At 51.6% G+C, this 112,427-nt stretch overlaps 2 protein-coding genes across 3 annotated transcripts; both read left to right on the top strand.

The window, feature by feature from the left end:
• The first annotated feature begins 22,855 nt into the window (after positions 1–22,855).
• On the top strand, positions 22,856–92,407 carry LOC133967109 (histidine-rich protein PFHRP-II-like). Its single transcript, XM_062402341.1, has 5 exons — positions 22,856–22,884; positions 23,036–23,359; positions 24,296–24,583; positions 39,039–39,252; positions 92,267–92,407. The coding sequence occupies exons 1-5, from the start codon at positions 22,856–22,858 to the stop codon at positions 92,405–92,407; spliced, it is 996 nt and encodes a 331-aa protein (XP_062258325.1).
• Positions 92,408–104,623: 12,216 nt separating this feature from the next.
• olig2 (oligodendrocyte lineage transcription factor 2) lies at positions 104,624–106,591 on the top strand. 2 transcript variants are annotated; one of them, XM_062402887.1, is made up of 2 exons: positions 104,624–104,735; positions 105,031–106,591. In XM_062402887.1, exon 2 carries the CDS (start codon positions 105,053–105,055, stop codon positions 105,923–105,925), a length of 873 nt encoding a protein of 290 aa, XP_062258871.1. In that variant the 5' UTR covers positions 104,624–104,735; positions 105,031–105,052; the 3' UTR covers positions 105,926–106,591. The 2 variants fall into 2 exon arrangements, with proteins under 2 accessions (XP_062258871.1, XP_062258872.1); XM_062402888.1 differs by having other exon boundaries at positions 104,655–104,739; positions 105,033–106,591.
• Positions 106,592–112,427: the final 5,836 nt, after the last annotated feature.

The following is a 112,427-nucleotide window of genomic DNA, read 5'->3' as shown; positions in this document are numbered from 1 at the left end:
CGACAACCGCCGCGCCGACCACCACAGCTGCAGCGACGACCGCCGCTCCGACCACCACGCCTGCAGCAACGACCACAACGGCTGCAGTGACGACCGCCGCGCCGACAACCACAGGTGCAGCAACAAACACCACAAGAAAATAGAATATAGTCACAATATAAACCGTACAAATCTAAAAAATGTCAATATTTTATACTGTGAATAGTGGATTTAATATTTCTCAAATAATCCAGGGTTCCCTCAGGGTCCTAAACAGTCTTAAATTTAATAATCGGAAATTTAGGCCTAAAAAATACTTAGTCTTGAATTTGATTTAGTTGGGTCTTACATATGAATTAGATTAGGAAGCTACTTCCCGATAACTTGCTCTCCAGCCGGTCCTGATTACCAGCTCCGCTACAGGTGTTTGTGCTAAAACACGGCTCTGACAACTTCTCTCTGTTAATGTTCTTTCATCAACATTATATATTAACATTACACTAATAACATTGCCCACGAGTATATTCTGAGTAGGGGCTGCAAGGAGAAGTTGGCTGAGCTTGAGACAATTGAAAAGGAGATTGTGGCCTAGGCAGCAGGTTTATGTACAGTTGGGATGTTTAATTTTCTTCTCTGGACATTTTTTTTGGAACGTACTTTTTTCTCTATGCTGAAAGAATCGTTTATTGAACTCAAACTTGGTAACTGTTTGACAAACAAAAGCATCCTTATTGACTAGAAGGCTAAGTTATTTCTGATTCTGTTACTATTTTGGACCATTTTGGATTTCCAACTGCTGTAAGTCCAGGGATACAGTCTTTGCCTCAGTGCAGGGCCTGCTAGCTGTCGCCTGTAGTCCTTCTCAACCAGGTCTACAGACCCACGCACACACAGTTCTGTGTACTCCTATGTTCAGTCATTATGTTGAGCGGGAATCCATTTTCTTTGCAAGTAATTCTGGGACTTATTTCTTCTTTCATAGTAATATTTCTTTTTTGCCAGTATAGCTGTGAAATAGGTCTTAAATTGAACTTGTTAAAACCTGTAGGAACACTGTAATCAAATATTGCAAAATTTAAATATCCCCAAACAATTTACACAGCCACGGCTGCAGCGACGACCGCAGCAACGACCACCACAGGTGGAGCAACGACCGCAGCGACTACCACCACAGGTGTAGCAACGACCACCACAGGTGCAGCGACGACCGCCGCTCCTACAACCACCACGGCTGCAGCGACTACCACCACGCCTGCAGCGACGACCGCAGCGACTACCACCACAGGTGCAGCGACTACCACCACAGGTGCAGCGACTACCACCACAGGTGCAGCGACTACCACCACAGGTGCAGCAACGACCACCACAGTTGCAGCGACGACCACCACAGGTGCAGCGACGACCGCCGCTCCGACAACCACCACGGCTGCAGCGACTATCACCACGCCTGCAGCGACGACCGCAGCGACTACCACCACAGGTGCAGCAACGACCACCACAGCTGCAGCGACGACCGCCGCTCCGACTTCCACCACGGCTGCAGCGACAACCGCCGCGCCGACCACCACAGCTGCAGCGACGACCGCCGCTCCGACAACCACCACGGCTGCAGCGACTACCACCACGCCTGCAGCGACTACCGCAGCGACTACCACCACAGGTGCAGCGACTACCACCACAGGTGCAGCGACGACCACCACAGGTGCAGCAACGACCACCACAGGTGCAGCAACGACCACCACAGGTGCAGCAACGACCACCACAGGTGCAGCAACGACCACAACGGCTGCAGCGACGACCGCCGCGCCGACGACCACCACAGGTGCAGCAACGACCACCACGGCTGCAGCGACTACCGCAGCGACTACCACCACAGGTGCAGCGACTACCACCATGCCTGCAGCGACAACCGCCGCGCCGACCACCACAGGTGCAGCAACGACCACCACAGGTGCAGCGACAACCGCCACGCCGACCACCACAGCTGCAGCGACGACCGCCGATCCGACAACCATCACGGCTGCAGCGACGACCGCCGCTCCGACAACCACCACGGCTGCAGCGACTACCACCAAGCCTGCAGCGACAACCGCCGCGCCGACCACCACAGGTGCAGCAACGACCACCACGGCTGCAGCGACGACCGCCGCTCCGACTTCCACCACGGCTGCAGCGACAATCGCCGCGCCGACCACCACAGCTGCAGCGACAACCGCCGCTCCGACAACCACCACGGCTGCAGCGACTACCACCACGCCTGCAGCGACGACCGCAGCGACTACCACCACAGGTGCAGCGACTACCACCACAGGTGCAGCGACGACCACCACAGGTGCAGCGACGACCACCACAGGTGCAGCAACGACCACCACAGGTGCAGCAACGACCACAACGGCTGCAGCGACGACCGCCGCGCCGACGACCACCACAGGTGCAGCAACGACCACCACAGGTGCAGCAACGACCACCACGGCTGCAGCGACTACCGCGGCGACTACCACCACAGGTGCAGCGACTACCACCACGCCTGCAGCGACAACCGCCGCGCCGACCACCACAGGTGCAGCAACGACCACCACGGCTGCAGCGACGACCGCCGCTCCGACTTCCACCACGGCTGCAGCGACAACCGCCGCGCCGACCACCACAGCTGCAGCGACGACCGCCGCTCCGACAACCACCACGGCTGCAGCGACTACCACCACGCCTGCAGCGACGACCGCAGCGACTACCACCACAGGTGCAGCAACTACCACCACAGGTGCAGCGACTACCACCACAGGTGCAGCGACTACCACCACAGGTGCAGCGACTACCACCACAGGTGCAGCGACTACCACCACAGGTGCAGCTACTACCACCACAGGTGCAGCAACGACCACCACGGCTGCAGCGACTACCACCACGCCTGCAGCGACAACCGCCGCGCCGACCACCACAGGTGCAGCAACGACCACCACGGCTGCAGCGACGACCGCAGCGACTACCACCACAGGTGCAGCGACTACCACCACAGGTGCAGCGACTACCACCACAGGTGCAGCAACCACAGGTGCAGCAACGACCACCACAGGTGCAGCAACGACCACCACGTCTGCAGCAACGACCACCACGGCTGCAGCAACGACCACCACGGCTGCAGCGACTACCGCGGCGACTACCACCACAGGTGCAGCGACTACCACCACGCCTGCAGCGACAACCGCCGCGCCGACCACCACAGGTGCAGCAACGACCACCACGGCCGCAGCGACAACCGCCGCTCCGACAACCACCACGCCTGCAGCGACAACCGCCGCGCCGACCACCACAGGTGCAGCAACGACCACCGCAGGTGCAGCAACGACCACAACGGCTGCAGTGACGACCGCCGCGCCGACAACCACAGGTGCAGCAACAAACACCACAAGAAAATAGAATATAGTCACAATATAAACCGTACAAATCTAAAAAATGTCAATATTTTATACTGTGAATAGTGGATTTAATATTTCTCAAATAATCCAGGGTTCCCTCAGGGTCCTAAACAGTCTTAAATTTAATAATCGGAAATTTAGGCCTAAAAAGTACTTAGTCTTGAATTTGATTTAGTTGGGTCTTAAATATGAATTAGATTAGGAAGCTACTTCCCGATAACTTGCTCTCCAGCCGGTCCTGATTACCAGCTCCGCTCCAGGTGTGTGTGCTAAAACACGGCTCTGACAACTTCTCTCTGTTAATGTTCTTTCATCAACATTATATATTAACATTACACTAATAACATTGCCCACGAGTATATTCTGAGTAGGGGCTGCAAGGAGAAGTTGGCTGAGCTTGAGACAATTGAAAAGGAGATTGTGGCCTAGGCAGCAGGTTTATGTACAGTTGGGATGTTTAATTTTCTTCTCTGGACATTTTTTTTGGAACGTACTTTTTTCTCTATGCTGAAAGAATCGTTTATTGAACTCAAACTTGGTAACTGTTTGACAAACAAAAGCATCCTTATTGACTAGAAGGCTAAGTTATTTCTGATTCTGTTACTATTTTGGACCATTTTGGATTTCCAACTGCTGTAAGTCCAGGGATACAGTCTTTGCCTCAGTGCAGGGCCTGCTAGCTGTCGCTTGTAGTCCTTCTCAACCAGGTCTACAGACCCACGCACACACAGTTCTGTGTCCATCCATTTTCTTTGCAAGTAATTCTGTGACTTATTTCTTCTTTCATAGTAATATTTCTTTTTTGCCAGTATAGCTGTGAAATAGGTCTTAAATTGAACTTGTTAAAACCTGTAGGAACACTGTAATCAAATATTGCAAAATTTAAATATCCCCAAACAATTTACACAGCCACGGCTGCAGCGACGACCGCCGCGCCGACGACTGCCGCGCCGACCACCACCACGGCTGCAGCGACGACCGCAGCAACGACCACCACAGGTGGAGCAACGACCGCAGCGACTACCACCACAGGTGCAGCAACGACCGCAGCGACTACCACCACAGGTGCAGCAACGACCACCACAGTTGCAGCGACGACCACCACAGGTGCAGCGACGACCGCCGCTCCGACAACCACCACGGCTGCAGCGACTACCACCACGCCTGCAGCGACGACCGCAGCGACTACCACCACAGGTGCAGCGACTACCACCACAGGTGCAGCGACGACCACCACAGGTGCAGCGACGACCACCACAGGTGCAGCAACGACCACAACGGCTGCAGCGACGACCGCCGCACCGACGACCACCACAGGTGCAGCAACGACCACCACAGGTGCAGCAACGACCACCACGGCTGCAGCGACTACCGCGGCGACTACCACCACAGGTGCAGCGACTACCACCACGCCTGCAGCGACAACCACCGCGCCGACCACCACAGGTGCAGAAACGACCACCACGGCTGCAGCGACGACCGCCGCTCCGACTTCCACCACGGCTGCAGCGACAACCGCCGCGCCGACCACCACAGCTGCAGCGACGACCGCCGCTCCGACAACCACCACGGCTGCAGCGACTACCACCACGCCTGCAGCGACTACCGCAGCGACTACCACCACAGGTGCAGCGACGACCACCACAGGTGCAGCGACGACCACCACAGGTGCAGCAACGACCACCACAGGTGCAGCAACGACCACCACGGCTGCAGCGACGACCGCCGCGCCGACGACCACCACAGGTGCAGCAACGACCACCACGGCTGCAGCGACTACCGCAGTGACTACCACCACAGGTGCAGCGACTACCACCATGCCTGCAGCGACAACCGCCGCGCCGACCACCACAGGTGCAGCAACGACCACCACGGCTGCAGCGACAACCGCCACGCCGACCACCACAGCTGCAGCGACGACCGCCGCTCCGACAACCACCACGGCTGCAGCGACTACCACCACGCCTGCAGCGACTACCACCACAGGTGCAGCGACTACCACCACAGGTGCAGCGACTACCACCACAGGTGCAGCGACTACCACCACAGGTGCAGCAACGACCACCACAGGTGCAGCAACGACCACCACGGCTGCAGTGACTACCGCGGCGACTACCACCACAGGTGCAGCGACAACCGCCGCGCCGACCACCACAGGTGCAGCAACGACCACCACGGCTGCAGCGACAACCGCCGCGCCGACCACCACAGCTGCAGCGACAACCGCCGCTCCGACAACCACCACGCCTGCAGCGACGACCGAAGCGACTACCACCACAGGTGCAGTGACGACCGCTGCGCCGACCACCACAGGTGCAGCAACGACCACCGCAGGTGCAGCAACGACCACAACGGCTGCAGTGACGACCGCCGCGCCTGCAGCGACGACCGCAGCGACTACCACCACAGGTGCAGCGACTACCACCACAGGTGCAGCGACGACCACCACAGGTGCAGCGACGACCACCACAGGTGCAGCAACGACCACAACGGCTGCAGCGACGACCGCCGCGCCGACGACCACCACAGGTGCAGCAACGACCACCACAGGTGCAGCAACGACCACCACGGCTGCAGCGACTACCGCGGCGACTACCACCACAGGTGCAGCGACTACCACCACGCCTGCAGCGACAACCGCCGCGCCGACCACCACAGGTGCAGCAACGACCACCACGGCTGCAGCGACAACCGCCGCGCCGACCACCACAGCTGCAGCGACGACCGCCGCTCCGACAACCACCACGGCTGCAGCGACTACCACCACGCCTGCAGCGACTACCACCACAGGTGCAGCGACTACCACCACAGGTGCAGCGACGACCACCACAGGTGCAGCAACGACCACCACAGGTGCAGCAACGACCACCACAGGTGCAGCGACTACCACCACGCCTGCAGCGACGACCGCAGCGACTACCACCAAAGGTGCAGCGACTACCACCACAGGTGCAGCAACGACCACCACAGGTGCAGCAACGACCACCACAGGTGCAGCAACGACCACCACGGCTGCAGCGACTACCGCGGCGACTACCACCACAGGTGCAGCGACTACCACCACAGGTGCAGCGACTACCACCACAGGTGCAGCAACTACCACCACAGGTGCAGCGACTACCACCACAGGTGCAGCGACTACCACCACAGGTGCAGCGACTACCACCACAGGTGCAGCGACTACCACCACAGGTGCAGCTACTACCACCACAGGTGCAGCAACGACCACCACGGCTGCAGCGACTACCACCACGCCTGCAGCGACAACCGCCGCGCCGTCCACCACAGGTGCAGCAACGACCACCACGGCTGCAGCGACGACCGCCGCTCCGACTTCCACCACGGCTGCAGCGACAATCGCCGCGCCGACCACCACAGCTGCAGCGACAACCGCCGCTCCGACAACCACCACGGCTGCAGCGACTACCACCACGCCTGCAGCGACGACCGCAGCGACTACCACCACAGGTGCAGCGACTACCACCACAGGTGCAGCGACGACCACCACAGGTGCAGCGACGACCACCACAGGTGCAGCCACGACCACCACAGGTGCAGCAACGACCACAACGGCTGCAGCGACGACCGCCGCGCCGACGACCACCACAGGTGCAGCAACGACCACCACAGGTGCAGCAACGACCACCACGGCTGCAGCGACTACCGCGGCGACTACCACCACAGGTGCAGCGACTACCACCACGCCTGCAGCGACAACCGCCGCGCCGACCACCACAGGTGCAGCAACGACCACCACGGCTGCAGCGACGACCGCCGCTCCGACTTCCACCACGGCTGCAGCGACAACCGCCGCGCCGACCACCACAGCTGCAGCGACGACCGCCGCTCCGACAACCACCACGGCTGCAGCGACTACCACCACGCCTGCAGCGACGACCGCAGCGACTACCACCACAGGTGCAGCGACTACCACCACAGGTGCAGCAACTACCACCACAGGTGCAGCGACTACCACCACAGGTGCAGCGACTACCACCACAGGTGCAGCGACTACCACCACAGGTGCAGCGACTACCACCACAGGTGCAGCTACTACCACCACAGGTGCAGCAACGACCACCACGGCTGCAGCGACTACCACCACGCCTGCAGCGACAACCGCCGCGCCGTCCACCACAGGTGCAGCAACGACCACCACGGCTGCAGCGACGACCGCAGCGACTACCACCACAGGTGCAGCGACTACCACCACAGGTGCAGCGACTACCACCACAGGTGCAGCGACTACCACCACAGGTGCAGCAACCACAGGTGCAGCAACCACAGGTGCAGCAACCACAGGTGCAGCAACCACAGGTGCAGCAACGACCACCACAGGTGCAGCAACGACCACCACAGGTGCAGCAACGACCACCACGGCTGCAGCAACGACCACCACGGCTGCAGCGACTACCGCGGCGACTACCACCACAGGTGCAGCGACTACCACCACGCCTGCAGCGACAACCGCCGCGCCGACAACCACCACGCCTCCAGCGACAACCGCCGCGCCGACCACCACAGGTGCAGCAACGACCACCGCAGGTGCAGCAACGACCACAACGGCTGCAGTGACGACCGCCGCGCCGACAACCACAGGTGCAGCAACAAACACCACAAGAAAATAGAATATAGTCACAATATAAACCGTACAAATCTAAAAAATGTCAATATTTTATACTGTGAATAGTGGATTTAATATTTCTCAAATAATCCAGGGTTCCCTCAGGGTCCTAAACAGTCTTAAATTTAATAATCGGAAATTTAGGCCTAAAAAATACTTAGTCTTGAATTTGATTTAGTTGGGTCTTAAATATGAATTAGATTAGGAAGCTACTTCCCGATAACTTGCTCTCCAGCCGGTCCTGATTACCAGCTGCGCTCCAGGTGTGTGTGCTAAAACACGGCTCTGACAACTTCACTCTGTTAATGTTCTTTCATCAACATTATATATTAACATTACACTAATAACATTGCCCAAGAGTATATTCTGAGTAGGGGCTGCAAGGAGAAGTTGGCTGAGCTTGAGACAATTGAAAAGGAGATTGTGGCCTAGGCAGCAGGTTTATGTACAGTTGGGATGTTTAATTTTCTTCTCTGGACCTTTTTTTTGGAACGTACTTTTTTCTCTATGCTGAAAGAATCGTTTATTGAACTCAGACTTGGTAACTGTTTGACAAACAAAAGCATCCTTATTGACTAGAAGGCTAAGTTATTTCTGATTCTGTTACTATTTTGGACCATTTTGGATTTCCAACTGCTGTAAGTCCAGGGATACAGTCTTTGCCTCAGTGCAGGGCCTGCTAGCTGTCGCTTGTAGTCCTTCTCAACCAGGTCTACAGACCCACGCACACACAGTTCTTGGTCCATCCATTTTTTTTGCAAGTAATTCTGGGACTTATTTCTTCTTTCATAGTAATATTTCTTTTTTGCCAGTATAGCTGTGAAATAGGTCTTAAATTGAACTTGTTAAAACCTGTAGGAACACTGTAATCAAATATTGCACAGGTGCAGCAACGACCACCACAGGTGCAGCAACGACCACCACGGCTGCAGCGACTACCGCGGCGACTACCACCACAGGTGCAGCGACTACCACCACGCCTGCAGCGACAACCGCCGCGCCGACCACCACAGGTGCAGCAACGACCACCACGGCTGCAGCGACGACCGCCGCTCCGACTTCCACCACGGCTGCAGCGACAACCGCCGCGCCGACCACCACAGCTGCAGCGACGACCGCCGCTCCGACAACCACCACGGCTGCAGCGACTACCACCACAGGTGCAGCGACGACCACCACAGGTGCAGCGACTACCACCACAGGTGCAGCGACTACCACCACAGGTGCAGCAACGACCACCACAGGTGCAGCAACGACCACCACAGGTGCAGCGACTACCACCACGCCTGCAGCGACGACCGCAGCGACTACCACCACAGGTGCAGCGACTACCACCACAGGTGCAGCAACGACCACCACAGGTGCAGCAACGACCACCACAGGTGCAGCAACGACCACCACGGCTGCAGCGACTACCGCGGCGACTACCACCACAGGTGCAGCGACTACCACCACAGGTGCAGCGACTACCACCACAGGTGCAGCGACTACCACCACAGGTGCAGCAACGACCACCACAGGTGCAGCAACGACCACCACAGGTGCAGCGACTACCACCACGCCTGCAGCGACGACCGCAGCGACTACCACCACAGGTGCAGCGACTACCACCACAGGTGCAGCGACTACCACCACAGGTGCAGCAACGACCACCACAGGTGCAGCAACGACCACCACGGCTGCAGCGACTACCGCGGCGACTACCACCACAGGTGCAGCGACTACCACCACGCCTGCAGCGACAACCGCCGCGCCGACCACCACAGCTGCAGCAACGACCACCACAGCTGCAGCGACGACCGCCGCTCCGACTTCCACCACGGCTGCAGCGACAACCGCCGCGCCGACAACCACCACGGCTGCAGCGACGACCGCCGCTCCGACAACCACCACGGCTGCAGCGACGACCGCCGCGCCGACGACCACCACAGGTGCAGCAACGACCACCACAGGTGCAGCAACGACCACCACGGCTGCAGTGACTACCGCGGCGACTACCACCACAGGTGCAGCGACAACCGCCGCGCCGACCACCACAGGTGCAGCAACGACCACCACGGCTGCAGCGACGACCGCCGCTCCGACTTCCACCACGGCTGCAGCGACAACCGCCGCGCCGACCACCACAGCTGCAGCGACAACCGCCGCTCCGACAACCACCACGGCTGCAGCTACTACCACCACGCCTGCAGCGACAACCGCCGCGCTGACCACCACAGGTGCAGCAACGACCACCACGGCTGCAGCGACGACCGCCGCTCCGACTTCCACCACGGCTGCAGCGACGACCGCAGCGACTACCACCACAGGTGCAGCGACTACCACCACAGGTGCAGCGACGACCACCACAGGTGCAGCGACGACCACCACAGGTGCAGCGACGACCACCACAGGTGCAGCGACGACCACAACGGCTGCAGCGACGACCGCCGCGCCGACGACCACCGCAGGTGCAGCAACGACCACCACAGGTGCAGCAACGACCACCACGGCTGCAGCGACTACCGCGGCTGCAGCGACTACCGCGGCGACTACCACCACAGGTGCAGCGACTACCACCACGCCTGCAGCGACAACCGCCGCGCCGACCACCACAGGTGCAGCAACAACCACCACGGCTGCAGCGACTACCACCACGCCTGCAGCGATGACCGCAGCGACTACCACCACAGGTGCAGCGACTACCACCACAGGTGCAGCGATTACCACCACAGGTGCAGCAACCACAGGTGCAGCAACGACCACCACAGGTGCAGCAACGACCACCACGGCTGCAGCGACTACCGCGGCGACTACCACCACGCCTGCAGCGACAACCGCCGCGCCGACCACCACAGGTGCAGCAACGACCACCACGGCTGCAGCGACGACCGCCACTCCGACTTCCACCACGGCTGCAGCGACAACCGCTGCTCCGACAACCACCACGGCTGCAGCGACGACCGCCGCGCCGACGACCACCACAGGTGCAGCAACGACCACCACGGCTGCAGCGACTACCGCGGCGACTACCACCACGCCTGCAGCGACTACCACCACGCCTGCAGCGACAACCGCCGCGCCGACCACCACAGGTGCAGCAACGACCACCACGGCTGCAGCGACGACCGCCGCTCCGACTTCCACCACAGCTGCAGCGACGACCGCCGCTCCGACAACCACCACGGCTGCAGCGACTACCGCGGCTGCAGCGACTACCGCGGCGACTACCACCACGCCTGCAGCGACAACCGCCGCGCCGACCACCACAGGTGCAGCAACAACCACCACGGCTGCAGCGACTACCACCACGCCTGCAGCGATGACCGCAGCGACTACCACCACAGGTGCAGCGACTACCACCACAGGTGCAGCGATTACCACCACAGGTGCAGCAACCACAGGTGCAGCAACGACCACCACAGGTGCAGCAACGACCACCACGGCTGCAGCGACTACCGCGGCGACTACCACCACGCCTGCAGCGACAACCGCCGCGCCGACCACCACAGGTGCAGCAACGACCACCACGGCTGCAGCGACGACCGCCACTCCGACTTCCACCACGGCTGCAGCGACAACCGCTGCTCCGACAACCACCACGGCTGCAGCGACGACTGCCGCGCCGACGACCACCACAGGTGCAGCAACGACCACCACGGCTGCAGCGACTACCGCGGCGACTACCACCACGCCTGCAGCGACTACCACCACGCCTGCAGCGACAACCGCCGCGCCGACCACCACAGGTGCAGCAACGACCACCACGGCTGCAGCGACGACCGCCGCTCCGACTTCCACCACAGCTGCAGCGACGACCGCCGCTCCGACAACCACCACGGCTGCAGCGACTACCACCACGCCTGCAGCGACAACCGCTGCGCCGACCACCACAGGTGCAGCAACGACCACCACGGCTGCAGCGACGACCGCCGCTCCGACTTCCACCACGGCTGCAGCGACGACCGCCGCTCCGACTTCCACCACGGCTGCAGCGACAACCGCCGCGCCGACCACCACAGCTGCAGCGACAACCGCCGCTCCGACAACCACCACGGCTGCAGCGACTACCACCACGCCTGCAGCGACAACCGCCGCGCCGACCACCACAGCTGCAGCAACGACCACCACGGCTGCAGCGACGACCGCCGCTCCGACAACCACCACAGGTGCAGCAACGACCACCACAGGTGCAGCAACGACCACCACGGCTGCAGCGACTACCGCGGCGACTACCACCACAGGTGCAGCGACTACCACCACGCCTGCAGCGACAACCGCCGCGCCGACCACCACAGCTGCAGCAACGACCACCACAGCTGCAGCGACGACCGCCGCTCCGACTTCCACCACGGCTGCAGCGACAACCGCCGCGCCGACAACCACCACGGCTGCAGTGACGACCGCCGCTCCGACAACCACCACGGCTGCAGCGACGACCGCCGCGCCGACGACCACCACAGGTGCAGCAACGACCACCACAGGTGCAGCAACGACCACCACGGCTGCAGCGACTACCGCGGCGACTACCACCACAGGTGCAGCGACAACCGCCGCGCCGACCACCACAGGTGCAGCAACGACCACCACGGCTGCAGCGACGACCGCCGCTCCGACTTCCACCACGGCTGCAGCGACAACCGCCGCGCCGACCACCACAGCTGCAGCGACAACCGCCGCTCCGACAACCACCACGGCTGCAGCGACTACCACCACGCCTGCAGCGACAACCGCCGCGCTGACCACCACAGGTGCAGCAACGACCACCACGGCTGCAGCGACGACCGCCGCTCCGACTTCCACCACGGCTGCAGCGACGACCGCAGCGACTACCACCACAGGTGCAGCGACTACCACCACAGGTGCAGCGACTACCACCACAGGTGCAGCGACGACCACCACAGGTGCAGCGACGACCACCACAGGTGCAGCAACGACCACCACAGGTGCAGCAACGACCACCACAGGTGCAGCAACGACCACAACGGCTGCAGCGACGACCGCCGCGCCGACGACCACCACAGGTGCAGCAACAACCACCACGGCTGCAGCGACTACCGCGGCGACTACCGCCACAGGTGCAGCGACTACCACCACGCCTGCAGCGACAACCGCCGCGCCGACCACCACAGGTGCAGCAACAACCACCACGGCTGCAGCGACGACCGCCGCTCCGACTTCCACCACGGCTGCAGCGACAACCGCCGCGCCGACCACCACAGCTGCAGCGACGACCGCCGCTCCGACAACCACCACGGCTGCAGCGACTACCACCACGCCTGCAGCGACGACCGCAGCGACTACCACCACAGGTGCAGCGACTACCACCACAGGTGCAGCGACTACCACCACAGGTGTAGCGACTACCACCACAGGTGCAGCAACCACAGGTGCAGCAACGACCACCACAGGTGCAGCAACGACCACCACAGGTGCAGCAACGACCACCACAGGTGCAGCGACTACCACCACGCCTGCAGCGACAACCGCCGCGCCGACCACCACAGGTGCAGCAACGACCACCACGGCTGCAGCGACGACCGCCGCTCCGACTTCCACCACGGCTGCAGCGACAACCGCTGCTCCGACAACCACCACGGCTGCAGTGACGACCGCCGCGCCGACGACCACCACAGGTGCAGCAACGACCACCACAGGTGCAGCAACGACCACCACAGGTGCAGCAACGACCACCACGGCTGCAGCGACTACCGCGGCGACTACCACCACAGGTGCAGCGACTACCACCACGCCTGCAGCGACAACCGCCGCGCCGACCACCACAGGTGCAGCAACGACCACCACGGCTGCAGCGACGACCGCCGCTCCGACTTCCACCACGGCTGCAGCGACAACCGCCGCGCCGACCACCACAGCTGCAGCGACGACCGCCGCTCCGACAACCACCACGGCTGCAGCGACTACCACCACGCCTGCAGCGACAACCGCCGTGCCGACCACCACAGGTGCAGCAACGACCACCACGGCTGCAGCGACGACCGCCGCTCCGACTTCCACCACGGCTGCAGCGACGACCGCCACCGCTCCGACAACCACCACGGCTGCAGCGACTACCACCACGCCTGCAGCGACGACCGCAGCGACTACCACCACAGGTGCAGCGACTACCACCACAGGTGCAGCAACGACCACCACGGCTGCAGCGACTACCGCGGCGACTACCACCACAGGTGCAGCGACTACCACCACGCCTGCAGCGACAACCGCCGCGCCGACCACCACAGGTGCAGCAACGACCACCACGGCTGCAGCGACGACCGCCGCTCCGACTTCCACCACGGCTGCAGCGACGACCGCCGCTCCGACTTCCACCACGGCTGCAGCGACAACCGCCGCGCCGACCACCACAGCTGCAGCGACAACCGCCGCTCCGACAACCACCACGGCTGCAGCGACTACCACCACGCCTGCAGCGACAACCGCCGCGCCGACCACCACAGGTGCAGCAACGACCACCACGGCTGCAGCGACGACCGCCGCTCCGACTTCCACCACGGCTGCAGCGACAACCGCCACGCCGACCACCACAGCTGCAGCGACGACCGCCGCTCCGACAACCACCACGGCTGCAGCGACTACCACCACGCCTGCAGCGACGACCGCAGCGACTACCACCACAGGTGCAGCAACGACCACCACAGGTGCAGCAACGACCACCACAGGTGCAGCAACGACCACCACGGCTGCAGCGACTACCGCGGCGACTACCACCACAGGTGCAGAGACTACCACCACGCCTGCAGCGACAACCGCCGCGCCGACCACCACAGCTGCAGCAACGACCACCACGGCTGCAGCGACGACCGCCGCTCCGACTTCCACCACAGGTGCAGCGACTACCACCACAGGTGCAGCGACTACCACCACAGGTGCAGCGACGACCACCACAGGTGCAGCAACGACCACCACAGGTGCAGCAACGACCACAACGGCTGCAGCGACGACCGCCGCGCCGACGACCACCACAGGTGCAGCAACGACCACCACAGGTGCAGCAACAACCACCACGGCTGCAGCGACTACCGCGGCGACTACCACCACAGGTGCAGCGACTACCACCACGCCTGCAGCGACAACCGCCGCGCCTACCACCACAGGTGCAGCAACAACCACCACGGCTGCAGCGACGACCGCCGCTCCGACTTCCACCACGGCTGCAGCGACAACCGCCGCGCCGACCACCACAGCTGCAGCGACGACCGCCGCTCCGACAACCACCACGGCTGCAGCGACTACCACCACGCCTGCAGCGACGACCGCAGCGACTACCACCACAGGTGCAGCGACTACCACCACAGGTGCAGCGACTACCACCACAGGTGTAGCGACTACCACCACAGGTGCAGCAACCACAGGTGCAGCAACGACCACCACAGGTGCAGCAACGACCACCACAGGTGCAGCAACGACCACCACAGGTGCAGCGACTACCACCACGCCTGCAGCGACAACCGCCGCGCCGACCACCACAGGTGCAGCAACGACCACCACAGGTGCAGCAACGACCACCACAGGTGCAGCAACGACCACCACGGCTGCAGCGACTACCGCGGCGACTACCACCACAGGTGCAGCGACTACCACCACGCCTGCAGCGACAACCGCCGCGCCGACCACCACAGGTGCAGCAACGACCACCACGGCTGCAGCGACGACCGCCGCTCCGACTTCCACCACGGCTGCAGCGACAACCGCCGCGCCGACCACCACAGCTGCAGCGACGACCGCCGCTCCGACAACCACCACGGCTGCAGCGACTACCACCACGCCTGCAGCGACAACCGCCGTGCCGACCACCACAGGTGCAGCAACGACCACCACGGCTGCAGCGACGACCGCCGCTCCGACTTCCACCACGGCTGCAGCGACGACCGCCACCGCTCCGACAACCACCACGGCTGCAGCGACTACCACCACGCCTGCAGCGACGACCGCAGCGACTACCACCACAGGTGCAGCGACTACCACCACAGGTGCAGCAACGACCACCACGGCTGCAGCGACTACCGCGGCGACTACCACCACAGGTGCAGCGACTACCACCACGCCTGCAGCGACAACCGCCGCGCCGACCACCACAGGTGCAGCAACGACCACCACGGCTGCAGCGACGACCGCCGCTCCGACTTCCACCACGGCTGCAGCGACAACCGCCGCGCCGACCACCACAGCTGCAGCGACAACCGCCGCTCCGACAACCACCACGGCTGCAGCGACTACCACCACGCCTGCAGCGACAACCGCCGCGCCGACTTCCACCACGGCTGCAGCGACGACCGCCACCGCTCCGACAACCACCACGGCTGCAGCGACGACCGCCGCTCCGACTTCCACCACGGCTGCAGCGACGACCGCCACCGCTCCGACAACCACCACGGCTGCAGCGACTACCACCACGCCTGCAGCGACGACCGCAGCGACTACCACCACAGGTGCAGCGACTACCACCACAGGTGCAGCAACGACCACCACGGCTGCAGCGACTACCGCGGCGACTACCACCACAGGTGCAGCGACTACCACCACGCCTGCAGCGACAACCGCCGCGCCGACCACCACCACGGCTGCAGCGACTACCACCACGCCTGCAGCGACAACCGCCGCGCCGACCACCACAGGTGCAGCAACGACCGCCGCTCCGACTTCCACCACGGCTGCAGCGACAACCGCCGCGCCGACCACCACAGCTGCAGCGACGACCGCCGCTCCGACAACCACCACGGCTGCAGCGACTACCACCACGCCTGCAGCGACTACCGCAGCGACTACCACCACAGGTGCAGCGACTACCACAGGTGCAGCAACGACCACCACGGCTGCAGCGACTACCACCACGCCTGCAGCGACAACCGCCGCGCCGACCACCACAGGTGCAGCAACGACCACCACGGCTGCAGCGACGACCGCCGCTCCGACTTCCACCACGGCTGCAGCGACAACCGCCGCTCCGACAACCACCACGGCTGCAGCGACGACCGCCGCGCCGACGACCACCACAGGTGCAGCAACGACCACCACGGCTGCAGCGACTACCGCGGCGACTACCACCACAGGTGCAGCGACTACCACCACGCCTGCAGCGACGACCGCAGCGACCACCACGGCTGCAGCGACGACCGCCGCTCCGACTTCCACCACGGCTGCAGCGACAACCGCCGCGCCGACCACCACAGCTGCAGCGACGACCGCCGCTCCGACAACCACCACGGCTGCAGCGACTACCACCACGCCTGCAGCGACAACCGCCGCGCCGACCACCACAGGTGCAGCAACGACCACCACGGCTGCAGCGACGACCGCCGCTCCGACTTCCACCACGGCTGCAGCGACAACCGCCGCGCCGACCACCACAGCTGCAGCGACGACCGCCGCTCCGACAACCACCACGGCTGCAGCGACTACCACCACGCCTGCAGCGACGACCGAAGCGACTACCACCACAGGTGCAGTGACGACCGCTGCGCCGACCACCACAGGTGCAGCAACGACCACCGCAGGTGCAGCAACGACCACAACGGCTGCAGTGACGACCGCCGCGCCGACAACCACAGGTGCAGCAACAAACACCACAAGAAAATAGAATATAGTCACAATATAAACCGTACAATCTAAAAAATGTCAATATTTTATACTGTGAATAGTGGATTTAATATTTACAAATAATCCAGGGTTCCCTCAGGGTCCTAAACAGTCTTAAATTTAATAATCGGAAATTTAGGCCTAAAAAATACTTAGTCTTGAATTTGATTTAGTTGGGTCTTAAATATGAATTAGATTAGGAAGCTACTTCCCGATAACTTGACAACTGACAACTTCTCTCTGTTAATGTTCTTTCATCAAAATTATATATTAACATTACACTAATAACATTGCCCACGAGTATATTCTGAGTAGGGGCTGCAAGGAGAAGTTGGCTGAGCTTTAGACAATTGAAAAGGAGATTGTGGCCTAGGCAGCAGGTTTATGTACAGTTGGGATGTTTAATTTTCTTCTCTGGACATTTTTTTTGGAACGTACTTTTTTCTCTATGCTGAAAGAATCGTTTATTGAACTCAAACTTGGTAACTGTTTGACAAACAAAAGCATCCTTATTGACTAGAAGGCTAAGTTATTTCTGATTCTGTTACTATTTTGGACCATTTTGGATTTCCAACTGCTGTAAGTCCAGGGATACAATCTTTGCCTCAGTGCAGGGCCTGCTAGCTGTCGCTTGTAGTCCTTCTCAACCAGGTCTACAGACCCACGCACACACAGTTCTGTGTCCATCCATTTTCTTTGCAAGTAATTCTGGGACTTATTTCTTCTTTCATAGTAATATTTCTTTTTTGCCAGTATAGCTGTGAAATAGGTCTTAAATTGAACTTGTTAAAACCTGTAGGAACACTGTAATCAAATATTGCAAAATTTAAATATCCCCAAACAATTTACACAGCCACGGCTGCAGCGACGACCGCCGCGCCGACGACTGCCGCGCCGACCACCACCACGGCTGCAGCGACAACCGCAGCGACTACCACCACAGGTGCAGCAACGACCGCAGCGACTACCACCACAGGTGCAGCAACGACCGCAGCGACTACCACCACAGGTGCAGCAACGACCACCACAGTTGCAGCGACGACCACCACAGGTGCAGCGACGACCGCCGCTCCGACAACCACCACGGCTGCAGCGACTACCACCACGCCTGCAGCGACGACCGCAGCGACTACCACCACAGGTGCAGCGACGACCACCACAGGTGCAGCGACGACCACCACAGGTGCAGCAACGACCACAACGGCTGCAGCGACGACCGCCGCGCCGACGACCACCACAGGTGCAGCAACGACCACCACAGGTGCAGCAACGACCACCACAGGTGCAGCAACGACCACCACGGCTGCAGCGACTACCGCGGCGACTACCACCACAGGTGCAGCGACTACCACCACGCCTGCAGCGACAACCGCCGCGCCGACCACCACAGGTGCAGCAACGACCACCACGGCTGCAGCGACGACCGCCGCTCCGACTTCCACCACGGCTGCAGCGACAACCGCCGCGCCGACCACCACAGCTGCAGCGACGACCGCCGCTCCGACAACCACCACGGCTGCAGCGACTACCACCACGCCTGCAGCGACTACCGCAGCGACTACCACCACAGGTGCAGCGACGACCACCACAGGTGCAGCGACGACCACCACAGGTGCAGCAACGACCACCACAGGTGCAGCAACGACCACAACGGCTGCAGCGACGACCGCCGCGCCGACGACCACCACAGGTGCAGCAACGACCACCACGGGTGCAGCAACGACCACCACGGCTGCAGCGACTACCACCACAGGTGCAGCGACTACCACCACGCCTGCAGCGACAACCGCCGCGCCGACCACCACAGCTGCAGCAACGACCACCACAGCTGCAGCGACGACCGCCGCTCCGACTTCCACCACGGCTGCAGCGACAACCGCCGCGCCGACAACCACAGGTGCAGCAACGACCACCACAGGTGCAGCAACGACCACCACGGCTGCAGCGACTACCGCGGCGACTACCACCACAGGTGCAGCGACTACCACCACGCCTGCAGCGACAACCGCCGCGCCAACCACCACGGGTGCAGCAACGACCACCACGGCTGCAGCGACTACCGCGGCGACTACCACCACAGGTGCAGCGACTACCACCACGCCTGCAGCGACAACCGCCGCGCCGACCACCACAGCTGCAGCAACGACCACCGCAGCTGCAGCGACGACCGCCGCTCCGACAACCACCACGGCTGCAGCGACGACCGCCGCGCCGACGACCACCACAGGTGCAGCAACGACCACCACGGCTGCAGCGACTACCGCGGCGACTACCACCACAGGTGCAGCGACAACCGCCGCGCCGACCACCACAGGTGCAGCAACGACCACCACGGCTGCAGCGACGACCGCCGCTCCGACTTCCACCACGGCTGCAGCGACTGCCGCCGCGCCGCCGACCACCACAGGTGCAGCAACGACCACCACAGGTGCAGCAACGACCACCACGGCTGCAGCGACTACCGCGGCGACTACCACCACAGGTGCAGCGACTACCACCACGCCTGCAGCGACAACCGCCGCGCCGACCACCACAGGTGCAGCAACGACCACCACGGCTGCAGCGACGACCGCCGCTCCGACAACCACCACGCCTGCAGCGACAACCGCCGCGCTGACCACCACAGGTGCAGCAACGACCGCCGCTCCGACTTCCACCACGGCTGCAGCGACAACCGCCGCGCCGACCACCACGGCTGCAGCGACGACCGCCGCGCCGACGACCACCACAGGTGCAGCAACGACCACCACAGGTGCAGCAACGACCACCACGGCTGCAGCGACTACCGCGGCGACTACCACCACAGGTGCAGCGACAACCGCCGCGCCGACCACCACAGGTGCAGCAACGACCACCACGGCTGCAGCGACGACCGCCGCTCCGACTTCCACCACGGCTGCAGCGACAACCGCCGCGCCGACCACCACAGCTGCAGCGACAACCGCCGCTCCGACAACCACCATGGCTGCAGCGACTACCACCACGCCTGCAGCGACAACCGCCGCGCTGACCACCACAGGTGCAGCAACGACCACCACGGCTGCAGCGACGACCTCCGCTCCGACTTCCACCACGGCTGCAGCGACGACCGCAGCGACTACCACCACAGGTGCAGCGACTACCACCACAGGTGCAGCGACGACCACCACAGGTGCAGCGACGACCACCACAGGTGCAGCAACGACCACCACAGGTGCAGCAACGACCACCACAGGTGCAGCAACGACCACAACGGCTGCAGCGACGACCGCCGCGCCGACGACCACCACAGGTGCAGCAACGACCACCACAGGTGCAGCAACGACCACCACGGCTGCAGCGACTACCGCGGCGACTACCACCACAGGTGCAGCGACTACCACCACGCCTGCAGCGACAACCGCCGCGCCGACCACCACAGGTGCTGCAACGACCGCCGCTCCGACAACCACCACGGCTGCAGCGACTACCACCACGCCTGCAGCGACGACCGCAGCGACTACCACCACAGGTGCAGCGACTACCACCACAGGTGCAGCAACGACCACCACGGCTGCAGCGACTACCGCGGCGACTACCACCACAGGTGCAGCGACTACCACCACGCCTGCAGCGACAACCGCCGCGCCGACCACCACAGGTGCAGCAACGACCACCACGGCTGCAGCGACGACCGCCGCTCCGACTTCCACCACGGCTGCAGCGACAACCGCCGCGCCGACCACCACAGCTGCAGCGACGACCGCCGCTCCGACTACCACCACGGCTGCAGCGACTACCACCACGCCTGCAGCGACAACCGCCGCGCCGACCACCACAGGTGCAGCAACGACCACCACGGCTGCAGCGACTACCACCACAGGTGCAGCAACGACCACCACAGGTGCAGCAACGACCACCACAGGTGCAGCAACGACCACCACGGCTGCAGCGACTACCGCGGCGACTACCACCACAGGTGCAGAGACTACCACCACGGCTGCAGCGACGACCGCCGCTCCGACAACAACCACGGCTGCAGCGACGACCGCCGCGCCGACGACCACCACAGGTGCAGCAACGACCACCACGGCAGCAGCGACTACCGCGGCGACTACCACCACAGGTGCAGCGACTACCACCACGCCTGCAGCGACAACCGCCGCGCCGACCACCACAGGTGCAGCAACGACCACCACGGCTGCAGCGACGACCGCCGCTCCGACTTCCACCACGGCTGCAGCGACAACCGCCGCGCCGACCACCACAGCTGCAGCGACAACCGCCGCTCCGACAACCACCACGCCTGCAGCGACAACCGCCGCGCCGACCACCACAGGTGCAGCAACGACCACCACGGCTGCAGCGACAACCGCCGCGCCGACCACCACAGCTGCAGCGACGACCGCCGCTCCGACCACCACGCCTGCAGCGACGACCGCAGCGACTACCACCACAGGTGCAGCAACGACCACAACGGCTGCAGTGACGACCGCCGCGCCGACAACCACAGGTGCAGCAACAAACACCACAAGAAAATAGAATATAGTCACAATATAAACCGTACAAATCTAAAAAATGTCAATATTTTATACTGTGAATAGTGGATTTAATATTTCTCAAATAATCCAGGGTTCCCTCAGGGTCCTAAACAGTCTTAAATTTAATAATCGGAAATTTAGGCCTAAAAAATACTTAGTCTTGAATTTGATTTAGTTGGGTCTTACATATGAATTAGATTAGGAAGCTACTTCCCGATAACTTGCTCTCCAGCCGGTCCTGATTACCAGCTCCGCTACAGGTGTTTGTGCTAAAACACGGCTCTGACAACTTCTCTCTGTTAATGTTCTTTCATCAACATTATATATTAACATTACACTAATAACATTGCCCACGAGTATATTCTGAGTAGGGGCTGCAAGGAGAAGTTGGCTGAGCTTGAGACAATTGAAAAGGAGATTGTGGCCTAGGCAGCAGGTTTATGTACAGTTGGGATGTTTAATTTTCTTCTCTGGACATTTTTTTTGGAACGTACTTTTTTCTCTATGCTGAAAGAATCGTTTATTGAACTCAAACTTGGTAACTGTTTGACAAACAAAAGCATCCTTATTGACTAGAAGGCTAAGTTATTTCTGATTCTGTTACTATTTTGGACCATTTTGGATTTCCAACTGCTGTAAGTCCAGGGATACAGTCTTTGCCTCAGTGCAGGGCCTGCTAGCTGTCGCCTGTAGTCCTTCTCAACCAGGTCTACAGACCCACGCACACACAGTTCTGTGTACTCCTATGTTCAGTCATTATGTTGAGCGGAATCCATTTTCTTTGCAAGTAATTCTGGGACTTATTTCTTCTTTCATAGTAATATTTCTTTTTTGCCAGTATAGCTTTGAAATAGGTCTTAAATTGAACTTGTTAAAACCTGTAGGAACACTGTAATCAAATATTGCAAAATTTAAATATCCCCAAACAATTTACACAGCCACGGCTGCAGCGACGACCGCAGCAACGACCACCACAGGTGGAGCAACGACCGCAGCGACTACCACCACAGGTGGAGCAACGACCGCAGCGACTACCACCACAGCTGCAGCAACGACCACCACAGGTGCAGCGACGACCGCCGCTCCGACAACCACCACGGCTGCAGCGACTACCACCACGCCTGCAGCGACGACCGAAGCGACTACCACCACAGGTGCAGTGACGACCGCTGCGCCGACCACCACAGGTGCAGCAACGACCACCGCAGGTGCAGCAACGACCACAACGGCTGCAGTGACGACCGCCGCGCCGACAACCACAGGTGCAGCAACAAACACCACAAGAAAATAGAATATAGTCACAATATAAACCGTACAATCTAAAAAATGTCAATATTTTATACTGTGAATAGTGGATTTAATATTTCTCAAATAATCCAGGGTTCCCTCAGGGTCCTAAACAGTCTTAAATTTAATAATCGGAAATTTAGGACTAAAAAATACTTAGTCTTGAATTTGATTTAGTTGGGTCTTAAATATGAATTAGATTAGGAAGCTACTTCCCGATAACTTGCTCTCCAGCCGGTCCTGATTACCAGCTCCGCTCCAGGTGTGTGTGCTAAAACACGGCTCTGACAACTTCTCTCTGTTAATGTTCTTTCATCAAAATTATATATTAACATTACACTAATAACATTGCCCACGAGTATATTCTGAGTAGGGGCTGCAAGGAGAAGTTGGCTGAGCTTTAGACAATTGAAAAGGAGATTGTGGCCTAGGCAGCAGGTTTATGTACAGTTGGGATGTTTAATTTTCTTCTCTGGACATTTTTTTTGGAACGTACTTTTTTCTCTATGCTGAAAGAATCGTTTATTGAACTCAAACTTGGTAACTGTTTGACAAACAAAAGCATCCTTATTGACTAGAAGGCTAAGTTATTTCTGATTCTGTTACTATTTTGGACCATTTTGGATTTCCAACTGCTGTAAGTCCAGGGATACAATCTTTGCCTCAGTGCAGGGCCTGCTAGCTGTCGCTTGTAGTCCTTCTCAACCAGGTCTACAGACCCACGCACACACAGTTCTGTGTCCATCCATTTTCTTTGCAAGTAATTCTGGGACTTATTTCTTCTTTCATAGTAATATTTCTTTTTTGCCAGTATAGCTGTGAAATAGGTCTTAAATTGAACTTGTTAAAACCTGTAGGAACACTGTAATCAAATATTGCAAAATTTAAATATCCCCAAACAATTTACACAGCCACGGCTGCAGCGACGACCGCCGCGCCGACGACTGCCGCGCCGACCACCACCACGGCTGCAGCGACAACCGCAGCGACTACCACCACAGGTGCAGCAACGACCGCAGCGACTACCACCACAGGTGCAGCAACGACCGCAGCGACTACCACCACAGGTGCAGCAACGACCACCACAGTTGCAGCGACGACCACCACAGGTGCAGCGACGACCGCCGCTCCGACAACCACCACGGCTGCAGCGACTACCACCACGCCTGCAGCGACGACCGCAGCGACTACCACCACAGGTGCAGCGACGACCACCACAGGTGCAGCGACGACCACCACAGGTGCAGCAACGACCACAACGGCTGCAGCGACGACCGCCGCGCCGACGACCACCACAGGTGCAGCAACGACCACCACAGGTGCAGCAACGACCACCACAGGTGCAGCAACGACCACCACGGCTGCAGCGACTACCGCGGCGACTACCACCACAGGTGCAGCGACTACCACCACGCCTGCAGCGACAACCGCCGCGCCGACCACCACAGGTGCAGCAACGACCGCAGCGACTACCACCACAGGTGCAGCAACGACCACCACAGTTGCAGCGACGACCACCACAGGTGCAGCGACGACCACCACAGGTGCAGCGACGACCACCACAGGTGCAGCAACGACCACAACGGCTGCAGCGACGACCGCCGCGCCGACGACCACCACAGGTGCAGCAACGACCACCACGGGTGCAGCAACGACCACCACGGCTGCAGCGACTACCGCGGCGACTACCACCACAGGTGCAGCGACTACCACCACGCCTGCAGCGACAACCGCCGCGCCGACCACCACAGCTGCAGCAACGACCACCGCAGCTGCAGCGACGACCGCCGCTCCGACAACCACCACGGCTGCAGCGACGACCGCCGCGCCGACGACCACCACAGGTGCAGCAACGACCACCACGGCTGCAGCGACTACCGCGGCGACTACCACCACAGGTGCAGCGACAACCGCCGCGCCGACCACCACAGGTGCAGCAACGACCACCACGGCTGCAGCGACGACCGCCGCTCCGACTTCCACCACGGCTGCAGCGACAACCGCTGCTCCGACAACCACCACGGCTGCAGCGACGACCGCCGCGCCGACGACCACCACAGGTGCAGCAACGACCACCACAGGTGCAGCAACGACCACCACAGGTGCAGCAACGACCACCACGGCTGCAGCGACTACCGCGGCGACTACCACCACAGGTGCAGCGACTACCACCACGCCTGCAGCGACAACCGCCGCGCCGACCACCACAGGTGCAGCAACGACCGCAGCGACTACCACCACAGGTGCAGCAACGACCACCACAGTTGCAGCGACGACCACCACAGGTGCAGCGACGACCACCACAGGTGCAGCGACGACCACCACAGGTGCAGCGACGACCACCACAGGTGCAGCAACGACCACAACGGCTGCAGCGACGACCGCCGCGCCGACGACCACCACAGGTGCAGCAACGACCACCACGGGTGCAGCAACGACCACCACGGCTGCAGCGACTACCGCGGCGACTACCACCACAGGTGCAGCGACTACCACCACGCCTGCAGCGACAACCGCCGCGCCGACCACCACAGCTGCAGCAACGACCACCGCAGCTGCAGCGACGACCGCCGCTCCGACAACCACCACGGCTGCAGCGACGACCGCCGCGCCGACGACCACCACAGGTGCAGCAACGACCACCACGGCTGCAGCGACTACCGCGGCGACTACCACCACAGGTGCAGCGACAACCGCCGCGCCGACCACCACAGGTGCAGCAACGACCACCACGGCTGCAGCGACGACCGCCGCTCCGACTTCCACCACGGCTGCAGCGACAACCGCTGCTCCGACAACCACCACGGCTGCAGCGACGACCGCCGCGCCGACGACCACCACAGGTGCAGCAACGACCACCACAGGTGCAGCAACGACCACCACGGCTGCAGCGACTACCGCGGCGACTACCACCACAGGTGCAGCGACTACCACCACGCCTGCAGCGACAACCGCCGCGCCGACCACCACAGCTGCAGCAACGACCACCACAGCTGCAGCGACGACCGCCGCTCCGACTTCCACCACGGCTGCAGCGGCAACCGCCGCGCCGACAACCACCACGGCTGCAGCGACGACCGCCGCTCCGACAACCACCACGGCTGCAGCGACGACCGCCGCGCCGACGACCACCACAGGTGCAGCAACGACCACCACAGGTGCAGCAACGACCACCACGGCTGCAGCGACTACCGCGGCGACTACCACCACAGGTGCAGCGACAACCGCCGCGCCGACCACCACAGGTGCAGCAACGACCACCACGGCTGCAGCGACGACCGCCGCTCCGACTTCCACCACGGCTGCAGCGACAACCGCCGCGCCGACCACCACAGCTGCAGCGACAACCGCCGCTCCGACAACCACCACGGCTGCAGCGACTACCACCACGCCTGCAGCGACAACCGCCGCGCTGACCACCACAGGTGCAGCAACGACCACCACGGCTGCAGCGACGACCGCCGCTCCGACTTCCACCACGGCTGCAGCGACGACCGCAGCGACTACCACCACAGGTGCAGCTACTACCACCACAGGTGCAGCGACTACCACCACAGGTGCAGCGACTACCACCACAGGTGCAGCGACGACCACCACAGGTGCAGCGACGACCACCACAGGTGCAGCAACGACCACCACAGGTGCAGCAACGACCACCACAGGTGCAGCAACGACCACAACGGCTGCAGCGACGACCGCCGCGCCGACGACCACCACAGGTGCAGCAACGACCACCACAGGTGCAGCAACAACCACCACGGCTGCAGCGACTACCGCGGCGACTACCACCACAGGTGCAGCGACTACCACCACGCCTGCAGCGACAACCGCCGCGCCGACCACCACAGGTGCAGCAACGACCACCACGGCTGCAGCGACGACCGCCGCTCCGACTTCCACCACGGCTGCAGCGACAACCGCCGCGCCGACCACCACAGCTGCAGCGACAACCGCCGCTCCGACAACCACCACGGCTGCAGCGACTACCACCACGCCTGCAGCGACAACCGCCGCGCTGACCACCACAGGTGCAGCAACGACCACCACGGCTGCAGCGACGACCGCCGCTCCGACTTCCACCACGGCTGCAGCGACGACCGCAGCGACTACCACCACAGGTGCAGCTACTACCACCACAGGTGCAGCTACTACCACCACAGGTGCAGCGACTACCACCACAGGTGCAGCGACGACCACCACAGGTGCAGCGACGACCACCACAGGTGCAGCAACGACCACCACAGGTGCAGCAACGACCACCACAGGTGCAGCAACGACCACAACGGCTGCAGCGACGACCGCCGCGCCGACGACCACCACAGGTGCAGCAACGACCACCACAGGTGCAGCAACAACCACCACGGCTGCAGCGACTACCGCGGCGACTACCACCACAGGTGCAGCGACTACCACCACGCCTGCAGCGACAACCGCCGCGCCGACCACCACAGGTGCAGCAACAACCACCACGGCTGCAGCGACGACCGCCGCTCCGACTTCCACCACGGCTGCAGCGACAACCGCCGCGCCGACCACCACAGCTGCAGCGACGACCGCCGCTCCGACAACCACCACGGCTGCAGCGACTACCACCACGCCTGCAGCGACGACCGCAGCGACTACCACCACAGGTGCAGCGACTACCACCACAGGTGCAGCGACTACCACCACAGGTGTAGCGACTACCACCACAGGTGCAGCAACCACAGGTGCAGCAACGACCACCACAGGTGCAGCAACGACCACCACAGGTGCAGCGACTACCACCACGCCTGCAGCGACAACCGCCGCGCCGACCACCACAGGTGCAGCAACGACCACCACGGCTGCAGCGACGACCGCCGCTCCGACTTCCACCACGGCTGCAGCGACAACCGCTGCTCCGACAACCACCACGGCTGCAGCGACGACCGCCGCGCCGACGACCACCACAGGTGCAGCAACGACCACCACAGGTGCAGCAACGACCACCACAGGTGCAGCAACGACCACCACGGCTGCAGCGACTACCGCGGCGACTACCACCACAGGTGCAGCGACTACCACCACGCCTGCAGCGACAACCGCCGCGCCGACCACCACAGGTGCAGCAACGACCACCACGGCTGCAGCGACGACCGCCGCTCCGACTTCCACCACGGCTGCAGCGACAACCGCCGCGCCGACCACCACAGCTGCAGCGACGACCGCCGCTCCGACAACCACCACGGCTGCAGCGACTACCACCACGCCTGCAGCGACAACCGCCGCGCCGACCACCACAGGTGCAGCAACGACCACCACGGCTGCAGCGACGACCGCCGCTCCGACTTCCACCACGGCTGCAGCGACAACCGCCGCGCCGACCACCACAGCTGCAGCGACAACCGCCGCTCCGACAACCACCACGGCTGCAGCGACTACCACCACGCCTGCAGCGACAACCGCCGTGCCGACCACCACAGGTGCAGCAACGACCACCACGGCTGCAGCGACGACCGCCGCTCCGACTTCCACCACGGCTGCAGCGACGACCGCCACCGCTCCGACAACCACCACGGCTGCAGCGACTACCACCACGCCTGCAGCGACGACCGCAGCGACTACCACCACAGGTGCAGCGACTACCACCACAGGTGCAGCAACGACCACCACGGCTGCAGCGACTACCGCGGCGACTACCACCACAGGTGCAGCAACCACAGGTGCAGCAACGACCACCACAGGTGCAGCAACGACCACCACAGCGACGACCGCCGCTCCGACTTCCACCACGGCTGCAGCGACAACCGCCGCGCCGACCACCACAGCTGCAGCGACAACCGCCGCTCCGACAACCACCACGGCTGCAGCGACTACCACCACGCCTGCAGCGACAACCGCCGCGCCGACCACCACAGGTGCAGCAACGACCACCACGGCTGCAGCGACGACCGCCGCTCCGACTTCCACCACGGCTGCAGCGACAACCGCCACGCCGACCACCACAGCTGCAGCGACGACCGCCGCTCCGACAACCACCACGGCTGCAGCGACTACCACCACGCCTGCAGCGACGACCGCAGCGACTACCACCACAGGTGCAGCAACGACCACCACAGGTGCAGCAACGACCACCACAGGTGCAGCAACGACCACCACGGCTGCAGCGACTACCGCGGCGACTACCACCACAGGTGCAGAGACTACCACCACGCCTGCAGCGACAACCGCCGCGCCGACCACCACAGCTGCAGCAACGACCACCACGGCTGCAGCGACGACCGCCGCTCCGACTTCCACCACAGGTGCAGCGACTACCACCACAGGTGCAGCGACTACCACCACAGGTGCAGCGACTACCACCACAGGTGCAGCGACGACCACCACAGGTGCAGCAACGACCACCACAGGTGCAGCAACGACCACAACGGCTGCAGCGACGACCGCCGCGCCGACGACCACCACAGGTGCAGCAACGACCACCACAGGTGCAGCAACAACCACCACGGCTGCAGCGACTACCGCGGCGACTACCACCACAGGTGCAGCGACTACCACCACGCCTGCAGCGACAACCGCCGCGCCTACCACCACAGGTGCAGCAACAACCACCACGGCTGCAGCGACGACCGCCGCTCCGACTTCCACCACGGCTGCAGCGACAACCGCCGCGCCGACCACCACAGCTGCAGCGACGACCGCCGCTCCGACAACCACCACGGCTGCAGCGACTACCACCACGCCTGCAGCGACGACCGCAGCGACTACCACCACAGGTGCAGCGACTACCACCACAGGTGCAGCGACTACCACCACAGGTGTAGCGACTACCACCACAGGTGCAGCAACCACAGGTGCAGCAACGACCACCACAGGTGCAGCAACGACCACCACAGGTGCAGCAACGACCACCACAGGTGCAGCGACTACCACCACGCCTGCAGCGACAACCGCCGCGCCGACCACCACAGGTGCAGCAACGACCACCACAGGTGCAGCAACGACCACCACAGGTGCAGCAACGACCACCACGGCTGCAGCGACTACCGCAGCGACTACCACCACAGGTGCAGCGACTACCACCACGCCTGCAGCGACAACCGCCGCGCCGACCACCACAGGTGCAGCAACGACCACCACGGCTGCAGCGACGACCGCCGCTCCGACTTCCACCACGGCTGCAGCGACAACCGCCGCGCCGACCACCACAGCTGCAGCGACGACCGCCGCTCCGACAACCACCACGGCTGCAGCGACTACCACCACGCCTGCAGCGACAACCGCCGCGCCGACTTCCACCACGGCTGCAGCGACGACCGCCACCGCTCCGACAACCACCACGGCTGCAGCGACGACCGCCGCTCCGACTTCCACCACGGCTGCAGCGACGACCGCCACCGCTCCGACAACCACCACGGCTGCAGCGACTACCACCACGCCTGCAGCGACGACCGCAGCGACTACCACCACAGGTGCAGCGACTACCACCACAGGTGCAGCAACGACCACCACGGCTGCAGCGACTACCGCGGCGACTACCACCACAGGTGCAGCGACTACCACCACGCCTGCAGCGACAACCGCCGCGCCGACCACCACAGGTGCAGCAACGACCGCCGCTCCGACTTCCACCACGGCTGCAGCGACAACCGCCGCGCCGACCACCACAGCTGCAGCGACGACCGCCGCTCCGACAACCACCACGCCTGCAGCGACTACCGCAGCGACTACCACCACAGGTGCAGCGACTACCACAGGTGCAGCAACGACCACCACGGCTGCAGCGACTACCACCACGCCTGCAGCGACAACCGCCGCGCCGACCACCACAGGTGCAGCAACGACCACCACGGCTGCAGCGACGACCGCCGCTCCGACTTCCACCACGGCTGCAGCGACAACCGCCGCTCCGACAACCACCACGGCTGCAGCGACGACCGCCGCGCCGACGACCACCACAGGTGCAGCAACGACCACCACGGCTGCAGCGACTACCGCGGCGACTACCACCACAGGTGCAGCGACTACCACCACGCCTGCAGCGACGACCGCAGCGACCACCACGGCTGCAGCGACGACCGCCGCTCCGACTTCCACCACGGCTGCAGCGACAACCGCCGCGCCGACCACCACAGCTGCAGCGACGACCGCCGCTCCGACAACCACCACGGCTGCAGCGACTACCACCACGCCTGCAGCGACAACCGCCGCGCCGACCACCACAGGTGCAGCAACGACCACCACGGCTGCAGCGACGACCGCCGCTCCGACTTCCACCACGGCTGCAGCGACAACCGCCGCGCCGACCACCACAGCTGCAGCGACGACCGCCGCTCCGACAACCACCACGGCTGCAGCGACTACCACCACGCCTGCAGCGACGACCGAAGCGACTACCACCACAGGTGCAGTGACGACCGCTGCGCCGACCACCACAGGTGCAGCAACGACCACCGCAGGTGCAGCAACGACCACAACGGCTGCAGTGACGACCGCCGCGCCGACAACCACAGGTGCAGCAACAAACACCACAAGAAAATAGAATATAGTCACAATATAAACCGTACAATCTAAAAAATGTCAATATTTTATACTGTGAATAGTGGATTTAATATTTACAAATAATCCAGGGTTCCCTCAGGGTCCTAAACAGTCTTAAATTTAATAATCGGAAATTTAGGCCTAAAAAATACTTAGTCTTGAATTTGATTTAGTTGGGTCTTAAATATGAATTAGATTAGGAAGCTACTTCCCGATAACTTGCTCTCCAGCCGGTCCTGATTACCAGCTCCGCTCCAGGTGTGTGTGCTAAAACACGGCTCTGACAACTTCTCTCTGTTAATGTTCTTTCATCAAAATTATATATTAACATTACACTAATAACATTGCCCACGAGTATATTCTGAGTAGGGGCTGCAAGGAGAAGTTGGCTGAGCTTTAGACAATTGAAAAGGAGATTGTGGCCTAGGCAGCAGGTTTATGTACAGTTGGGATGTTTAATTTTCTTCTCTGGACATTTTTTTTGGAACGTACTTTTTTCTCTATGCTGAAAGAATCGTTTATTGAACTCAAACTTGGTAACTGTTTGACAAACAAAAGCATCCTTATTGACTAGAAGGCTAAGTTATTTCTGATTCTGTTACTATTTTGGACCATTTTGGATTTCCAACTGCTGTAAGTCCAGGGATACAATCTTTGCCTCAGTGCAGGGCCTGCTAGCTGTCGCTTGTAGTCCTTCTCAACCAGGTCTACAGACCCACGCACACACAGTTCTGTGTCCATCCATTTTCTTTGCAAGTAATTCTGGGACTTATTTCTTCTTTCATAGTAATATTTCTTTTTTGCCAGTATAGCTGTGAAATAGGTCTTAAATTGAACTTGTTAAAACCTGTAGGAACACTGTAATCAAATATTGCAAAATTTAAATATCCCCAAACAATTTACACAGCCACGGCTGCAGCGACGACCGCCGCGCCGACGACTGCCGCGCCGACCACCACCACGGCTGCAGCGACAACCGCAGCGACTACCACCACAGGTGCAGCAACGACCGCAGCGACTACCACCACAGGTGCAGCAACGACCACCACAGGTGCAACGACGACCACCACAGGTGCAGCGACGACCACCACAGGTGCAGCAACGACCACAACGGCTGCAGCGACGACCGCCGCGCCGACGACCACCACAGGTGCAGCAACGACCACCACAGGTGCAGCAACGACCACCACGGCTGCAGCGACTACCGCGGCGACTACCACCACAGGTGCAGCGACTACCACCACGCCTGCAGCGACAACCGCCGCGCCGACCACCACAGGTGCAGCAACGACCACCACGGCTGCAGCGACGACCGCCGCTCCGACAACCACCACGCCTGCAGCGACAACCGCCGCGCTGACCACCACAGGTGCAGCAACGACCGCCGCTCCGACTTCCACCACGGCTGCAGCGACAACCGCCGCGCCGACCACCACGGCTGCAGCGCCGACCGCCGCGCCGACGACCACCACAGGTGCAGCAACGACCACCACAGGTGCAGCAACGACCACCACGGCTGCAGCGACTACCGCGGCGACTACCACCACAGGTGCAGCGACAACCGCCGCGCCGACCACCACAGGTGCAGCAACGACCACCACGGCTGCAGCGACGACCGCCGCTCCGACTTCCACCACGGCTGCAGCGACAACCGCCGCGCCGACCACCACAGCTGCAGCGACAACCGCCGCTCCGACAACCACCATGGCTGCAGCGACTACCACCACGCCTGCAGCGACAACCGCCGCGCTGACCACCACAGGTGCAGCAACGACCACCACGGCTGCAGCGACGACCGCAGCGACTACCACCACAGGTGCAGCGACTACCACCACAGGTGCAGCAACGACCACCGCAGCTGCAGCGACGACCGCCGCTCCGACAACCACCACGGCTGCAGCGACGACCGCCGCGCCGACGACCACCACAGGTGCAGCAACGACCACCACGGCTGCAGCGACTACCGCGGCGACTACCACCACAGGTGCAGCGACAACCGCCGCGCCGACCACCACAGGTGCAGCAACGACCACCACGGCTGCAGCGACGACCGCCGCTCCGACTTCCACCACGGCTGCAGCGACGACCGCCGCGCCGACGACCACCACAGGTGCAGCAACGACCACCACAGGTGCAGCAACGACCACCACGGCTGCAGCGACTACCGCGGCGACTACCACCACAGGTGCAGCGACTACCACCACGCCTGCAGCGACAACCGCCGCGCCGACCACCACAGGTGCAGCAACGACCACCACGGCTGCAGCGACGACCGCCGCTCCGACAACCACCACGCCTGCAGCGACAACCGCCGCGCTGACCACCACAGGTGCAGCAACGACCGCCGCTCCGACTTCCACCACGGCTGCAGCGACAACCGCCGCGCCGACCACCACGGCTGCAGCGACGACCGCCGCGCCGACGACCACCACAGGTGCAGCAACGACCACCACAGGTGCAGCAACGACCACCACGGCTGCAGCGACTACCGCGGCGACTACCACCACAGGTGCAGCGACAACCGCCGCGCCGACCACCACAGGTGCAGCAACGACCACCACGGCTGCAGCGACGACCGCCGCTCCGACTTCCACCACGGCTGCAGCGACAACTGCCGCGCCGACCACCACAGCTGCCGCGACAACCGCCGCTCCGACAACCACCATGGCTGCAGCGACTACCACCACGCCTGCAGCGACAACCGCCGCGCTGACCACCACAGGTGCAGCAACGACCACCACAGGTGCAGCAACGACCACCACGGCTGCAGCGACTACCGCGGCGACTACCACCACAGGTGCAGAGACTACCACCACGGCTGCAGCGACGACCGCCGCTCCGACAACAACCACGGCTGCAGCGACGACCGCCGTGCCGACGACCACCACAGGTGCAGCGACTACCACCACGCCTGCAGCGACAACCGCCGCGCCGACCACCACAGGTGCAGCAACGACCACCACGGCTGCAGCGACGACCGCCGCTCCGACTTCCACCACGTCTGCAGCGACAACCGCCGCGCCGACCACCACAGCTGCAGCGACAACCGCCGCTCCGACAACCACCACGCCTGCAGCGACAACCGCCGCGCCGACCACCACAGGTGCAGCAACGACCACCACGGCTGCAGCGACAACCGCCGCGCCGACCACCACAGCTGCAGCGACGACCGCCGCTCCGACAACCACCACGCCTGCAGCGACTACCACCACGCCTGCAGCGACGACCGCAGCGACTACCACCACAGGTGCAGCAACGACCACAACGGCTGCAGTGACGACCGCCGCGCCGACAACCACAGGTGCAGCAACAAACACCACAAGAAAATAGAATATAGTCACAATATAAACCGTACAAATCTAAAAAATGTCAATATTTTATACTGTGAATAGTGGATTTAATATTTCTCAAATAATCCAGGGTTCCCTCAGGGTCCTAAACAGTCTTAAATTTAATAATCGGAAATTTAGGCCTAAAAAATACTTAGTCTTGAATTTGATTTAGTTGGGTCTTACATATGAATTAGATTAGGAAGCTACTTCCCGATAACTTGCTCTCCAGCCGGTCCTGATTACCAGCTCCACTCCAGGTGTTTGTGCTAAAACACGGCTCTGACAACTTCTCTCTGTTAATGTTCTTTCATCAACATTATATATTAACATTACACTAATAACATTGCCCACGAGTATATTCTGAGTAGGGGCTGCAAGGAGAAGTTGGCTGAGCTTGAGACAATTGAAAAGGAGATTGTGGCCTAGGCAGCAGGTTTATGTACAGTTGGGATGTTTAATTTTCTTCTCTGGACATTTTTTTTGGAACGTACTTTTTTCTCTATGCTGAAAGAATCGTTTATTGAACTCAAACTTGGTAACTGTTTGACAAACAAAAGCATCCTTATTGACTAGAAGGCTAAGTTATTTCTGATTCTGTTACTATTTTGGACCATTTTGGATTTCCAACTGCTGTAAGTCCAGGGATACAGTCTTTGCCTCAGTGCAGGGCCTGCTAGCTGTCGCTTGTAGTCCTTCTCAACCAGGTCTACAGACCCACGCACACACAGTTCTTGGTCCATCCATTTTTTTTGCAAGTAATTCTGGGACTTATTTCTTCTTTCATAGTAATATTTCTTTTTTGCCAGTATAGCTGTGAAATAGGTCTTAAATTGAACTTGTTAAAACCTGTAGGAACACTGTAATCAAATATTGCAAAATTTAAATATCCCCAAACAATTTACACAGCCACGGCTGCAGCGACGACCGCCGCGCCGACGACTGCCGCGCCGACCACCACCACGGCTGCAGCGACGACCGCAGCAACGACCACCACAGGTGCAGCAACGACCACAACGGCTGCAGCGACGACCGCCGCGCCGACGACCACCACAGGTGCAGCAACTACCACCACAGGTGCAGCAACGACCACCACGGCTGCCGCGACTACCGCGGCGACTACCACCACAGGTGCAGCGACTACCACCACGCCTGCAGCGACAACCGCCGCGCCGACCACCACAGGTGCAGCAACGACCACCACGGCTGCAGCGACGACCGCCGCTCCGACTTCCACCACGGCTGCAGCGACAACCGCCGCGCCGACAACCACCACGCCTGCAGCGACTACCGCAGCGACTACCACCACAGGTGCAGCGACTACCACCACAGGTGCAGCGACTACCACCACAGGTGCAGCAACGACCACCACAGGTGCAGCAACGACCACCACAGGTGCAGCAACGACCACAACGGCTGCAGCGACGACCGCCGCGCCGACGACCACCACAGGTGCAGCAACGACCACCACGGCTGCAGCGACTACCGCAGCGACTACCACCACAGGTGCAGCGACTACCACCATGCCTGCAGCGACAACCGCCGCGCCGACCACCACAGGTGCAGCAACGACCACCACAGGTGCAGCGACAACCGCCACGCCGACCACCACAGCTGCAGCGACGACCGCCGCTCCGACAACCACCACGGCTGCAGCGACTACCACCACGCCTGCAGCGACAACCGCCGCGCCGACCACCACAGGTGCAGCAACGACCACCACGGCTGCAGCGACGACCGCCGCTCCGACTTCCACCACGGCTGCAGCGACAACCGCCGCGCCGACCACCACAGCTGCAGCGACAACCGCCGCTCCGACAACCACCACGGCTGCAGCGACTACCACCACGCCGACCACCACAGGTGCAGCAACGACCACCACAGGTGCAGCAACGACCACCACGGCTGCAGCGACGACCGCCGCTCCGACTTCCACCACGGCTGCAGCGACAACCGCCGCGACAACCGCCGCGCCGACCACCACAGCTGCAGCGACGACCGCCGCTCCGACTTCCACCACGGCTGCAGCGACAACCGCCGCGCCTACCACCACGGCTGCAGCGACGACCGCCGCGCCGACGACCACCACAGGTGCAGCAACGACCACCACAGGTGCAGCAACGACCACCACGGCTGCAGCGACAACCGCCGCGCCGACCACCACAGCTGCAGCGACGACCGCCGCTCCGACAACCACCACGGCTGCAGCGACTACCACCACGCCTGCAGCGACGACCGCAGCGACTACCACCACAGGTGCAGTGATGACCGCTGCGCCGACGGCCACCACGTGATGGCCTTGAAACAGCTGTTAAAATAAAAATGAATTTCTACTCAAAAGGCTGAAGTTACATGATTTGAACCTCACATTGCTGAGGCCTGATATTACTGCTATTATTATTAAACACCATACAAACACAAGGAAATAGAATATAGTCGCAATATAAACCGTACAAATCTAAAAAATGTCAATATTTTATACTGTGAATAGTGGATTTAATATTGCTCAAATAATCCAGGGTTCCCTCAGGGTCCTAAACAGTCTTAAATTTAATAATCGGAAATTTAGGCCTAAAAAATACTTAGTCTTGAATTTGATTTAGTTAGGTCTTAAATATGAATTAGATTAGGAAGGTACTTCCCAATAACTTGCTCTCCAGCCGGTCCTGATTACCAGCTCCGCTCCGACTTCCACCACGGCTGCAGCGACAACCGCCGCGCCGACCACCACAGCTGCAGCGACGACCACCGCTCCGACAACCACCACGCCTGCAGCGACGACCGCAGCGACTACCACCACAGGTGCAGCGACTACCACCACAGGTGCAGCGACTACCACCACAGGTGCAGCGACTACCACCACAGGTGCAGCAACGACCACAACGGCTGCAGCGACGACCGCCGCGCCGACGACCACCACAGGTGCAGCAACGACCACCACAGATGCAGCAACGACCACCACGGCTGCAGCGACTACCACCACGCCTGCAGCGACAACCGCCGCGCCGACCACCACAGGTGCAGCAACGACCACCACGGCTGCAGCGACGACCGCCGCTCCGACTTCCACCACGGCTGCAGCGACAACCGCCGCGCCGACCACCACGCCTGCAGCGACGACCGCAGCGACTACCACCACAGGTGCAGTGACGACCGCTGCGCCGACCACCACAGGTGCAGCAACGACCACCACAGGTGCAGCAACGACCACAACGGCTGCAGTGACGACCGCCGCGCCGACAACCACAGGTGCAGCAACAAACTCCGACAACCACCACGCCTGCAGCGACGACCGCAGCGACTACCACCACAGGTGCAGCGACTACCACCACAGGTGCAGCGACTACCACCACAGGTGCAGCAACGACCACCACAGGTGCAGCAACGACCACAACGGCTGCAGCGACGACCGCCGCGCCGACGACCACCACAGGTGCAGCAACGACCACCACAGGTGCAGCAACGACCACCACGGCTGCAGCGACTACCGCGGCGACTACCACCACAGGTGCAGCGACTACCACCACGCCTGCAGCGACAACCGCCGCGCCGACCACCACAGGTGCAGCAACGACCACCACGGCTGCAGCAACGACCGCAGCGACTACCACCACAGGTGCAGCGACTACCACCACAGGTGCAGCAACGACCACAACGGCTGCAGCGACGACCGCCGCGCCGACGACCACCACAGGTGCAGCAACGACCACCACAGGTGCAGCAACGACCACCACGGCTGCAGCGACTACCGCGGCGACTACCACCACAGGTGCAGCGACTACCACCACGCCTGCAGCGACAACCGCCGCGCCGACCACCACAGGTGCAGCAACGACCACCACAGCTGCAGCGACGACCGCCGCTCCGACTTCCACCACGGCTGCAGCGACAACCGCCGCGCCGACCACCACAGCTGCAGCGACGACCGCCGCTCCGACAACCACCACGGCTGCAGCGACTACCACCACGCCTGCAGCGACGACCGCAGCGACTACCACCACAGGTGCAGTGATGACCGCTGCGCCGACGGCCACCACGTGATGGCCTTGAAACAGCTGTTAAAATAAAAATGAATTTCTACTCAAAAGGCTGAAGTTACATGATTTGAACCTCACATTGCTGAGGCCTGATATTACTGCTATTATTATTAAACACCATACAAACACAAGGAAATAGAATATAGTCGCAATATAAACCGTACAAATCTAAAAAATGTCAATATTTTATACTGTGAATAGTGGATTTAATATTGCTCAAATAATCCAGGGTTCCCTCAGGGTCCTAAACAGTCTTAAATTTAATAATCGGAAATTTAGGCCTAAAAAATACTTAGTCTTGAATTTGATTTAGTTAGGTCTTAAATATGAATTAGATTAGGAAGGTACTTCCCAATAACTTGCTCTCCAGCCGGTCCTGATTACCAGCTCCGCTCCGACTTCCACCACGGCTGCAGCGACAACCGCCGCGCCGACCACCACAGCTGCAGCGACGACCACCGCTCCGACAACCACCACGCCTGCAGCGACGACCGCAGCGACTACCACCACAGGTGCAGCGACTACCACCACAGGTGCAGCGACTACCACCACAGGTGCAGCGACTACCACCACAGGTGCAGCAACGACCACAACGGCTGCAGCGACGACCGCCGCGCCGACGACCACCACAGGTGCAGCAACGACCACCACAGGTGCAGCAACGACCACCACGGCTGCAGCGACAACCGCCGCGCCGACCACCACAGGTGCAGCAACGACCACCACGGCTGCAGCGACGACCGCCGCTCCGACTTCCACCACGGCTGCAGCGACAACCGCCGCGCCGACCACCACGCCTGCAGCGACGACCGCAGCGACTACCACCACAGGTGCAGTGACGACCGCTGCGCCGACCACCACAGGTGCAGCAACGACCACCACAGGTGCAGCAACGACCACAACGGCTGCAGTGACGACCGCCGCGCCGACAACCACAGGTGCAGCAACAAACACCACAAGAAAATAGAATATAGTCACAATATAAACCGTACAAATCTAAAAAATGTCAATATTTTATACTGTGAATAGTGGATTTAATATTTCTCAAATAATCCAGGGTTCCCTCAGGGTCCTAAACAGTCTTAAATTTAATAATCGGAAATTTAGGCCTAAAAAATACTTAGTCTTGAATTTGATTTAGTTGGGTCTTACATATGAATTAGATTAGGAAGCTACTTCCCGATAACTTGCTCTCCAGCCGGTCCTGATTACCAGCTCCGCTCCAGGTGTTTGTGCTAAAACACGGCTCTGACAATTTTCTCTGTTAATGTTCTTTCATCAACATTATATATTAACATTACACTAATAACATTGCCCACGAGTATATTCTGAGTAGGGGCTGCAAGTAGAAGTTGGCTGAGCTTGAGACAATTGAAAAGGAGATTGTGGCCTAGGCAGCAGGTTTATGTACAGTTGGGATGTTTAATTTTCTTCTCTGGACATTTTTTTTGGAACGTACTTTTTTCTCTATGCTGAAAGAATCGTTTATTGAACTCAAACTTGGTAACTGTTTGACAAACAAAAGCATCCTTATTGACTAGAAGGCTAAGTTATTTCTGATTCTGTTACTATTTTGGACCATTTTGGATTTCCAACTGCTGTAAGTCCAGGGATACAGTCTTTGCCTCAGTGCAGGGCCTGCTAGCTGTCGCCTGTAGTCCTTCTCAACCAGGTCTACAGACCCACGCACACACAGTTCTGTGTACTCCTATGTTCAGTCATTATGTTGAGCGGGAATCCATTTTCTTTGCAAGTAATTCTGGGACTTATTTCTTCTTTCATAGTAATATTTCTTTTTTGCCAGTATAGCTGTGAAATAGGTCTTAAATTGAACTTGTTAAAACCTGTAGAAACACTGTAATCAAATATTGCAAAATTGAAATATCCCCAAACAATTTACACAGCCACGGCTGCAGCGACGACCGCCGCGCCGACGACTGCCGCGCCGACCACCACCACGGCTGCAGCGACGACCGCAGCAACGACCACCACAGGTGCAGCAACGACCGCAGCGACTACCACCACAGGTGCAGCGACGACCACCACGGCTGCAGCGACTACCGCAGCGACTACCACCACACTTGCAGCAACGACCACAACGGCTGCAGCGACGACCGCCGCTCCGACTTCCACCACGGCTGCAGCGACAACCGCCGCGCCGACCAACACAGCTGCAGCGACGACCGCCGCACCGACCACCGCAGGTGCAACGACCACCACGGCTGCAGCGACGACCGCCGCACCGACCACCACAGGTCCAGCAACGACCACCACGGCTGCAGCGACGACCGCCGAACCGACCACCACAGGTGCAGGAACGACCACCACGGCTGCAGCGACGACCGCCGCACCGACCACCGCAGGTGCAACGACCACCACGGCTGCAGCGATGACCGCCGCACCGACCACCACAGGTGCAGCAACGACCACCACGGCTGCAGCGACGACCGCCGCACATACCACCACAGGTGCAGCAACGACCACCACGCCTGCAGCGACGACCGCAGCGACTACCACCACAGGTGCAGCGACTACCACCACAGGTGCAGCGACTACCACCACAGGTGCAGCAACGACCACCACAGGTGCAGCAACGACCACCACGGCTGCAGCGACTACCGCGGCGACTACCACCACAGGTGCAGCGACTACCACCACGCCTGCAGCGACAACCGCCGCGCCGACCACCACAGGTGCAGCAACGACCACCACGGCTGCAGCGACGACCGCCGCTCCGACTTCCACCACGGCTGCAGCGACAACCGCCGCGACTACCACCACAGGTGCAGCGACTACCACCACAGGTGCAGCGACGACCACCACAGGTGCAGCGACGACCACCACAGGTGCAGCAACGACCACAACGGCTGCAGCGACGACCGCCGCGCCGACGACCACCACAGGTGCAGCAACGACCACCACAGGTGCAGCAACGACCACCACGGCTGCAGCGACTACCGTGGCGACTACCACCACAGGTGCAGAGACTACCACCACGCCTGCAGCGACAACCGCCGCGCCGACCACCACAGCTGCAGCAACGACCACCACGGCTGCAGCGACGACCGCCGCTCCGACTTCCACCACGGCTGCAGCGACAACCGCCGCGCCGACCACCACAGCTGCAGCAACGACCACCACGGCTGCAGCGACAACCGCCGCGCCGACCACCACAGCTGCATCGACGACCGCCGCTCCGACAACCACCACGCCTGCAGCGACTACCACCACGCCTGCAGCGACGACCGCAGCGACTACCACCACAGGTGCAGTGACGACCGCTGCGCCGACCACCACAGGTGCAGCAACGACCACCACAGGTGCAGCAACGACCACAACGGCTGCAGTGACGACCGCCGAGCCGACAACCACAGGTGCAGCAACAAACACCACAAGAAAATAGAATATAGTCACAATATAAACCGTACAAATCTAAAAAATGTCAATATTTTATACTGTGAATAGTGGATTTAATATTTCTCAAATAATCCAGGGTTCCCTCAGGGTCCTAAACAGTCTTAAATTTAATAATCGGAAATTTAGGCCTAAAAAATACTTAGTCTTGAATTTGATTTAGTTGGGTCTTACATATGAATTAGATTAGGAAGCTACTTCCCGATAACTTGCTCTCCAGCCGGTCCTGATTACCAGCTCCGCTCCAGGTGTTTGTGCTAAAACACGGCTCTGACAACTTCTCTCTGTTAATGTTCTTTCATCAACATTATATATTAACATTACACTAATAACATTGCCCACGAGTATATTCTGAGTAGGGGCTGCAAGGAGAAGTTGGCTGAGCTTGAGACAATTGAAAAGGAGATTGTGGCCTAGGCAGCAGGTTTATGTACAGTTGGGATGTTTAATTTTCTTCTCTGGACATTTTTTTTGGAACGTACTTTTTTCTCTATGCTGAAAGAATCGTTTATTGAACTCAAACTTGGTAACTGTTTGACAAACAAAAGCATCCTTATTGACTAGAAGGCTAAGTTATTTCTGATTCTGTTACTATTTTGGACCATTTTGGATTTCCAACTGCTGTAAGTCCAGGGATACAGTCTTTGCCTCAGTGCAGGGCCTGCTAGCTGTCGCCTGTAGTCCTTCTCAACCAGGTCTACAGACCCACGCACACACAGTTCTGTGTACTCCTATGTTCAGTCATTATGTTGAGCGGGAATCCATTTTCTTTGCAAGTAATTCTGGGACTTATTTCTTCTTTCATAGTAATATTTCTTTTTTGCCAGTATAGCTGTGAAATAGGTCTTAAATTGAACTTGTTAAAACCTGTAGAAACACTGTAATCAAATATTGCAAAATTTAAATATCCCCAAACAATTTACACAGCCACGGCTGCAGCGACGACCGCCGCGCCGACGACTGCCGCGCCGACCACCACCACGGCTGCAGCGACGACCGCAGCAACGACCACCACAGGTGGAGCAACGACCGCAGCGACTACCACCACAGGTGCAGCAACGACCGCAGCGACTACCACCACAGGTGCAGCAACGACCACCACAGTTGCAGCAACGACCACCACAGGTGCAGCAACGACCGCAGCGACTACCACCACAGGTGCAGCGACGACCACCACGGCTGCAGCGACTACCGCAGCGACTACCACCACAGGTGCAGCAACGACCACCACGGCTGCAGCGACCACCACCACGGCTGCAGCGCCGACCGCCGCGCCGACCACCGCAGGTGCAACGACCACCACGGCTGCAGCGATGACCGCCGCACCGACCACCACAGGTGCAGCAACGACCACCACGGCTGCAGCGACGACCGCAGCGACTACCACCACAGGTGCAGCAACGACCACCACGGCTGCAGCGACGACCGCCGCACATACCACCACAGGTGCAGCAACGACCACCACGGCTGCAGCGACGACCGCAGCGACTACCACCACAGGTGCAGCAACGACCACCACAGGTGCAGCAACGACCACCACGGCTGCAGCGACTACCACCACAGGTGCAGCGACTACCACCACAGGTGCAGCAACGACCACCACAGGTGCAGCAACGACCACAACGGCTGCAGCGACGACCGCCGCGCCGACGACCACCACAGGTGCAGCAACGACCACCACGGCTGCAGCGACTACCGCGGCGACTACCACCACAGGTGCAGCGACTACCACCACAGGTGCAGCAACGACCACCACGGCTGCAGCGACGACCGGAGCGCCGACGACCACCACAGGTGCAGCAACGACCACCACAGGTGCAGCAACGACCACCACGGCTGCAGCGACAACTGCCGCGCCGACCACCACAGGTGCAGCGCCGACCGCAGCGACTACCACCACAGGTGCAGCAACGACCACCACGGCTGCAACGACGACCGCCGCGCCGACGACCACCACAGGTGCAGCAACGACCACCACAGGTGCAGCAACGACCACCACGGCTGCAGCGACGACCGCAGCGACTACCACCACAGGTGCAGCAACGACCACCACGGCTGCAGCGACAACTGCCGCACCGACCACCACAGGTGCAGCAACGACCACCACAGGTGCAGCAACGACCACCACGGCTGCAGCAACGACCACCACGGCTGCAGCGACGACCGCAGCGACTACCACCACAGGTGCAGCGACTACCACCACAGGTGCAGCAACGACCACCACAGGTGCAGCAACGACCACAACGGCTGCAGCGACGACCGCCACGCCGACGACCACCACAGGTGCAGCAACGACCACCACAGGTGCAGCAACGACCACCACGGCTGCAGCGACTACCGCGGCGACTACCACCACAGGTGCAGCGACTACCACCAAGCCTGCAGCGATGACCGCCGCACCGACCACCACAGGTGCAGCAACGACCACCACGGCTGCAGCGACGACCGCCGCTCCGTCTTCCACCACGGCTGCAGCGACAACCGCCGCGCCGACGACCACCACGGCTGCAGCGATGACCGCCGCTCCGACAACCACCACGGCTGCAGCGACTACCACCACGCCTGCAGCGACGACCGCAGCGACTACCACCACAGGTGCAGCGACTACCACCACAGGTGCAGCGACTACCACCACAGGTGCAGCAACGACCACCACAGGTGCAGCAACGACCACCACAGGTGCAGCAACGACCACAACGGCTGCAGCAACGACCACCACAGGTGCAGCAACGACCACCACAGGTGCAGCAACGACCACCACGGCTGCAGCAACGACCACCACAGGTGCAGCGACGACCACCACGGCTGCAGTGACGACCGCAGCAACGACCACTACAGGTGCAGCAACGACCACCACAGGTGCAGCAACGACCACCACAGGTGCAGCAACGACCACAACGGCTGCAGCGACGACCGCCGCGCCGACGACCACCACAGGTGCAGCAACGACCACCACAGGTGCAGCAACGACCACCACAGGTGCAGCAACGACCACCACGGCTACAGCGACTACCGCGGCGACTACCACCACAGGTGCAGCGACTACCACCACGCCTGCAGCGACAACCGCCGCGCCGACCACCACGGGTGCAGCAACGACCACCACGGCTGCAGCGACGACCGCCGCTCCGACTTCCACCACGGCTGCAGCGACTACCACCACGCCTGCAGCGACGACCGCAGCGACTACCACCACAGGTGCAGCGACTACCACCACAGGTGCAGCGACTACCACCACAGGTGCAGCAACGACCACCACAGGTGCAGCGACGACCACCACAGGTGCAGCAACGACTACCACAGGTGCAGCGACGACCGCAGCGACTACCACCACAGGTGCAGCAACGACCACCACGGCTGCAGCGACAACTGCCGCGCCGACCACCACAGGTGCAGCGACGACCGCAGCGACTACCACCACAGGTGCAGCAACGACCACAACGGCTGCAGCGACGACCGCCGCGCCGACGACCACCACAGGTGCAGCAACGACCACAACGGCTGCAGCGACAACTGCCGCGCCGACCACCACAGGTGCAGCAACGACCACCACGGCTGCAGCAACGACCACCACGGCTGCAGCGACGACCGCAGCGACTACCACCACAGGTGCAGCGACTACCACCACAGGTGCAGCAACGACCACCACAGGTGCAGCAACGACCACCACGGCTGCAGCGACTACCGCGGCGACTACCACCACAGGTGCAGCGACTACCACCACAGGTGCAGCGACGACCGCCGCGCCGACCACCACAGGTGCAGCGACTACCACCACAGGTGCAGCGACGACCGCCGCGCCGACCACCACAGGTGCAGCAACGACCACCACGGCTGCAGCGACGACCGGAGGGCCGACGACCACCACAGGTGCAGCAACGACCACCACAGGTGCAGCGACGACCGCAGCGACTACCACCAAAGGTGCAGCAACGACCACCACGGCTGCAGCGACAACTGCCGCGCCGACCACCACAGGTGCAGCGACGACCGCAGCGACTACCACCACAGGTGCAGCAACGACCACCACGGCTGCAACGACGACCGCCGCGCCGACGACCACCACAGGTGCAGCAACGACCACCACAGGTGCAGCAACGACCGCCACGGCTGCAGCGACGACCGCAGCGACTACCACCACAGGTGCAGCAACGACCACCACGGCTGCAGCGACAACCGCCGCGCCGACCACCACAGGTGCAGCAACGACCACCACAGGTGCAGCAACGACCACCACGGCTGCAGCAACGACCACCACGGCTGCAGCGACGACCGCAGCGACTACCACCACAGGTGCAGCGACTACCACCACAGGTGCAGCAACGACCACCACAGGTGCAGCGACTACCACCACAGGTGCAGCGACGACCGCCGCGCCGACGACCACCACAGGTGCAGCAACGACCACTACCGGTGCAGCAACGACCACCACGGCTGCAGCGACTACCGCGGCGACTACCACCACAGGTGCAGCGACTACCACCACGCCTGCAGCGACAACCGCCGCGCCGACCACCACAGGTGCAGCAACGACCACCACAGGTGCAGCGACGACCGCAGCGACTACCACCACAGGTGCAGCGACTACCACCACGCCTGCAGCGACAACCGCCGCGCCGACCACCACAGGTGCAGCAACGACCACCACGCCTGCAGCGACGACCGCAGCGACTACCACCACAGGTGCAGTGACGACCACCACGCCTGCAGCGACAACCGCCGCGCCGACCACCACGGGTGCAGCAACGACCACCACGGCTGCAGCGACGACCGCCGCTCCGACTTCCACCACGGCTGCAGCGACAACCGCCGCGCCGACCACCACGGCTGCAGCGACTACCACCACGCCTGCAGCGACGACCGCAGCGACTACCACCACAGGTGCAGCGACTACCACCACAGGTGCAGCGACGACCACCACAGGTGCAGCGACGACCACCACAGGTGCAGCAACGACCACCACAGGTGCAGCGACTACCACCACAGGTGCAGCGACGACCGCCGCGCCGACGACCACCACAGGTGCAGCAACGACCACTACAGGTGCAGCAACGACCACCACGGCTGCAGCGACTACCGCGGCGACTACTACCACAGGTGCAGCGACTACCACCACGCCTGCAGCGACAACCGCCGCGCCGACCACCACAGGTGCAGCAACGACCACCACAGGTGCAGCGACGACCGCAGCGACTACCACCACAGGTGCAGCAACGACCACCACGGCTGCAGCGACAACTGCCGCGCCGACCACCACAGGTGCAGCGACGACCGCAGCGACTACCACCACAGGTGCAGCAACGACCACAACGGCTGCAGCGACGACCGCCGCGCCGACGACCACCACAGGTGCAGCAACGACCACCACGGCTGCAGCGACAACTGCCGCGCCGACCACCACAGGTGCAGCAACGACCACCACGGCTGCAGCAACGACCGCAGCGACTACCACCACAGGTGCAGCGACTACCACCACAGGTGCAGCAACGACCACCACAGGTGCAGCAACGACCACAACGGCTGCAGCGACGACCGCCGCGCCGACGACCACCACAGGTGCAGCAACGACCACCACAGGTGCAGCAACGACCACCACGGCTGCAGCGACTACCGCGGCGACTACCACCACAGGTGCAGCGACTACCACCACGCCTGCAGCGACAACCGCCGCGCCGACCACCACAGGTGCAGCAACGACCACCACAGCTGCAGCGACGACCGCCGCTCCGACTTCCACCACGGCTGCAGCGACAACCGCCGCGCCGACCACCACAGCTGCAGCGACGACCGCCGCTCCGACAACCACCACGGCTGCAGCGACTACCACCACGCCTGCAGCGACGACCGCAGCGACTACCACCACAGGTGCAGTGATGACCGCTGCGCCGACGGCCACCACGTGATGGCCTTGAAACAGCTGTTAAAATAAAAATGAATTTCTACTCAAAAGGCTGAAGTTACATGATTTGAACCTCACATTGCTGAGGCCTGATATTACTGCTATTATTATTAAACACCATACAAACACAAGGAAATAGAATATAGTCGCAATATAAACCGTACAAATCTAAAAAATGTCAATATTTTATACTGTGAATGGTGGATTTAATATTGCTCAAATAATCCAGGGTTCCCTCAGGGTCCTAAACAGTCTTAAATTTAATAATCGGAAATTTAGGCCTAAAAAATACTTAGTCTTGAATTTGATTTAGTTAGGTCTTAAATATGAATTAGATTAGGAAGGTACTTCCCAATAACTTGCTCTCCAGCCGGTCCTGATTACCAGCTCCGCTCCGACTTCCACCACGGCTGCAGCGACAACCGCCGCGCCGACCACCACAGCTGCAGCGACGACCACCGCTCCGACAACCACCACGCCTGCAGCGACGACCGCAGCGACTACCACCACAGGTGCAGCGACTACCACCACAGGTGCAGCGACTACCACCACAGGTGCAGCGACTACCACCACAGGTGCAGCAACGACCACAACGGCTGCAGCGACGACCGCCGCGCCGACGACCACCACAGGTGCAGCAACGACCACCACAGGTGCAGCAACGACCACCACGGCTGCAGCGACTACCACCACGCCTGCAGCGACAACCGCCGCGCCGACCACCACAGGTGCAGCAACGACCACCACGGCTGCAGCGACGACCGCCGCTCCGACTTCCACCACGGCTGCAGCGACAACCGCCGCGCCGACCACCACGCCTGCAGCGACGACCGCAGCGACTACCACCACAGGTGCAGTGACGACCGCTGCGCCGACCACCACAGGTGCAGCAACGACCACCACAGGTGCAGCAACGACCACAACGGCTGCAGTGACGACCGCCGCGCCGACAACCACAGGTGCAGCAACAAACACCACAAGAAAATAGAATATAGTCACAATATAAACCGTACAAATCTAGAAAATGTCAATATTTTATACTGTGAATAGTGGATTTAATATTTCTCAAATAATCCAGGGTTCCCTCAGGGTCCTAAACAGTCTTAAATTTAATAATCGGAAATTTAGGCCTAAAAAATACTTAGTCTTGAATTTGATTTAGTTGGGTCTTACATATGAATTAGATTAGGAAGCTACTTCCCGATAACTTGCTCTCCAGCCGGTCCTGATTACCAGCTCCGCTCCAGGTGTTTGTGCTAAAACACGGCTCTGACAACTTCTCTCTGTTAATGTTCTTTCATCAACATTATATATTAACATTACACTAATAACATTGCCCACGAGTATATTCTGAGTAGGGGCTGCAAGTAGAAGTTGGCTGAGCTTGAGACAATTGAAAAGGAGATTGTGGCCTAGGCAGCAGGTTTATGTACAGTTGGGATGTTTAATTTTCTTCTCTGGACATTTTTTTTGGAACGTACTTTTTTCTCTATGCTGAAAGAATCGTTTATTGAACTCAAACTTGGTAACTGTTTGACAAACAAAAGCATCCTTATTGACTAGAAGGCTAAGTTATTTCTGATTCTGTTACTATTTTGGACCATTTTGGATTTCCAACTGCTGTAAGTCCAGGGATACAGTCTTTGCCTCAGTGCAGGGCCTGCTAGCTGTCGCCTGTAGTCCTTCTCAACCAGGTCTACAGACCCACGCACACACAGTTCTGTGTACTCCTATGTTCAGTCATTATGTTGAGCGGGAATCCATTTTCTTTGCAAGTAATTCTGGGACTTATTTCTTCTTTCATAGTAATATTTCTTTTTTGCCAGTATAGCTGTGAAATAGGTCTTAAATTGAACTTGTTAAAACCTGTAGAAACACTGTAATCAAATATTGCAAAATTGAAATATCCCCAAACAATTTACACAGCCACGGCTGCAGCGACGACCGCAGCAACGACCACCACAGGTGCAGCGACGACCACCACGGCTGCAGCGACTACCGCAGCGACTACCACCACACTTGCAGCAACGACCACAACGGCTGCAGCGACGACCGCCGCTCCGACTTCCACCACGGCTGCAGCGACAACCGCCGCGCCGACCAACACAGCTGCAGCGACGACCGCCGCACCGACCACCGCAGGTGCAACGACCACCACGGCTGCAGCGACGACCGCCGCACCGACCACCACAGGTGCAGCAACGACCACCACGGCTGCAGCGACGACCGCCGCACCGACCACCGCAGGTGCAACGACCACCACGGCTGCAGCGATGACCGCCGCACCGACCACCACAGGTGCAGCAACGACCACCACGGCTGCAGCGACGACCGCCGCACATACCACCACAGGTGCAGCAACGACCACCACGCCTGCAGCGACGACCGCAGCGACTACCACCACAGGTGCAGCGACTACCACCACAGGTGCAGCGACTACCACCACAGGTGCAGCAACGACCACCACAGGTGCAGCAACGACCACAACGGCTGCAGCGACGACCGCCGCGCCGACGACCACCACAGGTGCAGCAACGACCACCACGGCTGCAGCGACTACCGCGGCGACTACCACCACAGGTGCAGCGACTACCACCACGCCTGCAGCGACAACCGCCGCGCCGACCACCACAGGTGCAGCAACGACCACCACGGCTGCAGCTACGAGCGCCGCTCCGACTTCCACCACGGCTGCAGCGACAACCGCCGCGCCGACCACCATAGCTGCAGCGACGACCTCCGCTCCGACAATCACCACGCCTGCAGCGACTACCACCACGCCTGCAGCGACGACCGCAGCGACTACCACCACAGGTGCAGTGACGACCGCTGCGCCGACCACCACAGGTGCAGCAACGACCACCACAGGTGCAGCAACGACCACAGCGGCTGCAGTGACGACCGCCGCGCCGACAACCACAGGTGCAGCAACAAACACCACAAGAAAATAGAATATAGTCACAATATAAACCGTACAAATCTAAAAAATGTCAATATTTTATACTGTGAATAGTGGATTTAATATTTCTCAAATAATCCAGGGTTCCCTCAGGGTCCTAAACAGTCTTAAATTTAATAATCGGAAATTTAGGCCTAAAAAATACTTAGTCTTGAATTTGATTTAGTTGGGTCTTAAATATGAATTAGATTAGGAAGCTACTTCCCGATAACTTGCTCTCCAGCCGGTCCTGATTACCAGCTCCGCTCCAGGTGTGTGTGCTAAAACACGGCTCTGACAACTTCTCTCTGTTAATGTTCTTTCATCAACATTATATATTAACATTACACTAATAACATTGCCCACGAGTATATTCTGAGTAGGGGCTGCAAGGAGAAGTTGGCTGAGCTTGAGACAATTGAAAAGGAGATTGTGGCCTAGGCAGCAGGTTTATGTACAGTTCGGATGTTTAGTTTTCTTCTCTGGACATTTTTTTTGGAACGTACTTTTTTTTTTATTTCTGATTCTGTTACTATTTTGGACCATTTTGGATTTCCAACTGCTGTAAGTCCAGGGATACAGTCTTTGCCTCAGTGCAGGGCCTGCTAGCTGTCGCCTGTAGTCCTTCTCAACCAGGTCTACAGACCCACGCACACACAGTTCTGTGTACTGTTATGTTCAGTCATTATGTTGAGCGGGAATCCATTTACTTTGCAAGTAATTCTGGGACTTATTTCTTCTTTCATAGTAATTTTTCTTTTTTGCCAGTATAGCTGTGAAATAGGTCTTAAATTGAACTTGTTAAAACCTGTAGGAACCCTGTAATCAAATATTGCACAATTTAAATATCCCCAAACAATTTACACAGCCACGACTGCAGCGACGACCGCCGCGCCGACGACTGCCGCGCCGACTACCACCACGGCTGCAGCGACAACCGCCACAGGTGCAGCAACGACCGCCGCGCCGACTTCCACCACGGCTGCAGCGACTACCACCACAGGTGCAGCAACGACCACCACAGGTGCAGCAACCACCACCACGGCTGCAGCGACAACTGCCGCGCCGACCACCACAGGTGCAGCAAAAACCACCACGGCTGCAGCGACAACCGCCACGCCGACGACCACCACGGCTGCAGCGACGACCGCAGCAACGACCACCACGGCTGCAGCGACGACCGCCGTGCCGACGACCACCACGGCTGCAGCGACGACCGCAGCAACGACCACCACAGGTGCAGCAACGACCACCACGGCTGCAGCGACAACCGCCGCGCCGACCACCACAGGTGCAGCAACGACCACCACCACAGGTGCAGCGACCACCACCACAGGTGCAGCAACGACCGCCACAGGTGCAGCAACAACCGCCGCGCTGACTTCCACCACGGCTGCAGCGACTACCACCACAGGTGCAGCAACGACCACCACAGGTGCAGCAACGACCACCACAGGTGCAGCGACGACCACCACGGCTGCAGCGACGACCGCAGCAACGACCACCACGGCTGCAGCGACAACTGCCGTGCTGACCACCACAGGTGCAGCAACGACCACCACGGCTGCAGCGACGACCGCCGCGCCTGACGACCACCACGGCTGCAGCGACGACCGCCGCGCCGACGACCACCACAGGTGCAGCAACGACCACCACGGCTGCAGCAACGACCACCACGGCTGCAGCAACGACCACCACAGGTGCAGCGACGACCACCACGGCTGCAGTGACGACCGCAGCAACGACCACTACAGGTGCAGCAACGACCACCACAGGTGCAGCGACGACCACCGCGCCGACGACCACCACGGCTGCAGCGACGACCGCCTGTTAATGTTCGACCGCCGCGCCGACGACCACCACAGGTGCAGCGACGACCGCCGCGTGATGACCTTGAAACAGCTGTTAAAATAAAAATGAAATTCTACTCAAAAGGCTGAAGCTACATGATTTGAACCTCACACTGCTGAGGCCTGATATTATTGCTGTTTTTATTAAACACAATATAAACTTAAGGAAATAGAATATAGTCACAATAGAAACCTGACAAATCTAAAAAATTCCAATATTGTATACTGTGAATAGTGGATTTAAAATTGCTCAAATAATCCAAGGCAGGGCAGGATATGGAAGGGAAAAACAGTGGTACTATAAAAGGAAAGATACGTGCGTGCAGACTTCACACCTCCATATTAACAATATACATCCTTATCTTATGTACATTTTAGCGAGGAACCCACCGATACCGCTGCACTCGCGCTGAATGTGCAGCCCCAGAAGTACAAGTTAACTAATAAAGAATTCTTAAACTACTAATAACATTGCCAATGAGTATATTCTGAGTATGGGCTGCAAGCAGAAGTTGGCTGAGCTTGAGACAATTGAAAAGGAGATTGTGGCCTAGGCAGCAGGTTTATGTACAGTTGGGATGTTTAATTTTCTTCTCTGGACATTTTTTTTGGAACTTACTTTTTTCTCTATGCTGAAAGAATCGTTTATTGAACTCAACCTTGGTAACTGTTTGACAAACAAAAGCATCCTTATTGACTAGAAGGCTAAGTTATTTCTGATTCTGTTACTATTTTGGACCATTTTGGATTTCCAACTGCTGTAAGTCCAGGGATACAGTCTTTGCCTCAATGCAGGGCCTGCTAGCTGTCACCTGTAGTCCTTCTCAACCATTTCTACAGACCCACGCACACACAGTTCTGTGTACTGTTATGTTCAGTCATTGTTATGTTGAACGGAAATACATTTACTTGTCATTATTATAAACACAATGCTAAGCTCCTTATGAGGTGTAAGGACACTTGTGTGTGTGCGCACGTTTAAACTTCCAAAACAGCAACGCAATCCATATTTCCCGAAACTGTGTTCATAAAATGTAACTCGTAACGACACATATTGTAGAAACGTAGTGGAGTAAAAGTATAGATAATAGCTGCAAAATGTAACGGAGCAAAAGTGTGCACTATTATTTTTACTAAAGTAAAGTACAGATACGTAAAAATGTACTTAAGTACAGTAACGAAGTAAAAATGCCTTATTACATTCCACCACTGGTTATTGGAGACGTTTCACTTTTCATTTAAGAGGCGACTTCAGTACGTTGCCTGGATACACAATCTGTTCAGTTGTGTTCTTCCCCGTCATCCGGAAGCGGAAGAAGTGTGGCTGGGTTCCAAAAATCAACAGCGTTTCACTGTGATGTTGGGCATGTCAAGAAGAACAGTGTGATACCACAACCAGTGAGCAGCAGAGAGATGTGAGGTCGTCTGTTCTGAATGAAGGAGAGACGCAGATTGAAGAACAAGGAGTGTCAAGTCAAAGAAAACTGTCTCGTAAGGACAGCTTTTACACAGACGGCCACTGCACGTAAACAACGTGGAAGGCCAGCTGCCACCGGATAAAGTTTGGCGGAGAAGTAGGCGACAGGGCGAAATTTGTCATGAGACTGAAGGAGGACGGAAGTCCTGCAGCGGTCTCTCTCATCCACAGCCTGGCAGAAAGGTTTGTCAGGGTTAGGGAGAACGAGAGTGGGAGATGCAGGTTTCCTACTGTCAGGAAAAACCTGGAAAAGTCATGAAATTTTAAAATGTTATTTTCCAGGCCTGGAAAAGTCATGGGAAAAAAAAAAACCCAAAAGTTTTGGAAAAGTCATGGAAATTTTTTAGTCATATTTTCATGTCGTTCATTTAAGCTGAGTTTTAAATAATTCATATGCTTTTAAAGAATATTCTCACAATATAAGCAGGCATACTTGGGTTTGTGTCATTTAAGGTATACTGTTTGCCTAGGAATTCTCATTGTTAGTTTAAATACAACATTTTGTCCCTTTCACGTAAACACAGATTTCACAAAATGGTCGGTCATGGAAATTTGGTTAAAAGTTATTGAAAAGTCATGAAAATCCATTGGTCTAAATGTGTATGAACCCTGGAAATGGATGCAGCTTCTTCTTTAATGGGACAAATGCCTCGTCTGCCTCTGGAGTCCAAACGACATGTTCGTGAAGAGAGGGAGATTATCCATGGTACAGAGCTCCTAAAGGGGCTTCAAGAAGAGGAAAGTCAGAAATGAATGTTCTACAGAAAGAGCATGTGGCGATGAATGACATGGTCCAACACCTTAGACACTGGTCAGTGGAATTTACCATAACCTTACTTCATTAATAAATAGACTAAGAATAAAATGCATAATATCTGCAATAAAGCTGCTTTCAAACATGCACTGAACTCCAGATAACCTTACATTTTCCAGAGGGGCTCCAGACTTTCTAAGGAGTAAAACTCTGTACAAGCGATGTGAGAAAACAGCTGGAGATGTCAAAAGAACTTTTGGTGATAAAAGCCAGATTTTGATGTGCTGTACACATTAACATGTTAACAATTTGAAAAAAAAAAATTGCAATGTATTGGCCCCTGCATGCTGCGTCAACCCTCTCCTGAACACCACTCAGATTTCCAGGTTGTTGTGAAAGTTCACGTCTGAAAACCCGAAATTGTATCAGTATTTTGCTCAATATTTATGCTTTCACTGTTCAAACATGAAATATGGGGAGAGAATGGGGAAGACATTTCTGTACAATGGGAGGAAGTGCAGAGCTTTGCATGCTCATACAATCTATAGCATAAAATGGCAGCAACAATCTTACATGCTGCAATGTTCCATTCCAAACGAGTGAAAACATTGTTGGCACAGTGTGTTGTACGGCCGAATTACAAATTAATTTACATCCGGTACCTTCACCTAACATTCAGGCCTCATTATGACGTTAACACTGTTTGTTAGAGTGGTGGAAACACAGTTCAAGTGGCGGAAGCAGGATTTTGGATCTGGTTTAACTGGTACAAAACACTGAATTGCTCTGGACCTATGATCAGGACTCAGATGTGGAAACTGTTCCTGCTTTATGGATCCAACTTTTTTGCAGCAAAACTATAAACAAAGATGAAGTGGCCTCTGCCAGGGAGGTTATGTTTTGGTTTACTTGGTTTGTCTGATAGTTAACAGGATTATGCAAAAACTACTGGACAGATGACCACGAAACTAACACTATAAACATAAGGAAATGGAATATAGTCACATTATAAACATGAGAAAATCTAAAAAATACCAATATCATATGCTATGTGAATAGTGAATGTAAAATTGCACAAACAATCAAATATTGCACAGTTGAAATATCTGCAAAGGATTTAAACAGACACTTATTGACGACAATATGACAATAATTATATAATATATTAAGATGCATTTATTAGTCCCAAACACATGCACAGGCACACTCATGCAGGTAGGGAAATTTAACCTCTGCTTTTGACCCATCTGGTGCAGGACACACAGAGCAGTGAGCGACCATGTATGCGCTCGGGGAGCAGATGTTGGGGGAATAAGGTGCCTTGCTCAGGGGCACTAGACAGGGTAGGAAGACTCATGGATTTTTTGGACAAATCAATCCAGGTTCGTCTTTTGTTGTCTCTCCGTGGAGTCGAACCAGAGACGAACCAGAGACCTTCTCTGCCTATAGTCCAAGTTTCTGCCACTAGACTCCTCCATTACAGTGACAGGAGGTAAACATGAGTACAACAATCAGCACCAATGTGTCCAGACTGACATGAATAGGGCAATATAACTTCAGAAAAAAAAAAAAGCAAAACAGAAAAAGCAAAACAGAAAAAAAAAAAGAAATGCAATGTTATACAGAAAAGAAAGAGAATATATCAAATAACATCTTCAAATGAAAAATAATCCCGTCCAAGTCACTGCCAGTACACTACAATAATATGAGCACATTGTCATATCTAGAGCCTGCGCTGAAAATATGCATAAGCAAAGAGTACATAGTGTTGTTAAGCTGCACCTAATGGCCAGGTTTTCACAAAGTCTGGAATGCATTAAGAAAAGGACCCCACGCCTTCTGAAATCTTCCACTTGATTGCTTGAGCGAGTATCTAACCTTCTCCAATTTTAAGCAGGACATGATTTATTCTAGCCATTGTGCGTGAGTGGGGGAGGAGGCATCCCTCCACCTGAGCAGGATCAGTCACCTCGCTAGCAGGGAGACAAAGGATATAGTACGTCGTTTTTCTATGGACAACTCGACCTCTGCCTCCATGAGCCCAAAAAGAGCATCAACGGGCTTGGTTCCAATCTGATGCCTAACGACCGAGAGAGTGTATGGAAAATTTCTCTCCAGTAGTTGGTAAGGCTCGAACAGGACCAGTACATGTGGATGTGTGAAGCTTCAGCAAAACCACATTTGATACAATGTGGGCTAATATCAGGGTACATGGATGATAGTTTTGCTTTTGAGATATGAGCCCTGTGCACCACTTTGAACTGAATAACACTGTGACGTGCACAGAGGGAGGTCGACTTAACCAGTTTAAGTATGGAAGTCCAAGTGTCCTCTGATAGTGAGAGACCCAAGTCTTCCTCCCGTGCTGTTCTAACCCTATCTGTGGAGGCACGCCCAAGATCCAACAACATGTTATACAGAGCTGAAATTAACTTTTTTTTAAGTGGATTGACAGAGAGGACTCTATCAACAGTGGCCAAGTCTGTTGATATTAAAGAGCCAGGTAAATGAGAAACAACAAAATGCCTTGCTTGAAGATATCTGAAAAAACGACTTGGGAAGACTGAATTTTTCACTTAGCTGCTCAAAAGATGCCAGGCTGTTGCCTATGAACAGGTCTTTAAAGCGCATAATACCCCTCCTGACCCATTCACGAAAAGCAGAATCCTGGCAGGACGGTTTAAAAAGATGGTTTGATGCGATGGGGCTCAGAAGAGAGAAGCTGTGAAATCCAAAATATTTCCTAAATTGTGCCCCAATTTTTAAGGAATGTTTAACCACCGAATTTTTTATGAATCTGAGTGAGGGAAGTGGGAGTGGGGATCCGGGATGTGCAAGAATTGACATATTCTCATCCGACTGTAGCTCCATCTCTACCCAGTCAGGGCAGACCGGTCCGCTGTAGTAAAAAAAAAAAAAAACGCAAGACAGCGCAAGTTAGCAGCCCAGTAATAGAAACGAAAATTTGGGAGAGCAAGACCACCAGTAGCTATGGTTTTCTGCAGGTGGTTCTTGTTCAAACGTGGTCGTTTACCTTGCCATAAATATGAAGAAATAACTGAATCAAGAAGTTGAAAAAAGGATCCAGGGATTAAGAGAGGTAGGGCCTGGTAGAGGTACAGAAATGTTGGTAAAATGGTCATTTTGACAGAGTTAATACGTCCGACAAGAGATAATGACAAGGGTGACCACTGTGCTTATATTTGTTTAGTCTGATTCAATAACATGGTAAAGTTGTCTTGGAATAGACATATGTGCTTTCTTGTAACTAAGATACACTACTGATCAAAATCTTAAGACCAGTTAAAAAATTGCATGAATTTGCATTTTGCACTGTTGAATCTTCCTCTCCTTGAACCGTCACCTTATCGTGGTGGAGAGGTTTGCGTGTCCCCGTGAACCTGAGGGCTGTGTTGTCTGGAGCCTTGTGCTCCTGGTAGGGTCTCCCATGGCAGAGTGGTCTCAGGTGAGGGGCCAGACTAAGAATGGTTCAAAACCCTCAATGAATATCGACGAAAGAGGAGATGGGACCCAGCCCGGAGGAAGCCCGGGGCCCCCGTCTGGAGCTAGGCCCAGACGGAGGGCTCGATGGCGAGCGTCTGGTGGCCGGGTTTGCCACGGAGCCCGGTCGGGCATAGCCCGAACAAACTACGTGGCACCCCCCCTCTCTTCATCTCATGGGCCCACCACCTGTGGGAAGACCCGTTGGGGTCGGGTGCGCAGCCACATGGGTGGCAGCGAAGGTAGGGGGTCTCGACGGACCAGACCCGGGCGGCAGAAGCTGGCTCTGGGGACGTGGAACGTCACCTCGCTGTGGGGAAAGGAACCGGAGCTTGTGAGGGAGGTGGAGCGCTATCAGTTAGATCTGGTGGGGCTTACCTCCACGCACAGTCTCAGCTCTGGTACCGTACTCCTGGATAAGGGTTGGACTTTATTCTTCTCCGGAGTTGCCAAGGGCGTGAGGCGTCGGGCGGGTGTGGGGATACTCATAAATCCCCGGCTGAGCGCCGCGGTGTTGGAGTTTACCCCGGTAGACGAGAGGGTCGCCTCCCTGCGCCTAAGGGTTGTAGGGGGGAAAACTCTGACTGTTGTTTGTGCGTATGCACCAAACAGCAGTTCAGAGTACTCGGCCTTCTTGGAGACCCTGAATGGAGTCCTGTATGGGGCTCCAGTAGGGGACTCCGTAGTTCTGCTGGGTGACTTCAACGCCCACGTGGGCAACGATGGAGACACCTGGAGAGGCGTGGTGGGGAGGAACGGCCTCCCTGATCTGAACCCGAGCGGTCGTTTGTTATTGGACTTCTGTGCTAGCCATGGATTGTCCATAACAAACACCATGTTCGAACATAAAGGTGCTCATAAGTGTACTTGGTACCAGAGTACCCTAGGCCGAAGATCAATGATCGATTTTGTGATCGTGTCATCTGATCTGAGGCCGCATGTTTTGGACACTCGGGTAAAGAGAGGGGCGGAACTGTCAACCGACCACCATCTGGTTGTGAGTTGGATCAGGGAGTGGGGGAAATTTCCGGATAGACCTGGTAAGCCCAAACGAGTAGTGCGGGTGAACTGGGAACGTCTGGAGGAGGCCCCCGTCCTAGGTATCTTCAACTCACACCTCCAGCGGAGTTTTTCTGGCATTCCTGTGGAGGTTGGGGGCATTGAGCCGGAGTGGGCGGTGTTCAAAGCCTCCATTGCTGAAGCTGCGGCGGCTAGCTGTGGCCTCAGGGTCTTAGGCTCCTCAAGGGGCGGTAACCCTCGGACACCGTGGTGGACACCGGTGGTCAGGGAAGCCGTCCGATTGAAGAAGGAGGCCTTCCGGGATATGATATCCTGGAGGACTCCTGACTCGGTTGCAGGGTACCGACAGGCCCGAAGGGCTGCAGCTGCTGCCGTGTCGGAGGCTAAGCAGCGGGTGTGGGAGAAGTTCGGAGAGGTCATGGAGAAGGACTTTCGGTCGGCACCAAAGTGTTTCTGGAAGACTATCCGGCACCTCAGGAGGGGGAAACGGGGAACCATCCAAGCTGTGTACAGTAAGGATGGGACTCTGTTGACCTCAACTGAGGAGGTTGTCGGACGTTGGAAGGAACACTTTGAGGAACTCCTGAATCCGAATAACACGCCCTCTATGTTGGAGGCAGAGCTCGAGGTTGATGGTGTTTCATCGTCAATTTCCCTGGTGGAGGTCACTGAGGTGGTCAAACATCTCCGCAGTGGCAAGGCCCCAGGGATTGATGAGATCCGGCCAGAAATGCTAAAGGCTCTGGGTGTTGAGGGGCTGTCATGGTTGACACGCCTATTCAACATCGCGTGGGAGTCGGGTACAGTGCCAAAGGAGTGGCAAACTGGGGTGGTGGTTCCCCTGTTCAAAAAGGGGGACCAGAGAGTGTGTGCCAATTACCGGGGCATCACACTTCTCAGCCTCCCTGGTAAAGTCTACTCCAAGGTGCTGGAAAGGAGGGTTCGGCCGATCGTCGAACCTCAGATTGAAGAGGAACAATGCGGTTTTCGCCCCGGACGTGGAACTACAGACCAGCTCTTCACTCTCGCAAGGATCCTGGAGGGGGCCTGGGAGTATGCCCATCCGGTCTACATGTGTTTTGTGGATCTGGAGAAGGCGTATGACCGGGTCCCCCGGGAGAAACTGTGGGAGGTGCTGCGGGAGTATGGGGTAAGGGGGTCTATCCTCAGGGCCATCCAATCCCTGTACTCCCAAAGCGAGAGCTGTGTTCGCGTCCTCGGCAGCCAGTCAGTTTCGTTCTCAGTGGATGCTGGTCTCCGCCAGGGCTGCGCCTTGTCACCAATCCTGTTTGTGATATACATGGACAGGATATCGAGGCGTAGTCGGGGTGGGGAGGGGTTGCAGTTCGGTGGTCTGAGGATCTCGTCACTGCTTTTTGCAGATGACGTGGTCCTCATTGGATCATCGGCCTGTGACCTTCAGCACTCACTGGATCGGCTGGTGGCCGAGTGTGAAGCGGCTGGGATGAGGATCAGCACCTCTAAATCTGAGGCCATGACTCTTAGCAGGAAACCGATGGATTGCTTACTCCGGGTAGGAAATGAGTCCTTAGCCCAAGTGAAGGAGTTCAAGTACCTTGGGGTCTTGTTCGCGAGTGAGGGTACTATGGAGCGTGAGATTGGCTGGAGAATCGGAGCAGCGGGGGCGGTATTGCGTTCGCTTTACCGCACCGTTGTAACGAAAAGAGAGCTGAGCCGCAAGGCAAAGCTCTCGATCTACCGGTCGATCTTCGTTCCTAACCTCACCTATGGTCATGAGGGCTGGGTGATGACCGAAAGGACGAGATCACGGGTACAAGCGGCCGAGATGAGTTTTCTCAGAAGGGTGGCTGGCGTCTCCCTTAGGGATAGGGTGAGAAGCTCAGCCATCCGTGAGGAACTCGGATTAGAGCCGCTGCTCCTTCACTTAGAAAGGAGTCAGCTGAGGTGGTTCGGGCATCTGGTAAGGATGCCCACTGGGCGCCTTCCTTGGGAGGTGTTTCAGGCACGTCCAGTGGGGAGGAGACCTCGGGGAAGACCCAGGACTAGGTGGAGAGATTATATCTCAACACTGGCCTGGGAACGCCTCGGGATCCCCCCGTCAGAGTTGGTCAATGTGGCCCGGGAAAGGGAAGTCTGGGGCCCCCTGCTTGAGCTGCTCCCCCCGCGACCCGACCCCGGATAAGCGGATGAAAATGAGATGAGATGAGATGAGACTGTTGAATCTTAGTAAGGTTCTTAGTAGAGTTTCAAAATGAAAAAAGAAGAAATGGGAACAAGAGCCCAAAAGTTGTGAGCAGGCAATTTATTGAAAACAACAATTTAACTGAAGTAGGCTGTTCATCAGCTGATCAAAAGTTTAAGACCACAGCTAAAAAAAAACAAAAAAAAACTCCTAAAACAGAAATTAAAGTGTCAAAAACTGACTCAGTAATGAGTAGCTCCACCATTATTGTTGATCACTTCAAAAATTCGTTTTGGCATGCTTGATGCAAGTGTTTCCAAAAGGCTAGTGCGAATGTTGCGCCAAGTGGTGAAGATGGCTTCATGAAGGGCATCCAATGTCTGGAACTGAAGTCCATTTTTGTAAACTTCCCTTGCCATCCATCCCCAAATGTTCTAAATTGGATTAAGATCAGGGGAACACGCAGGATGGTCCAAAAGAGTGATGTTATTCTCCTGGAAAAAAAGTCTTGGTCAGACGGGCATTGTGAATTGAAGCGTTGTCCTGCTGTAAAACCCAGTTGTTACAACACAGACGAGGGCCCTCAGTCATGAGGGATGCCCACTGCAACATCTCCACATAGCCAGCTGCTGTTTGACGCCCCTGCACAACCTGGAGCTCCATTGTTCCATTGAAGGAAAAAGCACCCCAGATCATGATGGCGCCCCCTCCACTGTGCCGCGTAGAAAACATCTCAGGTGGCAGCTCCTTGTCATGCCAGTAACGTTGGAAGCCATCAGGACCATCAAGGTTAAATTTTTTCTAGTCAGAGAATTAAACTTTCTTCCACCTTTGAATGTCCCATGTTTGGTGCTCCCTTGCAAAGTCTAAACGGGCAATTTTGTGGCGTTGAAGGAGACGTGGCCTTTGAAGACGTTTCTTGTTTTTGAAGCCTTTCCTTCGCAGATGCCGTCTGATGGTTATTGGGCTGCAGTCAGCACCAGTAATGGCCTTAATTTGGGACGAGATCGTCCCGTGTCTTGACGGACAGCCATTCGGATCCTCCGGGTCAGTGCCGGTGAGATTTTTTTGGGTCTACCACTTGACTTTTTTGTTCCATAACCCTGAGGATCTTTTAAGAAATCCAAAAACTCTGTCTTACTGTGTCCAACCTCAGCAGCAATGGCACGTTGTGAGAGGCCTTGTTTATGCAGTTCAACAATCCTACCACGTTCAAAGACGGTGAGCTTTTTTGCCTTTGCCATCAAGAGATCTTCACAGTGTGATTACTTGACAGAAAATGACATGGAATCCAAATCTTTGCACAGATTTTGGCTTTTAAAGGCTGTGGTCTAAAACTTTTGATCAGCTGATGAACAGCCTATTTGAGTTAAATTGTTGTTTTCAATAAATTGCCTGCTCACAACTTTTGGTCTCTTGTTCCCATTTCTTCTTTTTGCATTTTGAAGCTCTACTTAGAACCTTCATAAGATCCAACAGTGCAAAATGCAAATTCATGAAATTTTTTAACTGGTCTTAAGATTTTGATCAGGAGTGTACCCAGATAGGAAAACTTCTTATTCTCAATTCTAAAAGGCAAATTGGCAAGGTTTAAAGCTTGTGCGCTGTTGTTGATAAGAAAACAGCCCGCTTTTGTTAAGGTTTAACTTATAGCCTGAAAATTTACCAAACTGACTGAGCAGCGAGAGAGCGGGAGGTAGTGAGGCGGTCGGATAAGAAATAAAAAGCAAAAGATCGTCAGCATATAGTGAAACTCTATGCTCCGTGCTACCTCTCCAGATGCCAGATATGTCCTTGCAAGTACGGACTGCTGTAGCAAGCGGCTCAATGGCCATATCGAAAAGCATGGGACTCAGGGGGTATCCCTGGCGGGTTCTGCGATGCAAATTGAACGGTCTTGACCGCTGTGAGTTCATGCGAATTGTGGCTGTGGGGTGTGAATAAAGTAACTTAACCCATGAAGTAAATTTTGGGCCAAAGCCAAATTTGTCAAGCAAAGCAAATAAGTACCCCCACTCAACCCAGTCGAATGCCTTCTCTGCATCGAGAGAGACAACGCATTCTGGGATATCTTCAGAGGGAGAGTAGATAATGTCACGCAGTCGTCTTATATTAAAATAGGATTGCCTGTCTTTAACAAAGCCACTTTGGTCTTTGGATATGATTGTAGGGAGGGCAGTCTCCAATCTATGTGATAGGACCTTGACTACAATTTTAGCATCCGTGTTAAGGAGGGAAATAGGCCTGTAGGAGGCACTTTCAGTCGGATCTTTACCATTCTTTGTAATAAGGATAATACAGGCCTCAGTAAATGATGGAGGAAGTGAACCTTGCCTGCAAGATTCAGAGAGGACTGAGCATAACAGTGGGGAAAGCAGCAGAGAGAATTTCTTAAAAAAAAAATCTGCCGGGAAACCATCGGGGCCCGGGCACTTGCCTTACTGCATTGAAGAAATGGCTGAATCTATTTCTGTCTGGGATATAGGTTCTTCCAATCTTTCCGTTATGTCTGATGAAAGGCTAGGGATGTTAAGACCACTTAGAAAGTCAGAAATTGCATTAGAATCACTCACAGAATCACAATCTGAGGTATAAAGCTGGGTGTAAAAGTCCCTGAATGCTTCATTAATCTGTAGGCGATCTGCAGTTATAAGGCCATTTGGTAACAGGATCTTAGAAATATTTTGTTTTGCTTTGTGACCTTTGAGTTGATTGGCTAATAATTTGTCAGATTTGTCTCCATATATGTAAAACATGGTTTTTCTCTTTAAAAGTGATTGTTCACTTGAGTAGACGGTGAGCAGATCGAATCTGGTCTTAAGTTCCAACCGTTTTTAATAAAAATCTGGACACTTAGTCTGGGCGTGTTGTTTGTCTATCTCTCTGATTTGGTGGGCAAGGTCTGATTGTTCTTGGTGAGATTTTCGCTTCACTTGTGCGGTGTAGGCTATAATCTGCCCCCGAAGGTAGGCCTTAAGAGCATCCCACACAATTAAACAAGAAATTTCTGGAGACATATTTGTAATAAGAAAAAAGGCTATTTCCTCCTGCATGAATTTGACGAAATTATCATCCGACAGCAAAGTTGCATTGAATCGCCACTGTCTGTTCCTCTGAGGGAGACCAGGGAAAGACATGGTCAGGACAATAGGTGCGTGATCCGAGATGACAATACTTTGATAAGTGCACGAATGAACCACTGGAATAAGTTCGTTATCTATAAAGAAATAATCGATCCTTGAGTATGTGTGAAAAAAAAGAGTATTCTCTGTCGTATGGATGCAAAGAACGCCATATATCACAAGCACCATAGTTAGAGAGAAAATCTTGAATAGAACTGGCTGACCTACTGGGAGCAATGAAAACAGTCGTTCAAAAAAACCTACGTCATCCACATTAAGAGCATAAAGGTTTACGAATACTACACGTGTGTTACATAGTTTACCTGAGACAATCACATACCAACCGAACCTATCAGAGATCACATCATGTTGCACAAAGGGAATATCTTGACTGATGAGAATTGAAACTCCCCAGGCATTTTCTTGGAAAGAGGAGGGAAATCCCTGTCCCGACCATCGTGACAACAGACGGACGTTATCTGAACTGCGAATATGGGTTTCTTGTAGGAAAGCTACTTAAGTTGTTTCAAATGTGAGAAGACCTTTCTTCTTTTTACAGGATGGTTCAGACCCTTAACATTCCAACTCAGTAGACCTAGATGTCTGTTCATAGCGCTTGATAAATAAAGTTAAAACATGAGTGCAGTGACCTAAGCAAAATATTAAGAGATAAGGTGTGACTAGTGCATTGTGCTGGATTCGAAAAGATTACAAAATTATAGGCAGTGACATCTAACCCTAACCCACCCTCCCCAACCAAGACAGCTGCTAGAAAAAAAAGCAGCAAGCTCTTCAGAACAAACATCATTCAACAAAACCTCTTCCTGTCTCACACACATCTAACTACACATAAGGGGAGTCAGCACCTCCTAAAAAAAAAGAAACATGTGTAGACCTAATCTAGGGGGTCTTTACAAACAAAATAGAAAGAATAAAAAATAAACAAATGTGAGCTCTAAGATATGATTACAGATAACATAAAGCGTCTAGTCACAGGTAACGTAGAGTTAAATTTGTCTCCCAATGTAAACAAACGCTCACAGGTGGAGAGTGCATTGTCAAGGGTCGTAATGCAGAGCTAGACTCTATATTAATATAACTCATAGCAGGACTGGCCCTCATATGAAAACAGAGAGAATTAAGTTTGAGGGCTGGGTTGTTTGAAAAGTTCAGCATTCACAGGAGCTCTCGCCTACACGTCAACTACATCTGCCCTAGCGACCGGAAGTCATTCTGATTTTTTTGAGAAAGCCTTCCATTCTGTCATACAGCTGATTGGCATGAGGATTGTGACCTTGAATGGAACTGTTAAGTTTGTTCAGCTCAGCGAAAATGTCAGCAAGATATGAAAGTTTGGTAACCCAGACATTGTCATTGAAAAGTGCATCCAGCTCTGTGCGCTTTTGTCTGCCAATGACCGGCGCCGTGGAAGGCTGCTGTGTCTCGCGCTCTCCCACAGCTCTGCTCTTTTTTCTCTTTTTTTCTATCTTGTTGTTATTTATTCTACTTATTTTGTATCATGTACTCTGGTAAAGCGAGCCCTATCATCATATATTATAGAGAACAACTTCTTTGACGGTAAAAAACACTTTTTCACCGCCACCGACAAGAAAAAAAGGAAGGCGAGGACGAAGGAAAAGAGGGTCGCGAGCCGGCGTCCTGGTCCGGCTGAGGAAACGTGAAAACCGGCCTCCTCTACCAAGCATTCTTCTGGCTAATGTCCAGTCCCTGGACAACAAGCTGGATGAACTTCGTAGCAGGATGGCGTTTCAACAGGACATCAAGTTTTGTAACGTGATGGTTTTCACAGAGACCTGGCTCGACCCCTCGATCCCGGACTCCGCCATTGTTCCCGAGGGGGTCTCCATTCACCGCCAGGACCGGACAACAAACTCAGGTAAGAGCAAGGGAGGGGGTGTCTGCTTCATGGTGAATAATCTATGGTGCTCTGATGTGAGAATTATTTCTTCAGGCTGTACTCCGGACCTGGAGCACCTCATGATCAGATGCCCTCCTTATTACATCCCGAGGGAGTTTACATCGGTCATTCTAACAGCGGTGTACATCCCGCTCAGCGCCGACACTAACCAGGCACTGGACGAGCTGCATGCGGGACAGCGACATCACGGCCCGAGGCTGCGTTTATTGTTGTCAGGGATTTTAACAACGCCAAGATGAGGAAAGTCCTGCCGACAGGGCCGGCCCTAGCACATTTGGCGCTCTAGGCAAGCTTCACTCCTGGCTCTCACCCACTACTAACCTGTAGAATAAAGGATGAATGCAGCAGCAGTGACGACACGGAGCATTCACTTCCTCATCCAGACTGCATCTGACAGTACGGGGTGCAACTGCTCCAGTGCCAAACGTTCCACATGAGTGCTGCTGTCATTTACTGATTTCTCTAATGAAACTACTTAAATTACTGTTAAAGTAGTTAAATACAATATTTTACCATACCACATATAGAAGGGGGCGCAAAAAACTCTGCCTAGCAAAAAAAATTATATTTTATTTTATTTTATATTTTGCTCGGCGCAGTTTTTGGCGCCCCCCTCTGAGTGGCGCCCTAGGCAACCGCCTATGTCGCCTGTAGGAAAGACCGGATCTGCCTGCCGAGATACTTCCAGCATATCAGCTGCCCGACGCGCTGGATCATGTTTACACTCCCTTCCGGGGTGCGTATAAGGCCCTCCCCCGCCCCCCATTCTGCAAATCAGATCACGTTTCCATCCTGCTGCTGCCTTCCTATAGGTAGAAACTCAAGCGTGACAGACCGGTGACTCGGACCATTCAGCAGTGGACCGACCAATCAAACTCGGCTCTTCAGGACTGCTTCAGCACAACGGAGTGGTGCGTCTTCCAGGATGATGACATCAACACTTACACGGACGCGGTCATCTGCCACATTAGCAAATGCATCGATGACGTCGTACCCAGGATTACAGTAAAAACATTTCCCAACCAGAAGCCCTGGATAAATGGTGACGTCCATGCTAAACTCAAAGCACGGACTGCTGCCTTCATCTCGGGGGTTCTGGAGGAATACAAGAAATCCAGGTACGCGCTCCGGAGTGCTATTAGCAGTGCTAAGAGACTCTACAGGGACAAAGTGGAGTCCCATTACAAGGGCTCCAACACTAGGAACATGTGGGCCGGACTGAGAACCATCACAGACTACAAAGCCAAGACCAGCAGTGCTGATGTGGTGTCTGCAGCTCTCCCAGAGGATCTGAACACTTTTTATGCACGCTTTGAGAGTAACTCCCCGGCTGCGGAGATCGAAGAGGCCCAGGAGGACCGCTGCCCCCCAGTCATATCCAGGACAGACGTGTGGAAATCCCTCAACTGGATCAACACACGCAAGGCACCTGGACCTGATGGGATCCCCGGCCGAGCTCTCAAGGTGTGTGCAGATCAGCTGAGAGATGTGTTCACAGACATCTTCAACCTGTCACTGCTCCAGTCTGTAGTCCCCGCATGTCTCAAGACCATCATTGTCCCTGTTCCCAAAAAAACAAAAATCCTCTGCCTGAACGACTACCGCCCAGTAGCACTCACTTCCATCATCATGAGGTGCTTTGAGCGGCTGGTCCAACCATTCATCACCTCCTCCCTCCCTGACTCTCTGGACCCTCTTCAGTTTGCCTACAGGTCAAATAGGTCGACTGCAGATGCCATCTCCCTCACCCTCCACACTGCCCTCTCCCACCTGGACCAGAGGAACACATGTGAGAATGCTGTTCATCGACTACAGTTCAGCATTCAACACCATCGTGCCCCTGAAGCTCGTCACCAAGCTCAGGGACCTTGGGCTCAACATCGCCCTCCGTGATTGGATCCTGAACTTCCTGACGGGCAGACCACAGGCGGTGCGGATCGGCAGCACCACATCCTTCACCCTGACTCTCAACACCGGGGCCCCCCAGGGCTGCATGCTCAGTCCTCTCCTGTACTCCCTGTTCACGCATGACTGCGTGGCCACCCACAGCTCCAACACCATTGTTACGTTTGCTGATGACACCACTGTCATAGGCCTGATCACCGGCGACGATGAGAAGGCCTACAGAGAGGAGGTCAGAGCCCTGACATCTTGGTGCCAGGACAACAACCTCCATCTCAACGTCAGCAAAACGAAGGAGCTGATCGACCACGCCCCCCTCTCCATCAACGGGGCCACGGTGGAGCGAGTCAGCAGCTTCAAGTTCCTCGGGGGCCACATCACTGATGACCTGACCTGGACCCACCACACAGACTCCATCAGAAAGACGTCAGACAGCGGCTCTTCTTCCTCCGCAGGCTGCCGAAGCTCCACATGGACTCCAGGATTCTCTGCAACTTCTACAGATGCACCATAGAGAGCATCCTGACTGGCTGCATCACCGCCTTGTATGGCAGCTGCACCGCCATGAATCGTAAGGCTTTACAGAGGGTGGTGAAGTCTGCCCGGCACATCACCAGGACAGCGCTACCATCCATAGAGGACCTCTACACCCAGCGGTGCAGGAAGAAGAGTAGCCGGATTATTAAAGACCCCTTTCATCCCAGCCATAAACATTTTTGCCTGCTGCCATCTGCCCGACGGTACCGCAGCATCCGAGCCCGCACCACCAGGCTCAGAGACAGTTTCATCTCTGAGCCTGGTGGTGCGGGCCATAAGACTTTTAAACTCCTCTGAACTGCAATAACTATTTGCATATTTGCACTTCTATTGTTTTATTTTCTCCTCAGCTGTTCATATTTGTTCAGATATACATACATTATTTCCTATTTTGATATTCTATTTTATACTATTTCCCTTATTTTATTGTATAGTGTGTAATTACTTGAGCATTGTTAGTAGAGAGCCTGAGACTCAAGCATTTCACTGCCAGCGACTGCTTAATGTTATTGTTGTGCATTTGACAAATAAAAATCTTGAATCTTGAATCTTGAATCTTGAAGTAAAAACTCTCGAATAGATTTGCGTAATTCCAACACACCTGACAACACTGTTCCAGGTGAAAGCCATCGAAACTTAGAATGGTACATTAGTGCAGTGGGGGAGAGCGTGGCCTAGGGGATAGAGCGGGTCTTCTGCAAGAAGAAGGTTGCCGGTTCAAATCCCACTCTTTCCCATCTGCATGCCTAAGTGTCCTTGGCACGATACTGAACCCCTAAAATGGCCCCTCATAAATGCTGAGTGTTCTAAAAATGTAAGTTGCTTTGGACAAAAGCGTCAGCTAAATGACATGTAATGTAAATGTAATGTGTGTTCTTCTCCCTCAGCAGCACAGAGATTACAGAAGAGACACGTTTGCAAAGCATTCTTCTTGACAATATTGACAACTTTCACGACTGAGTCCATGACATCTGACAATTCTGTGCTCATGTCTTTGGCAACAAGTGCTTCTCTGTGTAGCATGCAGTGCGTCCAAATCACCTGCGGAGCCCCATCCCTTACAAACGCGATTAGTCCACTTTTTATACCAGCCATGGCTCTCTCACCGTCGGTGCAAAGCGCAATACATTTTTCCCATGGAATGTTATTTTCTCTGAAAAAAACATTGATCACTTTGAATATTTCAGAACAAGTTGTGCGTTCAGGAAGGTGCTTACAAAACAAAAAATCCTCCTGCGTTTCGTTTTGATCGACAAAGCGCACAAACGCCAGAAGCTGTTGACTCATCTAATCGTAATGCAAATGCATCTGCAAACCTCAGCTTCTCTATCAGTTGCACCCTCACCAGATGCATCTCGTCAATACGGCGAGCAATGATTGTGTCCGACATTGGAATAGTTTTCAGTTTATTAATGTCAATATCATTCCCATACAGTGTTTTACACATGTCAGTTGCTGAAGGCAATACTAATCCTTTACAAGTGTGTATGGCTGTTTCTTCTGGGCAATCCGAAGAGCAACTTGATAAGAGCAATTAAAAGCTAGCTCACCAACTTTGGCTGATTTTCTCATCGATGTCTGTTGACCTTGGAGGGATATGATACTCATTTGGAAATATCAACAGGTTTGTCGTTTAAGTGCTGTGGGTTGTGTCCAAGTGACGCTGCAGCTTTGATGGCTTCATATATTCATTTGACAGCACAGTAGAGCAAATGACACACATTGGTAATTCAATGCCATCTGTCTCCTTGAAGGTAAATCCGAACTTCAGATAATTATCTGTATATTTTCGGGTCTTCTCTCATTTGCGCTTACCCTTATTAGTTACTATATCAGCAGCTGGTGCCACCCCGCCGCTTGCATTTTCACCTGTGGTTTCTGTGGTGGAGGGTATCTCTCTTTTGTTTGTGGAGTTTTTTGGTCGAGTTACAAAACGATCAATTTTCGCTCTTAACAATGTCCATACACTTGCTGTTTGTTATTTGTTCAATGCTATCATCTTTTCAATAACGGCTGCAAGACACGATCCAATGGATGACGGAGGAGGAGTCTGGTGCATGGGTCTGTGTTGATAACGGGGACGTTATAGTGAGATTGACAGGTCAACAAACCAATCACGCCGCTAGCAAGTTGTTACCCTTGTGGGTAGTAGCATGCTAACATTAGATAATTGGCTCAGACACCTCGCAAATCCTCTCAGAATTATTTTTCAGTTACAATAAAAAATTTTACATTGTACACTGTCTATTTCTCTGTAACGTTTTAAAAATCTAAGCAAAAAAAAGTCAAACAACTTTTAGGTACAAATACGACCATCTACGGAGTTTGATCCGCCAATCTTTTATTTTTGAACTTCGCGCTCTTTAGTCATGCACATAAAGGCTATCTGATTGGCAAGTGCCTGTGCTGTCGTATTTGCATGAAAGGTGCTGTGAACCGGTGCCCAGCTTGAGAGAGCTCCTGTGTGTAGCTGAATGGGTGCATTGCAGACTGAAAGATAACATCTTCTGCCTGAATTTATCCGTTCGCTACAATATGTTGGATTCATGTTAATGTGTATTTAATAAGGCTGTCAACGTAAACATGTTAACGTTTGCGATAAATCTGGAAAACTTAACGCGTTACTCTTTTTTAACTCAAATTAATCACATCACCAAGTCTGACCACAATATCCTGCCGTAGTCCTCCAGTGCGGAGGGGGAGGAGACGGACCACGGTGTGCTTAACGACAAATTTAGATTTAAAAAGTTTCAGAATGGGAGTTTAGATAAAACCAGAGTTGTGTGTACATACTGCAGTGATGAACTGTCTTTCCACCGTAGTACGATCTTTGCTAACACAGACGCTGAGACGAGTTCAAGCCGTGCTCATCAAGCTACACTGGCGGAGTGCAGCAGAGCCGGTGCCCTGTCAAAAAGACGACAACAAATAAGCTAACTAATGCTATCGCTAAATGGGTCGCAATAGACTGCAGACCCGTCAACACAGGTGAAGACAAGGGTCTTCGAGACATTATCCAGATTGCCTCAGGGGACTCATCCTACAAAACGAAAGTGGAGTAGCTGGCGAGCTTAATTTATTGCACTGACAGGAGACCACTGGACATCAGTAAGCAACAATAGCTACTGTTATTCATTGTGGAGTTTGAAATGGGACTGTTTACTTTGTCTCTTCAAAGACACAATGGCATTCATTTTCTTTTTAAACCTTGAGCCTATTCACTGTAAAACTCATCTGGGTAAAATGTCATTTTACAGGTAAGCAGTTATTTTTGTACTTGATGTGGTTGTCTGCTAATTGAGTTTACATTTTATGGGGGTTGTTGCTCAGTGAATTAAGACCTTCAAATTTCCTGAGATTTAAAATAAAGTTTAAAAAAGCCCTAACCAGTTTGTTATACATTTCTCTATTCAAGCATCGTACTTGTATTAGTAATAATATTTAATATTTAATTGTGTGATTGATCATGATTAATCACAGTCAATCGATGTGATTAAAGTGATTAATTTTTTGAATCGATTGACAGCTCTAGTATTTAAAGATAATAAACACAATTCTGGTTCTGAAGACATGACAACCAACATTTTTTTGATGTCTGTCTTTTGTGCTTTTTGTGTACATTTTTCTTTTTAGCTTGAGGGTATAGTCCAAAAATCAAATTTTCATTACACCCAATTTACAGTCTTTATTCTTAACCATGTATCAGTCATTGTCATTCGACCAATGTTTCCCAGATGGTCCTTTAATGGGGTGAAACTTAAAATAAATGTGAGCAAATTCAGAATAAATCTATATACGCACCCAACTTTGGCCACACAACATTACATTTAAACAGCAACAATATCAGTCTTACTTTACACAACAGTCCAAAATAACATCTCCTTGCCCTCAAACGTGTCCCAATTTTGCAAAACTGATCGTGCGCTCATGTTTTCTGTCAACTTAGAAAAGGAGTCCATTTTCTTCTGTCTTCTTTCTAATGGTAAAAGTGAATGTCTGTGAATAAGACGACTGGCCTGTCCTGTCATTTTGGAGGTTATTTTGTTTCGTTATATTTGTGCTCTTACGCAAAGTTACCCTTCCAAAATTGTACCCCTTTCCAAAGTAATCCTCTCTTTCAGGTTAAAAATCTAATTTGACTTATGCCTCTGTGAAACAAAACCTGCAGGCATCTCCACTTCAGCCCAACATCCAAGTCAAACATGTCACAAATGTAACCTTGATAAATGGACAAATGTACTTGACTAACTAACTCAATCTTTTTTTAATACAATTAACACATATAGTGCACCTACAGCAAATGAAGGGTGAACACATTGAGTGGGGAAATGTCAATAGGGGCCTAGGTCCATCAGCATGTTGATCCGGACTTTAATTATTTTTGCTCTCTTAGTTAAACAATTCAATTTTCTTTCTAGCCAAAATTGTTTCTGATCTCAGGGTCTTACAGCTGAACCACATTGTGACAGTTGATAGACGCTTCAACCAGCACAAAGTACGTATTTCACAAATGTGTATTAGAGAGTGTTGGAAGGCTTATTTTCTGACCAGAACACTTTGTCATCCTTTTCCCAGGAGGTCTGTTCTTTGAAGGGACTGTTCCAAGCTGCCCTCAAGCCCCCTCCAGCCGGCCAGCAGGGCTAGACAAACAAGACCTGGGGTCCAGTAAATTTGTCTGGACAAATGTGGGGATTTGGGGCCATGGCAAGCTATGCAGGGATGAGTGCTAATTGTTTGTGTGTCAAGCAACTCCCCTCAATCTCCCAAGTCACTCAATTCACCCAGGCCTTTGTCTGGTAAGTAACTTGAACCTGACACATTGGACATAAGGGAAAGTGGCATTCAAGTTATTTCCCCCCTTTATTTGCAAGTACATTGTCTTTTGAAGAATTAGACGATTGTTCAGGCATCAAATGTAATTAAATATGATTTTTTGTTTTTTATACACTCATGGTTTTGTAACTTTTCTTTTCATGTCCTTTGCTCTGGAGGATTGTTGGGGGGCAGATGGACTGAAGGTGGGGGTGGGATTGCAGTTTCTAACTCAACCCCCTTAGTCAACAATAAGCCAAAGCCACATTGCATCGGTACAAGTGGCTGAGACAATCTGAGAAAGTGGCTAAAGCCTGTAGGCTTCACCTCAAGCCCCCTCTCCTCCACTGGTCCAGTCAGGACCCTCTGGGCTCCTCTAGCATGCTGATCAGAGGATTAGGTCCCGGAGGCAGCGTGGACTCAAGCGCACACAGGAGAAAGGGAAAGGCATGTGTGGAAGATGAGGTACATGCTGGTTTCACATGCACCTACACAAGGAGGCGAGCAGGCGTGGATAATGAGGACAACACACTTGCCTGCACCAGTGACAGCTTGTCAGTAGAGGGTACCGTAGTGCTGCCATGCATTATTTGAATGGGGGAAATTACTACACTGCTGTTACAACTACATTTAGCATAAGTGAATACAAAACAAAAATGCACATATTTGTGTGTACTTATTTAATAAATAGACTAAGCATAAAATGCATAATATCTGCAATAAAGCTGCTTTCAAACATGCACTGAACCCCTGGTACCTTCACCCAACATTCAGGCCTCATTATGACGTTAACATTGTTTGTTAGAGTGGTGGAAAAACAGTTAAAGTGGAGGAAACTTTAACTGTTTTGACTCTGGTTTAACTGGTACACAACACTGTACTATAGCTCTGGACCGATGATCAGGACTCGAATGTGGAAAACCTGTTCTTGCTTTATTGATCCAACTTCTCCAGAATTTTGCAGCAAAGCTATAAACAAAGATAAAGCGGCGTCTGCCAGGGATGTTATGCTTAATTTGTTTGTCTGATAGTTAACAGGATTATACAACAACTACTGGACAGATGACTACGAAACTCTGGGATTTGGTGTGAGTTTGGAAAGAACTTATTAAATTTTGTTGCGGCTCTGAAACAGGTCACATTTTGTGTTGATTTTTTTTGTCGATAGCAAAAGTCTAGCATATAGGAGACTGATATCCAAACTAACATCTGGATCTAGTGGATTTAAATAAGTTTTCATAAGGGAACTGTTTGACCCATAGTTTTTTCTCAATGACGTTTTGAAATACTGCACATGTTGATTAGCACATAATGGGGATACCATTGACACATCACAGCATTGCCCCTATCACTCATCTTTAATGTATTCTAATTCAGCCATTTGAAGAACCAGACAAAAAGTCGTCATATTCCTTCAATCTATTAAAATGTTTTCTCACTTTCTGTCCTTACCCTCCAATATGACTGATCTCACCAAATTATTTCCAGAATTTCTTGTAATCTTTCTGACTGAAAGTTACTTGGCTTCCAAAAATATCCTTACTTCTCTAATGTCCCCTTTCTCTAAATAAACTTAATAACTTGATTGTTTGTACAGTCATTTTAAATGAGTTAACAAGAACACACATACACAAAATGTTGATTAACAACTTTGGAAAAATTTCAATTTTACAGAGACATTAATTGTGCACAGTTGTTGCAAAGATATCTCCTAATGCACAATGTCCTCACTGTCTGTTTAAAGCACATACACGTTTCTACAAATTTTTAACAGGGTCATTAGAAATGCTCCCCCCACAAATTGCAGCCCATTCAAGACTCTGGTGTTTTGTGTGTTTTATTCTGCCCACAGATCAGGAGGCAGGTGGTCAGCGGCCTCGACGTGAAGTCAAGAGACACGCACACACTCCTTGGACACCTTGATAAACTCGGCAGGGGGCTGCTGCCTCTGCTGGTGGTAGGAGTTCCTCTGTGTGAGAGTAAGAAGCGAAATCTGAAAGAATTTGCATCCTGATCCATGTTCACACTATTGTGGGAAAAAAATTCAAAACCCCAGCCTGTGTGAATGTTCATATATTACTCTGAAGAAGAAACACTTTTTGTCAAAACTATTGAATGGATGGGACATGGGCCAAGAAAGGTTATACTTTTTTATTTTGGTGCAGATCCGAACAAAGTGGCAGATCCCAAAAATGATTTAATAACTTTCTATAACATTGAGAGGTTGGATGTTTTTCAAAATGATCATGGATTTACCAGGAAATAATTAATGCAACTAGATGAAAAAAATCTGACATATTTAGGGAACTGAAATCTATGAGTTTGTGAAATTGTATTGAATTTGAGCAGAGACAGACGTTTTTTGTTTTTTTTTCTCACAGGGATCATTAATTTTCTAAGAAGTGATGTGAAATAGCCAAACTTTGACAAACCACTTTTTGAAGGTTATTTTTTGAGCTGAGAATGTGGCGAAATAATTGTGGAAGGCGTTCTGGTGATTGTTTCTCACTCTCTGCGTCTGTTTGCATATCTACGCGTGCCCCTGCTTTTGGGAGTTGCACGTTGACAATATGGGCTTTAATTCAGACCAACAGCTTCTCTATCAATAGGAGCGGACGGAGCAATTAGCCCAGCACAGGAGAGAGACAGAAGGACAGCAAAAGAAAGGGAATTGTGAATTTGACACATTAAATAGTGGCCTTCATTAGCATGTGGCGGTGTGGAGTTGGGGTTTATTCACTGGATCCTTGAATGCAGATTGCTCCCACCTCTCTTCTCCTCAGTCTGTCCATCATCCCCGCTGCCACCTTTCACTGGTAATCACCCCATTTGGTCTCTTTTCTTCTTCGGCTTCTCTTTTCTGTGGCCTTCATCTTTTTATGCTGTCCTGCTGATTAGAAGAGGGTCCCCGGAATCCCCAAATCCAAACAAATTAAGCTGGATAATTAGATGCAAGAACCAATAACATGTCAGGTACTAGTTGTTAAACTCAACACCAGTAACAGCGTGAGCTTGTCTATTCCAGAAGTAGAGATATGCATGTGTTTATTACAACTGACCAAACAGAGTGGATGTTGCCTAGCAGGTTTTGTGGGCCTTCAGAGGACACAATGAAAACTCATTCTGACTTGAAATGGCCTTTCGTCTTGCTGCTGACCTGACGCAGCTCGTGTGGGAGCTGATGTTCGCTCAGCTTGTTGTCTCCGCCACCCGAGCCTGGAAAAGAGCAAAGCAACAGGCCCAGTGTGGTGCCTTTCCCTCCATTGTGCTCAGATCACCTCATGCCAGCTTTCCCCTGTCACATTAGTGCACATCAACACACGGAACAACACACAGAGTAGCAGTTCTTCTTCTGGGGCTCACTCTCCCTTCTCACTCATCCTAAAATGTTTTGTAGCAGCACGTTAGAGATGCAGCTCGTCAACTTATTGTCGAGATTGAAAACAAATAACTGTTGAAATACTGTATTAACAGGTGTTGAGGATTTACATTAGCCTGACATTGTCATACTCACAATTCTAGTCAGAATGTGAGTCTGATACCGCTCCATTGGGCTGTGATTATGGGGCGCGTTTCAACCAAACCAGGGAAAAAAACGCCGTGTTCACACCGGACGCTGAAGCGATGCCGAAGCGACGCTTCAGCGCAGCGCCAAGCCTTAAATAACAGCTGGCCCCCATCCACTCCTATGTTAAACTTTTGTGCGGGTCACACCGGAGGCTGAAGCGCAGCGCTGCGCCAAGGCTGCCTAGCGCCGTGCAGCAATTGTTTCGGCGTCGAGTCTTTTTTTTGCACTTGATGCGAGCGTATCGCGCCAGGAAAAACACTGAAATATGATTTTAAATGATATTGATGAAATATTTTATGATATAAAATATCAAATATGCATCCCATACTTTGAATTCCCCTTCTGTCATACTGGAGTTTTAATTAGGGCCTGAGCACCTCCGGTGGGAGGCCCTATTGAAATTGAAAGGATTATTCTGAGAATTTTTAAACATGCTCAAAAAGTTGTAAAAGTTTGCATTAAATTAGAAAGTGGTGTAAATTTACGTATTCTGGAGTATTTGGAAATGGGCGTGGCAAAATGGCTAAACAGCGCCACCTACGGAAAAGCCCCTCATTTAGCATTCACCGATCCTCACGAAAATCAAGACAGTTGTGTATCATGACCAGATGCACAAAAAGGCCTCCTTCTTTACAAAAAAAACTGTACAGAAAAACAGATTTAGCAGCAAGTGACGAGGACGAGCTAACTTCCAGGGCTTCGCCGGCTCTTATGAGGAGCAGAGTTGACTAACCAAATGTGATGGAATCAATGTCTTTTACTGCTTCCCCTAAAACAGCTCTCTGAAAAATCAAAATAAAAGTCACAATAAGGCTACACTTTCATCGCAAGCTATAAGTCAGGCATGTTGTGTGTTGTGTTGTTTTTGTTGATTCTGACTTCAGTTTGTTTAACCCCCTTCCCCCCAAAAAATAATTATCAGCAACTCTGGGCCCTCCAAATATGTTTTTTATCAGCCGCTACATGTATTTACTGCAGGAGATGTGTATGTGGGTCGAGTGTATGCGTTCATAGAATAGATTATGTTTAAAGATGGATGACATGACTACTCCCAAAATGTGAGTCCAAAGCTTCTTGATAGCATATTATAGGCTGACCGCAGTTTCACGTCAAATTAATATTTGCCATATATTGTTTTTTGTAATTTTAAATAATGTGTGTGGATTTTGTTTTGAATTTGAAGTTGGCCGACTGCTGAGACTGACTCACGATTGGTCAAGCATGTGTATCGGGGGGACATCGATACCGCAACGCCATTCCCCTCGATCGCTCCTCGGAGACCTCAGCTCCAAAGGTGGTGGAAGGGCTTCATTTGTGTATAGTGTTAGGAAGTCTAGACGTGCCGTCCATCTTTATTTACAAGTTCAACAGTGAGGATCCCTTATGTGGAAAATAATGGAGCTCTAGGGTGCAGAGAGGAAAGGTTAATTATAGATTTTAATTTAAAAAATAAAATTTGCAAGCCTCATCTAAATTACTGTTTGGGCCCTTTTCCTATTTGGCCTCTCTCTCTCTCTCTTTCTCTCTCCTTCTCTCTCTCCTTCTATCTCTCTCTCTCTCTATCTCTATCGCTCTCTCTCTGTCTCTCTCTCTTTCTCTCCCTCTCCCTCTCTCTCTCTCTCCCTCTCTCTTTCTGCATGCAGCTCCTGTTACTGCAGTACAGCTTGAGCTGTCAGAGCAGCAACAATCCCGCTCCATTAGTATGGTAATGAGGATGTGGGCCGACAGGTGGCCTGCTAGACAGCTCAATTAAAACTGCTCATTAAAGAGGGAAGTTAACGAAGCTGCAGCCCGGTGCCAGTACGGCTTTAACCCACAATGTGATGTCATAGGCAGGTAGGGGAGTGTGTCAGTCTGCCTGTGTGTGTGTGTGTGTGTGTGTGTGTGTGTGTGTGTGTGTGTGTGTGTGTGTGTGTGTGTGTGTGTGTGTGTGTGTGTGTGTGTGTGTGTGTGTGTGTGTGTGTGTGTGTGTGTGTGTGTGTGTGTGTGTGTGTGTGTGTGTGTGTGTGTGTGTGTGTGTGTGTGTCTTTCTTTCTGAGTCCCCATTTCTTGACATATATCCAGAGTGTGTGTGGCCAGAGATTGACTTAACAGGTCAGAGAAAGTTAGATGGACATTACTAATAAGGCAGAGAAAAGATGAGAGATGGTGAGGAGCTGGGACGGAATCACTCACACTTGGCCTTTCACTGTCTCTGCATCATTAACGGCACGAGAACATTGGGATGCTCTATTCATTGTAAAAATAGGCAAAAGTACACAAAGACACAAGATCATGGAATACTATAGTGTGCAAGTTTTTGTTTTTCGCTTCACAAATTTGAATCTCCTGTGAATGCAACTTTAGCGTTGCGGGGCTACATTTAGCACATATTTTTCAGTGATATTGATGCAAAATTCCTTCTGTTAATCCATTACTTCAAGTCGTGTGCATAGCTGGTGATTTTTTATTGTTATTATTGTATATCTCTGCTGCAACTTCATTCAGTGGGAACAAAATGAAATATAGTCAAACTAAAATCATACTAAAGAGTCTCGATCAGACTGACTCACACTGTTAAAGCCTTGGAAAGAGATAAAAGATGTGCCCTTTTATCACTCCACCAAGTCTCTTGAAAATCCGATAAGTAGCTTTTGGGTAAACAAACGAACTTTAAAGTTTAAATTAAGTTGCAGTACCATTAGATACAATCATTCTTCAAATGTTAGATTATTAAATGCTCCATGCCAATGTAAATATGTACCTTTGTGTAAATGAAAACATTAAACTTTGCTTTACTCCTCAGAGGACTCACACAGTGGTTTTATGTATAGTTTTGATTAGTCTGGTTGGGATGGAGGTGGGGGCCACTGCGTGCAACACGTTTTAATGGTCGCTCACTGTTTATTATGTATGAGAATAAAGATGCAACATGACATGGTAATCAGTTTGTAACCCTGACCAATTTATTCTGTAATCCGGGGGGCGTGCTCTCTCAAGTGTGAAAATGGGGCCGTATGTGTCTTGCTCTCTCTCTGTCTTGCTTGTTTCTGTCACTGCGTCTGTGACACGGAGGATCATGGGAGTTAATGGGGCGGGACTGTGGTCAACAAACGGGGTTATGTATCGGCACAAACAAGAACACAGTGAGAAAACAGACCCTCCGGATTCACTCAAAGCTGTCTGAAAGATGTCTGCCCTTATGAATATGCTAATCCCAGTTTAGCATGAAACAACAACAAAAAACCTCATTAATTAATGAGCAACAATGGCCTCTTTTAATGACGCACTAGTCACCGCTGGAGACATTGCGTGAGATCATTATCTAAAACAATATTAATCCAAACCTTTAATGGAAGATGTTTATGAGAAATAAAATCTAATTATAAAGAAAATCAAATGCAAACGACTGGAGGTTCCACCGATCACCACTTTAACACATAGTGACAGACAGAGACGAGCCCGCAGCCAGACACACTGTCAGAGGTGTGTGTTTTGTCTGAATAAGCGTATTAACCTACATAACACAGACCTCCTCAGCTCAGAGGTGTCTGTGTCCAAACTGTCCACCAACGCAGAGAACTAAACCAAACCTGTAACAATAACACGGTGGAGGGAAACGTTCACAGGGTAAAAGCTGAGGTCAAGTGTGCTGAAGGTGCAGTTATGCTATTTGTATAGGCACCTGAATATGGGATGGGAGGGACAAGAGAAAAACAATGTCATCACTACAAAGAGGTTTTTGAGTTACTGTTCTGCTTCTTTTGTCCTCTTGTTTACAAACAGAACTCTAACTGTCTTGATACATGTGAAAGAAATATTCTAAGATGAGCTCAGTCTCTAGAAATGCTGCTGGATTTTATGATTTTGATATACAACTGTCTGCATTATCTAAAAACAAACTTTGGTGAACCATCATGTGTAATGTTATATATATAGATAAATTAGGTAATATATACTTTTTTAGGGGATTTTATATGGAATGGAAAATGGCCCAATGAGGCAAAATGGCTCAGTGAGGCACTATTTCAATAGCAGGACACATGACTCTCTCTGAACCAGACTGTAGGTTAAGATGGACGAAGAGACAGAGCCCCGAAAGTGAAGCCAAATCATCTGGATCACCCCCTGTTGGCTGGCTGCAGTATAGGTTATAAACCCTGCCTCCTCCACTTAAGCAGATTGGACATGGACCAATCTGAAAAGTCCAAAAATACATAAAATGACGTAATCAAGCTAGTTGTATCACTCTGGTGTTTGTCCAAGTGTTATTTTGTTCGGTAAATTTGGTTTTTAAATATATCAATATCCTGCACAGACTGTTTCCAAATTAAGTCAAAAGTGCAAGATGGCAGGGACAGAATACAGGATATTTTGGCTTAATTTTGGGACAGGAGTGAGAGGAGCCGTTTCATCCATCTCTATATACAGTCGGATTCAGACTTTTTTTAAGACAGACAAAGGACATTTTTGGTACCATTTCATAACACCTCTCTCTGGTTTTTACATCTGTCCTGTGCCCCTCCACTGGAACACTGAGGTCCAAGCAGTCAGTCACAGCAGCCCACTGGTCTATTATGTCGCTAATTGGTGGCATGAGCGAGATGGCTACAATATCAAAAGGCAGGAAGCAAAGGTTGGCGGGACTGAGGGTGGAGTGGGGGTGAGGAGATGGAGAGAATGAGGGAAGGAAAGGAAAACTGGGAGACGGATGAAGAAAAGATTTGGAGATTTGTTCTCATTAGAGGAGGGCGTGTCCATTCTCCATGTTCGAAGCAAATTAGGCTGACAGGGGATTGACAAGTTTGGTGCGTGCGTGTGGTTGTGTGTGTGTGTGGGCACGTCAGTCCAAAGTGTTGTGTATAAGACGAACAATTGAATAGCAGTTTTTGGTACGAGGCTTCCTGATAACCTGCTATAATAATAACTGCTCGGTCGCAGGGTCAAAAGAAATCGGATATGTGGGAACTTGAAATGAAGCAAAGGTGGAGAGAGGAAGATTAAAACAGAGACAGAAACAAGAGTTTGAAGGTCTGTGACTTATTTGACCCAAGTGTTTTCTTATCCATTGATTGATTGATTATTATCTGCCGTTTGTGGTATCTCGTTCTGCTCCATTACACTAGTGTTCCATTGATTTTACACAGGAGGGGAAGATAATTTGACATTCGATATACCACCAACTGTTCAATGATGAGAACAATTTAGAGAAACAAATAAACGTAATTAAATAAGAATAAAGTAAGATCTGTTGTGAACAGGAGGAATTAACTTTTGTTATTAGATCCTGGCGTAAGTTGAACATCATGGAAGTCGTCCAATAAAACCTTGCAACATGGTAAGCTGTGTTGAAAGGCAGAGCCAGGAGAATGGCTGATCCACAGCAATGACCATATTTTAAAGAAACATGTTTATTTCATTATGATTGCAATTTTAAGCGTGTCATTAATCCCACCAACCATATACATTCATACTCAGAATTTTAGAAATAAACACCCGACCCCATGACAAATTGCACTGACACCTGTTCAAAACACTGCTTGCAGTAAATCATTTAACATGTATTCCATTAGAATAAGAGCATCAAATATAAATAACTATACAAGAATGTGACCTCATGAAAACATCCAAATCTGAGTCAGAGAAAAAGAGATGCACAAGCAGCAATATATGCAAACCCATGTGTAGGCCTTGCAACAAATACACATATGTTGTGACTTTTCCTTCTATTAGTCTGACTGCTCCCCTGTGTTTAACGACCATGGCGGGGGCACTACCAGTTGTCACTGCAAAAATTCTCGCTCCTCAACATGTTCCATAAACACCCTGGCAATGTCCTCATTTTTTGGTGTGTTGGACATTGGCTTTAAACAGCAGAGCTCCTCTCTTACAATCGAATCACACTATTTTGCCATGACTGCCAATCGTGGTACGATGTGTCGCTCAACACTTGTAGCTGATATGGGAATGTCTTTTATTCTCGATTTGATTCTTTGTTTGGTAGGAGAGGCACCTTAATTTAATCGCCATCAGAAAAAGAGGTTTTCATGAGGTTTGTACCCTCATGGTTGAATGCACTTATTGTAAGTTTCTTGAGGTGTGGGTGTTTGTTTGGTTTGATGTTCGGATGTTAGGACCCCCTAAGTCCTATTGCTATGAATTATGTTTTATGTCTATTGGTATGACAGAAACTTTCCCTGGGTTCCTGGACATCGGTGGGGGGGATGAGAAATGGAGCACAAGGTCGGTACATCTCGTGAAGGTCATCTGTTGGAGGCTTTGATGCGAGATGACCGGGCATCCAGAGTTAAGGTGGTCCCTGGGTGCAGTGATCGTGTCTGAGCTATGGGAAAGAGAGAAAACACTTTTAAACTTTGACAGCTTATACTTGGCTGGCTCAAGACGAGTGTGTTTGGTTGTAATTGAATGAAAATAAAAATGATTTAGGGGGAAGTGTGCTTGTCGCTCAAGGCTCATTTAGGGTCAACGTAAGGTGCTCCAACGGAAACGGATGGAGCCCGCAGATTTTCCACTTCATTTACATGTCTTCTGAAATGGACGGACATGTTGCAGTTCAGAAATCGTGGGCGGTGTTGTTTTGTCATCTCCGAAGTTAAGGCGGAACTCTGACCCTCTTTGTGTTATTAAATTAAAACAGTTTTGGCTATTTCTTAATGAGATTCAAACAAAAAGGGACTCTTTGTGTTGCAGGAAACACTACCATCACCATCGTACACAAACGGCCCCATTCGCCTCCTTGCTCTCCTTTGCCCCAAGGGTGTCCTCTGCAGCCTCACGTGTCCCGATCTTCCCCCTCTTCCCTTCACTTCCACTGACCCCCTGTTGTGGTGGGAGAGAGCAACATTACATCTTAATCTCGCCTGCTTGACGGAGAATGCAGGTCCCTGAAAAGCAGCATTTTCTGGTTACATGAACCCATTAGGGGTGGATCAACCATATGCCAATTGACATGTCTGAGCCTGAATGGCCGACGTGGATTGTAACAGTGGTCCTCGGACAAAAAGCCCCCGCAGGCTCCCACACCTCCACCAGAACTGAACAGACGTTCATGCTGCCGCCAAGACAAGGCCAACCATTTAGGGGACTGATTTCTATAAGTGGGTGTAACTTGGTGCATCTTGACTAAATATATGTGGACTGTTGGCAGAGGTTTATTTTCTATTGAGTCGAGTGTCATTCAAGTTGTAGTATAAATTGCTAACTTATACTTAACCTATAATGATGTCATTTCAAGTCACTATTCTGTGCCAAATAATCAAATTTCAATGAAATTAAAAAGGAACATATACACCTGCACATTTCCAGACACTTTTTAAGTTTCACTACCAAACTTAAACATTGTTTGCCTTTGCCCAAGGGCATTACTTGGGTGTTAAAGTTTGCTGAGGACATTTAGATTTAAAAAATATTCAACGTATTCCATTTTAGGTCAAGGTAATAATGGAGGGATCAGTATCAGGTCTGAGAAAATAGTTACTGCACGAAAAAGTTTGAATAATGACACTTACAATGCGGAACAACAGTCACACTTATTCTATATTTCAAGTTATAGATGTCCACATGTTGATGGAACCACGGCAACATCACAGCTCCTGCAGAGAGAACCAGGAAATTCATGTCAGTGATGATTTAGTGCTGCTTTAAATTATGAGAATATATTTGTTAGACATGCGGGATACATTCTTCATTTCATCTGTAATAAGTAAAGAAGATGATTATCACTTTTTGAAGCAGAACTGTGTTTGGTGGTGACTGCGAATGTCCAAAATTATTTATGAAAATCATCACATGTATGTCCCTCTCTTAGTGTGCTGTAAGCAAAACAAGTTCCTAAGGTCTTCAAAGGAAAAATGGAATAGAAAATATCGTGTGCAAATATGAATAAAAAAATAAGAAATTAAATAAGAACTACTGAGATGAAATCATTTTCAAATGGTATGGAAACATAAAATGGCCAAAGTTAACACATTACATATATTGTATCTTTAACTGCAACCTGGTCATCACCTTTGATTTATGTGCTCAAGATGAAGCCAAAGAAAGAAGGATTTCTTTTGTTTTGTTTTTGAATTTAATTACATCCTTTAAAGACCTCTGGTAAAAGTCAGTTGGCATGAACATGATATAAAATCTCATTTTATCTTGATCTCGATCGTGTGATATTGATTCATTATGTCATGCATAAACCTTTCAAACGTTAACAGTACGATCTTCTGTACTTGTACATGTGTAATGAAATCGTCATCAGATGACAGTGGACTCCATGTCTGTGACGACAAACAAAACAATCCTCGTCTTTTCTACATCACTGATCCCACATGAGAGCTTTGATGCAAATGTGCCCTGACTGGAGAGGCAAGCTGGCCCCGCCACTCCACTGACTGTATCGCTGAGAGGCCAGTGCGTTCACCATATGTGACAGGGATGGTCAATAGGATTACGTCCCGCTCTTCTCCTTCTCCCTCTTCTCCCCATCGCACATAATCAACCAGGGGATGAAGTCCTGGCCCACCAAGCCTCTGCTGAAGTAGCCCCCCAAGAAAAACTCCTTTCCCCTACTTGGGGAAGGGAGAGTGGGGCAGCGGGGGTCTTGTGGGCCGAGAGAAAGAGCAGGGAGGACCAGCAGATGGATTAACATATTCAACAGAGGCAGAGATCAAGTCTTTATAGAGTGAGGGCAGAGGGAGGCTTTCTCTCACACATGCAGAGTCTGAGAAAAAACAGAAATGAGTGTAAGCTGGATTTGTTTTCTTTGTCATGGAAAAGCAGCGATGGGCCAAGTGATAACTACCACGCCACGCAGCCAGGTTTAATTTTTTTCTCACTAACGCAGAAACGATGTTGACAAATACGAGTGGTGGAAAGGGTTGTGATCAACTTTAGTTTTTTCTAGTATGATTAACTACCAGAGGAAAAGAAAATTCTTAATACCATCTCTTCTTTGTCATGTATTTTTCTCCTAGACATAGCCGAGCTCAATTTAAGATAAATATCTTATATTTATTTTCTCATACTTCTTACATTTAGCCCCTGAAAACACTTGGAATGATCCTATTTCTGTCCTCTTTTCACTAATCTTTACTGTCCTCAAATAATGAGATTCTTGAGAAAAAGAAAGGATCTGAAAGAAACTTTGATTGGACAACAAAGGTCATTTGAAAACTCAGAGAAGCCAAAGAGCACAGAAGAAGAACTTCTGCTCAGGATAATTTATCTCAGATGGCTCTTGCTCCTTATTTTTCCTAATCGGGATCTGAATTTAATTATTTTCAAATACGTATTTTATATAAATATATATATATATTTTTCACAAGACAAAGAAACCGAGCTGAACAAACATCTGAGTGTGGCATCCTGAACCAGGCTGGTACTAACACAATGGTTTAATAGTTGGACTTGTAATTACTGGATATTTGCAGTTTGTAAAATGTTATGCATTGATAGAACTCCTCTTGTATCTTGGTAAAGGATCTCAATCCCCCACACGCACATTAACGCCATGCTGTGAGTGAACTCGTGGCCCAGTCCCAGCATGGGCACCGGATTAGAGACCCTGGTTTTTGGCTGGTTTGCTGTTCTCATGACATGTGAATGGGCAGTGAGATAGTGGACCAACATTATCCGACACATTCATCTCCACATCAAAGATGAGCCCAACGGCATCTCTCAGGAATACGACCCTGAAAGAGAGCAGAGGCCCTGCTGCTAATGTTGGATTAAACATCCAAAAGCAGAAAGTAGCTGGTGTCGTGTTTACGAGTGACTGTTGATGTTTCACAACGGTAACTTTTCTTTTAACCTGTAGTTTGTTTAGCTGGCGTGCAATCTGTCTCCCCCTTTCACTGTGAGCTGCTTTCAGAAGTGATGTCCGCAAATGTTTTTCCAGAGGTGCTGTGTCAGACGCCAATGAGATGATAATAACAGCTGGAAAATTCTAACATGTGACAGACACGAGGTCAGGAGAAGAACCTCTAGGGATGATATAGAGAAGCCACATAGAAAGCTGACTTAGACGAAGAAGTCAACTTGGAAAGGCGATGAGTTTTGAGAGCTTTTGAATTTAAAACTAAAAAGCAGAATTTAAACGTCATGCCCTGCCCTCTGCTGCTCTACCCAGGAGCAACTCCTCACCAGAAATGTACCTGTTCTTGTGAAAAATGATTCATGTCGGTAAACAGCTATGGTGAATCATCTGAGTTTACTGTTGTCAGACTAAGCCAGACTATCGTGTGTGGCTGTGCCTCTGTTGTGTCTCCCTCTCACTTATTCTATATTTCAATTTAGCCAAACACACAACAAAGGTCATTAGATAGAGAGAAGTATGTTGCCCTTTGCCTGTAGCCATATTTAGAAAATGCTCTTCCAAAACCCTGAATAAGAAACTGGGACTGACCTCCAATCATTTAATTTCAGGCTTTACACCAAGGGACTGCAGGGATTTGCTCCCATTTAACCTCAACAGTTGCATCCCTGATTAGCAGTTGAGGACTAATCACAACGAGCTGATGAGGGAAACAGAAGAAGAAGGAGAGAGGAACAAGAGGATGACAGTGTTAGAATTGTGAAGAGGCAGAAAGAAAACAATGAAGCAGCAGCAGAGAAAGAGGGTGAACCTGCTGCCTGGCTGCTGGACTTGTGATTGATGAGGTCACTGAGAGGCCTTCCCCAAAAACCAGTGTCTTCAGAAGGTCAGCCAGAGGTTGGGTAGAGGTCAGAGTTCAACGAAAGGGAAGACGCTGATGTCTGAAAGTCCCACAAGTGTGAGGGAAAGTTAGTTGTCGTTTTGTAGTTGTTGTGTGAGCGAGTATTTGCTCATTCAGACCGAGGTGACATTGACTACTGAACAATCGAAAAGGCCTCAATAGGTGGAGTAAATGTTTAGCCAACGTAGAAAAGCAAGTTTGCCTTGATTCATTCATGCAACATTGAATTCTGTGTTTGAATAGAGAAACCATCAATAGAGCAAATGTTAGCTCCAAATCAGTGTACTGTAAATAAAGATGCGGTTTATTACTTATGCTGCGGCCAGCCACTAGGGGGTTATCCATACCATTTGGCTTCACGATGTGGGATTTCGATTTGCGAGCTCTCACATCCTCTATCTTTATATAAAATCACCAGAATCAAATTCTGTCTTCTTTTGAAATTTGTCTCATGCTAAAATGCCTTATTTCTCTCCTTGTATGACATTGCACCAAATTTTTAATAATCTTTTGTGTGCTTTAATGCACCCAAATGTTAACAAATAAATCCCTGTTGCAGTTAAAGTATCATCTTTCGACTTTTTCACGGTCATGCATGAGAAAATACACTGAATACAGGAGGAAGTGGAGCAGAAGCTAACACTGACATGGGGCAGGATTCAGGCTAAGTATTGTAAATGTTGAGGTTATTAACCATTAGCACCCTGATTTCCTCCGCCCCCAATGTTAGCACACATGCTAATTCCAACACAGTATGTGGAAAGCGTTGTCGCTTAGGGTTTCTGGGTGTGAGGGCCGGCAGTGGAGTAGCTTCGTGTGAAGGTGACCATTTTCCACCGTGCTGGAGCCACTCGGTAAACAAAAACTGTAATTACTGCTTATTAGAGGCTACAGGGGCCCATTAGTGGCACTGGCCCGACCCCTCACTTCCTGCCACCTCATTATAGAAGGCAGCACAGCACAGTCGGCCTCATTACCACCTGCCTGTTAAACTCACACACACATGCATCCATGCAGGGACACACACAAACACACACACACACACACACACACACACACACACACTCACACACACAATCAAGTCAACCTGCACACATGCACTTGTGAGCAAGCAGGTGCAGCCAGATTGAAGTCAGGTGTTGACTTGTTAACTGTTCAATAGAGATGTGTTTGTGTGTGTGTGTGAAAAAACAAGTTATTTGCATCATATCAATCCAAAGAGATCAGCAGACAATGTTTATGACTTTCCTCCAAGTTATTGGCAGCTCATTAATAGGAAGTAAGGTTTTCTTCTGCGATGGTTTGTTTTTTGTTTACTTTAGTTTGCAACATTACACGAAAACTACTGGATGGAAACTTGGTGGAAGGATGTTGTCTCGATCTGGGAAGAACCCATCAAATATTGGAGTTCATCTGGTTCTGAAGGCTGATCCATTATAATCTACTAATTTAGTTCCGCTTGCATTCAAGGGGGCTGTTGGGCCTTGGCGGTGATATCTGCTATACTGGGTGATATTCAAAACATTTTTTACTTACTAATCCATTGGTTCCCAAACTGGGGTACGTGTACCCCCAGGGGTACGCAAAGTGGTTCAGGGGGTACGCGAGAAAATATTTGATGTGCGTTTTGCATAGCTCACCATCTTTCGTGTCCTATCGCACGCGCTGCGGGGGGTACTTAGCTGGAGATCGAATGTCTGAAGGGGTACGGGACTGTAAAAGTTTGGGATCCATTGTATCAATTGTAATATGTGATATTGTTTGGTGTTTGTGTAAATACAGCACACCACTTACATATTTTGGTTCTTAAAGTTTTCTTTTAACAGATTTGTCATTTCACTGCTTTTTAAGGGTTAGAGGCAGGAGGAGTAAATTACGATGGGTGAAATAACTTAAGAAAAACAACACATTTTGTTGCGATAACACTGAGGAAACTGACGTTATTTATGCACCTTTTATCAAATACCCGGCTGATGTAACAGAAATTATAAACTGCTTTTGATGAGCAATGTTGTTTTTCCAAATAATATTTATGCCCATAATGATGTGTTACAGCCCTTCTCACTTTTTGAAATTTCTTTCGGATCTATTGTAAACATGCAACAGAAGCATCTGATAATGACTAAACTGATTAATAAAATCACTGGGGTCTTTGTGGTTTTCTTAATTTCCCCTTGTAGATCTTTCTTGCTTATGATAAGTTGTGGTGTAAGTGAAGTGGTGAACTTAACATGAAACTAGTTTGTGTTAACTTTACTTTTTATCTAATTTCATTCAGCTGATGCAGCCTGCAAGGGCTTAAAAAACACAAGCTTGAAACCACAAGCCTTCGCTGTTGGTCAGTACCAACTGTCACACACATTCTATGTGCACCCACGAAAAAACAAAATGCCTCCCTTAATTGCCCCCTTAGTGTACCCCAATTTGACCCAGTCAAAAAAAGAAGAAAAACAATAATGTCACATTCCAGACCATGCCACCCTACACTGTTCACTGTGCTGCGAACAAAAGCCCGCTCTCTGTCAGCAGGCACTGAACTGGGTGCAGCTGCCAATGCCGTTGCTTTACTTACTACTGGGGAGGCCCGGCTTCTCAACAACACTGATTTAGAGGCCGAATACAGGCACTATTTTCTTACCCACTGACAGCCACTTTACCTTCCATTCCTCCCCAGCCCCTTCGCGTGTGCCCCCGGTCAGCTGTGTCTGTTGGACTCTGCCGTGATCGCAGAGGCCAAGTGAAGCTACACTCTCTTTCTCTCTCATCCTTTTATTCTCAGTCCTCTGTGCAGCTACAGTAGTTGAGTTAACGGCAGCAATGGCAGTCACAGACTTGCATCTGTGGCAGTTACATGGAGGTGAATGTTTTGCAGAGTAGGGTTGGCTTCAATAAATAGACAGGGGGGAAATATTTAAGGGGGAAAAAATCAAATCAAAGGTGATGCAGTTCAGTGCAGTAAATCTTCGGATGGAATAACCCATAAGACCATCCATTAAAAATAAATTTTGTTATTCATCCTTAGTTTCTCATCTAAGCTTAGTTATATTCCTCGACCCGTCAGCAATATAAGCAGATATAAAACATTTGCACGTATAACAAATTACACATCCAACTTGGCAAACTCTCAGTGGAGGAAATGCAAAGGCACACCACAAGAGAATAAAGACGTCATGTGAACAGGTCTGTATTCACCTCTGACCCAGAGCTGAGAACTATCAACCTGAAGCATCCGTTAGTCTCAGCCTTAATTAGGAAAGAAAGGAGTTGGCGCTCTTCGCCTGCATTGAGCAACATGTTGTTTCCATAAGAATCCCCCGGTTTCCCTCCATGTGTGTAGCCATTTTCGAGGTGGCTGATAAAGGAGCATGTGTGGCATTCAACATACGAGCATATGTGTGTGTTTTTCCACTCCAGGGTGCTCCAAACTTTGAGGACTGCCCCTCCAGAAAACACAGGCCTGGCCCTCCAAACTCAAAGGACGAGCTCCATTCACCACCTGGCAACGGCAGTGAGAAATGGAGAAGAGATGGGCAGAACGGAATGGGTGGGCAGTAAATTATCAGCTTTTAGAGGCAAAGACACGATATTTATTTATAGCATTCAGCGAGGGCACTCAGGGAGGGTCCGAATGAGATGGGGGTGCGTGTCTTTTGCAAGGGGCATCTTAGGTGGTCAGCATTGACCCGCGCTAACCCCTTGTATCCTGTCTCATTCTCCCACCCTTCACACTTGTCTTGTACCCCAAGCTCCTGAGACCTCCCTGGTAATTAGGGAACGAGTCACACCCACTCCCTGCCCCCAAAGGCAGTAAATTTTCCTCCTTCTCTGGGCCTGGTGACACACACACTCACACATCCTCAGAATTGAGGCTTCAGGACACCATTCAAACCGATCCCTACTTGCTCTATCCCCCACTCTACATTTTATCACCACCCCCTGTTTTGTTTTGCTGTCTCAATCCATCAATCTTCCCATTAGCCCTCCATATTACGGAAACCATGGGAAACGCCCCGTTTACACCAGTCCTTCAAATCTGTCTTCCTCTCTGCACCTCCCTCAGCCTCCTCCACTTGCTGCTCCGCCTCTCTCCCTCCATCCTGCAGCTAGGCCTCATTAGTCCTACCTGTTGCTTCGAAATGATCCCACTCTCTCTCCTTCTTTCTCCGTCTCTGTCTCCGTCGTCTTTAATGCTGATTTATTCACATCAGACCGTCTTTGCAGGTAGGACGTTTTGAGAAGATGGCGATGGAGACAAGAGAAGATGAAGACAAGGAGGGAGATGGTAGGGATGCCGTGGGTGTACGGTGGTGGGGGTGGCAGCACTTTGGGTGGTATGTTTCCTGCAAGGGTGGGACACAATGCCCCCAGTGTTCAGGCGGGCCCACAGGAGCTTGTTTTACAACAGGGGAGGGGCGGCCATCAATGGCCAGATGATGTGAACCACCCTGAGCCGATTCACAGTGACAAATAGCCCCCCCCCCCCCCGAGCGAAGCCCTGCCGCCTCCTCCTCCTTCTCCTCCTCTGTTCGGCTTTCTCCCATCACCTCCCTCCTTCCCTCCACACATTCTGTTCTGTTGGACCAAAACCAGGGCATCAGAGAGGCTGCAACAGCACCGCAGCTCAATTGACTGGAAGTGAGGGGGACACACGCCCACACACACACACACACACACACACTTAAAATTTCTCACATGCATAATGGCCGTACATGCATATACTCAAGCACACAGACACAGGAGAAGGCTTTTTGTCCCTCTTCTCCTAATGACTCCTTGAGCGTCTTGCTGGAACATAAATTGGTATTAGTTTAATTAAACCGGCGTGGCTCTAATTTGTGTTCCTCTCTTCAATCAAAAAAAAAGGCCAAATGAATTGCTGACGGCATAATTGTTGAAGAATTGAAAGAGAACTGCTGTGTCCAGTTGCCAAGAAAATCTCCCCCTCGTCGTCCTCCTCCAGCTCTGTGGTCCCTGCCGACCTATTTTTGGAGACCTGTCCATTCTCTCAGTGCCTCAGTCTCCTAACGTCAGCTCAGTCCATGCCATTTAAATTGCAATATTGCGTTAAACAAACGGCACACACAAGAAAGGAAAGGAAGTAGGTCAGGTGAGAAAAGCAGATAACAGCCGCCCAGGGCTTTTTTTGTGTGGCGTTTGCCTGTTCCTCCCGTGTCTGTGATGGTCTCCATGTTCCTGCCAAGATCCAAAGACATGCAGGTCGGCTTAACTGGATACTTTAAATTGCAGATGGTGTCCATGGGACGATGAATTGTTTGTCTCTGTATGTCGGCCCTGTGATGGACATGCAACCCGTCCAGGGTGAACCCAACCTTTCGCCCAATGGCTCCAGTCCCCCATGACCCTTAAAGGACAATATATGATGGATGGATGTAGGCTATGTGGAGTCATTTCCAGTGAGTGCACACACTACAGCATTGAGTACACTGTGTACATTGTACTACACAAGGTTCCAATATGAGGCCTCATATCCTGTTTTACCTCTTTGTTTTAACAGATCTTGTCAAATCAGTGGTGTGTAGGTGTGGGTTAGCTCCGCTCTTCTACCCTGGGACACTTCATGCCCCTTGTCCTTTTTCAAACCATGGTTCTGGTTCTCCTGGCACACTGCAGTGCAATGCTCCCTTTTGGTGCTACGGTGGCAGCATTTGGTGCACGTCTTATGAACAGCCCTCATCTGAATGAGGCCAGCAACTTTTGCTGGACCTCAACAAACGATTAACTGTTTGCTCAAAGTTGCCACCATCTTTACGTTACGTGTATTATCTGCACTGCTTTACCTTTTTGGGCCATGGTCGACTGCAGCCAATCCCAGCTGACAGTGAGCGAGAGGTGGGGAACAGCCTGTCCATCACTGGGTAAATAACCATCCTCAATCACAATAACCCCTAATCTGATTCTCCGATTCTCAGTTCAGCCTGCAGGTTCGAATCCAGAAATGTTACATGTTTTAGTTTGGGATTTTCTGATCTGGTTAGCATTCGACTTTTTTTACTGTGCTATATGTTTTTACCCACGCTGCTGCCTTGGCCAGGGGCCTCATGTACTAAGGTTGCGTACGCAGAAAAACGTGGCGTACGTCCTTTTCCACGCTCACGTTCAGATGTACAAAACGTGAAATGACCGTAAAAATGTGCGTTCCCCACGCCAGCTCCAGAGCTGTCGTACGCACGTTTCTACAGCTATTGCTCCTTTGGCGACACTTAGAGGTGACGCTGGGAAACTGGGAAAAAAGGTGAAAACAATGACTCATCAGAGTGATTTGCAAATCAGAGACACACTAATGAACAATTAACACACCTTGCAATCATATGGGTGGCTATAAAAGCATGCGCAATGGATGAAGAAAATTGTTTTAACAATGGCTGTGTTAGCGTTGTTAGAGGACATCGCAAATGGTCACATCCGAAGGGAACGTATATTTAGGGAACGCGAGGACTTACTCGCAAATGATGACGATTGGCTCATGAGCCGATTTCGTTTCCCCAGGCCAGTATTACTGGAGCTGTGCGCAGAGCTGCGGCCGGCCCTAGAGCGCCACACAGCCAGGAGCCAGGGGTTGTCCGTGCCCACACAGGTGCTGACCACGCTGGGGTTCCTGGCAACAGGGGCCTTCCAGCGGGAGCTGGCCGATCGGTCAGGAGTGTGCCAGTCCACCCTGAGCCGAGCCATGCCAGCTGTGTGGGACGGAATCATCCGAATGTCATCCAGGTACATCAAATTCCCATACAATGCTGTTGAACAGGCCCACATTAAAGCGCAATTTGCAGCAACAGCCGGTTTCCCTAATGTAATCGGAGCTGTTGACTGCACACATATTGCCATAAAAGCGCCATCACAGGATGAATTTGTTTACGTTAACAGGAAACACTTTCATTCTATCAATGTCCAAGTGATATGTGATGCGCAAATGCAGCTCCTTAACATCGTGGCAAGGTGGCCTGGTTCAACGCACGATTCATTCATTCTGACCAACAGCATGGCTGGGAACAGACTGGAGGCTGGCACTGTACGCGATGGGTGGCTTCTGGGTGAGTAAATGCTTTATTCGTGTAATTGTCCCGTATGTATAAACCAGCGTAATGCACATCTGGGGCTTGTGCACATCCAAATATCATGTTTCTCTGACGTGTTCAGTATTCACGTCAGTAAAAGCGGGCGTAAAGTTAGAAATGTCGCCCGCGGTGCACTTCTGCATTCATTCATTGTGTGGTTTTTACGTTGTGTATTGTAAGCAGCCAATTGTATGACCAGTATAATTACAGCATTTATGAATTCAGCATATTTACCTTGGGGATGATCGGTGTCCCCTTCATGGGCTCCCACCACTCCGGTGAGAGCTGTGTCACCGATCAAAGCGGCCACTCTCAAATCGAAGGGGGAGAGTTCCCCCACTCCCGTCCCCCCACCTGTTGCGGTCACGCTTCGGCGATGGGCAGAAACCCTCCGCTTCACCTCCACCTAGAGGTCTGACCACTTTTTTATTTCAGAGTGTGTGCGCTGCTGAGACCCCACTGCATTGACGGCCTCGCAAACACGCTCCCACTCATTTGTCTTTTGTTTAGCATTTATCCCTGTTGACAGGGTACCAAATAACATATGCTTGCGCATTTCTACCTCGTGGAGCAAAATCTCGAGCTCGGACTCCGTGAAGTTGCGTTTTTTAACTCTGTTCATGGTGCCAGGTGATCGGATTAATAGGTGAATCTCAGGTCCAGAGGCCTATTTAAATGAAATTGCATATTTAAATGAGGGCGTGGACAGGGAGGAGTTTGGCACGTCGGCATGTGCGCTCAATTCCACGTTGATTGAGATGTACAAAAGAAACGTGCTTGGATCCATGCGTTCGCACACTTTGATACATCTGAATTTATTTGTGCGTAAGACAGTTTCTGGGTTTTGGCGTACGCCAAGTTTCAGTATGAAATCCACGCAAGTCTTAGTACATGAGGCCCCAGGTCTCCCTCGAAAAACATGTGATAAGTCTCTCTGGGACTTTCCTGTTCAAACCAAGGTTAAATAAAAGTTTGACTTTGTGGACTGTTTTTGTAAAAGTTTACAACGCCTGAAAACACAAAAGTCGACCCAAAGGGTGAAAAGTATTTTTTTGATGAGTGCATGTCTCTACGTATGCATGTATGGGTGCATGTGCTGTGGGGTGACAGCTGGTTAGCAGGGGGGTGGTAGTAAAGTAGATAAAATGGTCCACCCCCTTGTTAGGGATGATGGGCTGGTGTGTGATGTGATCAGGAGGCTGCGGTAGTGAGAGTAAAGGAATGTAACCCAGCCTCTCAATCCCTCCATATGACGCTAATTGCAGCAGAACAGGGACGGCCTGGGCTGCTTGTGTACGCCATTGTTATTCCTCAGGCTATTGTCTACGGCCTGCTGACAATCGCCATCTGAATGAGAGCCTGTTAAGCCTGGCAGATCCCCATCATTAGACCCTTTTACACCCATTGTGATGCAGCACTGGGGATACTGTAGGGCTATCAGTGACTCTCAGCACAACTGAGACCATGTACATAATAACACAGATACATTTTTCCTTTTGTTCAGGCCGTCCAGCCACACAAAGACAACATGTTCCACTGCTGCTGCACAAACACTCTCAAGAGTAAAATCAATCTGAAGATGAAGAACAGAGGCGGTTTTAACAGATGATGATGCAACGAGAGATTTTTAATCCTTTATCTTACTCTATGATACATGGAAGCCCACAGGAAAGAAAGTAATAGTAACAGAAAGTCTTCATTCAAGTTTATTGCAACATTTTCATCCAAAGCTCTTTTGTTAAAATTGGTTCACCCTTAAATAGATTAATTAGCATATCTCGATCATGGTAAATAAACTAATAGCTTTGAGCTCTGCAACACAGAAACACAAAACAATGAAACATGAAAGATTAACCAGACTAAAAACCATCTAGTGATTCAACTCCACTGCAGATCAGCTGGTGGCGCTAATGTAATTTTGTTGTGTGCCAACCAAAGATATTTTTAAACATTTATATTTAACCCAACAGATTTAGTGGTTGCCCAATATAAATCCTTTCACAGACATCAGAGTACGTGTTTATTTTTACTGATATGAAATTATTTGTTTTACCAAACAAACAATGCAGACAAAATGTGAATTTTGGGACTTAAATTGCAATATTTTTCTTGATTCACAATCTATTGGGGTCATCCTTCATATACACATAGCTAAGTAAAATAATGATGTCTGATTTAACAGTCTTGTAATAAATTCTCTCTTTTGTGAGAGTTTTAAAGTAAATTTTTTGTTGAAACTTTTTCAAACCTGTGAGTTTGACACAATGATACTTTTGAACACTGATGTTTGTGGTGTTGTTTAATCCTACTACATTATAAAGAGAATTTTGTCGGTTATATACCCTACATATTTATTTTTATAATTGAGGTGGACAAAATAACAAAGGACAATTTACCATTATACTAATTATCCTTATTTTCTTTTTATATATGTGACATGATTATAGCTAAAGATTAATGACACCAGAGGCCAGATCAGATTAGAAATGAAATTCTTTGTAGGAAGGGTTTCCACTTATGATCTGACTGTACTTAAAACTACAGGTTGGAGAAAGGGTAGTGGATCAGTTGTCCCTGTTAAAAAAAGACAATGGATTAAAGATAATAATTTAAAAGACTTTCCAGAACTTTCTGAAGATCTTTTTTTAAACACTTCCAGACTTTCACCATATTTTCCCTCAGTCAACAATTGACAGCAACACTCCAGTGAAGGTGGAACTTTTTATTTTTTGGTCCTGTTCATTCTTTGGAAACAAACATGCCAGCTGGCCTGCTTTGGGCAGAGTGCGCCTCAGTCTCGTCTCCGTCTCCCTAAAACAAGCATCTGGAGGCCCGGGATGTGAATACAAGTGTGAATATATTCATCCCCATGCTGCTTTGTTAAATCTCTGGGCGTAAAGCCGTTGTACCCCCGTGCCCTTCCGAGTGACCCCGGAGGATCAGAGACCAGGTTGTCGAAACATTTGTAACATTTGGCCAAAGCAAATCTCAGGCTGCCCGTTGAATTGAAGCCCAGACCAAAGAGGAGAGAAACAAAATCCCCCTGGAACCCTTAAAATAGTCCCTATGCTGGACCAGGACCCCCCCCCCCACCCCCCTCGTCCCTTATCCCTCACACACACACAGACACTCACACACCAAGCACGGAGGCTCAACCCCTTACAACCTCCAGCAAATCCCCTTTATCTTTTCCCAGCCAGATGGGTCCGCTGGAATAATAGCTAAAGCCCAATGAGTTCCATTCAATTTGTCATGCCGTCTAAAGGAGCTTGTAAGCTTCTCATTTGCAGTTATGTTATAGTAACCATGGGAGGCTCGGCAGTGTTAGGACTTAATTACCTCCTAATAGCTGTTGTAGAGATAAAGCCCTGGGCCAACATAACCCAACACTGTCCAGCCTCTGAGGCACAGAGGCCTGTAGACTCCCTCTGCATGTATATTACATCAGTGACCTCTTCACCCAACGTCTACCTGTGCAGACCATAGAGTCTATATGAAGACGGACGACATCACAAAGAATCTCCATCGCCATCTAGTGGCTGGCGGCAGTATAGGTCATAAACCCCACATGTACCAATCTAAATTTACCCCAAAATGGTTTCTGTCATTTTAGGTAGCTCCTATCAAACTGTTACTTAAAGGGGAGATATTATGAAAATTCCACTTTTGTAGTGCTTCTACACATTAATTTGGGTATCTGGCATGTCTACCGTCCCAAAAACTCTGGAAAAAAACAACTCCCGCATTTTGTTGTGGTTCCTGTCAGAAACGATATGCTAGAGTGCGACGAATGGGATACGACCGAGAGGTACGTAATTTTCCAACCATGCCCATGTAGGGAGTCTCGCTACATGGCCTTGGACTACCCCCCACCATCCTCTCACCGGCTCAGGGGAGAGATGGCCCGGCTCCCCGGCTAGCGTTAGCTTGCGAGCTAACGCGCTCCACCCTCTCCCCGGGGAGACGGCACTGACGGAGCCGGGCCGGTGGAGCCCGGGCTCTACCGTCTCTCCCCAGGGAGATGGTGGAGCGCGTTAGCTCGCTTCTGCTACCCGTCAGACATCTAAGTGGCCGCATAAACATGTCTATCGTCGAGGCGGAGACCCCCAGGACACCTTTAAACATTGACTCAACAGTGTGGAAGGATGCTGCTGCTGCGCCAGCTCCAGCTCCCACTGCTCCCACTGAGGGGCTGCACTGGGGCGCTGGGTCTCTCGCAGCCAGGCTTCAGAGCACCTGACTCTGGTTCAAAACGATATGGTTGCAAGATTCCAGAGGGTGAAAGGAGGGCAGGCCACTCAAAACAGGTCAATCTAAGGAGGGCTGTTTTAGACAGGGTGAAAAGGGTGCAGTTTTAAATGATCCTTGTTGTATTTTGACCGAAATATGTTACAGACATTTCATTAAGAACCCAAGGAACCATATCAACTGTGGTAAAATGGCCATATGATTGGTCCTTTAAGTTTGGTTTGAACTAGTTATTTCATGCTATATAAATGGGATGAAAGGTCATGATTGTCATGATTCGCTGTCAGTATCAGTTAGTCGCCTAGTTGGTCGTTTGCACGTATTTTGGGGAGGACCTCACGTTAGGTAGATCTGTAACCTTTGATATTTTTCAACACCTCCTCCTTAGTTTATTTCAATGCATTTTTAGATTAATTTCCAGCCTTTCTGTCTTCATTTCGGTACCTTGAGGACTTTATCTCTAAAGTCAGACCACTGTTACGTCATTTACTGGTTTATGAGCTGCCCTTTTGAATCCTTGAGTTTTACATTTTGTGCAGCACCCTGTTGTTATTTGAATCCAGAAGTTACCATATTCGGAGGAACAGGGGGCCGAACCTGATTGAGAGTTCAAGTTCAATTGCATAACTACATCTGCCACCTGCAACCATTAGACGATACTAGCTGTCAATCACCCTGTCCACGCCCATACAGTACTTTTTCTATTTTACTTTAAACGAGACCATCATTTGTATTGAAAAAGACTAGGAGACGATAAATTCTGCTGAAGTTACAAATAAAGTTTGAAGAAGAATCATTTCCCAAAAGATGTCTATAGAAACTGACTTATTTTAAAACCAGTGGATTGGCCCTCTGCTGGTCATTGGAGTCTACATCTTTATAAATGGCCTATGATTGATTTTTGTTTTCAGCCATCTGATTGAACCATTTCCGTTTGTGCACTTCTGCACATAAATAGTTTCCTCTTTCATATCTGTGTCTGCTCTTGTTTCTGAACTTGAAGCTTGAAGAACTAGAGAAATTTGAATTTGTGGACTAAAGACGCCATCTACAAGAAACACCCAAACAATATCACCCCAAAATAATAAGCTTATTCTGCCTTTGTGCATCCACAAAATTAACTTCATAGAAAACATTCAGATCTGTAAGTGTGATTAGCTGAATGAGAGAAATTCCAAACTCAGGAAAGTACTTTGAAGATTTTCTCTTCAAATACTAAACCGGTTCTTGACTCTTTCATTAAATTTACAGTAAATGGCAAATAAAGGAGAGCTACATTCTAATTGGGAGATGGGGGTTACACACACACACACATACACACACACCAACAAACACACACACACAGTGCAACAGTAGTGTGTAGTGGTGGCAGCCAGCATCTCACGTTTCTCACTACAGATTTCAACAAAAGCGAGAATTTTGCTTCATTTCGTTCCAAGATCTGCCTGAGAAAGGGACGGAGGGGGAGAGCCAGCACCTTATTCATGTCTTTCAGTTAATTTGGCTGTGGCCGGTCAGCTTCCCCAGACACAGAGAAAACTCCTCTCTCGTGTGTTTCCACCCTCCTCTCTTTTCTGCTGTTTTTGTTCCCTTTCTTTTTTATTTTGGAGGCAGATTAGCAGGATTAAGTATGGCTCACATATGCTCCTCCTCACTATTTGTATTCACTACGGCACCAGGCCTACCGCCACCCAGACTGATTGACAGAGAAAGAGAGAGAGAGGGAGAGCAGGAGTGGATGTGTGGTGAGGAGAAGAGTCAAAGGTGGAAGAAAAGAGAGTTAAAAATAAATGAAGGAAGAAACTGTACTTTGGTTTTAGGGCTTTGTTTTTTCCAGATATTAATATCTCTTTGTTCCTGTTAACCTGTTAAAAATATTAACGCTAGAGCAAACATGGTTACTGTGCTTCAAAGTTGAGTCAACAGTTTGAGGAAGAACTTTTTATTCTTTAAATGAAAATGGATGAAATCCGATCCATAAAGAAAATTAGCTTATTTTGGACTTGCCCTGATGAACTTGGATGAACTTGTACATTGCCTGAAGGCCAGGACGTCGTCAAGTATCAGTACATGGACATCAATTATCAGACCATTCGCGTTACTTTGATTGAGATGTTTTCATGAGCTGCGAATAGAATATTCCAATACATCAGAGCATAATCTGATTACGACACCAAGCAGTTGTTATATTTTGTTGAAGAATGCAAATTACATTATATTGGGATTTCAATTTAAACATGTTTAAGGTCGGAATACTACATGTTTTCATTTGATCATTGCTTGTTTGACCTTACTCAGGTTAAAGGTATCAGGGGAATGCTTGGCTTTGTCATATATCAGACAATTGGTGTCCATGTAAATGTAATCTTTGTTGTGGATGCAGTCATGGTCAAAATCTGATTGAGAGCCAAAATCTAAAGGTGTGGAGATTATTAGAGCAAAAGATGTGTTCTTTTTGAATGTGGGTGTTAAGTCCCTGAAGATTTTTCAGATTCTATAGTTTTGGACAGGTGCAGCGCTCTTGTCGATTTTTGGACACATGATCGACTTCAGTCTTCAGTTTAGTTTTGGTTTTAACAAACACTAGTAGCTGAGTTTTTGAGGCTATATGCAATTTGATTTCTCCCTTTTCTGCACCAAACTTTCAAAGTGTTTATGTATTCCAAAGTAAATCAATTATCTTCATCACAGATAAATCTGATCCAGATAACAGATAGGCGGCTTCATACTTGATACCAGATATATGTTACTGTGGATAAATGATGATGCATGTGATGTATTTAAAAATAATGAGGACAGAGATAAAGTGTGTGTGTGCGTGCGTGCGTGCGTACGTGCGTGCGTGAGTGCCACACAGTGTCACTGTGGGAAAGTCTAACGAACCAAAGACACAAAGCTGCTGAGTTAAATCCGCACTCTACTCGACTTCATTACCATAATCTTTTTTATAAACACGGAGAAAACAAGCAAATATAACGACGTGTGTGTGTGCGTGTGGTTAACGAACGTGACGTTGTGACACCTGACGGACGATTACGTAGACATTTAGGTTTCGTTTCTGATTGGCTGCAGGTGATCGTTACCCCCCCCCCCCCCCCCCCACACACACACACACACACACGCCCTTTCTCAGACACTCGCTCTCTCTCTCTCTCTCTCTCTCTCTCTCTCTCTAACATAATTAATAATATTAAGAAAATAGTTTCCCGCCTTACACCTATTGTCATTGTTCACTGGTCAATATTATTACTTATGTAGTTGTTTATTTTCTATTCCTCATGTGTCGTGTGTTATTATTCCTACTTCATTCGTGGGGAATATACATAAATCAGAAAAGCTGATAAATAAATAAAGTATTATTATTCCAGATTAAATTGACCACACAGTCAGTGAACCATAATAAACTATTATTATAATAAACTATTATAGGTCTACTTTTAAATCTAATATCATTTTCATTATTTATGTTTCATAAGGAAACACAGAACATCCTTAGACCTCGCTCCTAAACACATAAAACCTTTAGAGGCAATTAGCGCTGATTGCGTGTGAATGAGCAGCGCAGCTCGGTCATATTTGCGCACAATGCTTCCGTCACCTTCAGTTAGCGTCAGTGGATCCGTATGAGGCCCAGTGAGCAGCAGCATCAGGGCCACACATGCTTTCTGCGCTCACTGCGCACTAATTGAAATGTTGAGGATCATAACCGTTAAAAACAATTTCGCACACTTCGTTAATTAACGTTAAAGATGCTCGTCAACGGCAGCTGCTGGACGACAGCGGGTCGAAACGGAAAACACCATATTGATTCCAAAAGCGCGGCCAGGAAACGTATTGCGCTGCTTATTGAGGCTTCGACCTGTTTTTACTGAGCGTGAGCAGACGAGTGAGTTCACGCTCGGACGGTTTATTGACCGAATACTAAAACTAATGCTGATAAATAATAATAATAATGTATCAGGAAATTCTAATCAAAACTATTGTCTCATGTATTTAGAAAAATTACTAAAATATCTGTGGGGTATTACATTTAAAACCTCAATGTATATCATAAATAATCACAGTTATTGCAGAAAACATATTTTCCTATAATTTAGTACACTATTTAAATGACGTCTGATATATTCTTTTCCCGAAGAATCAGACGATCAACAGTTCAATTCTCCGGCGCAATGTGTTTTCCTCTGTGCGTAAAATCCATCCACACGCGGCCCGAACATTTCCACAAGAAGGGGCCGCATGCAGGACGGAGTGTGTCTGATTTCACTTCATAGTGATGCTGTGTGTCGGTAATTACATCAGGCTGAGGACCGTCCGTCACCCTCCTCCCGTCCCTCTCTCCCATACCCCCCCCCCCCCCCCCCCCCGCCCTGCACGGAGCTGATTGGTTGCCGGGTGGCTGCCTGGACACACACCGCGTTGTCCCGGTGAAGCGGCCACTGTGCGCTATAAAAGCCCGCGGTCACACGCAGCCGTGCCAAATGGGCTGTCACACGCGCTTTGGAGTAACCCGTGGATTTGACGTATCGGTTTTCACATCGTCGCGCTTGGAAACTTTCTCGGTGAGTGTTTTATTTGGCAATTTGATAAATTATTGGTGTTTTACCAGACTTTATTTATGGCAAACCAGAGTGAGACAGAGCATGAAGTCTGTGCGCACTCACAGAACTTTAGGTTTCGAAGTGGTGTTAGCGTATTACAGCATGTAAAGCCAAAATGTGTCAGTATATATATATCTAATTATTAAGTCAACAGATGAAATTGCAATAAGCATTTACTTCGTATCACCAGTCGTTGGATTAACATGGCCTGACCTGTGGATTTTAGACTTCACTAAATCAACTGTTTCCTCCTCAGAGCCGCGTGCTGGACCAATACCATGGCCTCTGATACGAGCCGCGTGTCGAGCAGACCCTCCTCCCCCGAGGTGGACGACAGCTTCATGGCAACCCTGAAGAAGTCAGTGCACGGATTCTCCGGCGCGGTGTCCTCCACGCAGAGCGACTCTCCCTCCGACATCCCCGGCCTGCACAGCTTGCACAGTCTGCATAGCCTGCACAGCCTGCACGGCCTGCACGACCTGCACGACCTCTCCGCCTCCGATGACGAGTCCCTCGCCCTGAGGTTGGCCAAGAAAGACCGTAAACTCCTGTCAGAGAACGAGCTGCAGTCGATCCGCCTCAAGATCAACAGCCGCGAGAGAAAAAGGATGCACGACCTGAACGTGGCCATGGACGGACTTCGGGAGGTCATGCCCTATGCGCACGGTCCATCGGTGCGTAAACTCTCCAAAATCGCCACCCTGCTGCTGGCGAGAAACTACATCCTGATGCTGAGCAACTCGTTGGAGGAGATGAAGCGCTTGGTCAGTGAGATCTACGGCAGCAGCGCACACCACGGCGGCTTCCACCCGTCAGCCTGCGGGAGTATGGCACACGCTGGGCCCGTGCCGGGACACCCGGCTGCCCCCCACCCCGCACACCCGGCGGTGCACCACCCGCTCCTCCCGCCGGCGGCCATCTCCTCCGCGTCTCTTTCTGTGCCCGGTATCTCCGCTGTCAGCTCGGTCCGAACCCACCACGGACTCCTCAAAGCTCCCGTTCCCGGTGCAGGGCCGCTGGGCAGCAGCTTCCACCACTGGGGCGTTGGCACCGGGATGCCCTGTCCGTGCAGCATGTGCCAAGTCCCGCCTCCGCATGTGTCCAGCATGAGCTCCGTCACTATGCCGAGGCTGACCAGCGACTCCAAGTGACTTCCATCCCAATGGAGACGAACTTATTTGGGGTTGTCACAGACTCTCTCTCCTCTTATAACATGTTTTTTATTTATCTTTGTCGCCGAATCCGTTGCGTGGACGGAGCCAGTAAAGACGATTGCATTGGTTTTCCTCACTGGGACTTTGGGATTTGGCAACTAACTTAGTGTTTTATGGTGATTAACCTCAGTTGTAAGCGGCGTTTCTTCTCAGAGCTCAAAAAGCAGAACGAAATTTCCTTTTAATTCTGGAAAAACTTAATGATCCAGTCTTCTATTCGTCTATTTTAACATCAAAATCTCTGGTTTATTTAAAGGGCCTGCAGAGGGAAAAGCCCCAACTTGAATCCAACCACAAATATAATGTAAATATGTAGAATCGTCTGTTTAAATAGTGGGAGATATTATATATTATAGTCTTGTTAATGTGTGGGAAGTTTCCTACTGCCCTCACATGTTGCACCTGCATTATTCTGTCAACTGTTTTTCTCCCTGTTTTCTGCTGAGTGGTTTGTCTTTCACTGTCCGGCCCACACAATGGCCACTTCTTTATTTTTTTAAATAAACAGAAAATGATATTTATTTACTTATTTTGAACGTGATTTTCAGATGAATCTCTGATGATGTTGGGTTTGAAAATGTAAAATAAAGACGATTAATTGCAAACGGGAAGAACAAGTCTATGGCGATGTGTTTTATTTAAATGTTTTACATATAGCACAATACAAAAGAGAACATTTGGAAAGGAGAATCAGAGCAGCAGTATTAAAGTATCGTTTTTATTAATATAATGATAACAATTTTACTTTACTTTATAAGCAGTACAAAGACAAATTCCAACCTACCTGGAAGTGACAACTATTATTATTATTTTCGTTATGGTAAAGATATTGAAATAGCTGGGAAATGTCCAAAACATTTTTTTTTCATGAATATAACCTAATATACTTATTTATTTCTTAATTAAATTTAGAATGTATAATTTATTTCTTGAACAAAATCTGCAGAATTCAAACAGAAAATGTAGATAAACCCAAACCCTAACATTTGTTTAGAAAACTTTCAAAACTCTTCCTATCATTACTCGTTTGATATCAATGTAGGACTAATACTAATAATTACACAAACAGCAAATACTAATTAGGCATACATTTCAAGCATGTCATAACGTGTCTTTTCTTAAGTACAATCAAAGTACAAATAAATAAAATAAACACGTTTTGTATAATGTTCATATTTTGGGATATTATGGTGAGGTATTCTTGGAAAACCAACCCGTCTCCTGCAGGATGTTTCAGATCACAACCCAGTCGGTGTGTGATCCTTCATTCATTCAATGTGACTTCACCTGCACATCTGGATGTCCGTCCTACAGAATAAAATATTGACATATATCAGATTCTAAAAAACATTTCTGTTTTATGATCTTTATATAAAGAGGGCATCCATGCAGAACTGCTCATCGAGTCATTTGTTATTCACAAAGTTGCTCTTGCAGTAAGAAGCCACAGTGATGAGTAAAGGCTGGTGCACAGTTAGGGGAAAGGCAGCAGCTGCACAGCAGATTGTCAATGCTGTTGCAATGTTTTCCGAAGGCTTTTGAAGCTGGAATGATATAAACTGAATCTCTGAATATTCATACACGCATTTGTTTATTCGTCTCATTACTCGGACTGAATTATTAAAAGTCCTTCAGTGTTTTATAGGACGTTTCAAAGAGTAAGAGGTCAGTCGATGCAATGCAACAGAAATACAGTCTGTTTGCAGGTCAGAAAAAGGCTCATCCTGTGGAAACTACTATTACATATTAGAAAAATAGAAGATAAAAAACTTTAGATTTACTTATATTTCTAATTAAAAATTTCCTTGGTGCATTCTTAAAATCACTCAGCGTTCAGTTCGACATCATCTTTACTCTCTTTGACTTCTTTGGTATCCATCCCACCAAAAAAGGAAGAAGTATTAATAAGGTTTTGTTCATGTAAAAGTGTGTCTCTTATTATCTGAAAATACTTTTCAGTTTAGTCTGAGAGGGGCTAATAACAAGTAGCCACCCTTTAATATTACAAAATTTATAAAAATATTGAATTAATAATGCTATTTGTCAAGTGTGAAACGTGAGCAAAAGCAGATCCAACAAGGTTGAGAGAGTGTACCTCACTAAGGATAACACACCGTCTCACCATGTAACAAAAAGAAAGTTAAGACCTCAAAATGTCATGATTTCTTCTTTGGGTCCTGTTTCAACCCTGCACAAAACTTCATGGAAATCGGAGGAACAGTTTTTTTGTTACCCTGCTGACAAACTGACAAACAAACAGCAATAAAAACACAATCTCCTGGAGCAAAAAAAAAAAAAGAAAGAACTCCCTTCACAACAAAACAACTTCCATCAAAAATTGAACATCGCTTATTAATGATAATGTTTCTATAGTTTGTGGATTAACACAAAATTATATAAATCCATTAAATAATTTTGAGTCTGATTGTGAACTTGTAAATCTGCAGTCGACCGTCACCTTCACCTCATATTTTGGCCTCCAGCTGCTTTCACATTTAACAAAACATGTTCATGGCACGTAAAATAATAAATTGTGGGGTTATTTCTCTTAGAACATCTGTTTTATCTCAAGTATTTTACTCCCAGAGTTTTCCAAGCACCATTTGTCAGCACAAAATGCAGTTAACACGAGTTACGTAATAGGATCGTATTGCTAAAATAATTAGGCCGAACTCTCCCCCATGATGCCCTCTCTCTAGTGTTGAATCCAATAATGATCTCCTATGCTCTTAAAAACTCAGGAACAGCCGAGTCCAAGCTTCAGTGGTGAGGAAGTCAATATTATACAGCAAATAAAATGTATTAATTAAATAAAAAAACATCAGCTTTTTGGTGAGTTGTTATTTGACAGTAGCCTCAGTGCTGCTTGTCATAAAGTCTCTGAAATCTACTGGAGAGATGGACAACACTGTTTAAAAGATTTTATTCACAATTCAGTGAAATAAACTTCAGAGTCAGTGCAGTTGTATTTAAAGCTAATGAACACACATTCACGCTGTATGACACACATTGAGGTAAATGCATCAGTGTGACCTGGAAGGGAAGATTACTTCATATGTGTACTGTCTTTTTTTTATATCCTATCATGTTATGTCGTGTTGTGTTGTAACGTATCGTGTCATATCGTATTGTAAATGGGACAAGATTTGGTTGCTGCCAAAGCCGGATCCATGATGCACTTTGTGGAAGCATCTGCATTCTCTCATTTATGGAAATGACTTCAACATACGTAGAAACAGCGGCTTTTAAAATGACAACATTAAACAGTTGCATGAGTCTAATGAAGGTTTATTGATTGATCTAAATTTGTAATGATTTATAAAAAAAAGTAATTATAGAAAAATCTAATGGTGAAGAAAATCATATTGAAACATTTGTTATGGTTGATTTATTTATCTGTCAGTGAATCTAAAAGATGTATTTTGCCTCTTAAGCTGGAAAACAACAGCATCTGATCCTCATGAGAAAGTTTTTCTATTAAAACTCCAAGATAAACATGGTGCTGAAGTTAAAAGACAAACTGTGTGAGAAGCATCTTTTCAGCTCGGCTTGGAAGATCTGGTCAATAGCAGCTGGGCTTCACATCCCTGTGTCTGGATTTGAATAAACAGCTCCTTATCCACTGTTGGTGGCAGGCTGACTTATCCATTGATGCTGCGAGTCCGGGGTTGGTTCTGTGACAGTTTAAATATTCATAACTTTGGACAGAAGGGGAGCATCAGTCTTACACTGTTGTAACTGGATTTAAACCTTCCTGAAAACACTGCACAGATGTACACCTTTTTTCAGCTCGGCATCATGTTGTGTTAGCCGAAAGGATTAAAGATTGGTGGGATGCATAAGAGAAACAGAAAGAGAAACATAGTCAATGATGGAGCAAAGGAGAGAAGATAAACAAACAGAGAAGCTGTAAGAGACAAAGGCAGGATTTAACACTTACAAGGGAATAGATGGAGCTCGAAGGTGAATATGAGACCTCAGAGGTCACCCTTTCCCATGGGACCGGTGTTTATTCCATCACAGCTCATCTGCTCACTATTTACCAATGTGAAACACTGTGATACATAAAGCACTGACTGTATTGAATAGAAAAGCAACAAGTGGGGGCTTGGCTAAGAATTAATCATGCATTCTTGTTTCTCAGAGCAACGTGACGATGGCTTTTTATGAAGCTCTATGGCAGCTAGAAACACAGCCCTGTGATCAACATTAAACTTCAACTGCACTAAGTGGGCGTTATGGTGATCATGAATAATGCCCACATGATCATCCAAGCTGGGATTGCAACCTAGAAAATGGATTTCTCTGGAAGGTTTAGTGTGGAACGTATAGGCTACTACATGAAACAGGAAGGAAAAAACATCATTCAAACTTGGAAATGTACACACACTTTTTGTACCTGCACATCTATTGCACTTCTGTCCGTCCTGGGTGAGGAATCCCTCACCTGTGTAGCTCTCTGTGAGCCTCCAAACTGTGTTTTTACCCTAAATGTCATCTGATGTTGTACTCTTAGTGACTGCTGCAGTTCTCGTGAGAACTTGTGAGTATCGAAAAAAAATTGTGATGGCTGCCGTTTTGAGTTGAATTTGAATGTCGGCAATACAAATACATTTGTATTGTTTCATTTTATCAGGTGCTGAGGCAAGCCTTCACCTGATTTGAATGGTTAGGTGTCATCAGCATAGCAGACAATTAATTTAATGTCTTTCTGAAAGTCCTTCTAATAAGGAGGAGGTGAGGAGACAGAATGTAAAAGGTCGTGGACACATATAAGATCTGCAGGAACTTTTTTTAATTATCAGGAGATAAGTGCAGCCTGAAGTTAAATGCTTAAACACCACTGAGTGATGTGTGTGCGTGCGTGTGTGTTTGTGTGTCTAACAATCGAAGAGGAGCAGCAGATGAACTACCCGATCGGGTGGATCAATGTGTTTGGTAAAAGCCCACAGGGACAAAGACAGAAGGGAGTGAGAGAGAGAGTAAAGGAAAGCGAAAGAAACAAAGCGAGAGAGCAGAAGATCCATTGAGTGTGTTTTCTGTGGCTGAAGAATTGTCCCCAGTGGCTTTGAAAAGAGGGATAATCCTGTCGAGTAAGCAGACCTTTGGGTATTCATGACTGGCCGAGCGGCTCGGTGGACTGAAGGAGGACACAGTCAGGATGGGATTAAACATCAAAGTGAATGTGAGCAGGACTGGGGACGTGAATCTACCAATGCAGAAACACAGATGTATCAGAGGGCTGGGCTGGGGGGCAGTGGATAACCAGGGAACAGTTGTCTGGTGGGTGGACAACACTTTGAATGACTCCAGCATGAGGGCCTTTCAGGAGAGTGACATGGTGCGTGCACCTGCCCCCAATCCGAGAAACATATCCATACACAAGCAGTTGTTTTAGAAAGAAAGGTCTGTTGAGCTGCTGATACTTAATGCTAATTGCCCGTTTAATAATTGCTCTATATGCAGTCGTGATTTTCATCCGTATGGCAACTGTTTGTATTTGTCCCCTCCCTATCTCAATGTGATGTGAAATAATTTTAGCAAGGAACCTTTTGCGACAATGCAGGATGAAATGAAACACCCTTGTGAGCCAGTTCTTATCACCCTAGATGAGTGTTGGAGCTTACTGATGCTCTTGTGTCACAATGAGAGCAAATCCCTGCAGACAGGATCCTGATATTTAGATGGAGGCTGTTATGGCTGTTATGGATTATATACTCAATTAACCAAGGGTTGATTGGCTAAAGATATGGGCCAGGAGTCTAATATGAATAATCCTCTGGGGGCAACAGCGTGTAAGTGGGAAGTGACGACGTACAAATACTTCTGTACTGTATTTAAGTAGATTTTTCAGGTTTCTGTAACTTACTGGAGTATTTATTTACATGACGACTTTTTCCTCTTAATCCCTATTTGAACACAAACATCTGTACTTTCTTCTCAAGCAGATAAATTAAAAAGTCTTGAGCTGATGTATCTCAGTCAATGTCTTGTCCTCTTTTTCTATCGACAAAGACTTTTTGTCTGCGGGAAACGTGCATTTTTAGACGAAGGTAAACCTTAAGGTCTAACATAATCTTTAGAGTATTGTCTAGCATTTGTTTTTGTATATTTCGTTTTAGTTTTTTTGTTTTATTTGTCCAAGTTTAGAGACATGCAAGACATTAACTTTCACTGCATTAGATAATTTTGCCAGTTTGGTCATATCACCAAAACATAATAATGAACATAAATAATTCAAGAGCTAAAGGAACAATGTGGTGATTAGTTTGGATAATCCACAGGCCTCAGTGTAAAATGTGAGACGTTTATTAACTACAGCCCCAATTTGTCAAGTTAGTGAAATATGCTATCATGTTGCACAGGAACATATGTCTGCGCTCGAGTTGTCGCTTCCCTGGGGTCTGCTGTTTCCGAAATCAAATTAGCACTACACTCA

Source organism: Platichthys flesus, chromosome 13 (assembly GCF_949316205.1).
Source record: "Platichthys flesus chromosome 13, fPlaFle2.1, whole genome shotgun sequence".
Classification (NCBI taxonomy): Eukaryota; Metazoa; Chordata; class Actinopteri; order Pleuronectiformes; family Pleuronectidae; genus Platichthys; species Platichthys flesus.
This window is presented reverse-complemented; position numbering and strand designations above follow the sequence as displayed.

What these genes read in the sequence shown, in the direction of transcription:
- olig2 (XM_062402888.1), top strand. Translation starts at nt 104,655, where the DNA reads ATGGGCTGTCACACGCGCTTTGGAGTAACCCGTGGATTTGACGTATCG. An exon ending in CTTGGAAACTTTCTCGGTGA is followed by an intron (nt 104,740 to 105,032) that starts GTGTTTTATTTG and finishes TCCTCCTCAGAG; the next exon opens with CCGCGTGCTGGACCAATACC.
- LOC133967109 (XM_062402341.1), top strand. Translation starts at nt 22,856, where the DNA reads ATGTTGAGCGGAATCCATTTTCTTTGCAA. An exon ending in GGAATCCATTTTCTTTGCAA is followed by an intron (nt 22,885 to 23,035) that starts GTAATTCTGGGA and finishes CAATTTACACAG; the next exon opens with CCACGGCTGCAGCGACGACC. An exon ending in GCTGCGCCGACGGCCACCAC is followed by an intron (nt 39,253 to 92,266) that starts GTGATGGCCTTG and finishes TTTCCACTCCAG; the next exon opens with GGTGCTCCAAACTTTGAGGA.